At 36.9% G+C, this 144,179-nt stretch overlaps 3 protein-coding genes and 1 pseudogene across 14 annotated transcripts in view; 2 read left to right on the forward strand and 2 right to left on the reverse strand.

The window, feature by feature from the left end:
• Positions 1–2,241: 2,241 nt before the first annotated feature.
• Positions 2,242–116,015, reverse strand: COMMD1 (copper metabolism domain containing 1). 9 transcript variants are annotated; one of them, XM_081069138.1, is made up of 4 exons: positions 115,809–115,992; positions 96,735–96,884; positions 71,992–72,273; positions 2,242–6,140 (listed from the first exon to the last, which is right to left on the reverse strand). In XM_081069138.1, the coding sequence occupies exons 3-4, from the start codon at positions 72,253–72,255 to the stop codon at positions 6,030–6,032; spliced, it is 375 nt and encodes a 124-aa protein (XP_080925264.1). In that variant the 5' UTR covers positions 72,256–72,273; positions 96,735–96,884; positions 115,809–115,992; the 3' UTR covers positions 2,242–6,029. The 9 variants fall into 9 exon arrangements, with proteins under 9 accessions (XP_080925264.1, XP_080925265.1, XP_080925258.1 ...); XM_081069139.1 differs by having other exon boundaries at positions 4,025–6,140; positions 96,735–96,879; positions 115,809–115,995; XM_081069135.1 differs by lacking the exons at positions 2,242–6,140; positions 96,735–96,884 and adding exons at positions 40,259–41,552; positions 43,233–43,302 and having other exon boundaries at positions 115,809–115,995.
• Positions 81,919–88,244, reverse strand: LOC308505726 (proteasome subunit alpha type-1-like; annotated as a pseudogene). The gene is made up of 2 exons: positions 88,224–88,244; positions 81,919–82,453 (listed from the first exon to the last, which is right to left on the reverse strand). The product of its transcript is annotated as a proteasome subunit alpha type-1-like (transcript).
• Positions 116,016–122,597: 6,582 nt separating the features above from the next.
• CCT4 (chaperonin containing TCP1 subunit 4) lies at positions 122,598–136,373 on the forward strand. Its single transcript, XM_081069144.1, has 14 exons — positions 122,598–122,886; positions 126,011–126,063; positions 127,129–127,218; positions 128,294–128,402; positions 129,029–129,171; positions 130,236–130,357; positions 130,701–130,833; positions 131,849–131,988; positions 133,541–133,637; positions 133,722–133,832; positions 133,932–134,062; positions 134,190–134,424; positions 135,744–135,857; positions 136,104–136,373. Exons 1-14 carry the CDS (start codon positions 122,760–122,762, stop codon positions 136,116–136,118), a joined length of 1,620 nt encoding a protein of 539 aa, XP_080925270.1. The 5' UTR covers positions 122,598–122,759; the 3' UTR covers positions 136,119–136,373.
• Positions 136,374–143,367: 6,994 nt separating this feature from the next.
• FAM161A (FAM161 centrosomal protein A) overlaps positions 143,368–144,179 on the forward strand; it is a 20,263-nt gene continuing 19,451 nt past the window's right edge. For 2 of the 3 annotated variants that reach the window (XM_081069141.1, XM_081069143.1), the window contains exon 1: positions 143,369–143,645. In XM_081069141.1, coding sequence (XP_080925267.1) covers positions 143,460–143,645 — 186 coding nt within the window. In that variant the 5' untranslated portion in view covers positions 143,369–143,459. Of the gene's footprint in view, positions 143,646–144,179 lie in introns of all 3 variants that reach the window. The other variant, XM_081069142.1, reaches the window with a different exon arrangement.

The raw sequence follows: 144,179 nt of genomic DNA on the forward strand, positions 1-144,179 counted from the left end.
CCTTTACAAGTTCCTCTGATTTTAAAAGGTTTGGCTTAAAATACTGTAATAACTATGTATGGTGTCAGATGGGTACTAGACTTATTTATTGGGGTGATCACTCTGTAAGGTATATAATTGTCTAATCACTATGTTGTGTACCTCAAACTAATACAATGTTGCATATCAACTGTAATTGGAAAATAAATTATTTTAAAAAACTGAAAGAAAAAATAAAGCTTTGGCTTAAAACCCTTCCTGATGACTCCTGCCCGCTCTGCCCTTTCTCTTTGCTGAAACTTTCAAGCATTTCCAGTTTGCATTATTCAATGTAGCACTCAGTCTGGCTACTGACTTATATTGCTTGCAAACTGCTTCATGATTACTGGTTTCAGCTTCCTAAGGAGATTGTTCCTAACAATAGCAATAATGATGATAATGACAAGAATTGTTATATGGCTGACTCTGTGCATATACTACTTTCCACAGGTTAACTCATTTTATTCCCCTAATGTTCCTAGTGAGGTATGTACTATATATTATCACCTTATTTTTCTTTTTACAACTGAAGAAACTGAGGCACAGAGATGTTAAATAAACTGCCCAAGCTTACAAAACTAGTAAGAGTTAGGCTTTGATCTAGGTTGAAGAGCCCTTGGGATCTCTAACAGACGCCTTTTAGACTATCTGCTAAATCCTGTTTACTCCATGGTACCTAATCCTGTGAATTAAATTTATCATCCTTATTTTCAGATGAGAAAGTTAAACATGCCTGAGGTCACACAGTCGGACCCTGGGGACAGCTGTGATTCAAATCTAGATAGATCTAATGCTTTCTTTTTTTCCACTAAATGGAAACCATGGATTTAATTAATACTCAACACAATCATCATACCTGATGCTCATCTCTTTTACAGCCCTGACCTTTGCAGGCAGGGGGAGGAGAAAGGATACAAAGATGCTGAGATAAAATCCCTACTGCTGAAGAAGTTCACAGCCCTGGGGGAGATGGATGGACAGACATGGAGGTATACTAAAATGCTGCGATGGCAGTTGTGAAAGTTCAGCAGGCACAAAGAGATGAGGTTGGAGTTTGAGGTATCCTTGGATTGTCACATAGGGAAATGAACTTAGACTTTCTATAAAGTTTTTAATCCAAGATATTGTGATAAAAAAGATTTTGTGATAAACTCTGCTGACCAGAAAATTCAACTAAGAGCACCCTGAGTATTCTGGCTCATTAGGTTTCTGCTATGAATAATAATACCCTCCAAATCCATTATAAAGTATTGGTATTTCCTAGGTTGCCCCTGATTCCATAAGGAGTGGGTAGAGGTGGTTACGGATCGCCTTCTGGGAATTCATGAAAAATTCAGTGAATATATGTTTTGTTTTGTTTTTTTTTCTGGGAAAGAAGATCCACAGCTTTTATTGGATGCTTTAAGACAAAAAGTGTCATCCAAAGTTAAAAAACCACTAAAATGATGTTTTGAAGGTATACCTGAACATATAACTATTTGTAACTATATGTAACTATATAAATATATATACACATACATATACACATATATAAATACACACACAGACACACCCTTATTTTTGTGTAACAAAGTGTCAGGCAGGAAACACACCAAACTGTTAACAGCAACTACTTCTGAAGAGAGATAGTTTTAAAAGCAGAAGGCATGGGAGACTCAGTTTTGCTCCATATAATTCTGTAATGATTTAAAAATTAAATAATTATTAATAATGTTCAATGAGCATGCATTACTTTCATAATTAAAATGTTAAAAAAAAAAAATCTGCTCTCTGTTCTATAGCACTGTGGGGAGACCATGCTGAGAAAACCATACTAGTGAGGCAGCAGCTGCTACGGAGTTTACTACAGACATTGTTAACAATGAATCAATGGCCAGTATTTAGCAAGCTTGGGTCATGGTTGTCCAGCTAGGATAACAAGAAACTGCTGCCTACCTGGGTCCTGTGGACAGCCAGGAAGCTCCCTGCGGCAGCAGACTTACCTTGCACATGGTACCCAGAGATGGGCGGCACTGAGCGGACAGTGAGGCCAAGGCCACCAGAAGCAGCATTAGGCTCTACAGAGAGCATCAGCAGCCTCTGCAAACAGGTCTACTGTGGATGCAGGTTACAAGTGAAAATTGACCCCACTCCTTTCAAGGTCACATCTGCATACAAAGTCATCACTATGGGAATTGTCATCATCTAAACACGAGCAAGGACAGAGATTTTTTTTTTTTTTTTACAAGCACATATTATTCTTCTGGAGGGTCTGGCAACCAGAATACAGAACTGAAAGACAGTACCCTGAGGTTTCTTTCTGACCATGGCAGTGTACAAGTCCTCTGCCCTGTCTGGCCAGCCAGTTCCCCATTTTGACAAAATGATAAAGTAGCTTCTACCAAAAGCCTCCAAATCAGTCATTCTGAGGTCAGTGCCAAATCTCTGCCATGGTTCTAAAAACAGCCAGAATATGAATTACATAAAACCGCCAACTTTATTTCTTTAATATAAAAACAGTATAACAACAGCATTAAGGATTTTAACTACTTTCATCTTTCAGCCTAAATTTCTTTTAAACTAATAGTATAATCTCTTACTTTACTTGTGCTATCAAATCCATATTATTCCCCTTTCCATTTCCCCCCACCTCTGCATCCTGAGAATCAACAGAACTTGAAACTCTAACACCAGCAGGAAATAGAAAACTAGCCAAGAAGAGATCTAATCATAGTCCTTGGTGAGTAAGTGATGTAAATAGCCAGTTTGCTAGCTGCTCACGTATAGGTTTAGTATTTTACTCTGATAATGTATGTGGTGAACTTGCAAGTTATGTGAGTTGGCACCATTATCCGACAGGAAGCAGGCACAGGCAGATTCCTTTGTAACAAAGCCTAGCTCAGTGCTGCATACAGTTGTGATGCTATGAGAAACAATTATGGCCAACCCCAGATAAAGGAGAACTGACTGCATTTAGATAAAAATTGCTATTTCTCAAATTTCGAGGTTAAAAAACTATATACTTTGTAACTAGAACTAAGCTCAAACTAATTATGTTCTATTTGGGATTTCTCTTCTGCTGGCTAAATCACCATTTAAAGTATTTCAAAACATTGGTTGGAAAATTGGATAGCTAAGAATTATAAGGTGGCAATTGTCCCATAACGGCCCATCCCTTCCAACATCCTGTTCTTTTAGGAAAATAATCCATTTATTTCTGAGCTGACTCTAGAAGGCTTCCTTCTATATCCTTGTCCATTCACTAGCCTTGATAGTTATTGTGTACTTCAGAAAAAAAATATTTTCTAACATTCTGTTTAACATTTATTTTCCTTTAATTTCTATTTATATTCTGTTTTCCAAATTTTCACTCAGGTCTAAAAAAAGAATTCCAGTAACTAATAGCTTGCCACAATGTCAGCTATTTAAAAGTTCAGATACTAGGTGCCTGTCATCTTTTGCTTTTCACTGCCTTCTTGCACTTGGGGGAGAATAAGTTAAACTACATTTTAAAATGCTGTAATTCTTTTTGAATCATCATTAAAATAAGACTGGGGGAAGAGAGGTTATATAAAGGAAAGGGGAGGCTGTGATGGTAGAAATGAAGCCTTCGCTGAGGGAGCTGCTAAGAACCAGAGCTTCCAAGAAAAGCCAGTCTTGAAGAAAAGACCGAGTCCTTTGCCCTTATCAACAAGAAACTACTGACGTTTTCTTTCTGACTTTATTCCGAAAGCATCTTTTGGCTTGCCTGCGCTGTTTCTAAACAGACAAGTGCTTATTGCTCAAGAAGGTACAATTTCTATAAGGCCCGATTCAGGCTGTGGATTATTTTTATTTTGCCCTAAAATAAAGTGGTTTTAATTTAGGATTACAGAGACCTAGTGGGGTCTGCTGGAACCCTTATGCCAGTTTTCTTCTTCCCTGGTCCTTTCTCCAGGGAGATGTCCTGGTTTAAGTAAATGTCCCTTGCAAAGATTTACAAAACAAAGTTTGTCCCCAGTAAATACAAAACAGATAATATCCAATTAGGCAAGAAGGGGAGTGATTTATTCTCATACTTTCTTAGAGGGACTATACACTGACATAACCTTTCTGGAGGGTAATTTGGCAGCATTTACGAGTCTTAAAAACAGTGTACTCCACTTCCAGGAATTTATGCAGGGAAAGTCAACTCTTCTTCCAGTTCTAGTCTTCTTTCTGTTATCTCTATGTATTAGGTTGATGGGTCATTTAACCGTTCTTAGTGTGTTCTGTATTTTCATAATAGATATAATAAACATATACTTCTTCGGTAATCAGAAATTTAAAAAATCACCAGTAAATACAAAACACACACAAACAAATCCTGTCCAAAACCACTTGCATTCAAAAGTGCTTAATGTTAACCTTCGGCAGGCAACCAGTTTCTTTTATGATGATGATAATAATGATGAAAAACTCAGTATACGTTAACAGTTTTTCCAATGACCTCGAGTTTGGGAATACAATAAAAAAGCCCATGTCTACTTTTGTGGCCATTATTTTCACAAAATAACCTAAACAGAGCTTCAAACCATAACAATGATTTCCTCTCCCTGAGGGCCCACGGACTGTTCCTTTAGGCTTCCACAAACTTTCATTGGATATGTGAGTTAATCCTAACAACACGGTAGCTACAGTTCTTCCTTCCAATGCATCTGGAATCTCATTATCTGATGAGATATTCTTTACCTCCATTTTACAGCAGCAGACATTATCTAAATTCTTTGGATCATATGACAGTAGCCCTGGGATCACAATGCAAGTTTTAACAGTTCTCTGGCCAAAATACACTACTGTACTACTATTTCAAGACGTTTTCTGAAGGGTCCGCTGGGACTCCATTTAAAACCTTCTGGTCATTGTTTGCTAACTGCTAGGAAGGATTTAATCAGGGAGGAGCCAGCTTGGGTGTTGGAAGAGCTCCTAAAATGTCTCCAAACCGTTTTTTAGGAGAAAATGCTTAACAGAAGAGGACTTATTCCTGCCCTGGAATAAACTCATTAGAACTGACATATGATGTAACCACAGACTAAAAGAACTACAATTTTTTGAACATATTACATCCCAAAGGCAAATGTTTCTGAATATTTTCAATATCAGATAATAAAATCTGTTTAACAAAGACCATAGCCTCAATATACTGGTGGACAGCTTCCTCCTCTAAGAATAATCTTGGTGTTTTATATAACTTCTCTACTAGGATCTAGGTTTTACACTAGTTTTTTTGAAGAAATTTTCTTGAAGAGGGTTTTATTTGATCACTCAAGTAAAATTTTCTGAGGTAAAAAACCTCATATCACTTCAGTAGACATTTTTCTCTTCCCACAATCCTGACCTGAGGTAAGCAAAGAGAGTCACTTTATGATGAGGCCAGTTTAGTTCTAGGTTCCAGAAAAGCCCATGTTTCTCAGTAGCTCAGATCAAATCAGACAACCATTCTTTCCCCCCTCCCCTCGCCCCCGTGTGGGCAGAACTAAGCCAAATACCTGAATTAGTTCCAGAAGCATCTCTGGTTTTATTGACTAAGTAGGATCAGTAAATCTCTCCTAGGTTATTTAGGCAGACTCCTCCAGGCCTTAGCTCAAGATCAATGGCATTTGGTCAGCCTTATATTTATTTTCACAAGCAAAATGTTTTCTTCCCTCTTTTCTACTTCTTGCATAATTTATCATGTATAAATTCCTAAAATCCCACCCAGGAACAAACCACCACAGCAAGGGTTTCAGAAGTTAACTCCGGCCCAGTCTTACTGAATCCAAGTCTCTGGGGATAGGGTCCTGGAAACCTCCTTTTTAAAAAAATGCTTTTACAAGTGCCTCTGCCTGCTGAAGTATAAGAACCTCTGCAGCAGAACAAATGTAAGAGTGAAAGGAAGAAATAAATCCCAGCAAGCAGAGGCAGGCAAGATTTGAATTTGAGGATTTAATACTAATGGGTTCATAATATTTAAAAAAGAAAAAAACAGGTCAGTGGTGAGGGATCTGAACACCTTTGCTTCGACAACTCCATCTTCAGTTAGGTCGCTGCATCAGTGTGCCGATACTTTCTTCTACCTCTGAGAGCTTCTTCAGGACTTGGTTAACCTGGGCCTCATCAAATTCCAAACAGAGAAATTCAGATTCCTGGAAAACATAAAAGGATGTTTTAGAAGAGACCCTCAAGATAGCCAAGGCTCTGGATCTGGTGTGACCCAGCCCCAAAGACCCAGCAGGCCTGACTCAAGCCTCTACACCTAACTGATAGTTTACCTAGCAAAGGAAATCCAACACAACACCCTAAATGAAACTACTTCTATGAGGTGTTTCATAAATGTTAAAGAGGTATTCCAGGATCTCGTCTGTCAACATGTTTGATCCCATAATAATCTTTAAGGTAAATACCTAAGTATTGCTGTTTTACAGACAGTGGCCCAGGGGCACAGGGAGGTTAAGCTGTAATACAAAAACAGAAAAAGGCAGAGTCACACTGTGAACTCCCAGCTCTGGTTGACTCCAAAGTCCATACTATCTCCACAGCACCCTGGAGTATGACAATGGAAGGAGGGTTTGTATTGGCTCTGTGTCAGCTGGGAATTGGGCTAACTTGGATTTACCAGTTATACTAGAGATTGTTACAAGCTGTGACCAAGTGACTTAGGAAACAACAACCATATAACTGAAAGATAACCAGATCTTGAAACAGCCTTAAACATTTCTTGGGCCTTTCCACTTGCTGCAAGCCAGCTCTCCCAAGATTTCCCTCAAACATATTCCCTACAATCATTGTTAGGATGATCAATCATGATGATTGAGGATGACTGAGCAAAGAAGGAGGCTTTTCAAGAAAGGCAACCGAAATTTTATGTGTACTAAACAAATCCTAGGTGCACACTGTCTTAAGAGACAAGGGCAAATTATATATCCAAGAGTGACTATATTCAAGATCCTTCAGGACCACAATCATGCCATTTTTAGAGCAGTATAAATGATTAGAAATCATAGAATCCAACTGCCTTGCTTTTTAGATAGTGAAACGGAGGGCCCAGGCATGTTAAATGACATGCCTGTTGTCCACCTGTTGATGGCAGAGCCACCAGATCAGTGCTTTTTTTCTTTATATTTTCCTCTCTATAAATACTACGGCATTTCCCACTCCCATCCGCAAAGTGGCAGGTAAAAGACAACCACAAGCCTCTTCAGAGGGAGCGAGTCACTCTGTCATCAGCTAGAAGAACCTTCAGGAGGTGACTTTGAAAAGGTACCTTTGCTGTTGCTAAGCTGCTGTGCTGAGTCTGTCCTGATGGCACTGACCATCCCTCCGGAAAAAGAAGTGCAGAGAGAAAGAAGGGGCCTCTCAGATGAGGGTCTCCCAAAGGGAGGGAAGCAGCTTTCCCTGATTACAGGAACCTTTCTCCTCGAACATGTATTTGGATAGATGAGGGGTATAGTCTTACATGTGTGCTTAGAAACCCAGGTTTTCATTTAGTCAAAAGCAAAAACCAATTTAAAACAAGAAGGAAGCTTCCTGTGTTTGAGCTACAGGAGAGGTTATCTCCTTTTAGAAAGAAGAGCAAATTTATGGCAAATTAGGCAGTGCAGTTGGCTAAATTAAGAACAGGTCTCAGATTTGAAAGCCTCTTATTGTTCAATCAGTCTTATCGAGCTGTTTAGCTTAACTTTAAAGCATTTTTCAACATTCGGCCTTTGCAAAAATGGTCTAGAAACTAATAATTACCAGAGTCTAACATATATATTCAGGAAATTGGCAGAAAAAGATGATGTAATCCACCACTCACCTCAGTGAAGGAAAGTCTGTTACAAAGATAATCACCTGGTTTTCCACTTATATGGGAAGAGATTATCAAACACAATGCTCATAGAGATAAGAATACTTGAGCAGAGTTTATTACTAAATACCCAGGATCTTTTCTGAATAGGGGTCGTTAGTTTGTTGTAGGTTTTAGTACTCGCATTATCTTTGATTGGACCTCGTAAGTATTAATGAAGCTCAGTTTATTTTTAAGGGAAATCAAATACTAAAGAGAAATCGCAGGCTAGATAAAGAGAATCAAAAGTTAAACAAATATTTTCTATCTACTCCCAACCTTCATCTCTCACCCCTTGAAACAACGCACACTAACAGTCTTAGAAAGATACATACGAGAATAACCACATCTAACTCTTGAAAAAACTGTCTATCTGAAACTGTATTATCAATGCCTAGCTACATCTAGTTATGTGATCAATATTTTATCAGGAATTCAATAGTCTTTACACTGGGGCTTAACACATGGGGCTTTTTTTCAGATTTCACATTTGGTTGGAGTACCCTATAAAGTGCATCTAATGCACTTGAAAATATCTTTAGAAATGCAGGTCATGCTTATTTAGCTAGGCACAGAAAGTACAATCTGAAACATCTCATTTTGTTTTTCAAAGTCATCCACCCTGATCTGGGCCTAACTGATCATAATAATGAGAGATGATAAGACCAACTTCCTGTATTTAAGTATCTAAGTCAAGAATGAGAACCTGCTTCTTTTCAGTAGAATGTAGATACAGCGTAGGGTAGAGTCAGAAAGTGGTTAGCAGATGAAAAAGTGAGCACATCACTATGAGTATGTATGTACTTTGTGATCATGGGGAGTACGGCAGTGTCTTAAGCTCAAGGATTTAAATAACTATTTTAAATTAGAAAAGAAAGCACTGGCAAAAGATTCAAATATTCCCTCCAAGTGCAAAAGCTAAAAAGTCATAAAATCCTAAGAAGAGATCCTTGAGAAGCCATCCTCTCAAAACCAACAACAACAACAAAAAACCAAGCTAGCTTTAATGACTTCCAGAGAAGAACATCTCACAGGTTGCTAAGGACCCTTCCCCAGGTAACCACTCTAACATTCTTCAGGAAATTCTTAATTAGTCAAGCCTCAATTTTTAATGCTTTAGCTTAAACTCATTTCCTAGCAGGTACAGAGAGTACAACTGGTTATTAGTTTATATAGTAATTGAAGACTGCTATCAAGCAAGAGTTTGGTTTTCTCCATCTACATACTAAGTAACTAACCTCTTTCTATAGGATGTCCCTTTAAATAACTGCCTTATCTACGCCCATAAGCATACCCTGAGCAATTCTTTGGCATAACAATACCACAGGGACAAAAAGCTAAAAACAGAATATAAAAATGGACTCTGACTTATTAAATACCTAAGTGGAACCATTTAGAATAAATTCAACATAAAACAAAAAAGAAATCTCATAACCTATTTTCTGTATTATTATTTTCCATGCAAAATTTCCAAAGCTTTATCCCCAATTTATTGGACAGATTGAGCATTACAACTTTGGCAAGTTCTAACATGTTGTGGTTTCTTTAAAAAATGCTGAAGTTGGGAAATGAAGAGTAAGAGTGGGAAAAGGTGCCTTAGGATCTGATCCCACTAACTGATAGTGATTCAAGAAGGTCATATACAGCTGGCCACATTTCCCAAGGGTTATTCCCCAAATTTTTCTTTTGGTTTTATTTATTGACACAAAGGTACTCTTGGCTGAACAAAAACTTTAGCCATACCTATCCCTCTGTTTGGGCTGTCCTTTCATAAACTTACATTAACCCTCTGACCTACAGCTCTGCCATTCTTCTGTGTTTAACAATAGGAGAGAAAACAAGAACACGTGGCAAAGGTCAAAACTGGCAATGGCTTCTTGAAGAGCGATTATATAATAAATAAGATACCCAATAGCTTTGAACACTGCCCACTGGAGAAATTCAAAACATCTTCATAGTAAACCTGTGTTCACTACTCATTCCCATACTTCCTGTGGGTTTCTCAGAATTATCATTGATAATGTTCCCGAACTCCTTTAGGAGACCTCAAAATAGCTTCTCTGTGGCAAAGGATCTTCCAAGTTGCTTCCTAAGGAACCATTAACCCCAAATTAAAATTTTATAGTTCCCTGAAAACTGTGCTGATTATTTTCCACTTGTCCTTTCATATCTATTTTCTAACCTTCTCTGGCTTGTTCCACGCCTTGTGAAGATGTTCTCTAAGATTGTGTCACTCCACTGTTTTCTGGCTTACAGTTGGGTTCAGGAAAGAGGAGAGAGAAGTCAAGATATTTATTCCCTAACTCCCAACTCCTTCTCTGCCATGTCCAATATTTTCTATGTGGAGGTATTATTTCTTCATTTCTCACTTTACTCTCTGGCCTCAATTACTAACTCAGTATAAACATAAAGATGAGTCTCTTCAGACTGCCAAAGTATATAATCACCTAATCCAACTCCAAAGATGAGCAGAGCAAGGATTTTCATCATGCTTAAGTTGGTAAGAAGGCTGCCCCCCAAGTGTAAATAACAAAACCAGAAACAGTATTTGTTTTCTTTTATCATTTGATACCAAAATCTTGTATAGTAGCACTTTGTACTAAAGAAGAAAAAGAACAATAGTAACAACTGTGGAAGATGAGATTTCATTAAGAATTTGCATCAAAGGTCTTGATATCAGAAACGTGGCCTTATCTCTATGTATCCTGTTCTTATGTGCTATATCTAAAGCAATGGATAGCTTATACTGTAGTTTAAACAATACTTTAAAAAAGAAAACTTGTGATTTATAATCTTTTTTAAATCTTTCAGCAAAAGAATTTAGCAACATATTACAACCAATGATACTCACTTCACCTTTTTATCCTGAAGAAATTCTCATTTCAAATATAATAGACGACAAGTCCTGCATTTACTGTGTAAAGAACATGCTAACCCAATTTTCCAAAAGGGAAAAAACGTTATACTGTAAATCAGTATAAATTATCCTATGAGGATGAAAAAGACTGAAATCAGATTCTTTTGGAGCTCTACGATTGCAACTTAATGACCAAACAAGTAAATTAAAATGACTCACCCCAAAATTGAACTGGTCTCCGAAATGTGCTAAGAGCTATGTGGGACTGTGACAGAGTCTCCAAAAACGAAATGGATTCACTCTAATAAATGAAAAAGCAATGGCTCAGCACAAACTAGTTGCTTTCAGAGCCAGAGTAGCTTCTATAGGAAGGGTTTATCCATATTCCCACAATCTCCTAGAAAAGTACAGGGCACTACCAGTGCAGGATAAAAGCATTAACCATTACTGAACAATTACTGAGTTTTCTGGAGATTTTGTGAAGACAATCTGATAACAGGAATTAAGTGCTTTAAAAAAGTTAAAAAGCCTCCACTCCACAAATTCTAATCATATTTAAAAAATAAACTATGGGAAATGAACTTTTAATCAGTTAACTAGAAACTCAAGGGGGGAGAGAGACATTGGTTATCTAGGAAGTTTCAGACCTTCCACTGATGGTAAGTTACTGCTAATCAAAGCTAAGGCAACTAACTTCAACTTTACAAGTAGAACATAGGTGTTTTACATAAAGTGGCAAAATTTTAACATAAAATAACATCAGCTCTTAATTATTCAGAGTCCTAATATCTGTGTCTCTGTTGCTTCACTTCCTCTTCCTTTTTGGGTTCCTCTTTTAAACATTTCCACAAAATGGAAAAAGAAAGTGAATTTAAACTGGTTAATCTGACTAAATCATAGCAACTCCGCAAGAAGTTTTACAGAAAAGTAGATTACAGCTATTGGGAAAAACTTTAATTGTGACTTCACATAACTACTTTTGAAAGTCATACCATATGGTGCAATTTAAATAAAAAAGATCTTCTTATTCCAAATATTTCCCTTCCTTTAGTAACCAGGCCTACTGTTCTCAGCCTAGATGTCTTTTAAAAGATAAATACTCCCAGGAGAAGTAACACAAAAAGTCATTAACACCTTTTTATTACTTAAATCAGGAAATTTATTTTCTTTCAGGAAGAATGAACCCAAGAAACCTTCCTTAAAACACAGGATATCTACCACTACACTATGAGGTATAGGTAGGACAGAAACTATAAAAGAACTAGGAAAGTACCATAGGCAAATCCTTCTCCTTACCCCATAACCCACACCACATGCTCAGAGCCACAGGTGAAGACCTTAAGCTACTCAGATCCCAGATCCATACTCTCCATGCCTTTCCAATCACCTGCATCACTGAAGTTGCTAGGCACCAGGAAAACCTAGGTAATTTTACTAAGGGAGCATTAGCAAGACAATCTCACTGAAAACCAAAGGTTGAATTTACAGAAACACCAATACAAGGTGTGATCAAACAATACATATGGTGAATGTTTAACTAAAAAACAAAATGTATTACAATAAAAGACACATTGCTATTAATCTCCCTCAAAATACTCCCCCTCACTTGGAACGTACTTATCCCGCTGTTCTTGCACTTTCTGAAGCGGTTCTGTAAGTCCTCTTTCTTGAGTGTCTTTAGTTGCGCTGTCATGGCTGCCTCAATGTCCTGGATCATTTTTACTTTGGGGAAGAGCCAGGAGTCACACGGTGTCAGATAGGGTGAATAAGGTGGATGAGGACACATTGTAATGTTTTTATTTTACAGAAATTGCTGTATACCAGAAGTGATGTGTGACATGGAGTGTTGTCATGATGGAGGATGATTTACAACACACTTAAAAACACACCTTCTCTCAACCATAGCTCACACCTGACTGACTGCACCGAACAAGTTGAAACTTGTCACACAGTTACTAAGGTTTGAAACACCACTTCCCATATTGAAAATCCCTGCCTTTCTGTTGGATGGCACGTGGCAGCGGCATTCACGGTATTTTGTGATCTCAATGGGGAAAGGCTCCATGTCACACATTGCTTCTGGTACAATTTCTGTCAAATAAGAACATTATGGTGTGTCCTCATCCACTTTATTCACTGTATTCTGGTTCTTCCCCAAAGTCAAAATGACCATGAAAGGTAAATACTTTGAATTGATTCAGGACATCAAGGCAGCCATGACAGTGCAACTAAAGACACTCACGAACGAGGACTTCCACAGCTGCTTCAGCAAGTGGCAAGAATGATGGGATAAGTGTGTTTGAAGTGAGGGGGAAAGTTTTGAGGGGCATTAATGGCATTGTGCCTTTTACTGTAATAATTTTTTCTATTTAAACATTCACTGTAGTTTTTGATCACACCTCATACATCTTTCTGCTGCTGTGTTTTCATTTTTATCTGCAGGCTCAGGGCCTGTGAGCCAACAAGGCAATGAGATTCAATGGACAAGAACACTGTCCATTGAAAGTTTGAATTTCTAAGAGAGAAAGTGGGAGAATGCCAAGAACAAGACCCTGAGATTCTTTTGGTTTAAGATTTCTTAACTAGAAAAAGAGCTAGAGCCATGATGTAGAAAAAAACTAGACATGCTTGTCCGGCCAATGCGTAATCAAAAGGAACATGAATTTTGGCACAAGCAACCCTGACTTGTTTCTGAAAGGGAGGAAATAGTTTTGACCTTGCAAGAGTGAGTGGTTCTTCCACTGGCTGAAGGATGTACTGCTAAACCAAGACTAGCACTATTCTTTTTCCCCCAGAGATTTCAAAGCAGCCTGACATATATTCTGCTCCCAATTACCAGTCTGTGGATAGTGAAGGGTAGACGTACCATCAATTTTTATTTTGCCACCAGAAAAAAAACACACTAGAACCAGCTATGTGAAGCCCAGAATTCCCAGTTTTTTGATTCAAACTATTGCCCGCTGACATATCACACTCTGAATTTGGACACTTTCAAACCCAATTAATGTAGTACATGTAACAGAGTAGAATGGGAACTAATTTAAAATGCCTGATTTTATACTGATTTACATAAACACCAGGACATTTACAAAACTATTTTAGAAACACCTAACAAAAGAAAATAAAATGGAGCCAAGTTATAGAAACACTAAAAGCTCAATACAATTAGATCACTGGCTGAGTTCTATGTTGTACAAAACTGTGCTCCAGTTCATTTTACGACTTCTCATTTTCGGCAGGATTTAAGGTTTAGCTGTTAAGATTTCCTGTATTTTGAAAAACTTTGGCTGAAAAATTATTTGGGTAGAAAACTACTTTTCGGTGTTCTGGTTTGATCCGTAGGAAATCCTACCAGCTTCTGGCTAAGCAGAACTAGTTCTCATGAGAAAATGGACAGAGAACCAGAGGACAACTGCTGAACAGCTGAAAAGGCAAATCACACTGAAGGAGGGAGAAATTTCACTTTAATCTCAGAGAAACTAAATGATAAAATTCTTCAGCACTTGAGTGTGTTGCTAATTTTAGTTTGAAGTTCAAGTTGGGGTTCCTTTCATTCCTGATGAGGTACATTCCAGAGCAAACTCATTTGCAAACAACTTTGACAAACAAACTACAATATATTTACATGACAGGAACCAAGAAGATTAAAAACAAAAAACATCCTGACCACTGGTCAGGCAGGAACAAAATATGCAATGGCACTCACTTTCTAAGAGTTCTTGATAATCTACAGATTACGATGGGGGAAAACATCTTAATACAACCAGTAAAAAGGAGTTCCGCAATGAGACAAAGTCCTTGCCAGGGGAGGAAGACAGAAGCACTACTAATCAAACCAATTCTGGAACTGCAGATTTTCTCCAACTAGAGGGATCACCAACTTGATCTGCCAATAGTACCAATCTCTCTATTCCCAGCTTTCTCAATGTGCTTTAAGTCAATGATAGCACAGCTAAGCGGAAATAAACATAGTGACAAAGCAGCATTTCCCTTAGCCCTTCTCTTGAGGAAGCAAATGTGTAAAGAGGTCAAAGGTGGAAATGACCAAGGATAGAAGGACTTTCAAATTCGGAAAATGATAATTTGGGGATTTTTTCTTTCTTTTCTTTTTTTTGCTGAGGTTATGAGGAAAAGGGACTAATTGCATTGGGCTTCCAATAAACTCCAAATACAGCTACATTCTGAGATACTATGGGTTGGGACTTTAACATAAGAATTTGCAAGGAACACAATTCAGTGCGTACAATTCCCAATGCTTGGAGAGTCCTGTGTTTATCAAGCATCTGATAAGTGTTTATGGTTGGTTGATGATGATCTCACACAATTCTAGGCTTGCTGTTCGCAGCATACAGAAAAGAATTTCTAATAGTCCAGAAACAAGAAAAACACATATATACGAAAGCTATCTGGTCAGGTCTGCCAGCCCAGTTTGGCAGAAGCTATATCTGTCTGGCCTTATCTTCACTGAACTCAATTTTGAAATGTCATTTAATCTATGGAGGCTGCCAGATAAAAGCTGCCAGGAAGGGGATTGGAAATGGGGGGAAAAAAAAATCTAATCCTCACTCTCAGAGCCTATTAAGTACTTTGCTTGCCAACTATGTCCCAAAGTCCAGCTCGGGTGACTGACTCAGGGTCTGGCATACCATTCTACCAGAGAATATGGGGATGACGGGAGGAGAAAGGATTTGTAGCCATCAGTCTCTCTAGCTCAAATAACTTATTGCAAACTTCTGGAGGTGGCAGAAGAGAGGAGACTGTATCTTTATTATTATATATAGGGTTGAATTCTGACATCATTTAAGGTGTTGGGCCTTTGTTTATATGCAATAACCATACCTCACATCAATGTGGTGCTTTACAGTTTAGAAAGCACTTTCACATGCATGACCTCATCTGATCCTTGGAACAGCCCTGTTAACTAGAAATCTCCTTTTCTGTAAAACTTCTTGCAGAGTTGCTATGATTTAGTCAGATTAACCAGTTTAAATTTCATTTTCTTTTTCTATTTTGTGGAACTATTTAAAAGATGAACCTAAAAAGGAGGAGGAAGTGAAGCAACAGAAACATAGATAATAGGACTCTGAATAATTAAGATCTGATGTTATTTTACTTTAAAATTCTGGGCTGGCCCGGTGGCTCAGGTGGTTGGAGCGCCATGCACCTAATGCCGGCGTCGCTGGTTTGATTCCCACAATGGGCCAGTAAGCTGTGCCCACTACAGCTTGTGAATAACAGCTCTCCCTGGAGCTGGGCTGCCGAGGGCTGCCAAGGGCTGCTGCGGCTGCTGTGCTGCCGTGGGCTACCATGTGCTGCGAGTGGCCGACAGCCAGGGAGAGCTGCCATGAGCTGTTCTGAGCGGCCAACTGGCGACTGACTGCCTTAGCCGGTAGGAGTGCAAGGCTCATAATACCAGCATGGGCCAGAGAGCTGTGTCCTACACAACTAGGCTGAGAAAAACGGCTTGAACCAGAGTGGTGGGTGGGGAGGCAGAAGAAGGGGGGAAAAATTTTTCTTTTTGCCACTTTATGTAAAACACGTATGTTCTACTTGTAAAGTTGAAGTTAGTTGCCTTAGCTTTGTTTAGCAGTAACTTACCATTGGTGGTAGGTCTGAAACTTCCTAGATAACTAATGTTTCTCTTTTCCCTTGAGTTTCTAGTTAACTGATTAAAAGTTCAATTCCCATAATTTATTTTTTAATACAATTAGAATTTGTGGGAGTGGAGGCTTTTTAACTTTTTTAAAGCACTTAATTCCTGTTGTCAGTTGTCCTCACAAAATCTCCAGAAACCTCAGTAACAGCCCTGTTCCAAGCTAGGGTTAAGCTTCTTTGAACACTGTAGAAGTGACAGACCTTGTCCATCTGATGCAAGGCCGATCTTTTCAGCTATATTTGGCAGGAAAACTTTGTCAGACAATGCAATGGATTGTATGGGTTTTGATACACGTCTAATCCAATTTATGTAGGAAAGGAAGGCCTCATTTACTTAAAATTGCCCACAAATCTAGAAACGAGAAGTTAAAAGTTCACTCCTTTGCAAGCGACAGAACAGGTAGTCAGGTACTAACTGGAGAAGAAATAGGCTTTCTTATTTGGTCACCACTCTCAGTGGACTTTGGATGCAGAGGAGGGAACACAGAAGTTTGAGGGGGATGAAAGGATCATCTCTGGACTCTGGGGTAAAATGAAGTGCCAAAAAATAAAATGCCACAATTAAAAATAAGTGAATCTGGAAGATAGGAGTAGGAGAAATTGTCGGAAAAGTGTGACAAAACTGAAGACATAAGCAAATTCAAGGGGATACAGAAATTACAATAATGACAATAGCAATAACATTTACTGACACAAACAAAATGCCAGGCAGTACACTAGTGCTTTATATGCATCAATTTACATTGGTGAGGATAATTTTATCCCATTTTACGTGTGAGGAAAGTGAGGAATGATGACCAGTTTGTGTAAGGCCACACAGGGGATAAGTCACAGAGGCAGTTTTAAACCCAGGTCTGTCTGGCTGCAGTCTGAGCATTCAACCATTTCACAATCCTGACTCACATTCATATGTAACATCAGCAGCATCATTAATAGTCGCTAAGTACCGACAGGTGAAAGTTATCCTATGATTCAGTTAACTTAAGACTCAAAGGAAAGCTGAGTGTTGACAGTATGATAACCTAGTCCATCTAAAGTGGCCCATAACAACATCTGGATAGGGAATGAATATATCCTGGTGGCATGTGAAAGATTTCTAGCTTTCTTTTAAGTGTAATGAGGCAACAGCACAGCTAAGTTAATAAGTGCATGTGAGCCAGGCAGAGAAACATATTATAAAGTTCTGATTCTGAGGCAAAATGGACTTTTATTCCCTCTCTCTTTCTGTATATTTGGGGAGTACGATGGGGAGGGAAAAGCAGGCAAGATTCACTTTTATATGTATAAGCTACTTGTCTCCATCACCAGGAGAGTTGGAGGCAAGGTTTACCTTTGTTGTTCTATGGACTAATGTGTGGAGCTCCTTGAATGAGACTCCTCCTCCTTTTACCCAAATCACAGTCAGCAGAACCAAAATACTTTCTGAAACCTGGGATTCTCGCCATCTATAATCAGGAGGAATTCCCAATGCTGCCTTGGTGTCTAACCCAAGAACATCAAATTGTTCAACTTGAGAAAAATCACATCTGCATTTATAATTTATATGAACCTTTGGAATGTAAAAAGATAAAGATATTAAACTGTGGGTTTAAACCTGTAATGTCCTTCATATTTGGCCCACATCCATTCTCTAGCCAAGTCCTAGGTAAACAGGACTAGATGGAGTGAAGGGAAACAGAGCTCTTGATACTCGTGCCCAAAATAGAATAGTTCAGTCACACATAATTAAGGCCTGACTGAAAATCTAAAGAGAGTGCAGGCAGCATGTACACTGTTATAAATAAAACAAGCAAACAAGTAATTAGTAAAAATAAAGCTTCCTCTACTTCGTAGTTTATCCTTTTTTGAAAAAGAACACATTTATCACTCTATCCAAGATTATATCAATAAACCAGAAATGTGAACTGAGGCGTAAAAAAAAAAAAAAAAGACAAAAATATCAGTGAAAACAACTATTTTGAAGAAAAGTGAGGTATGTCCCCCCCCTAGGTATGTTAAGATAAGAAAAACATCTAGAAAGAATGACATATATTTCTTCTGTGAAACTGCATTCTACGTTTATCGCCTCAACTTGGTTTGGCCAATTCTTTGCTAATGGAGGAAGCATGAATTAATTGAATATGGTCCTTAACTCCCGGCTGAGGTGCCTCAGTTGGGTTTTGCTGGTTTTTGAAGAATTTTAGCCACATTTGTAGAATATAAGGCATTTAAAATTTTTTGTTACATAGTTTCAAGTACACACACACACAAACACACATGAAGGCAAAAATCTGATTCCTATATTCTTTCCCCACATTCACCAGTTGTTCAGTTGTTTACATTTTGCCACATTTGCCTTGTCATTCTCTTTCTCAAACAACCACTTGAGAGTAAATAGGGGATGTCATTCCCTTTTATCCTTAAAAACTGTAGTGTTTATTTTCTAAAGACAAAGATATTATCTTTCATAGTCATGGTTATGAAATATTGATAAACATTAGTGTCTAATCCAGTCTCTCTATTTAAGTTTTACCAAATGACCCAATAATGTCCTTTATAAAATTTTTTTCCTGCTCCCAAATCAAATCCACAATCACACAATGATTGCATTTAGATGTAAAGTACCTTTCGTCTCTAATCTGGAATAATTTCTGTCAGCCTTTCTTGTGTTTCTTGATTTCGACATTTTTAAAGAATATAAGCTAGTTATTTTATACAATGATAATGTGGGTTTATCTTATGTTTCCTTATGATTAGGTTCTATGGGTGTGCACATGCCTATCTATTTACAAATTACTGTCTCTGGTAATTAGTGAACACGGGCTTTGAAGTCATATAAACTTAAACTCAAATCTAAATCAAAACCCCACCACTTCCTAGCTGTGTGGCTGGCTAGGTTTCGGTTTCCTAATCTGTGGAGTAGTCATTTTAAAAGATTTAACTGGTAAAGTTGCTGTGAAGATTTAATGAGATAATGCATCTAAAGCAATTTAACAGTTTTTTGGGAGCTGCTAAAATTTTATTTTACACCCCTCTGATTTAACCACAGCATCTCATACCCAGCAAACATTAAAATAATATTGGTTGGTTAAGCAGCATCTCTACTTTCCCAAAGGGAAAAAGAAGTACCTAACTCTGACACCACGCACTGCCTCTAACAATCTAGACTGGCTAAGATGACATCACTGCCAGCCTGAAACTGGCAGCAGCATCTCACTTCCTGGATGTCTCCTAATGGCTGCCTCCAGATGTCCTGCTGCTGCCTTACTAGCCCAAGAAGTACACACATATTGGCTAGCAGAAGAATACCAGAGGCGCTACGGTGAGCTTGTTCTTTCCTGCTGAGGTCTCACTGTGACACTGGCCAGCGCAGTGGATTTGAAGAGTATGCCAAAAGCACCAAACACAAAGAAGACTCCGGGCTAGAGCTGCCAAGAATGTGAACCTATTTAAGGGATTGCTAATGAACACTCTAAAAGCAGAGTCAGGGGCTCAGGTGCAAACTCTGTCCTTACTATCAACCCATCACTGTCAATCCTAAGAAAGAAGAGGAGAATACCCAAATCAGAAAATTTTCTTATAGTCAAATTGAGAGATAAAATATTCAACAACACAGAAAAATCAGGAAGTCCATAGTTTAAGTTGTGTTCATACTTCATTTTCATAATTTCCTTACCCATAAGAGGGCAAAGGAGCTGGTATGCACAGCATTTCCAATCTATTGTTTTTAGTATGATACTTTGTGTGTGTGTTTTTTTCCTCTCCTCCCTCCCCACCCCAACTCCAAATCAAGCCGCTGTTCTCAGTCTAGTTGTAGAGGACACAGCTCATGGCCCATGTGGGAATCGAACCGGCAACCTTGGTGTTATGAGCACAGTGCTCCAACTACCTGAGCCACCCTAGTATGATACTCTTTTCCTTCTGTTAAAGAAAAAACCCACAGGACCAAAATGTTGTCACTCCTGCTAAAAGCCCAAGATATCAAACCTAGATTTAATACCTGATCTAATCGCAGCTTCAACCTCTCCCAGAAACAATCTTAATCAACCAATATGGAATTTTTGGGTCAAGCACTAAGGGATAATCTGTCACATGAACGCTCTCACCCCTTCACCAATAGAAAGAACAGACAATCTGCATAATAAAAAAAATATTTCCCATTCTCTTCCCCCAAAGAAAAGATGTCCAGGCAGAAAATAATCCTTTCTTTCTTTTTGTCAACAGCTCTCTTGCCCCACCCTTCTTCCTATAAAAGTCTTCTGTTTTGTACAACCCTCAGGGCGCTCTTCTAGTTGGTAGATGGCATGCTGTCCGATTCATGAATCGCTTAATTAAAGTCAATTAGATCTTCAAATTTATTTGGCTGAATTTTGCTTTTTAACACTCCCTATCTTCTCTTAGAAAATACCAATAAAATTATTCTATTTATGTTAAATCAATCCTCTATGTTAGATGAAAACAAAACAAAAAAGGATTATAGTAGCTGTAACAATTCAGAAGTACAAACCTACTTTTGAGATTTGGAATCTAACTTACTTTGGGTTTTCCTATGGTAGTAACTCAAATAGTCCACCATTTTTCTGTTTTCCCCATTGTCAATTAGAACTTCAAATGAAAGTCAAACAATCCCTAGAAATAAAAAACAAAAAAAACCAAGAAAATTCCTGTGTCCAGAATTTCAAACTGAGGAGGGGCTTCCAGCAAAGTAAATGGAAAATTATGTTTTTATCACTATGCTGAAATGAAGGTTCACATCTGTAGTCTGAAAAAATAGAAAATTCTAATGCAAAGCCTTTATTTCATCTTCATCAATGAAAAGTAAAAACACTATAACATGAACATTAAGACAGACTATCCATTAATTTTGTCATTTACAGGGTAAAGACCCTATGTCTGAGTCTGCCTCCAAGAAACACTTAGATTAAAATGAACTGTTTTAGAAATGGGAATTATCAACTGGAGGCTAAATATAAATAGATGACAATGAAGATGCTATACCCTGAAGGTCACTATTTGCCTCTGTTCCTTAGGACATAATGGCTGAATAGGAAATTTCCAGAAAGTCATACAATAGTCCTCCCTTATCTGTGTGGGGGATATGTCCACGACACCCCCAGTGGGTGCCTAAAACCGCAGATGCCAGTAGTACCAAACCCTATATATATTATGTTCTTTTCTACACACAACATCCTACGATAAAGTTTAATTTATAAATTAAGCACAGTAAGAGATTAACAACAATAACTAATAATAAAACAGACCAATTATAACAATATACTGTTGTGGAGTAGGAAGAAAACTTTCCTCTACACTTCTAGGTTCTTTGGGCTAGTCTAATTTAATCTACATTAGACAGATTAGATTAACAAGAAAAAATAACCAAATTTAACTACATACACGAGAGTCAGAGACTCCACATACAGGAAAGGTTTGAGACAGAAAGAGAAAATGCGGTATATATGAGATTCTGAGCTAAGGTTTAGGAAAGGTACCTTGGAGCTTCAGAGGGGAAGTCATTTACAGGATGGTAACAGCAGATGTTCAGTAATTAGAAGTTTGCCCTGCCCCATAGATAGGTCATAAAAAGCTTTTTCTGGTAATAACTTTTATTATGGGCAAGGCCTCCAATTTAAATACTTTACAGGGGAAGTAAAAGTTTCTCCTGGGCCCGCAGGGTCTGATTGCCTTTAGCTCAAAATGATCCATATGCCAAAGCAGCACATCTTGGGGAGGCCTGTTCTGAACCTCTTCACTTGAATGAAAGTTAATGTGAATGTGGTCTCTCTCTCAAAATATCTTACTGTACTGTACTCATCCTTCTTTTTGTGATGATGAGAGATGATAAAATACCTATGTGATGAGAGGAAGTGAGGTGAATGACGTAGGCATTGCGAACTAGCGTTAAGCTACTATTGACCTTCTGATGATATGTCAGAAGGAGAATCATCTGCTTCAGGTGACCTTGGATCATCAAGCCATGGCTATGACGATGTCGACGGTTGGAAGTCAGGAGCAGATGATGTCGATGGTTGAGGAAATTTAATATTTTAGGACTGCGGTTGACCTTGGGTAACTGAAACCGTGGAAAACAAAATGTGGATAAGGAAGGACTACTGCATATACTTTTGCAAACGTCTTTAATTCGGGGAGAAAAAACACTTCTCAGCTCACTCCACTGCAGCACTTATGAAATCTCAGTATTATGTTTAAAAGTTCAATTTTGAGGGTTAAGGTTAGAAAGGGGTATGTAAATTCTGCCATTTTATAGTCAGTTTCCCTTTATAGGAAGATCAAGAAGTGAGCCCGATTCATCACTTCCCATGGCAACCAGAGCAGTAGTTAAAAAAAAAAATCATTGTTTTGAGAGTTAGACAATTTGGATTTAGATCTGGCTCCACTATTATTAACTGTGTGACCTTGGGAAAGTCATTCAATGAGTCTTGGTTTCTAAATCTAGAGAATGGAAAAATAATACCAAGCACCCTGCACCATGTCTAGTGCAAAACAGATTTAATAAATGTTAGTCAGTCTTTCTACCCTGTTACACACATCCTGTCCCCTGACACTTCATAAGAATCTCTGCTAAACACTTTAACTACCAGTTATGTTTTCTTCAATACAGGCACTTGGCTCTTCTTAGTGACAAATAGTCATGTGAAAGACTCATGGAGCCTGACACTGTCCAGGAGAAACAAAAAAGTTCTCACATTGGGGAACAGCACCAGCTGCTTCAGGCTATGACAAGCCCAAAACAGTAAATCAATTCCTGCATGTTTTTATAGTATTACTTAACAGCTTGAGAGCTTTGTGTTCTTTCAACAGTCTTTTTCTCCCTGCAAGGAACAGGCACACTACTTGCTCTCTTTCCCCTTCTTAATAGAGGTCTTTATTTCAACAAGACCACACAACGGATTCAAATATTAGGAATCAGAAAAGGCCAGGTTCAATCGTGAAGAAACTGGAAATGTCTCAGGACTAAGCAGTAAACTTTCATTAATCTTTTAGCATCTGGATTTATATGCTTTCTGTTCTTGGAAATAATAGACTTGCTGATACACTGGTTCAAACATGTCTATGTATTTCCCTCACCTACATTATCACAGAACTCTTACCCTGTAGAAGACTTCTTTGTGAAGTCCAGAATCTCAGACTGACTACATGCTAATAAAGCAATGCTTCACGACCTTTCCCACTTCATGATACAGACAGATCTTGACATATGGCACCTCTGAACTAAAGAGACTTGAAAATATTGATGACTACAAGCAGCATTGAGAAAAAAAGGTAAACAAAGACATACGTAGCTGCCATCTGACTCAGAGACTTGCAGCACATAAACATAATTGTTTCAACTCCAAGCAGCTCTGAGTCAATGTCAACACTCCTTTACAGGGCTAACCACTCAGTTGGATCTAAAGGAGAAAGTGAACGTCAGAAAAGCAACCAACATTTGATTTTGGGGCAGCTCGTTTTCAACGTGAGGACCATAAAACACTAAGTCAGTGAATTAGGCATCAAAGACCTGGGAGTGTCTTATACCTGACAGCTACAGTTCTAGACACTGAGGATTCAGCTGCAAACTAGATAGTATCTGTCCTTACGGAGCTCACATTCTAATGGGGAAAAAAGAGAGAGAATTTATTAAAACAATTTAAAAGGCAATTTCAGTAGATCAAAACTTTTGACGTCATGAAAAAACTGTTAGCCACCTCCCAGGAGTTTATTCAAAGAGGGAAAGAAGACTGAATAAATTGTAGACAGAAGCTGACCCAGTTCCAAAATTCAATTCTCACATTATTGTGTCCTTGCTATGGACTTAGCGTCATTGCCTCTCTCCTTTGGTAACACATACAAAAGCAGGATGAGATCATTTGCAGGAAGATAATAAAGACCTAGACAGTATAAAATTACAGAGCACAAGACCAGAAATCTGAAGATCTGGGATCGACGTCCAATTCTATCACTTAATATTCACATGCATTTGGGTAATTTACTTAAACTCCCAGAGCCTGACTTTCTTCATCTATTCTTGTAGTGTGTATTCTTGTAGTGTGTTTTTTTATTTTATTTTAGGAAACCCTTAAATGAGGCAATGTAATAAAGGAACTTGAAAATATTTACAACATTGGACAAATACCAACTATTATTGCCTAATCAAAATGTTTGTAGGAAGAAGCAGGAATAACTATATTTAAGATCAAAATGAATCCCTGCTCCTGTATATTAGCTGTTTTGAAACCTTTGCTTCCATTGTATTGTTCCAAAGGGCTCACTCTTTGGAGAAAAGTGGATCCTAAAAAGTAATGTCAGGACTCAAAACAGACTGTCTTGGTGATTACTCCCCACTCTGAGCCAAGGTCAGAAAATTACTTCCTGAAAGGTATTTCATTTCTTGGAATCCTAACCCACGATTAAATGTCCTTTATAAGTTATTCTTGCTGATTATTATCAATTAGGAGGTATGAAGTAAGTATAAAGAAAGTCCCCTTTCTTAGCTATTGAGACATGTATTACCAAGGACCATGATGTGATAATCTCTCTCTTTTCTCCTTGAAAGACTGTCCTTTCATTTTCCTTGGCTATCTCTATAGCCACCACCTTAAGTTCAAATGCCTGTGGAGCAGGAGGGCCCAATAGAGAGCCAAAGCAGCCTGGAGAGAACGTGAGGAGTGGTGGGACAGAAGCAGTGAGTACACGAATCATCCAAAGGAATATTCGTTTCTCAGCTCCAGCCTGCTGTTTGTAGAAAAGTGGACTCAGTGTTAACTGATCTTTACTATTTCAAAAGAGTCCAGAAACCACATTTTTTTGTATGATACCTCTGAAATTTTACTTTATTTGCAAAACTACTATCAATTTATAGTGCAGATTTCTTCTGCCAGTGAAAAGGTGAGTCATTTATTTTAAAAGTATTCCTTGATGTTGATATATAATTTATCATTATTCTAATCTGGGGAAGTAAATATTAAGCTGGGACTTGTAAGCTAGAGATAGGAAAGAGGACATTTCTGGCTGGGCAAACATCATGTGCGAAGACAATGAGGTACAAATATGCCTGGCATGTTATGGGGAGGGAGGAGAATGAATAGACCAGTTTGGCTGAAAAATATAATTCCTTTAGAAAAGGAATAGGACACAGATGGGAGAAAAGTATGAAAAACATTGAATTCTAGAGTAAAGGTTACAATTTTTATAGATAACCTTTTAAAGATAGTCTATAGACAATGGAGAGCCATTATGAGGGAGATAATTATATTTCATACCTTGACAAGAATTATATGTTGCTGTTCTTCCCATTTTTTCCAAAACAGAAGATAAGGCTCAATGCTGACCCATGAAACTTAAAGCTCTGAAAAATTCCCAAATGGATGTGAGTTTAACCAACCACACTGTAAGTCAAAACTGTTGGCACTGGTGGTCAAGGCTTTCAAAGCAAAAATTAAATGATCTTCAAAGGGCTGTTTCTTTCTGATCAATAAAAACATTTAGAATTTAAAACCCAAAGAAAAGGTTACTGGACAGTTTGGCACATTGTCAGGTTCACCATCAGACTGCCTGTCAGCCGGCAAGAAACTGGATGGAGGGAGGCTGAACCCCAGAAGACACACCAGTCCACGTTCACCAGGTATAGACAAGCCTCCAGCAGCTCACGTTTCAACTTCAGAACCATTTCTGTTTTATTCTGCAACAAATGATTCTGGGCTTCCAGTCCAGTTGATATTCTTAGTAAAATTCCTGGGAACACACAGCCAAGAGAACAGAGCTAGTGATTTTCATCACAACCTACGATACTAAAATACCAAATTAATTGGACTTTTGTTCTTTTAGAGAAAATATCCTACAAGGCAGTTGAAAAAGGCCATACACACATTGCTAAAGAATTTAAGCTTTATTACAAAGGCAATGAGGGAATCATTAATGATTTTTGGCCAGATAAATGACATGATCAGAGCAGATTTTAAAGAACACTAACCTGGTAGTTATAGTCAGGATGGCCTGAAGAGAGGAGAAAGGTCAAAAGTAGGGAGAACAACTTAAGCAAATGCACAGAGTTGGGGATGACCCTGGTAGGTCTGTAGGATGGTGAGGAAGCCAGTCTGAGCTCCCCAGCACCTAGAAAACCATCAGGAACTGTTAATATTCTCTCAAGTACGTATCTTTCTTACACATGTACAAAGTGTTTCACACATGCATGCACACATCCCACAGTGTCTCTACTTCTGCTTATCAGCTCTAGTCTCCTTTCCAGAAAATTTCTGCAGTAAAAAGACGGCCAATAATTACTACCCTAACACAAGCCCCATGTGATCTCTCACCTACAGGGCTCATCACCATCTGGCAGCCTTCCTACATCAACGAAATGAAAATACTGAGAAGAATCTATCTTACCCCAAAACAATTATCTCTGTCTCAGCAGAGACTGTCACACCAAATCATGTCACAAACACCTGTTTAGCCTATGGATGGGCTACCCTTGTTCAGGCTTCCCTTTGATCTAATTAGCTGAGACCAGTAGGGAAAATAGCTTCTTTTAGGTTAATTGGCAGGGCAGGGTAGGCAATGACAGACTCTTTTTATTTTTCAATTACAATTGACATACAATACTATATTAGTTTCATGTGTACAATATAGTGACTAGACATTTATGTAACTTACGAAGTGATCACCCTGATAAGTCTAGTACCCATCTGACACCATACACAGTTATTACAATATTATTGACTATATTCCCTATGTTGTACTTTACATCCTCAGGACTATTTTTATAACTGGCAATTTGTACTTAAATCTTTCACCTTTTTCACCTACCTCCCTAACTGCTTCCAATCTGGCAACAATCAGTTTGTTCTCTGTATCTAGGAGTCTGCTTCTGTTTTGTTTGTTTGCTTGATTTTTTTCAGATTCTACATATAAGCGAAATCATATGGTATTTGTCTTTTGCTGTCTGACTTATTTCATTTAGCCCCTCTAGGTCCATCTATGTTGTTGCAAATGGTAAGATTTCCCTCTTTTTTATGGATGAGTAATATTCCATTGCATATATACCACTTCATTATCCATTTGCCTATTGGACACTTAGGTTGCTTCCATATCTTAGCTATTGTAAATAATGCTGCAATGAACATGGGGTACATGTATTTTTTCAAATCAGTATTTTTGGATTTTTTCAGATAAATGCCCAAAGTGAAATTGCTGAGTTCTATGGTAGTTCTAATTTTAATTTTTTGAGGAACCTCCATACTGTTTTCCACTGTGACCACACCAATTTACAGTCTCATCAACACTGCACGACAGTGCTCTTTTCTCTACATCCTCACCAACACCTGCTATTTGTTGATTTATTCATGACAGCCATTCTGACAGGAGGAGGTGATATCTGATTGTGGTTTTGATTTGCATTTCCCTGGTGATTAGTGATGCTGAGCATCTTTCATGTCTATTGGCCATCTATATGTCCTCTTGCTATAGCTCAGGAAGAGCAGAATAAGCTCTTCTACCCTAGGTAGAGCACAGAGAACTTTTACGGCCAAGTCTAGACCTGAGGGCCGTTTAAGATAAGCAAACACGTAAGATTAACTGGTACCCAATGGAAACCAATTGTTCATTTGACTAAAAATGATGCGTGAGTCTGAGTGCACATGTGCGCATCTTGATGCAAGCAAACTACCTCGTATAGAGATTTAGTTTCACACAAGTGAAAAATGATTGTTTTCTAAGTTTTCTAAAATTTTCTATAGTTTTTCATTAGTTTTTAAAAATATAATCTCCTAATGTGAAAGCTATTAAAATTTAAAATAATTTCATGTTCATATTTTTCTAAGAACTTACATATTATTTAGCATGAATAACACATTTACTGCAAAAATTATATTCAAGTTTAATAAATTCTATTTAGATTTAATATTTATATATCACTATGTACACTGAAACTCAAAATTCAAACCCCGAAACAAAATTAGCATAGGCAAGGAATGAAATAGACAAGCCAGGATTTAAATAGAAATTTAAAGTCAAAGCAAGAAATTTAGCCCAGATCCTAACAATTATATAGAAATAGATTTTGTTTTTTTAGCATTTTGTGCAAGTCTTAATCCAGTACTACACTACATATATTTGCTTTCTTTACATTGCTGTTTCTTGCCCCTAGAAGACAGACTATATTTGTTTAGTTGTATCTCTAGCACCTAGAATTGTGCCTGGTACATAGCAGGTACTTCTAAATGATGAATGAGTGGCTGGTGGGAAGGATATAAGAATAGAACTAGGGATGTTTAGAATCCTGTAAGCCTGTATTAATGTCCTAAAACAATTTCAGAGAAAAGAATACAGGTATAATAGAATAGGTACAACTTTAAACTTTTAATTGTTTAAAATGGTTTACTATAGATGATATAAAGCTTTCTATGTAGTCATATTATATATTGCTGATTTCAGGAAATAGGTACATAGATAGCAACTTTTTCCTGAGCTTTTACCATCTGTGAAACAAAATTATTCTTTCTAGTAATTTTTAGGGGTAGTATGAAGATTAATCAATTACTGAAATCGCTCAATTGATTTGCTCAATGAATTATCGAATTCATGTAAAAGTTGAAAGCAAAGACTACTATATGCAAAGTTATTCCAGTGTGACTGTGTTCTATATAAAGTTTCCACCCAGTAAAAAGCTCATGGTAGTACAGAAGAGATGTATATACACAATAAGCTATAATTCAAAACAAAATGTCAAACGTGTAGTAGAAAAGGTTTAGACCAGGTATTATGAATGTATATACACGGGGGATTGTAAGTCTGCCTGTAGGAATTAAAGAATTTCATGAAGGAAATGGCATCTGTATTAGGATTTTTTACAGGAAGAAATAGAGGAAAGGCTATTTCAGAGCAGAGGTAACAGCAAAAGTACAAACATAGTACAAAGATTGTTTGTATAAAGTTTAAAACTTTAGTTTGATGGAAGGAGAGTCAAGATGGAACACAGTCAAGGTGAGATTTCATAATAAAGCATTAGGACTTCAAGTGATGGAAGCCATTTGAGAGGAATTAAATGGTCAAGTATTTATTTCAGGAAGCAGCAGTGTGAAGGACTAGAAAGGCAAAAGATCAGAGCCCAGGAAAAGAGGACTTGATCTATGGCAGTAGCCATGGGAATGAATGGGTAGATGGATGGGTACACAAAAACTGCAGACATACACAGTAGATAACCAAATAGATTAGAGGTGAGGGAGAGAAAAGTAATGAAGATCCTGATATTTCCAGCCTGGGTTATAAGATGCCATTAACTGAAGGAAATGAGAGGAACAAATATGTTTTAAGTAAGAAGAATACGCATTCATGTGTGAAATGTCTCTATCCAAAAGTTAATAATATTAATAGTCTGTACCTCAAAGTGGTGTTGAACGCTAGGTATACTGTCTAGTCCTGGAAAACCTTTAAGAACAAAATGTTATTCACACCAAGGACATTTAGGTGATAAACAATATTGTATCCATTGTTCTGTGTAAACTAGTAAAGAGTTTTGATAAGAAGGGTCATCATCATTAATTATTAATTAAGCACCCAATAGAAATGTTTAGTTGATCATAAAATTCACTAACCAAAACAGATTGAAATTTTCATTTCATGTTTTTATCTTTTGACTAGAAAATTTTCAAACTACATTATAATAATCCATGTAGTTCTAAAAAGAGCAATTGTGGACTTATGGTGATCTAGAAAGATTAAGAAGCAGTTTTTGAAATTCATCTCTACTTTTGCTTTTAACTTATGTGAAGCAGCTCTCTTGCCTTTTAAAGACCACAAACTACATTTGTAAATTAGGGTAATAGTGTTTGCCTGCCCACTTCAGAGTCTTTTGAGAATTATGAAATAATTTTCTTGTATCTCTCTGAACTGCAAAGATGAAAGGCTTTAATTATCAATGATCAGTGGAATTATTCTGATGTTTCCTACCTCAGGTTTACCTAAAGTTTGTGCTTAGAAGAGTCTACAAAGTAAAAGAAATACTTTAGATCAAAATGTTGGCTTGTCTAATCTAGATGTAGGCCAGTTACAATAGCCATAGACCCTATATAGATCATTAAAAGAATACTGGTAAGATAAGATGTGCATAAAAAGAATGGTTGCCATCTAAAGAACAGAAAACTATTTAGAAAACAACAGATGGTGGCATATTTTTATCTAACTACAAAAAAGATCAAATGAGCCTTTTTGAGATGTCATAAAATTGAATATTTTAATAATGAATTAGGAAGTCACTGAATAAGCCATGTGCTCTCCCGACTTGTGACAATAGAAGTTGTGTTTAGAGCTGATCCTATAAAGAAAAACCAAAATAAATCCAGACACCATTCAAAGGTTTAACTGATTTAGGAAAAAATAAAGAGGTATTTAATTTTTTAAAAGCCATAATTTCAGTATCCAATTAGACTGAATACTTTGAGTGCAGTGTGTCCATTAATAAATGGTCGATACATCGGAATGGCTTCATGAAAACCAAAGGCCGCTGTGTCTGCAGTTCCTGGGAGTGTTTTCTGCCACTCTCTGTTCTGGCTGTACCTTTCTCCGATGCTGGATCCCTTACGAGCCTGGGTGTCATCCACAAAGCTCATACCCTAAAAATTGTCTCTCCTTCCTCCTCTTGAGCAAAACTTCTGTTTAAAAATTCACATAAGAACTTGCCAAAATGATTAATCTGGATCTAATCAAATCTCTAGACTTAACTTTGATTTTACAGGAACAAAAAGAGCAAGTTAATGACACATGAAACAGTAGTTATCTATCCAGAAAGTGAGACATTCTACAAAAACACTGGCTTAGATTCTTCAAAGAAAAGAAAAGGAGACAAAAGGAAAGGCGGTAATACACCACTCTAGACGAGAAATTGGCAAACTTCAGCCCATGGGCCAAATGTGGCTTGCCTGTTTTTGTTCGTTTTTCTAATTAAAGTTTTATTGGAAAAGAGCCAGGCTCATTATTTTTCATGTTGTCTATGGCTGTTTTCATACTATCACAGCAGAACTGAGTGGTTGTGACAGAGACCATATAGTCCACAAAGCCTACAATGTTTATTTTCAGATCTTTACAGAAAGAAATTGCCAGCCCTGCTCTAGATTAAAGGGACACAAAACAATGCAATCTGAGAACATTCATTTGACTTGGTTCAGGCAATTGCAAAGTATACGTGCATTCAGAACTGAAAAAAAAAGTCTTTGTTCTGTTGTTTAATGTCAAAGAGAAATAAAAAATTCAGCATCACAAATCAAAAATATATGGAACAAATTTTTGGAATTTGGTCACTTTGCGGGGGAGGGGGAAGGAGTCCTATATCCAATTCTTAATCTTCTCTCCAGTGATAAATTGTATTAAATTACTGGATACAAGGACGATTTTGAGGTCCAATGATAAGTGTAAAATATTTAAATGATACTTTAGAAAAGGGAAATTAGACCCCCAACTTACACTATATATAAAAAGATTCCAAATGGATTACAGATTTAATGATAATGTCAATAAGCAGAAAAATCCCAAACAGGAGAATGTTTTTAAAGGAGATTTAATAAAAATCAGGACACCTAAAAGCATAAAGAGAAAGACTGACATAACCTGAATACACAGAAATTTGAAATCTTTCTGGGAAAAAAACAACATCATTAACAAAGTAAAACAGCAATAAACTATAATACATACTAGATTTAAAATCCCTGTAATATAAAAAGCTTTTATCAGTTGACAAAGAAATCATAAGCAACCCAATAGAGAAAACAGGCACAGGCTGTGCATAGGCAGTTAATAAGAGGAAATCCAGATAAATGGCTAATAGACACGTTGATAACAGACTCAACCCCACTAGTGGACAAGGAAATGCAGAATAAAGCAACAACGGGATATAATTTTTTTTAAATCCAAGTTAAGAAAAATTAAAGAGTGACAACATTAAGGTATGATAAGGATATATGGCAAAGGAGCAATCTTATGTGTTGTTGGCAGAAGTGTGAATTATTATAACCTTTTGAAAAGCGATCCAGCAATAGCTATTAAAAGTTAAAACACACGTATCCCTTGAAACAGAATCTCTACTTTTAGGACTCTCTTATAAAAACAAAAGTACCAGTATAAAAAATTTGCAATCTCCTAGAGGACACAGACACATAAACAAACAGATCCTGTCCAAAAGGTAAGGCACAATAATAAGGATATGTGTAGGAGGCTATGCAAATTACCCGTGACATGTCAACTCTGTTTGGTAGTTCAACACCAGTCTGTCATTAATAAAAATATCAGAAAATCCCTATTTGAGAGAAAAGTATCTTCAATTGAGGTTTATACCCTCTATCAGTCACTTCTCAAAATAAAAAAGAGGAGATTAATTTGGTTAATCCTGAAGTCATCTCTCTGTTTAAAATTCATTACTTGTTCTTTTTATAAGATTAACTCTATCAAGTATACTTGACAAAATGAAATTAATTTTATTACAAAATTGGGACAATGAGTAGTATTTTTCCCTATCTTAAACAAATTAAGTATGTACGACTAGCTAGTATTGAAACAACAGAAAAATGAACCTGTCTTATAAGAATTATTAACAAATAATAGACACAAAATTATTTTTATTCTTCAAAGGTAAAAAGAATCTTTACTTCTTCCTCTCAGTAAACAAACGTTCTTCAATTATCTGGCTTTAAATCTCTTATGTTTCTTCCTCCCTCCCTGAGTAAATGTGAACCAACTCATCACTCTGACAATCAACTCTCTGAAGATTACTTTCAGATTAATCATTACTGCCCTGACATATCTACTGAGCACAGTTTCTGTATTTCCAGCTATATGCTAGACATCGCCACAAAGCCATACAGCTAGTTACCTTTAACTTAGTATGTCCCCCAAAAACGAACTCTGATGTCACATAATCTTGGGTTGAAATGCTAGTTCCACCATTTACTAGCTATGAGACAATCGCTAAATTATTTAAATTCTCTGGGCCTATAAAATGCAAAGAGTAGTTCTTTCAGCAAAGAGTCACCGTGAAACCTAAATAAAATAATGCATGTAAAGACCTGAGCACAATGCTGGACCACAGAAATTACTGAAAATATATTAGCTGTCTTCTCTCTCAAATTTGCTCTTCACCCTGTGTTCTCTATTTCTCCAAAGAGCATCACTGTCCTTCCAGTCACCAACCTTAAACCCCATGGCCCCCTTTAACATCTTCGTTTTCCTTGTGGCTAATATCCACTTAGTTGTCAAATATTTCAATTCTGCCCAAATAAATCCAATTGAAATGAACATTTGTGGAACACCCACTGTTGATAGGCATTGGGCTAATGAATATGGGGATATATAGAAGAGCAACCTGTCTTTAAGAATGGGCTGGGAGGCAGAGGTATGGGGCCAGGTGAGCAGAACTATAACCAATAAAGAATGGAATCTGAATTCTTATTTTTCCATATATTACAAAGCCTTGGGAAACTCATTTAGCCATTTTCATTTTGTTCAACTACAAAATGAAGTTACAATGCTTACCTTACTTAATTACATCCAGAATTAACTGTGATGGCATAAATAAAGGGCCCTAGCCAGAGGCTGATATATTATATATAGATGGGCTTTTTCTTTCTTTTTAACTCAAGAGATTCCTTAAAGATCAAGTTGTGGGATGCGGATAGGAGGATGGTGGTAAAGATTGTGAAAAACTGCAGAGATTTATAAATTGCCTGTTAAAAGGGATGGCCATTATTTTACTTCAGCCAAGTGTTGCTAAATAGGAACACAGGCCCAGTGATGCTGATTTTAAGACAAGCCAGAAAATTCACATTAACATAAAATCTCCAGTTTCTTAAAACATTGGCACATAATTTAAATTTCTTTAGAAAGTATGCACCAAATAAAACATCTGCCAGCTAAAACCTGTAAGTCATCATTTTACAATCTATGCCTTAATGGCTCGAGGGAAGGAGGATGGTTAGAAGCGTCAAAGACTTAGTGAGAGGAAGGCAATGCTTGTGGTTTCACCACTTGGTTCTTAGATTTCCCTGTGCTAAGAAAATTATAATGGAAAAAAAAGGAAAGATAAGTTAGATACTGCTGTTCAGAGACAATGCCAGACATGAAAAGCAAAGGCCTTAAATACTGTTTAACTCTCTGGGTCCAGAGTGTTGGATAATACAGAATTTGAATGGACTTAGTACCTGGTTCCAGGGAAAGAGCATCTAAATCTTTGGGATTTCCTCAGTGATAGGAATATATTTGTTTTTCATGGTGGACCCTGATAGTTTGTGCTAATGAGGTGACTTATTGTGGAGCCCTAGCTTATGCTGAAGAGATGATTCAGGGTGGGGGCAGGGCAAGTAGGAAAGCCCAACCATGAGATCAGAGAGTTGGCTTTGAGCCACTTAACATTAGCCCGACCTCTGGCAAGGGAAGCAGAGCTGGAGACTGAGTTTAATCATGTGACCAATGATATAATCAATTATGGCTAGGTAATGCAACCCCAATAAAAACTCGGGACACAGAAGCTCAGTGGAGCTTCCTGGTTAATGAAAACATCAGTGTGCTAGAAGGGTGATGCATCCTGACTCCAAGGGGAGAAGCTCTGAGTTTGGAACCTCCTAAGACTTCAACCTATGTGTTTCTTTCATTTGGCTGGTCCTGATTTGTATCCTTTATAATTAAACTGTAATCATTAGTACAGTGCTTTCCTGAGTTCTGCAAATTGTTCTAGCTAATTATCAAACCTGAGGGGTGGTTGTAAGAATCCCTATATTTGTATCCAGTTGATCAGAAGTGTGAGTGTTCTGGGAGCTCAGAACTTGCAACCAGAATCTGAAGTGAGGGTAGTCTGTTGGGGACTGAGCCTTTAACTGTGAGGTCTGTGAGAACTCTTGGTGGGTAGCATCAGAATTAAATATTGCGGGCCGGCCTGGTGGACAGTTGGAGCTCTGTGCTCCTAACTCCGCGGGCTGCCAGTTCGATTCCCACATGGGCCAGTGGGCTCTCAACCACAAGGTTGCCGGTTCAACTCCTCGAGTCCCACAAGGGATGGTGGGCAGCGCCCCCTGCAACTAAGATTGAACATGGCACCTTGAGCTGAGCTGCCGCTGAGCTCCCGGAGGGCAGTTGGTTGGAGCATGTCCTCTCAACCACAAAGTTGCCGGTTCAACTCCCGCAAGGGATGGTGGACTGCACTGCCTGCAACTAGTAACAGCAGCTGGACCTGGAGCTGAGCTGCGCCCTCCACAACTAAGACTGAAAGGACAACAACTTGAAGCTGAACGGCACCCTCCATAACTAAGACTGAAAGGACAACAACTTGACTTGGAAAAGGTTCCTGGAAGTGCACACTGTTCCCCAACAAAGTCCTGTTCCCCTTCCCCAATAAAATCTTTAAAAAAAAAAGAATTAAATATTGCAGTATTGAAAAAGCATATCCTTTACGTGTAAGATTTAACACTATTAACACATTTTGATAAATCTTATTCTTGGTGCCAGAGAGAATTCTAATCTCAGGAGTAATCAGGGGCCAATATTTCCTTATATTCTGAACTCAACAGCTTGTGTTTCAGCCACAAGTGTGACAATGTTAGCAAAAGAGATGACAAATGTTTCATTGAGAAGACAAAGGCAAACTGGAAATTATCTCTTTCTTAAAGCAAAACAGAAAACTAACATTTATTCCCCCTTAAAAACTTCTTGTTACAAGTGTGCCAGAAATCCAACCAGTGAGGGTTTGTCCTTCAAGCACCGACAACATGCATTACTACTTATTTTCATTCAGTTTTAAGTCTTTGCCCTTCCGAAATCTCCTAGCATCCCCTTGCCCCTTTATATGGCAGCCTCCCACCTGCGTTTCTACTCCTGCCATTACCTGACCTCTAATTATTTCTTCAAGTCAAATAAACTGCCTGGCTTTAATCATTGAGGGCTCTCTTCTCATACCACTTACTATCAGATTGTTAAGTTACTTTGGCAGTCTCAATGAAAACCTTTAAATCTCCCTTATCTGCATCTGTCCTTTTCCTGCAGGGTCCTAAAACACAAAGGGTTACTATCATGTTAAAACTTGATGTCAACACCAGAAAAAGTAAAAAATAAGGCCAGAATATAAAATATCTGTCCTTTGTTATACAAAGCCAAGTTTTGACTGATTCATTTTGACAGTGGTACTCGCATATTCAAAAAGAACAAAAAAGTATTTAGTATCTTTTCAAAGTTAATTTTTATTTGTATTTCTTAATAATTTAGTCATATATTTAGGAATATATGCAACATATATGTAGGGCTTACAAATAAAACACTCAGTGCCCAGTCACCCAGCTGATGAAGCCCCTGAAACCCTCTTCTCAATTGTATTCTCTAATCTGCCCCTTAGAGGTAGGTAAATATTATCTTTGCAGTAACTTCTGGGAGTCACTTTCAGTTCCAAATGTTTCTTTGCTCTCATTGCTTCAAAAAAACTACCTTTTCTCCATTGAAGGACATTTATATTTCCATTGAAGTAAATTGGTCAGGTGCTTATCACTGTTCATTTCAATGTTCTTCTAAAGTGGTAAATGGAAAGACCCAACCACCACAGGAACCCACAGGGTCTGACACATACTCCTTCCATGGTGACTAGCTACTTCCCATTGTTATTTCTCTCTTTTTCTCTAATTTTCTTTCACAGCATTTCTAATTCTAATTTAATAATTAAGCTGCATACAAAATTCAAATCATCACAGTGTTTTTCCAGTTAAATGGTTCCTCCTCTTCTGAATTATACAGAAACATCTAGGTTAATTTTTGCCTTGAGCTAAAATCTATCAAAAGTTTTACTCAGAGGACTTTTATTAAAAACAAATTAACAAGTATAATAAGCACCACATCTTCATTAACTGAATGTCACTGTTCTTGAAAGAGCACTTAAAATGAAAATAACAATTAAATTTCAGGTTGCTTTTAAAATCATTGCATACAAAATATCACTACTGTAATTTTCTGGGTCATGGTGGCCTGGAGTTGTAATTAGTTTTGATTAATATATTCTGAATCTCTGCATCCCACTGATAGTATTTCAAGCTTCATTACTCACTTGCCATGTAAAAACAGCATATATTTTAACAATGACAAATACTGATATAATGCGGCTGATTGTGTTCCTTTGAATTATATATTTGCATCCACCCAGAAGAGAATAACTTTAATAATACCATATGAGTTAAAGTAACTGGAGACTTGAGTTTCTGAGAACATAGTGGACAATGTCCCTTAACAGACCTAAAATCTCCTTTAACAGACATTTAAAAATGTTGGACAAATATAAAACACAGCCTTTTAAATAAATAGCAAAGCTCACAAAAAGCAAGGGGGCCAAAAACAAAGAGGGAGCTGAAAATCAGTGGATTTAAATGATCACACAATACTTAGGTCTATACAAGGCAGGGAGGGAATCGAGATTCCTGAATAAAGCTGCAATCGTTAGAGCTCTTTCTCCTCAGCAAAAGGGTAAACAAGGCAAAAATCCACTTTCCATAAGAAAAGGAAACAAAGAGATCATAAGAGATCTCAATCCAAATTTATAAAACGGGGGAAAAAGCCACTGTGATGGTTAATTTTATGTGTCAACTTGACTGGGCTAAGGGATGCCCAGATAGATGGTAAAACATTATTTCTGGGTGTGTCTGTGAAGGTGTTTCAGAAACATTAGCATTTGAATCAGTTGACTAAGTAAAGATCTCCTTTCAACAGTGTGGGCAGGTATCATCCAATCCATTGAGGTCCAAATAGTACAAAAAGGAGGAGGAAGGGTGAAATCTCTCTCTTCTTGAGTTGGATCATCCATCTTTCGCACTTGAGCTCCTGGCTCTTCAAGCCTTTGGCGCTGGATTGGAAATTATACCATTGGCTCATCTGATTCTTGGGCCTTCCGACTTGGGCTGAATTCTAACACTGGCTTTCCTGGTTCTCCAGCTTGCATATGGCAAATCACAGGATTTATAGGCTTCCATAAGTGCAAGATGGAATTCCTACAATAAATTTCCTCTTATCTATAAATCTATATATTAGCCTATTAGTTCCGTTTCTCCGGAGGACCCTAATACAGCTACCATGAGAGTAAGCAGAAACAAACTGCAGAATTTAGACCTTCAAGAACTTCACATAATGGAATCATAAGAAACAGAATGAAGAACAATATATTATTTTAAATGACCAGACAAGTTTGAAAAAGAGTCAAATAGAATTTCTAGGAATGAATATATAATCACTAAATTCAAGTGGCTGTTCTAATTTCAAAGAAAAATGCTAAAAATGCCCACTCTGATTTCAAAATTTATACAAGGGATTCTTGATTTGTGTGTAGAAAATTCTAGCAAGCATGCAGACCAAATTCTTGGCCCTAAAAAATTAAGTAATTAATGTGGCAACATTGCTTTAAGTCCTGTGCTCCAGAACTTGATAATTTGACTTCACCATAAGAAAAGCTGTCTTGCTCATTCAATCATTTAAGAAATATTTCTTGAGCACCTCCTATGTGCTAGGAGGATTTAACATCTCTCAGTATAAAAATGAGAGATATTTGTTTTTTTTCTACAAAAATTTTATTTTTATGTCAAACTTCAAATAGACTAAATGACCAAGAAACGTGCCACAATTCTGGAGACTTTCATTACTAGGTTTAGTAAAGAATCTATGATTAGCAGTCAGGATACTGACAGCTAATAAGTTGGGGCTCAATTTCTCATCTGTTAAATACTGGCTGGCTTCACTTGCTCTACTAACTTCATTGAGAGATTGTGAAGAGAACATAGAAACAGATGTGAATAGGCTTTAAATGTGCTATATAGACACAAGGCATTGGTTGAATGATGTTTTGAAAGGTAAAGAAAAAAATGCTTACTCATGGGATTTGTCATGCATATGTCGATTCATCTAATATTTTTTAAAAGAAAAAATTTAAAAGACAATATTAGGAGACAATTTCCCATAGGTCTCTCACATTTCCAGAAATTTTATGAGCCAAAGCACTGACTGCCTTTATTTCAGACTATCTTTTTCAAAAAATGTTAGTATAGCAAGCAGCTTTGGAAGATAGACTGTCACCGTTCGGAGCAAAGGATGGGTTTGTTCACAGTTTAGTGTAAAGATTATGTCTCTGTCCAGGGCTCCTCTCTTTTAACGTACCCACTGCATTTGGTGGTGTCGCCTGGACCTCTTTGCATCACTCTGATAGAACTGGGGCTTGGGCAGATGGTGCAAATGCTGATATCTGGATACTACTACTACAACATGAGGAATAAAGCCCGTTGTCTCTGACCCAGGAATCGGCCAGCATTCATAAAACTGTGGCAGACTAATTTGTTAGCTTGGAAGTAGGGTAAAATCTCAGACTCTTCACGTTCTTGAAAGACAAAAACCAGAGCAATTCATCTTTATCCTTTAGTTAGCACGGCACTCTAAGTAAATGGGGACACGTTGTTTAGAGACCATTATCTCTGTAGCAACCCAATGTTGTAACAGTAAACAATTTATTCAAATGTATGTATTCTGCTCCAAGGTGGTCTTCAGTGGCATTCCAACTCAACATTATGAACCTATCAGAACTCTTCAGTAGGGCCAACCCCACACTTATTATTTCATCATGAATAAAAAATATTTAGGATTTAAATTCCTCATCCCTTGCTTCCTTCAATCTTTTGAAAGAAATGTTTTTATAATGTTAGGTGCAACCAATGTTAGTATTTCAAACAATCTTTTGAGTCCAGAGAATTTCAGTTTTAAAATTAGAAAAAAAACCCAGTACGATGAAAAGCAGAGTATAAAGAACCATGTAAATTTGAAATCTGTCAGGTTTCTAAAACATTTTATTAGCTAGATATTTTTGCTCACAAACACATGCCACCAGACGCAAGATGTAGAAGAGATCTATATAAGTGCATGCTTGCTATTGGAAAAACAACTCAAAGCGCAGATCTCAATTAGCATAACTTTATTATCCAGGGATGGTCCAAGTGCGATGTGTTTAATAGCTTTATCTTTACTCAACAATAGCTGGTTGAACAGGTATGCCTTTGTTGCTTGCTGCTCTGTGCTTGTAAATTGAGTACAGTTGGTGGGCAATATATTCTTTTACTACTAGGTGATGATAACATAATAGTACAATAGCAGATGTGTTATCAGCAGCGCCCTCTTAGTATAAAAATTGAAGACCTTAATAGTCTCATAAATAGGCTCCATAGGGCCAGAAAAACGAACTGAAATATTTTTTTCTGTTGACCTTTAATGAGAATCAAGTAATTTAAGTGTAGGAATTGAGTTAAATATATATAGATATTTTACCAATATTAATAGAGTGTCCCAGTGTGCGTCTGGAATGCTAAGACTGTAAGCACCTAGCATGCACTATTCTACTTTCTTCCTTATTCAAGGAATAGTCTCCATTGAGTACTACCTTTTATTTTTCCATTGAGCTATGTTATTTTTTCTATTCTCACAACTCAAATTATATACACCCAAAAAGATGTTTCGAATACTAACATTAGTTATATATAACATTTAAAAAACACATCCCATAATACTAGGTCTAGGTAAAGCCATATGAAGATACTGATAAAACTTAAAATATAACTGAACAATGGTAGGCTCCATAGCTCAGGGGTTAGAGCACTGGTCTTGTAAAATATAACTGAACAGAGACGTTTGTTTCTCAAGTCTTGAAGGAAATAAAAAATTAAATTAATCATAAATGCAATCAGAAAAACAGCTGGTGAATGCAAGAGCTACTACTATAGTTAAGGTCTCTTGACGCCTCACTCACACTCAGGTTTTTCCCGTCATGCTGTTTTCTTATTTCCAATTTTTTTTTTAATATTTAAAAATGTGTGCTTTAATAAGTATAAAGTATATAAACAATTAGGTAAGCTTGTGGAGAAGCTGACCAACATACATAAATTAGGAGATACAAGTGTCTATCTAAATTTTCTACATTTCTTTTTTTTCTTTTACAGAATATTTATTAAAGTTGTTTAATGTACAATTTCTCATTTGTCATTTTGGAAGTCCTTTATTGTAAAGACTATTCTTTTCTCTGATGACAAACAGTAGCCACATTTTCAGTCATTATTCTGGACCTCCACGTTGAATAAATTTAATTTCTTCTTGAGATACAAGTTTCCTTCTATATTTCTGACGTAATGTTTTTATTATTTCTGCAGTGTCTGGTGGATCCTGATGCATCAGCCAATCTGGTGATTTACTTCCCTTAGAATGCTGTGAAATTGAAGAAGAATGAGATGGTAGTCCTGTTGATCTCAAAACTTCTGATACATTGGGCTTAGGATTGTCTCTTCTGTCAGGGAACCTTATTAATGGAGTATGTGGCTTGACTACCTGAACGACCCTGCTGGCAGATGCCATTTTGCTGCCCATCATGACCCCTGAGAAGGGGCAGCTTCCGGGGAGCTCGCCCTTATTTCCAATTTTTAATAATGGATATAGAATATCAATTAAGACTATGTCCCTGGTGTCTAGAATGGCCAAGGAGAAGAACCCTAAAAGTCACTGCTAGGAGGCCGCTTTCCCCACGCTCTTTTTCAAAAACAGCTTTAGGTAGCTTTTACTTTTCTTTAAACCAAACGAAAATTTTCTACTTCCACTAATGGTGGAGTAGCTTGTATTTAACCTATCATCCCATAGGTTAGAATGATAAAAACTGGACAAAACAAAATGAACAGAAACTCTCTAAAAGCAATAAAAACAGTAGCAAACAGAAATTGCTGGGAAGTCAACATCTAGGAATGGTGCTGGCTAAGAGAATTTGTTACCCCTCTGCCCTCTTTTAAAATTTTACACAGCTTTTTACAGAGAGCAAGTTCCAGTGAGTGCTGGGTGGCAGCTAAAATCCAAAACCTTTTCTGGATTGAAGAACCAAAAGGACAGAATTTGAGGCTACCATAACATTAAAAAATTGAGGGGAAAATCCTTAAAAAAAAAAAAGACAGACAAGAAACCCTACATTCTGCATAAAAACTCTACTGAAATTTCTGACTAACAAGTAAATTCCGCACACGCAGGACAGATTCTAAGCAACCTAGATAAGGTTAAAAGATGTGAACAGACGTTTCAGCTGCTACCCACTGCAGAGGAGAGAGTTTGGTGTTGGATTCAGACAAGTTAATTACCTGAAAACAAAAAACCAACATTCCTCAGAGGATCATAATAAAATCCATAGTATCTATAATGCATTATTCATAATGTCCATTACGCAATATACAATTATTAGACATATGAAGAAACAGGAAAATGTAACACATACTCAAAAGAAAGGACAATGGATAGAGACTAAACCTGAAAGGACACACTTACTGGAATTAGCAAATATAGCTGTAATGATACCTGTATGTTTAAAGATGTAAAGAAAAAAATGTTTGAAACAATGCACAGATAGGGGTATCTCAGCAGAGAAATAGAAACTATACAATTACCACACTGAAATTCTAAAACTGAAAAAAACCAATAAAAAGTTCAATAAACGGCAAAACAGCAGATTGGAAGGGAAAGGAGGCAGAAAAAGTGCCTGAAAAAATAATAGCCAAAAGTTTCTCAAATTTGGTAAAAGATATTAATGTACAAATTCAAAAAAACCCCAATAAATCCCAAAGGATAAATACAAAGAAATCCACACCTATACATATCATGTTCAAATTGCTGAAAGGCAAACAGAAAATTTTGAAAGCAGCCAATGAAAATTGGCACATTATAGTAGAATGTACATGACAACTGACATTACATTGGAAACAATGGAGACCTAAAAACAGTAGAATAACATATGTAAAGTTCTGACAGAAAAACACAGAATTTCATATTCGGCAAAAATATTCATCAAGATTAAAGATGAAACAAAGATATTTTCAGATAAACAAAAAATAAGCAAACTCAACCCCAACATACCTGCACAACAAGAAATACTAAGGGAAATTCTTCAAACTGATGAGAAACAAAACCAGATGGAGAAACAGATCTTTAAACAAAAAACAGTAGTACAATATGGTTAAATATACAGAGCTGTGACATATTCTCATGAATTTCTTAGAAATACATACGATTATTTAAATTGTTATAATATTGAAATATGGGGTTTTTCACACATGAAGGTAAAAAGCTATGGCAACAATTACATAAAAGATGGGACATAAACAGAATTCTATGGTTGAAAGAGTCTTGTGTTTTATACAAAATGCTAAATTTTAAAACAGGGCTCAAAGATAAATTAATAGCTTTAAACAAAATTCTTCATAAACATTAACACAAAAACTCTAATGGAACATTAGAAAATCAAACCCAATAATATATTAAAAATATAATAAATCTTGAGCTAATGGGTTTATCCCAGGAATACCATGTAGTTTAACATTGTAAGATCACACACATATAGTACATATACGTATGTATGTATATTATATTATAGTGGCTGCTATTATGTATTTCATAGCCAAAAACTGCAAATAATTTAGGTAGCCATCAATAGAAGAATAGACAAATAAGCTATGGTGTATTTATACAACAGAATATTTCTCAACAACAAAAAAAGGAATGAACTATTGATATATACAACAATATGGATGAATCTCAAAAATGCTGAGTGAGAGAAACTTTCACTTAATACATGCTGTGATTCCGCTTAAATTAAGATCTACACTAGGTAAACTAATCTGTGATTAAAAAAAAAAAAATCAGAATAGTAGTTGCTTCTGGGGGCTGGGACTGACTAGGAAGAGGCCAGAAGGAACTTTCTGGGGTGATGGAAATGTTCTATATCTTGACAAGGATTTGATTACACAAGTGCATTCATTTTTTAGAACTCATGAAACACTTAATATTTGAGCACTTCAGTGTATGTAAATTTTACCTAAAATCATAAACAAATCTAGCTAATGAAATGCATGTAGAAGAATTTAGGGAATGTGTGTGATGATGCCTGAAACTTTCTTTTGAAATATATTCTAAAAAATAGGCTGGTGGATGGAGAAATAGTGATAAAGCAAAAATAGCAAAATGTTAATTGTAGAATATACATAGTGGGTATACAAATGTTGCCAGTATAGTTCTTCCAACTTTTCTCTATGTTTGAAACTTTTTGTAATAAAATAACGTGTGGAAATTACTTTAAAAAAAATCAAGGCAGACAGGCAGCCAAGAATAGAGTAGATACTTACAAATTGTGTGGTATGGAGACCTAAGAACAGGTTTGCATTCTTTTACCCCACTGTGACACATAGTTACATTTCTTAGAATTTGACTAGCATGTCCATTAATTTCTTGTATTTTAGATTTATAATGTTTTCTTTCATTTATTCTTCAGTATAAATTCTACATTTTCTTGGAAAAGTTACTTAAATTCTTTTAAACTTCTGCATACAAGTTATTTTTAAACTACTGTGAAGTATTTGAAAAGTGCTCTATGAGTTGGAAATACATCTTTCAGCTTGCTTTAGAATTATTTCTAAACATCTGCAATAATTTCTAAAACATCTGAAATAAAGAATTATTTCTAAAACATCCAATAGAGAACACTAAATTCTTGGTTTTCCAGGCCTCACTTTAAGTGGACAAAAACAGAAACAAAATATTCAGCAGTATATAAATACTCTATGTACATTAAAAAAATATGCCAAACTAGTAGCTCATTCACAAAAAGCCCTCTTCTCTAGGGTAAAGGGCGTGATGTGATGTCCATGGACATGCCCACTGTTCCTTGAAATTGGGTCAAATGTGTTTCCAGATGTCCTGCTGGACTGCATTATGGCCAAGCCAACCATTTCATTCATCCCTGAAATTCAAATGCTGAGATCAATCTATCCCACAGGAACTCATTGAGCTCATTTGGAGAACTGAAAAGAAGGAACTGGCCCTCTCTCTTCTTTTTTTTCTCAAAGTCCCAACTTTAGACTCAGTTCATTAGCCTCAAAAATGCATTCAGATCATTAAAAGTTGAGAATATTGTTTCTCCATCCACTGGGAAAGCATCACCTCATTTCTTTTCATTGTGCAAAATTCTGTTAATAAAAATTTGACACTTAAAACAAACCAAGGGCCAGCCTGGTGGCTCAGGTGGTTGGAGCTCCGTGCTCCTAACGCCAAAGGCTGCCGGTTCGATTCCCACATGGGCCAGTGGACTTTCAACCACAAGGTTGCCGGTTTGACTCCTCGACTCACGCAAGGGATGGTGGGCTCCGCTCCCTGCAACTAAGATTGAACACGACACCTTGAGCTGAGCTGACGCTGAGCTCCCTGATGGCTCAGTTGGTTGGAGCACGTCCTCTTAAGCACAAAGGTTGCCGGCTTGACTCCCTCAAGGAATGGTGCGCTGCGCCCCCTGAAACTAACAACAGCAAATGGACCTGGAGCTGACCTGCGCCCTCCACAACTAAGATCGAAAAGACAACAACTTGACTTGGAAAAAGTCCTGGAAATACATACTGTTCCCCAATAAAGTCCTGTTCCCCTTCCACAATAAAATCTTTAAAAAAAAAAATTAAGGTAAGTAGCTACCTCACAAATATGTGTTGAAATTATTACCCATAAATGGTCTTAGTGTTCATTTCTTTTCCAGGGATCCCAACTTCTCATGGTTCTATGTTCTGTTTCTATGGATAGTATCCTGCCTTAAATGCCCTGCATTACTAGGGGAACTTTTCTATTAGCACCATTTGTGTCATTTTTTTCCTGTAACTGCTCCCACATTCATCTTCCTCTCATTATTTTGTGACTCACATTTTAATACTCTGATGCCTTCAGGAGCACACACCTTTCTAAGGTGGTTAGGAAGGCATCGGACTTATAAAACGTATTGAGAATGATACTTTTCCATCATTCTAGGTTTCATGCCCCGGACTCTTTGAACACTGGAAGAATCTTCCATAAACATGACCTACAGTTAGCTATCCCATTGACCCAAATGGTACAGAAACTGCAGTGACTAGTAAGAAAATAAACTCTGAACTGATACATGGAAATTCAAAACACATAAGCGCTATGTGAATACACTGACCCAGAGATCCTGTCAGTTGTTTTTTTCCCCCAATCTTAGTCTACCCTCACCAAAGTTCTTATCAATAATATCTCAAAGACACTATGCTAAAATTGGAATAAAACTGTTGAAATTTATTCTACTCAGTAACAGTGGATGAAACAGAAATCATGATGTGACAGATTGCCATCAATTCCTCAATATACACCGTCCCTTCTTCCATAGTTCATTGTACATGTAGCTACGCAGAATAAAAACATATTCCTCCCTCCCTCGCAGCTAAATATGGCCAAGTAACTAAGTTCTAACCAATGGGGAATAAGTGAAAAAACTCTGTGACAGCTTCAAAGAATCTTCCTTAAAAGACAAAAGATATGTACCTTTTGCTCCTTGCTTCTTTGACACTTTCCTGCATCCTGTTGCCTAAGATGTGGATATAATGGCCTCATCTTGGGCCATACGGACAAGGCTCACATCCATGGGACAATGGAGTAATCTGATGGAAAAGTCTGGGACTCCAACGGCTGTGTGGAACACAGCCTATGTCTGGACTTTCATATAAAAGAGAAATAAATGATCTTTTTAAAACTTTTGCTAATTTGGATCTCTGTAACTGGCAGCTGAACTTAATCCTAACTAATAAAATAAGTAAAGAAAAATAGGATGGTAAAACGATTCCTTTTGAGTGAGTGTGGAGTCATCCCACCAAAACAGACTGAAAGAGGATGATACATTCTCTGAGAAAAAGAGATAAGAAACTTTTAATGATTATTCCTCCAATAAAGTGACACAGGTCTGAGGGTTGTTTGCATAGCATAAATAAGAGTCTTTTAAATAGTGAAGTCAACTGAGTGAATGAACTGTCTTGGGCATATTCATAGAATGCTGATAGTTACTATGAAGCCTACTCACATTGATGATTTGAAAGAGTACATGAACTTACGAAAACATTAATATGCTTTTTGAACATTTAATATGCTTTATGAACATACGGCTTTAAAAACCTTTGGACTACTTACAACGTGGCTCTCAATCAATTCCAGAAGGCCCAAATGGTACCTTTTATGATACCATGATACATAGGAGACTTAAAAATTCATTTCTTAAGTCACACCTAAGGAAATTTGTAAAAGAATCGCTCTCAACAGCATAATGCCTAACCAACCGGATACACAATATATAATCAACTCTTGGAAATTTGTCAATTTAAAGTAAGTATCGAGGCTTGAAAGATTTCAATGTCATACATGACTGACTTGTACTGATAATTAAGACAGAATAAGCATAGCATTAAAATTTCTTAAAATTCTATAAAAATTACTCTATATAATTTTTAAAAATTGATGATTTCTACAAATTTTGAGTTGAGATCAAAGGAGTGTACGTATAAGATTCACTATCGCAGGGCTGTCCCGGTGGCTCAGGTTGTTATAATATTGAAATATGGGGTTTTTCACACATGAAGGTAAAAAGCTATGGCAACAATTACATAAAAGATGGGACATAAACAGAATTCTATGGTTGAAAGAGTCTTGTATTTTATACAAAATGCTATACAAAATGGTTGAAAGAGTCTTGTATTTTATACAAAATTTTATACAAAATGCTCCTAACCCCAAAGGCTGCCGGTTCGATTCTCACATGGGCCAGTGGGCTCTCAACCACAAGGTTGCCCATTTGTTTCCTCGAGTCCCGCAAGGGATAGTGGGCTCCGCCCCCTGCAACTAAGATTGAACATGGCACCTTGAGCTGAGCTGCCGCTGAGCTCCCGAATGGCTCAGTTGGTTGGAGTGCATCCTCTCAACCACAAGGTTGCCGGTTCGATTCCCGCAAGGGATGGTGGGGCTGCGCCCTCTGCAACTAGCAACAGCAACTGGACCTGGAGCTGAGCTGTGCCCTCCACAACTAAGACTGAAAGGACAACTTGACTTGGAAAAAAGGCCTGGAAGTACACATTGTTCCCCAATAAAGTCCTGTTCCCCTTTCCCAATAAAATAAAATAAAAAAGAGTCACTATCGCAAATATTCAACTCACCCAGAGATTTCTCAGTAACTGAATACATGAAGGTGCATTTATACTTTAATCTCACATTTGTCACGGAGCTTCCAATGATAAAGAAGGATTATTTCCTTAAGAAAAAAAGAAGTTCAATTTCAAATAGCAATGGCATGTTCCTTGATGAGATCAAGTTCCAGAATATGTTACTTATCTCCAAGGAAAAAGAAAAATCTAAGGGACAGACTTTTCTCAGCTTCTCTTTTCTCAGTTATGAGAAATATATTTTTAACTGCCACAGACATAAGTCTCTACAGCAAGGCATGTGATCCTTTATCCGTCTCCTCAGGCCTCTTGCTAAGTGATAAATCCGTCCCACCCCAACTGAATTATTCAAAGCTGAACAGCAAAATGCAGTAGAAGAGAAGACAATGAAAGTGAGAAAAAAATTAAAGGGAATTTTTTTCTTCCTTTTTTCCCCAACAAAAGAAGATACAAAATTGCATAATGCATAAAACTTGTTTACAGATATATTTTTAAAGGCCCTTAGGATAAAATAACTGAAAGACAATATACAAAATACTAGCAACTTCATTGGGGTGTAGAGATTAGTACTAGAGATTTCCCCTTTTTCTGTTTTTTCAAATTTTCTCCAACATTAATTTTAATCAGTTTAATATCTAAAAATTTAAATTACGAAATTAAAAAGCAGGAAAAGCCTTTTAAAAATTAATCTTCTCTTTGATTGGAGAACAGTGATATTTAAAGCATACTCATTTTGTGTTATCTAATACTTCACCTAGTCCTGCCACCACAAGCTGGATGGCAACTCAGGCCTCACCTCAGATGTAATGAGCCTAAATTTTAACAATATTTCCAGGTGTTTCACACGCACATTAAGCTAGTGAAGCACTCTTCTAGAGTATTCATCTAGGAATAAACACCTATATTGATTTATTTCTAAGCCCTTCCTATATGTTATTCTATAACCATCATGTTGTTGGATTTATCTGTTGGATGTATTCATGCAATTCAGTAAATACTGACAATAAGAGGTAATAATGATAATATATTAATCATACCACTACATTTTGGGTATTTATAAATATTGGGTATTATAAATATTTATAAAATAGTTCCAAACTTGAAACCCAAGCCACCATCCCCTATTACATTAATCACATCCATTGAAATGAATCAAAAGGAGAACGTGAGTACACCAGAGAATCTTTTCTTTTAATAAAGTTGGAAACACACTAATGAGGAAATACTAGAACTATAAAGTGGTATAAACTGTACTACTGGAAGGCTGGAGTAAGCCCCACCTCTATCTTAAGGCCTATTTAACAACTTTGTTCCCTTACTCTGAGGTGTCCATCTAGGGCGGGCGTCTCAATTTGCCAGTACTGACCGTTAGGGCCGGATCCTTCTTTGTTGTCGTCTATCCTGTGCATCACAGGAGGCTTAGCTGCATCCCTGGCCATTACCTGCTCGATGCCAGGAGCATCTCCCCAGCTGAAACACAACCACTAATGTTTCCTGACATTACCAAATGTCCTCTGGGGACAACCCATCCCCTGCAAGCCCTGATGAGAACCACTGATCTAAGAAGAGAACAGCTATAAGAAAGGGGTCCTGTTAATGTAAGTCAATAATCTTATTTGGGATTTTCCCAAAAAGAAACATCTAAGAGTGTAACTGTTCCCAACAAGAAACATCTAAGAGTACAAGTGAGCTGATAAGTTACAGACAGACACATTTGTGAAATTTGTTTTGAAAGCTCCATGAGAGCAGGAGCTAGTTCTGTTTTTTTGTTTTGTTTTTTTTCCCCTGGCTATTGTATTCTCAGCAGTTTCTGGCCCATGGTAAGTGTTCGGCAATGTCTGTTAAATGAGCTAACTTATATATAACCTATATAAATACTATACCCTTAGCATTCAATTTTCCAGGTTAAAAACTATTATGATTTCTACTATGTGTGTTGTCATTTCTTAAATGTATTTCTCTTACCTACTTTAACTGGAAAGAATTCTACTAGTTAAATCCTATCTAAAAATTAATTACTAAGACCTATGATGTAACCAGTATCCACTATATCCAAGCCAATTATGACTCTCAAAACACAAGGGATAGCAATGGGAAGGAAGTGGGAACATTGACATGGAAAATTCGCATAAGAAAGAAAATAACCCCCATCAGGAATCTGTGCTGAAGATTTAACAGCTCCGGGCACTACTGTTTGGAGAAGACAGAAGAAATTTTAGGTACTATCACCTTGTGTCCACATTGCTCTCTCTTCTCTTGACTTTTTGTTCAGAACTCATCTCAAGGCCTCATTCCCTAAGTGTTCTCCAAGTACTCTAGACAAGTGGTTTTTAAATTTTTTTTGGAGCCATAGACTCATTTTCAAAATTTGATGAAATAAATGGCATCAATTTTTTTAAAAAGGAAAAAAAATCTGATGAAAACTATGAACACTCTTCCTAGAAAAATGCACTTACATATAAACTTTACCATATCATTTCAAGGAGTCTGTGCACCTTCTAATCTATCAAGAGACAATGGTTTCTCTCATTCCTACATGATTATTAATATGTATTCTCCATACCATACAATTTAGCAATTCAAGTAAGTGGTGAAATTTAGTTCCTCATCCAAATCAACTTAAAAATCAGTAGCTTCTAGACTGTCAACTGGGAAGTTGGTATAGTAATTCTGAGAATCTCATAAAATAGACTATGTGAAAAAAGTACCTATAAACTGTAAAGTACTAACAGTACACAGACTTAAGTTATGTTCTTTATTGCTGTCTCCTCAACAAGATCATAGAGAACATGAAAGTAGGGATTATAAATTCCAACTCTGCTGAATACATTTTTGTGTCCAGTAAAACTAAATGAATGTTTCTTAATGTCTATCTCAAGCAAGGAACTCTGGCGTATTTCCACAGTTGAGGGTGGTGGCAGGAAGAACCACCTCTAAGCTCCAAAGATAACACAGAGAGACCAAACACTTTATTTGCTTCATAAGAACTATACTTGCCTAGTCCCATCTCCATAAGCCATGTATTAGCGCACCTACTCACCTAGTCTAGTACTGTAGCTACTGTAGAGAGCTAAACATCTCAAAATAGGAAGGCTTTATAAATCATGAATTGGAAAGAGAGAGAGAAAAGAAATCTATCAGATTTCTTTCCTCAAAACTGACATTTGCTAAATTCTTTGAATCATGTTGCCAAGATTCAATGCAAAGAAAATGAAGTGTGTTTGGAGGATCAAGCCAAGAGATAATCGGCGTAAGGATTCATAACCTTGTATCTTTGCTTAACTTCATCAATGAATGTTTCATGGTGAGTTCTACACTAATTTTAATTTTCAGGTATAAAATGGTAGCATATAATGAATACCACAATGAACAACAAATCCATCTCTGTTAAAAGCTGAGGGGCTCTGGATAAATCCTACCCTCTTTTTAAGTCCAACCCAAATCACCATTTCATGAAATTTTCTTTTTTTACACTAGCCTCATTCTCTTAGCTTTGAGTTGTCTAGCATTCTAGCATTTTGCCAGTTCTTCAGGTCATATTATAAACTTTATTGGTCAGAATGCACTGCAGATGAGGTCTAACAATAAAGTTTGTGAACTTGTTGAAACAATGTTGCTAACCTCTTTTGATACCAGAGGGATTATTCATTATGAATTTGTACCAACTGGACAAACAGTTAACCAAGTTTACTATTTGGAAGTACTGAAAAGGCTGTGTGAAAAAAGTTAGACGACCTGAACTTTTCGCCAACAATTCATGGCTCTTGCATCACGACAATGCACCAGCTCACACGGCACTATCTGTGAGGGAGTTTTTAACCAGTAAACAAATAACTGTATTGGAACACCCTCCCTACTCACCTGATCTGGCCCCCAATGACTTCTTTCTTTACCTGAAGATAACGGAAATATTGAGAGGAAGACATTTTGATGTCATTCAGGACATCAAGGGTAATACAACAACAGCTCTGATGGCCATTCCAGAAAAAGTCCCAAAATTGCTTTGAAGGGTGGACTAGGTGCTGGCGTCAGTGCATAGCTTCCCAAGGGGAGTACTTCGAAGGTGACCATAGTGATATCCAGCAATGAGGTATGTAGCACTTTTTCTAGGATGAGTTCGTGAACTTAATTGTCACACATACATAAGTACCTGTCTTGTCTCCTTATCTAGACCAAGTTCTGTGTAGCATGTCTACGTAGAACACAATTAAAAACATCTAGCACTAGCTAAATGATAGCTGATATAGAATAAAGTTGTATGCCTTACCCAGGACTTAATTTCTTCTATATAAACAATACTAATAATCCCAGTTCCCCAACGTCTGTATCACAGATTTAATTAACGTGAACATGATGACAGAAGGCCTGTAATAGTTTATACATGAAAAAAATAGGTCATTCTTCTCGTGGCCAAGGGCTTGTTCCTTGGAAATCCTACATATAAAAGAACAGAAGCTCACTCACCAGACTGTTTCTTTGGTAGGTGATAAGAAAAGTAATGGAACTCTGGTTCCTTTAGTCCTGTTATGTCTTTTTACTTTTTTTGACCTGGCTGCTAGTCTACAATGCTTGGTTTAACCTTTGATAAAAAGAATATAAAAAAAAAAGAAACAGTAATTTCAGTCCTTTTAAATCTATTTTGCAAAGATGCCAAGAACACAAATAAAACACTTATAAAATCAGGAAGCACTTTGGAGGAAAGGCACTAATGCAAACAAAATATTACTCGTATACTAAAGAGTTATTTTCACAATTCTAAATTCTGTACCTAATATCCAATTTAAATGATAGTTTTAAAAAGTGAGGCCAACACAGAAATCAGTAAAAAGGATCAAAACAAAACTGAAATCAACAAAAAGCAAAAGAAGAAACCAGGCATTAGATTAGAAGGCTGTCAGAAATAAAATAAAGCCCGCTCCCTTTAAAATAACATCTCTCCTCTACCTAATGTAACAAAGACTAATTGGACAAAATGAAAGGTCTGTTACGCAAGCCACAAATTTAAGTAAATCTGTAAATTAAAATCTAGCATTGGTTAATCATAATGAAGGAAAAGAATAAACAAATGGATTATACATTTGCTGCCAAAATTTGCAAAGGTTTTGGGATTTAATTACTGGTACACTTAATACAAACAAGAGGGAAGCCAAAAGGCAAAATGTACACCCAGAGGTTAGTAGCAGGAAGGCCATAAAAACAGCAAAGAACAAAACTTGACTATTTGAGGAGCACGCTTTTTCTGTGGAAATGTTTTGATGCCCCCTCCTCCCTAGAAAAACAAAAATATTCTACAAATGATATAGCACATATTCCTAAATGCCACAGTTGAGTGATACAGGACTATTATAAACAACAACACTTATTATTTAAGGCATGGTTTAAACGGTCATTCAAATAATTATTTTCTTTCCCATCTTTCAGTCTCTACCCACAACAAGGTACACACACTGCTAGCCACTATGGTGAAAACCTGTAAATCTGCAATCCCTTTTATAGATCAAACCAATACATGCACAGACAAAAATCATAAGCTGACCTGAGTATCCAAGAAAAAAATAATGGAGGGGCGGCCAGTTGGCTCAGTTGGTGGGAGCGCAGTGCTCATGGCAGCAAAGTCACAGGTTCGATTCCCACATGGGCCAGTGAGCTGCGCCCTCCACAACTAGATTGAAAAAAACAACTGGACTTGGAGCTGAGCTGTGCCCTCCACAACTAAACTGAAAACAGCGACTTGACTTGGAGCTGATGGGTCCTGGAGGAACACACTGTTCCCCAATATTCCCCAATAAAAAATTTAAAAAAGAAATGATGTAGCGTCTAACCAGAAAGAAGGAGAAAAATAAAATACACATCTTCCCAAAACCCAGCACAATAAATTTAGAAACAAACAACTCAACCTGCCTGGGGTTATTAAAAAATAGGGTACCACCCACCTTGCACAATTATAAAAATGAAAGTAGGGACTTTCATTTCCTTAGAACAGCTTACTCCACATTCATCTTTAATGTTATTCTCTCAATATCTACTTAGACAAAGTAGTCCAAAAATTTTAGGGGAGAGTTCTTAATTTAGGGAATTAAATTTTGGGGAGAATGAGTCAGGCAAGTCCTCAGCCAGAATTATTACCCTCTCGTTACATCTGACCATTCATTTGCTCATGAACACAAGTTTATATCTGGCATCATTATACCTGACACTGTCAAAAGCACCTGTGATTCAACAACAAATAAGAATTGTATAATTCCTACTGTTCAAGGCCCATGAAGTCTGGAGAGAAAGACAGGAGACAAGCTAGACAAGCAACTATAAATGGGATAGGCATTATAAAATAGGAAAGGAAGCAATACATATGGAAGATAGTATAATAGGGGGAACTAACCCTGACAGAGAAGTCAAGGAAAAATCTCCATAATCAAGGAGACATAAAGGATGAAAAGGAACTGGTTAGGTTAAGTTTCTCAGGATAAGTACCTAAGCTTCCTCCTTGCTATTCATGAGAAGAAGAATACACAGTACTCCTTCACATTCTCTCTTGTATCAGTTTGCCATCTTTGTTTCAGGTTCATTGTATTTCAGACCTTAGGATATCCTGAACAGCTTGTATTCAGCAGGATGGAGAACACTACAGAAAAGTCTGTTCTGCCACTGTTTCCAATCATTGGTAGGTAGACTGAGTTGGACTTAACTCCCAGAAGTTCAAGTCCTACTGAAAGGACTTACCTCAAATTTAGAGGTAAGGACAGAGCAAATAGGAACATAATATCCGCATATGGGATACTACTAAAAACATCTAGAAACAACAAAAAATATCTAAAACTTTTTTCTTATGAGATTAAAAAATAATTCCAAGGAGATTTGGTTTTAAAACAGTAAAAATATAAAGAACTGAAGAGAGGGCAGCTAACAAAGAAATATGAAATAAAGCTGTGAACTCAAGTCTGAGAATTTAAAGAGACACCCTTAGACCACCCAGCCGTTATTAAGCAAAGGCGTCTTCAGTGAACTGTATTAATCTCCAACTGGCCAAGACACAAGCTATTCCCTTTGCCTAAAGGTATACCGGTGTCACTGGCTTAGCTGGTATTTCCAAAGGCTCTGACTCACACAAATCTCAAGATGGTGACAGGGCTTAGTCTCTCTGAATGAAACAATGTGTGTTTAGTGGGTGAAAGACTGTACACTCAGTGTTCCTTAGTGCAAAGTTAGATACTTAATAAGCTTATCAAGTGTCTAAATCTTCACAGAAAAATAGGTTTGGAGTATTGTTTGGCCTTAAAACTAAGACGAGGTATTTCCATTTCTCGTAAATACCTTGGCAGGTAAAAATGTTAACTGTCCTGATAGCTCCTCTTCATCAAAGGGTTGTTTGTACCAGTGGCACCACACAGTGCCAGCACATAAAATAAATAAAAACAGCTCAGTTATTACCCAACTTCTTTTATTAATAAAACAGGCAGAAGAAAACACAAATTAACTTTACAAATGCAATTTATCAAAGAAAACTAGATGGAAACTATAATGGTTTATAATGTTTCCATTATAAACAAATCAGGGATCCTAAATTTTTTATTGAGATTAAAAATGGATTCATTTAAAATAATTAAAGCAGTAAAGGGAAATCAGAGGTTCAAATTTCCAGGTACAAAACACTTAAGTCATGGGGATGTAACATACAGTACAAAGAATATTGTCAATAACACTGTGATAGCGTGATTTGGTGTCAGCTGTTTGCTGGACTTACGGTGATCACTTATTCAACAACTATGCTGTACACCCGAAACTGATATAATGTTGTATATTAGCTATATTTTTGAATAAAAATCTTAAAAAATAATAACAAATAAAATAAAGCCATGAATTAAAGAAGGTTCAGGTTGAAGCACATCATATGTTTGATGATGGCACCCACTGACTAAATGTAATACTGCATCCCTACATTAGTCATGGATATCTGGAAGACGAACAAAGTTTCTGGTGCTGTGGACCGAAAAGATTCCCCGTAACCCCTAGGTGTAGAGACTACAGCAGTGTGAGGAGGAAAATGGTGATCAATGGTGAAGGAAAAATCCTGTACTAAAGAACATAAAACAAACAAAAACCAAGCTGACAGGAGTGTACTAAAACCCTTAGCAAGGCAAACCAATGCTAGTGATATACAATTCCAAAGATTCCAACCTTAACTATCTTCCTGAAATACTTTTAGTCTTTTGGATTGTAATTTTTAGGTATCTTATGTCTAATTTCAACAAGAAAAATAAAAGTAAAGTAGGATCCACTTGACATAAGTTGTTTTAAAAGAAAACTATACTCTGAAAAGAGATATATTTCATTAATGATTCTTCACTGAGAGAACATGGTTGGGGGTTGGGGGGAATGAGTTTTACAGCTAGGGAAAATTGTGCTCAACCCTCTAACCCTCCTACTTGAGTTGTACGACCTTGAGTACACTGTTTAACATCTCTGAACCTTTTTCCTTATTTATGTTCCTTAAAATATTATTTTAAGAACTGGTACATAAGAAGTACTCAACAAATGGTTATTGTTATAATTACTGTGGAATTTTAAAATTTTTCCCAAGAGGGCTTTTAGGTCAATAAAACATGTTACTGTGCCAGAAAATACCTAACCAGTCAAAAGTTCTGTGCCAGAAAATACCTAACCAGTCAAAAGTTCCTCATTCTTACGGAATTCCTGGTTCTAAAGACTTTTTTGTATAGCAGAAAGAGTTTTAAATGAGGAAAAAGAACATCTCTTTTTAGATATTTAATTTTGTTAACTTCCAGAAGATAGGAAATACTACCTTTCTGGCATATCTCACATTTAATACTCCACAGGCAGGTATATTATTTGTCAGACAGGACTGTGCTTTCCTATGTGTCCACAATTACCTACCAAAACCGGCTGATGATGCTCAAAATTGTGACTTGGGCTGACCAACTTTGGTGGTATGATACAAGCAGCACCTTAATTCCCCTAATATTTCAAATGCACATGCTGTGCAAAAGCTAGATAACAAACCAGCACCACCTAACCCTATAGTACTATTCTCATTTCCTCTCTCTGCATCAAATTGGCTAATTATTAGGTTGGTGCAAAAGTAACTGCAGTTTAAAAGGTTAAAAACCATTGCAAAAACCGCAATTACTTTTGCACCAACCTAATAATTCATTTAAAGACAGGCCATTTTAATACTCCATCAGGTAAAAGAGAAGAGCACAGGCCTTTTCTCTTTAATGTTAGAACACAATTATTGAGCCTTTTCTGAATGAGATCTATTCTTTATGCTTTTATACCTGTGATTTCACAAGCTATAGAATTTAAATAAATTTACAGGCTAGGGGGATGGCTTTCTAAAGAAAGCATGAAACAGTGTTCTCTGCTTGAAGGAAAGAAGAAATGAAATGGCATCAACACAATTAAGCAGAGTAACTGAACAACATCAGATTCAGAAATGTGCTAACCCAATTTCAGGCATAATTTTCTGACCCTTCAAAGGCTGAAAATAAATACAAACATCCTGGACCTTTTCTCTTGGGAATACAGGAAAGTTAAAGTTTGCTCCAAGCTAAGCTTCATTTATCTACTTACATTCTTAGAAACTGTGAAAGAAATCAATATAAATTTTTTAAGATATGTACACACGCAAATACATATATTTGTATATGTGTACATGTAGGTATGTTTATAAATAGTCATTTTCTTCCATGAGAAATCAAGTTTTAAGGAAGTCTGCCAACAAATCTTACTTTAAAAAAACAAAGAAGAAATAATAATGTCCTAAATCAAAAAAAATTGGAAAAGACTTTATTATAATGAACAAAATTCAAAAGCATTTTGATTTTCTGTTATTTGGCATTGCTGCTATTATTAGCAGTATCTTTATTATGCTTTTTGATTCATTACTTTTTAAAACCACTATCTGAAAACGACTCTATGAGGTAGACAGAATTAGTTCCACCTTATATATGAAAAACGGAGAAAGGTATGTTAAGTGATTTGCCTAACACTAGTTGATGGGATAGCCAGAACTTCTAGGTCTTTCTACTATCTGGTGGTTTCAATGTTAGCCCCATAATCCTCTTTCAAACTAAATCTTTTGTGGACTCCACTAATTCAATAGGTAAAATAGAAGCTGCTCTGACTGAAGCAGATATTGAAGCCAGAGTCCTGTATATCTAAGCTCCATCTTTCCTCTCCCACGGTAAACTTTGAGGCACTTTTAGGGATTATCATGACTCCAAAGAACACAGTATAAAACAACACCAGCAAAGGTCATCTCCTTATGGGAAAACCATAATGTTAAATTTTAATCCAAATATGAGTAAAAGTAATAACTAATAAAATAGTATCTTTCACAGCTACCATATCTTAGATTTTTATAGTGTGGGGGAGAAAGAAACTTTCCCCTACCCTATTAGGTTCTTTCGGCTAGGCTAATAATTAAATCTACATGAGATTAGGCAAACGAGAAAATAACAAAATTTAATTACATGTGTACATAGGGGAACCCCACATACATGAGAGTCTGAGACGCCTCATATGTGAGAATTTCAGAAAGAGAAAGAGAAAATGAGGAACATATGACACTGACACTCTGAAATAAGGATGAGATTAGGATCTTGGGGCTTTAGAGGGGAGGAAGGTCATTCTCAGGACAATAAGAGCAAATATTCAGTAATTAGAAGTTTGCCCTGCCCTATAAATAAAACATTATTCCTGGTGGTAACTCTTATGGATGAGGCCCCTAAACTTAAATTATCTAAGGGAGAAGTGGAAGTTTCTCATGAGTCCACAGGGTCTCAACTGCCTTCAGCTCAAAATAATTCATGTGCCAAAGTGACACATCTTATATGTAAAGCTGTAAAACCCTGATTCCAAAACTACACAGACAGAACACACACACACACACACACACACACACACACACACACAGCAAAGCTAAAAACCCTACAGACGAATATTTTTCATGAATATAACTGCAAAAATTCTTCAAGTACTAGCAAATAGAATTCAGCAATACGTAAAAATAGCTATACACCATGACCAAGTGAACTTGATTCTAGGTATACAAGACTGATTCAACATTTGAAAATCAATCAGTATAATCCACCATATCAATAGGCTAAACAAGAAAATCATATGATTATGTCAATTGATACAGAAAAAATATTTGATAAAATTCAACATTCATTCATATAAAAACTCTCCAAAAAATAGAAATAGAGGGGAATTTTCTCAACTTGGAAAAAGGTACCTATAAAACACCTACTGGTAACATTATACGTAAGGTGAAAGAGAATGCTGTCTCCATTCGGATTGGGGACCAAGACAAGGATGTCCATTCTCACCACTCTTATTCACCACAATGTGGAAGATGAAGCCAGTGTAATAAGAAAATAAAAGGTATACATACAGAATTGGAAAGAAGAAATAAAACTGTCCCTATATGAAGATGACAATTAATCTGTGTGGAAAATCCCAAGAACTAATAAGTGAATTCAGCAAGATTACAGGATGTAAGATAAACATACAAAAATCAATTGTATTTCTGTATCTCAGTGAGCACACGGGCATAGGCATCAACATTAAAAATACAATACTGTTTACAATCACTCAAAAAAATGAAATACTTAAGTGTAAATTAAACGTATACAGGACTTGTATAAAGAAAATTACACAGTGGTGGATGAAAAATCAGAAGTTATAGGTAAAATGGAAAAATATGCTATGTTCATGGATTAAAGATTCAACATAGTAAAGATATCAGTTCTCCTCAAATTGATACACAGGTTTAATATAATTCTATCAAAATCTAATAAATTAGTTTTTCGATATAGAGATCATTCTAAACTTTATATGGAAAGGCACTAGAATGTCTAAAACAATTCTAAAAATTAGGATAAAACAGAAGGACTCAGTCTACCTGATTTCAAGATTTATTATAATTCTGTAGCAATCAAGACTATGGTATTAGCAGAGGGATGGACGCATAGATCAATGGAATATAGAAACCAAGTGGTATTGGAGCAATTAGACATTCATGCAGGGGGCGGGCGAAGAATATCAACCTAAGTCTCACACTTTATACAAAACTTAATCCTAAATGATTCATGGAATAAATATAATTGTAAAATTCTGAAACTTTTAGAAAAGAAACATGGAAAATCTTCAAGATCTAATGCTAGGCGAAGAGTTCTTAGACTTGACATCAAAAGCACGATCCATAAAAAGACAACTTGATAAATTGGACTTCATCAAAAGTAAAAACTTTGCTCTGTAAAAGACCCTGGTAAGAGGATGAAAACACAAGCTACAGAGTGAGAAAATATTTGCAAACCATACATCTGACAAAGATTTATAATCTAGCATATGAGTATAGAGAGAACTCTCAAAATAGAAAAAGAAAGCAATTAGAACACGGGCAAAATTAGTGAAGAGACATTTTATGGAAGACGATATACATTTGGTAAATAACTTAAAAAATGTTCAACATCATTAACCATTAGGTAAATACAAATTAAAATCACAATGAGATGTTACTAGACACCTATCAGAATAACTAAAATAAAAAAATAGTGACACTGCTCAATACTAGAAAGGATATAAAGAAACTGGACCATTCTTAGATGGTAATTGTAAAAAATGGTATAGTCATTCTCTGAAAAATAGTTTGTCAGTTTCTTTTAAAAGTAAACATGCAAATACCACTTAGCAATTACACTCTTGGACATTTCCAGAGAAATTAAGACTTAAATTGACACAAAAACCCTTGCATGAATGTTTGTAGCAGATTTATTCATAATTGCACAAAAGTGGAAACAACCCAGATGTCCTTTCACCAGGTGAAAGGACAGTTAAACAAATAGTTAAACTGTAGCATATCCACACCAGAGAATACCATCCAACAATAAAAAGGAAGCAACTGTTGATACATACGACAGCCTGGATGAATTCCAGAGAATTATACTGAGTGAGAAAAGCCAATCTCAAAAGGTTACATACTATATGATTCCATTTATATAGCATTCTTGACGTGATAAAGTTATATATGGAGAACAAATTAATGGTTTCCAGGGGTTCAGGAGGGAATAGGGGCAGGAGGGAAGTAGGTGTGGCTGTAAAAGGGCAATCTGAGGGATTTTTGTGGTGATGGAAATGTTTATCTCTTGACTGTATCAATGTCAATATCCTGGTTGTGATCTTGTACTATTGTTTTGCAAGATGTTACCATTGAGGGAAACTGGGTAAAGGGTATATGAGGTCTCTGTATTTCTTAAAATTGCGTGTAAATCTATAATGATCTTAAAATAGAAAGTTTAATTTAAAGAAAATTTTAAGAATTAAAAAAAAGCACTTGTATTAGTGTTTAACTTAATTATAAAAGGAGGTTAGTGGGTTAAGTACGTAGGAAGCCCAAATGTGGTTCCTGGTGTCAGGCATCTCTTGGCTCTCTCTGGCTCTGTACATGTCATGCTGTAAACAAGTGTACTCCCTGTGGAGGTAAGAAAATGGCTATCAGGTCCACACCAGTAGAAAGAGGTGCTCCTTTCCTCCCAATTCATGTATATTGATTAAAAACTGATTTTTATTTTTCCTGCTTAGGTCACATGGCTATCCATGGAAAAGTCATGGTTTACAGGAATTAGGATAATTTAAGCTTGTATTATTTATCCAGCCCTTTGGCAGGGGCAAGGTCAGGTGTAGATTGACAGCTGATACCACAGTGAATAGGTGTGGAGTAATTGTTCAAAGGAATTAGGTATGTTGGACAAACAAAATCAATATGTGTCCACTACAGTGGCTTGTTGGTTTATGCGTTCAAGAAGCTTACACTTTGTCATTAATACTTGTATCCCTTAAAGCCTCAAAATGTTAAAGTAGGTGTTTGATAAATTTTGAATGAATTAATAAGGGAGAGAATCCATACGTTAGTTATCTACTGCTACATAACAAATTTCCCCTCCAAATTAGAGATTTAAAACAACAAACACTTATTGTCTCATGTAGGAGTTGGGATATGAATTTGGGAGCAGCTTAGTTAAGTGATTGTAGCTCAGGATTCCCTCAAGTTTCACCAGGTGTTGGCCAGGGCTACAGCCATCCCGAGGCTGGACTGGAGCTGGAGGACCTGTCTCCAGGCTCACTCATGTGGCTGTTGGAAGAGGCCTCAGTTCCTTTCTGGTTGTTGGCCATAGAGTAACACAGCAACTGGTTACTTCCATAGTGAGAAATCCAAGAGAGAAAAAGCAAGCAGGAAGCCACGATGTAGTATATGGCTTAGTCTCTGACTTGTACTCCATTACTTCTGCTTTAAAAAAATAAATACATATCAGTTTATTTTTGGTGAGAAATAATGAGGAATAGAGCAATATAAAAAGTATGGAATTAATGAAGTTAGCTTTTGTTGGTTTGTTATATGTTTTAGTTTTTAATCCATTTAGTGAATATCAACTCATGTTTAACATAAGAATAATTAATAGCTATTATTTATTTTATCCTTACCATGTTCCAGGCATTTTTCTAAATGTATTTTATGCATTGACTCATTCAGTCCTCTTATCAGCCCTCGGAAATAGGTATGATTTGGGGGGGGGGGGGCGGTCTACAGATTAGCTTAATTTTTGAGTAATTTTGGATTTACACAGAAATTGCAAAGGTAGTATGAGTTCCCTTACACTCCTCATCCAGTTTTCCCTGTTAACATCTTACATTACTATGACATATTTGTAAAAATAAGTAACTAACATTGGTATATTGTTACTAACTAAACTATAGATTTTATTTGTATTTCACGTTTTTTTTTTTCATTAATGTTCCCTTTCTGTTCCAGGATCCAATCCAGGATACCACTAAATTGCTAACTGAACTAACTAAATTACATTTAGTTACCTAGCACGCCAATCTCCTCTGGTCTGTGACAGTCTCTCGTCTTTCCTTATTTTTCATGACCATAAGTCTTGAAGAGTACTGAGCCGATATGCCCCCCAATCTGGGCTTATGTTGCTTTTCTCATTAGGCTGGGGTTATGGGTTTTGAGAAAGAATGCAATAGAGGTGACGTGCCTTTCTTGTCACGCCACGTTAGGGGATAGATACAATCCAAATGACAGACTGTTGTTGTTAACTTTCATCACTTGTTAAAGTAGCATTTATCAGGTTTCTCTCTTGTAAAGTTACTGTTTTTCCCTTTGCCTATTCTAGTCTTTGGAAGTTACTTTTTTGCTATTGTTTGAAACAAGTCAATAAGTCCAGCCCACACACAAGAGGAGGGATATTAGGTTCTCCTCCTTGAAGCAAGTGTCAAAGAATTTGTGAACATATTTTAAATTGGCATAGTACACTGTCTAGCCAAAATTATTGACATTGTTCTCACATGCAAAATATATTCTCCCTCTCCCAATGTTCTGCAAAAGTCTCTCCTTTATAACATCAGCATATAGCCCAGATGTCATCATCTAAATCAAGTCTAGGTTGGATGAGGCTCTTTAGGTGTAGTTTCTTAATTTCAGCTCCTTGAGTGCATTACTTCTTTATCTGAAGACCTGTGAAACTAAAGAGGCAATTTATCTGCTCTTCACACGCAGAACACAATGGTTGGGCAGGAATAAGATTACTACTATTGAACTCTTGTTCAGAGACGGGGGAAATGTTGGCACAAAGGTGTCATTACTTCATACCACTTCTGAAATTCAACTGGGCATAGGTTGATAGTTCATTGATTGGAATTCAAAGTCTGGGAATAATTCTCCATGACTCTTAGCTCCGTCTCCCGGGTGTTTGGTTCTATACTCTTGAGTTACCTTTCCTCTTCTATGAAAGGTAGTCTGTATTTGCAGTTGTGTAGTTTCCTCTGCCACTTCCTGCCTGTAGATGTCTGAAAGTCCAAAGAACTCTTCATTTTGTACTGTTTCTGTTCCTTTCAGTCCAAATGGGCAGTGTTTCTGTCTATGTAATTCTCTTAAAAACTTTATGGATCTCCTATAAATCCTATTTGGGCTCAGTTCATTAGCTAAAAGCCACACTTAAAAGATCTCTATGAGATAAAACATTTTCTGTCTTGGGATTCTGCTAAGGGACAATGGCTTTTAGCTTGTTAGACTGCTAGTGTTTGATTAAAAGATTCTGTGAGTCATACTTTTAAAATCTTTAGAAGGCCCTTTGTCTATCTCAATAGTACTCAGAGGTACCTTAGAGCTTTCTGAGGTTCTAACAAAGAATTTTACAGCTATGCTCTCAACCTTATCTTTTAGACCTTGTCTTCCTGGCCACTGGCTTAGATTTGAACTTTGCTTAGAATTCATTTCCTACTTTAATATATGCATCTGGAGAAACTGAGAATCTTCAAAACCAGTGAGTTCTGGCTCCTTTTTGTTGAATTGTTCTTGAGATGTTTATTAGGAATTTGGAAATTTGGGTCTGGGTTTCAGTGGTGTAAATTTGGAAAAAGAGAAGTCTAAAAGTCATGAGCATTTGTTAAGTGGCCATTGATTCAAGAGATGATTGAGGAGCAGAAGGAAGGCCAAGAATGAAAGTTTGAGGAATGTGGACCGTTAGTGGGCAAGTGAATAAAGACTCTGTGAGGGAGACAAGATTGGAGGGGGTCAGCAGTGGATTAGAGAATTGAAGAGTACGGGATCAGAGAAGACTGACAGTGGCACTGCCTCACTTACTTTACTTGCTGGGTTCAGTGGACAGTTTTCCAGTTTCTTTCTCATTTAAACTCTTTGAGTTGACATTAATACCTTTTATATCATAAAGTTTATGGCGTGAGGCTTTGTATTCAGCTAAAGGGTGAAAACACCACAGAAGCAAAGCTGAAGAACAGACCTGTATAGCTTGCCCTCTGGCCATAAAGGGTAAGTGCAGAAATAATTCCTGTAGAATAGAATTTTATATGCTTAATGTAATGCATACTTTTTTAAAAAGTGGGTTGTATTTTTTGTTCTTGAGTTTTAAGAGTTCTTTATGTATTCTTGATAGTAAGCCCTTATCAGATATATGATTCACAATGTATTCTCCCATTCTGTAGGGTGTCTTTTTATTTTCTTGGTACTGTCCTTTGATGTACAAAAGTCTTAAATTTTTATGAAGCCCAGTTTATCTAGTTTTTTCTTTTGTTCCTCAAAATTTTTTTTCTTTTTGCTTTTATTATTAAATCTAAGAATTCACTGCCAAATTTGAGTCACAAAAAATTTACCCCTATGTAGTTCTTATATTTAGGTCATAGATCCACTTTGAGTTGGTTTTTATATATGGAAAGAGGTTGGGGTTGAATGAATTGTTCTACATGATCTAACTTTCCTTTGTAGTCTTCTGACCCTTCACTTTGTATAACGCAGTTTAACAATTATATGTCCCTTTATAATTTGCAAGTTCTTCCACCATATAATTTTTTATTTCCCTGTTAAGTTTTTTAATTTTTGAATATAGGAATTGTCTGGTATATATCTTACATTGAACACGTAGAAAATGCTCAGAATGTGCTTATGATTGATTGGCAGATAATTAAACACTGCCTAGAATGTGTGGATTTTGTGAATTTGTTCTTACGAAGAACTACTTCAAATTTGACTGTGCTAGAAACCATTGCTCATAGAAGTAAAAGTCATATATCCACCTTTGAAAGCCCAAAGTGTATTCTTTGAAATTGAGAATTGTTTGCTTTAGTGGAACTTAATCTACTCCATAAACTTCCCTTGCTGCTCTTTTTGTATAGATTTAGCCTCTTTAAAACAGGGCAGAAACAAAAGTATAATACTTAAATCTTACTTTTAAATTCCTGGGCCATTTATGACTTGTCTGTATTTAGTTAATTATTTTTCACTAACTTGAAGAAAAAAAGACATCACTATTACAGGACCTGAGTTACTTCCCTCTCTCTTTGGAAATAAGAATATCTGGTATAAGGAGAAATGTACCAGAGGTGAGTGAGAAAACCATAGTTCTTAGATGATTTCTGATGGTAGGGTAGGCCTTAGTTATGCTTCTACTCACCTTTCTCCTCAGTTAATGAGCAAAGGTAAGTGTGGCATATTTTTTGGAATGAAAATGTTGAATTAGGAGAGCTTGGGAGAGGGAAGAACAGAAAAATATCTTCTTTAAAAGTTATTTCTTAAGAAGAAATGCTTTGCTTAGTAAGAATTCAAATATTTGCTTTTTTAAGTTGCCTTGCTCTCAAGTTAATATATTCAGTTGTTAAACTTGAATTGTAAGTAGTCAGTGGATACAGTGGATATCACATTATAGGAAGGATACCCATAAAAGGTGTGAACACTCACCTCAGCAGTTTATGATGGAAACTGAAGTTAGAAAAATGTATCAAAAGAGATTATAAATTTAGAAGTTCAGCCTGTAGGGGTGGAAATATCATATAGAAGATTGTGATTAAGTTTGGTCCCTTTGGTTTTCATTAATAGTCACAATCAAATTACGTCAAAGAATGGAGGACTTATTATAGGGTTGCGTGTGGATTGGCACGGAACCTAGTTATCCCCAGGATTGTTCCAGGTCTCAGTCTCTCTTTGACCTTTTGTATCTCTCCTTTCCTCTGCTTTCTGCATCGTCACTCTTAGACTCTGCCTGCACACTCAATCCATTCTCCTCTCTCTTTGGACGGGCTCTTCTTGCTTGCTCCATTATAGCTGCCGGATGTGTAATCCTCATGCCTTTTCTACCCCTTTTCTCCATCACAACCTTTTAGGTAAACCTCTCATTGGTAACTAACAAACTCTCCTTCAATATTTAGTAACTATTTCCATATGTTCAGGGCTCAGCTCATCATTTTATATAATTGGGCCATATCTACCTCTACCAGAAAGTTGTTATAGTATAAAACGCATAGCAGTTGCTGTACAATGGCCAGTCACCACATATACACGTATGTTTCATGGATCATTGGTAAAGTTTCCTCAATGTATGTAACACCGGAAGTGTCTTTGCCTAAGGGGAAGCAGTGAAAACAAAAACAGTCTTATCATATGTTTTTGAATGCTAGACTGTTAGATTTTCCTTTTTTCTTAAATAAGAAAACCAAGTGATAGTCTATGTAGTTTGTACATGAGACCCACATCATATCCTTTATCATCATCATCTTTGTTCTCAAAACAGCCAAAAACTGTCATTGAGTCCCCGTTCTCTGCAAGACATTATTTTACATGTTTCATTCTTTCAGTCTTTGCAGCAAGTAGGAAGCTTGGAACAAGATTTCAGCATTTGGTTTAGATTAAAATTTGTGTTAAGCGGCTTGCGGCTCCGTGCCACAAAGCACAACCCTCTGCAGCACAGGGATTTCACAAAAGTGAGACTGGCCTTATACAATATACAAAAATTAAAGTGGATCAAAGACCTAATGTAAGAGCTAAAACTAGAAAATGCTTAGAAGAAAACATAGGGAGAAAGTTTCATGACATTGGATTTGGCAATGATATCTTGGATATGACACCAATGGCACAGGAAACAAATGAAATAGAGGAATTGGACCACATCAAAATTAAGATTTTTGTGCATTAAATTATCTAGAGAGTGAAAAGAAAATCTACAGAATGCGAGAGAATATCTGCAAATCATATATTTCATAAAAGATTGATACCCAGAACTTCTACAACTCAACAATAACAACAAAGACAACAACCAGATTTTTTAAATGGGCAAAGAACTTAAATAGACATTTCTTCAAAGAAGGCTTACAAAAGGCCATTAAGCACATGAAAAGATGCTCAACATCACTAATCATTAGAAACTGTAACTCAAAACCACTTCACACCCATTACCATGTTTCCCCCAAAATAAGACCTAGCTGGACAATCAGCTCTAATGCGTCTTTTGGAGTAAAAATTAATGTAAGACCTGGTCTTATTCTACGATAATATAAGACCAGGTATAACACAACATAACATAACCTAACGTAACGTAACATAACGTAACATAACATAACACCGGATCTTATGTTAATTTTTGCTCCAAAAGACACATTAGAGCTGATTGTCCTGCTAGGTCTTATTTTCAGGGAAACACGGTAGGATGGCAATACACACCACACCACACACACACACACACACACACACACACACACACAATGGAATATTAGCCTTAAAAATGAATGAAATTCTGATACATGCTATTACATGGATGAACCTTAAGACGTTATGCTAAGCAAAATAAACCAGACACAATAGGGTAAATATTGTATGATTCCACTTATATGAAGTATCTAGAATAGGCCAATTCACAGACACAGAAAGTAGATAGAAGTTACCAGGCACCAGACAGAGGCGGGAATGGGGAGTTACTGCTTAATGGGTATAGGGTTCCTGTTTGGTATGATGAGAAAGTTCTAGAAATAGAGAGTGGTGATGCTTATACAACATTATGAATGTACTTACTACAACTGAATTGTACATTTGAAAAATGGTTAAATGGTAAATTTTGTGTTATGTATACTTTCCACACACACACAAAAAAAACCAAGTGCTAAGAATGGGCTTGGGCCAGAGGCCTTCCACATTCATCTTGGCAGTAGAGCAGTGGCAAACATGGAATGAAGCCCACAGCCAACAGGCCAGTACACAAATACTAGACAAACACAAGCAGTTTCAACATTGCTGGGCAGGATACACTGTCGTCCTGAGTTTAACACAAAGGACTTACATCCAAAAATTGTTTCCAAGTCCTCTCAAGGCTTGGTTTCCTGGCTGCCTCTCAAGCACCCCATCTGTCCACAAGAATAGAACCACAGAGCCAGAACAGCAACAATCTGAAAGAAGTCCAACAGCAGGAGCTGTGTGTTGGCAAGTACTAGTCAGAAGCTGAGGACTTCAGCAGTGCCAAAGCCCTGTTCTCAGGGTCAACAAGTTTGCCAAGACACTCATATCTTTCTCTCCCTCTTTAAATCTTTTTTATGAAGTATAATACACATACAGAATAGGACACATCATAAGAAAGACTGTTTTTTGAACCTATTAGGAAAAATTTCAGCTCCATAATCTCAAATGCATCTCTTTATAAATTGGGAGTTGAAAAATAAAATTACTTCAGCACGAACAGCACTGTCTTACCTGCCAGATGTTAAATAATTTCTTTCATTTTTCCCCAAGTGGAAGAGCTAACTATAGCTATCAAAAACTCAAGTTGTATATTAGATGGTCAACTTAGCAACAAAACTGTCAAAGATTAGGATTACCAACTTATACTATTGGGTTGGTGCAAAAGTAATTGCGGTTTTTAACCTTTTAAACCGCAATTACTTTTGCACCAACCTAATACATTCATATGCAAAAAGCCCAGAGTTATATCAAATTCCTCCCTTTCTTTCATTGTGCACATTTCTTCATATTCATCTCAAAGCAACTCATCTACATTCACCATTCACATTTTTTCAATCTGCTCACTTCTGTCCACCTTGACTATTAAAATTATCTCCATCTTCCTTGCTCATGTTGTTTCCCCAGGACCACCACAATAGCTATAGCTCCCTCTAAGTGCTCTCCTGGCTTTACTTTTTCTTCTTTTGGCACAATACTGAGTTTTATTAGTTATACGTAGGCTTGACAAACAGATTTTCAAACAAGTTATAATAAAATTTTAAAAGGAAGGAACTTCTCATAATTATGGAACAGAGGTGGAAATGTGGAATGGAGATCGTCCGAAGTCCCATTTTGAACATAATCCCATTTTAAAGTGGAGTATTAATTTTGGTTCTGCTCATTTTGGATACCTAACCTTGCTAACAGAATGAAAGATGAAGTTTTTTGTTTTTAATCTTGAGATCCAGTTTATTTAACTCCCATCACACAGATATTTAGAAATAAAAAAAGAGTTGCTCTTAATGTGCAAAAAAACAGTTCCAATCTTAGTGATGTTTTTTCCTGGGAATTTAGTACCATGGCTTCTCTCTTGATTATATTATAGTCCATCCTTCACATGTGAATCAAATGATCCTATATGAACATAAACCACATTGCATCACTCCTATTTGAAACCCTCCAATGGTTTCCTATTATATTTAGAATAAAAGTCCAAATTTCTTCCCAAGGCCAATTTCTTGCCTTTGCTCTTCCCTCTGCCTGTATTTTGCACTCTCAGATCAGCCTGCTTTCTTAGGCACATTTTATTATAAATCCCAGCTAAAAAATATTAGGTAATACTAAAATAGCTTTCTAGAAAGATCTTGAAGTAGATATGTATATTTTCATATTCCTGCCCAAATGACAAATACTTAAAAACAAAATGAAATAATCACTATTGCTAGATTAAAAAATGAATAGCCTACATAAATTGTTGGTAAAATATCTAAGTGTACTTATCACACCTTGCTACCCTGTCAGATTTTTGGTCAAGGAACAATAGGAGGGAGGTGGTGTAATACAATGGGTAAAAGAATAGACTTTCATGTCAAACAAACCAAAGACAATAAAGGCCATTAACACTATTTTACAATAACTGAACAAAAGATCCTCCAAATGTATTTTGAAGAATTTTTTTAAAGGAATTATCTTTTAAATTGAAATTAAAGTCATTATGAAAAATTTGAAAAATTACACTGAAAAATCCTAAGAAACTTAAGAAAGAAATATACGAGGAAACCTGCCACCTAAACAGGCTCTCTTCATTAGAAGGAAATAATACAGTTCTATTATAGGATGTAACAGAAGCACTTATTTCATTATTATCTGGAAAAAAAAAATCTGGTTAGCTAATTCAGTGATCTGGGTTTTCTCTTCCTGATTACAAGTTGATGCTTTTTTCCCCCAAAAGACATACACCAGGTCATTAAACGTCTTGATCTGGCAATCATCTGGAGCACAAACCAAATGACTTCAAGAAAAACCATGTAGATGCTAAAATGATCTACTATAATAACTGTGGAAATTGCAAGGGAAAGCAGCCATGTTTTGTAAATAATCAAGATTGAATTAAAAATCATTTGTGGGCTCAAGGACAGAGATGGAGCACTTAGGAGCTTTAGAAACAATATATTACTGTACTTAATGCCTCCTATACCTGACTGTCTATAAAGATGACTGGGTAAGATAGTTTTATTCTGTGTTCTTTAATCTCAATTTCTGGTCTTCATTTAGCATCTCTATCATTGCCTTGGAGATTCTGATGAAATACCAAGAATTCTGAGATCTAACCGAAGTGGAGTAGTGGCCAACTACTGTGCAATCCTATTGATCCATTTTGTACTTCTGTGATAACTGCAGGACCCTGAGACTGGTTTCCAGATTCTATGCACAATTAGGAGTCCCCAGATTTTCAGATGATTCCATCTCTAAAAAGGGATTCTAGGAAACAGGGTTTTTTCCTATTATTCTTATTATCTCTGCAAAGAAGACTGTTACCGTATTTCCCCGAAAATAAGACCGGGTCTTATATTAATTTTTGCTCCAAAAGATGTATTAGGGCGTATTTTCAGGGGATATCTTATTTTTCTCATGTAAAACAATCTACACTTATTCAAATACAGTCATGTCATCTTCTTCTGTAACATCGTCATAACGTACTAAATGTGTCCGTCGGGCTGATGATCTTAACTAGGGCTTATTTTCAGGGAACATGGTACTTAAAATCAATCTGAATATATGGTATAAATGCAATGGAAAATATAGTTCACAGAGGGAAATTGAGTGAAGTTAAACTCACCTGTCCATTTTTCCCTATTTCCAGCTCCATTATGGCAACAGGGGTGTGTATTTGAGCTGAGTGCCTTGATTGTGATTTGCTGTCAACTCTCCAGCTCAGGCCCCGAAGCCCGCTGTCCCAGCGGCTCTGGTTCATGAGACTCTCTCGGATTTTCGTCTTATGACTCTTCCAGAATTTAGAAATGACAGCAGCTTGATCAGATGTGATCCCTCCTTGCTTTTTGGTTTGAGCAGTCAAGAATGCCTCCAGCTGGTTGAAATCCATGTCAGCAGATGCAATAGACTATAATGACACAAAAAGTAATAAATTTGATTTTGGTAGATAACTAGAAAAAGGTAGCTTCTTAACTATAGACCGTATTTTGAGTGATTCACAGTCACCGAATAAGTTTTCAAAAAAGGGTCATCAAGTGACAGTAATGAGAATAAGCTCTTCATAAATACAAAAATATTTCCCTTTGCAAATATCAAATATCAGAAAAGGTACTGTTAAAAATTCCATGCCATTCAAATTTTATACCAATAACTATAACTTAATTTTTAAATATGTAGTACTATGGTAGGGAAATAAAATAATAAAAATTAAAAATAAAATTACAGGGCTGGCCCGGTGGCTCAGGCGGTTAGATCTCCATGCTCCTAACTCCGAAGGCTGCCGGTTCAATTTTCACATGGGCCAGTGGGCTCTCAACCACAAGGTTGCCAGTTCAAGTTCTCGACTCCCGCAAGGGATGGTGGGCTGTGCCCCCTGCAACTAGCAACGGCAACTGGACCTGGAGCTGAACTGCGCCCTCCACAACTAAGACTGAAAGGACAACAACTTGACTTGGAAAAAAGTCCTGGAAGTACACACTGTTCCCCAATAAAGTCCTGTTCCCCTTCCCCAATAAAATCTTTAAAAAATAATAATAAAAAAATAAAATAAAAATAAAATTATAAGAGAATAAAATTAATTCACTCTCTGATGAAATATGACATAATTTCACAGTGCCTTATATCCATGCTTGGTTTAACAAACTATAATTGTATGATGCCTTACCCATAAGAAGCACTACGTAAATTCTGCTAAATGAATGCATTATTTTAGCTTTGTAGTCTAACTTTAGCTAAATAGTTCATTCACAGTAATATTGCTCTGAAATTACACACTACTTTATGCTTTTACATCAAACCTTAATTGCCATTGCTGTTATGAGAACAGTAAGCAGTTAAATTGAAGTGGGAAGTCATCAGAGGGCTGGGGCAATGGAACCTTGGCAAGGACAGGAATGGTTAATGATTTGGTCTTAGGACAAGCTTTCTCCTGCATCTTCTTTGGTATGTCCTTATCCTCTCCTGTCCACTGGGATTGGCATGAGCTCCAAACCAGACAAATCATAGTACCCTCCTTTCTCTGGACATAATGATTGATCCATATGAATCTCCCAATTTAGAATAGGGGGAGAAATGATCTTGCCTCTTGGGATCACAGTATCAGAAGAATATGAGACTGGGGTTGTAGACTGCCATTTTGATCTTTTGACAAAAGGCCTGATTGCAATAAAAACGAATGAAGACGAGCACGATGAGAGTGGGTTCTAATGGAGTGATATTCCTGTTCTATAATCCCCAAGGCCCTGGTCCCCACAGACTTCCTTCAATTCTGTATGTTATCTCAGCATCCTTTCCACATATTGGCACCCCCAAAATAAACTGTATTCTCATTATTTGGTCAAGACAAGAGTCTTGACTAAACTTAGGCAGTAGCATTAAGAGCAGAGGAATGTAAAGGTAGACAGTGTACAGGTAGAGTACAGGTAGAGGAAGTGGGACTCAGGTTTAAAAACAAACATGCTACCTTTTATTCCTCCATTAGTATACATAAATTTTGTGATAAAATTTGGTAGATTATACCCCAAAAATATAAAAGCATTTCTCTATAGAGACACGTGTACTCCAATGTTCATTGCAGCTTTGTTTACGGTGGCCAAGACATGGAAACAACCAAAATGTCCTTCGATAGATGAATGGATAAAGAAGTTGTGGTACATATACACAATGGAATACTATTCGGCATTAAGGAAAGATGATATAGGAGCATTTGTGACAACATGGATGGATCTTGAGAGAATAATGCTAAGTGAAATAAGTCAGACAGAAAAAGCAGAGAACCCTATGATTTCACTGATATGTGGTATATAAACCAAAACAACAAAAGAACAAGACAAACAAATGAGAAACAAAAACTCATAGACACAGACAGTAATTTAGTGGTTACCAGAGGGTAAGGGGGTGGGGGGTGGGTGATGAGGGTAAGGGGGTCAAATATATGGTGATGGAAGGAGAACTGACTCTGGGTGGTGAACACACAATGGGATTTATAGATGATATAATACAGAATTGTACACCTGAAATCTATGTAAATTTACTAACAATTGTCACTGCAATAAATCTAATTAAAAAAAAAATTTGGTAGATTAAAATTATTTCATATTGCAATTCAATAAACACTTACTGAATACCTGCCTACTTAGCAGGTATGATGTCCCAAAATCTCTGGCTCTGCCACTCAAAAGAAACAATTTATATAATATACTATAATTAAGTCAAACTACTTTCACTGGTGCTTTGCTTCACAAAATTCAGGTAATCTGTATCATTCTTTTCCTCAAATCATACCAAGATAGCCATCTGATATAACTTTACTTGTGACAGAAGTTATTTTGGTTGGGTTCCAGTCAATATTTTGAACTGGGGTCCATTTATCTAAATTTAGAATAATCAAAAATTAAATGAGGAATCACTTTGAGTTCGACATCATCAATTTTCATCTAATTCAAGAAATATTTGAATAGCTACTATGGGAGAGACACTGTTCAAGGCATGCCACCTCCGTCTATTGGTATGTAACGTTACCAACTTCTTGCTTCACAAAATCCTCCCATATATATCACAAACCATAAACTCCTATACAAGGGTAGAAAAGAATCCAGGATGCTGATTTCCATTTGCCTAATCATAGCCTTGCAAATTAGCAAGGAGCTCAGAGCCAAAGAAAATTTAGGCTAGTAAATCTGGGGAATAGAAGAATTTGAATGTAAGATAAAAATGTAAACCATCATAATAATATTTTTGACAACGTTGTTGCTGCTAGAATATAATCATAGAGCAACACACATCTGGTATGGATGATGGTGGGCAGCTTGGAGAAACCACCAGTCTTCTACTCAACAGAGATCAGTATTATGCTAAAGATCTACTTGATTGAAATATGATGCTCCAGTAATTTTTAAATGTTAAAAATTAATAATTATCAGTCTGAAACTGAAATTTCAAATGAACACAAAAAGTTAGGTAGTAGAAGAAAAGAGAATCAAAAGCATACCAAATTGTTCCTGGCTACTTCAGAGATTGATACAAATGCAATTTCTATCAAAATCCTAGCAAAAATTTTTGTATATAAAAACAAAGTTATTCTAAAATTGACATGGAAAGGCAAAAGAAGTAGAATAGCTATAATCATTTTTAAAAACAAAGTGGGTGGAATCAGTCTTTAAGACTTAACATATAGCTATAATAATCATGACTGGTATTTACAGAGGGACAGATACAGAGACGAATGGGACAGAATAAGTAACACAAAAAGAGACCCACACAAATATGGACAGCTGATTTTTCACAACGGTGCAAAAGCAACTCAGTGCAGGAAAGATACCTTTTTAACAAAAGGGGCTCGAGCAAGTAGACATCAATAGCTTAAAAAAAAAGAACCATAACCTAAGTCTCATAACTTATATAAAAATTAACTCAAAATGGATAACGGACTTAGATATAATGTAAAACTGTAATATTTTTAATAGAAGAAAATATTTGGGATCTAGGACTAGGCAAAGAGTTCTTAGACTTGACACCAAATCAGTTTTTCCATAAAAGGGAAAACTGTTAAATTGGACCTTATCAAAATTAACTTTGCCCTGTGCCAAAAATTCCCACAAAGAGGATGAAAAGACAAGCCACAAACTGGAAAATATTTCAAATCACATATACAATAAAGAACTAGTACCTAGAATATATAAAGAACTTTTAAAATTCAACATTAAAAAACAATCTCAACAGAAACTGGACAAAGGATGAGAGAAATTTCACCAGAGTGGATATACAGATGGTAAAAAGTACATGAAAAATGTTCAACATCATCAGCCATTAGAAAAATGCAAATTAAAGCCACAATGAGATGCCACTACACACTTATCAGAATGTCTAAAATTGAAAAATTGTTAACAAGATCAACTGCTACCAGGGATACAGAGAAACTGGATCACTGATACATTGCTGGCGGGAATGTAAAAATAGTATACCCACAATAAAAAGTTTAGCAATTTATTAAACAACTAAAACTTCAATTACCACATGACCCCGCAATAGCATTCCTTGGCATTTATCCCAGGAAAGGAAGACTTACGTCCACAGAAAAACTTATACACAAATGTCTCTAGCAGATTTACTTGTAATAACCAAAAATTAGAAACAAACCAGATGTCCTTCAATGGGTGAATGGTTAAATAAACCATAGGACATCCATACCATGAAATACTACTCTACAATCAAAAGGCGCTGGACCATTGATACTACAACCTGCATGAATTCCCAGAGAACTATGCTGAGTGAAAAAAGCCAATCAGAAAAGGTTATACATTGCATTATTCCATTTACATGACATTCTTGAAATGACAAAATTATAAAAATGGGAAACGGCCAGCCTGGTGGCTCAGGCGGTTAGAGCTCTGTGCTCCTAACTCCGAAGGCTGCCAGTTCGATTCCCATATGGGCCAGTGGGCTCTCAACAACAAGGTTGCCACTTCAATTCCTCGAGTCCCGCAAGGGATGGTGGGCTGTGCCCCCTGCAACTAGCAACAGCAACTGGACCTGGAGCTGAGCTGCACCCTCCACAACTAAGACTGAAAGGACAACAACTTGAAGCTGAACGGCTTCAAGTTCAACTAAAATTGAAAGGACAACTTGACTTGGGAAAAAAAAAAAAGTCCTGGAAGTACACACTGTTCCCCAATAAAGTCCTGTTCCCCTTCCCCAATAAAATCTTTAAAAAAAAAAAAAAAAAGGAAACAGATTAGTGGTTGCCAGGAGTTAAGGAAGAAGGGGTAGCTCTTTGAGGAAGGCGACGTTGCAGCTGCAGAGGAACTCCAGTCCACGGTTCCCGCCCCTGACTCACCACTGTTCACTTTCACTCAGGAACAAGTCGGTCAGGAAGCTATGTTGCAGCTGTGGCTTTGAAAGATACCAGAAAGACACCTGTGGAACCAGAGGTGGCCATTCACCAATATAGAATTACCTTAACCAGTCACAGTGTAAAATCTGGAAGAGGGGCCTCTTTCTAGGCTGCATAGTAAACTAGTGATATTTATCACAATGTAGGTGAACTGCCAGGCCTATATCTCATTGTAAAATTTAAATGCTTTAACAGGGCAGAGACCTTGCACGTTGTTTAAACTTTAATCTTTGGGGCTTAGCACAGTGACTGGCACATAGTACGTGACCAATAAATAAATATCATGTTGAATGAGTGAATAGCTGGATGAGCATGGAATCCAGAATCCAATAAAGCTGGTCCTGACTACTCAACTTGAGAAAGTCTTTTAATCTTGTTGTACCTCAATTTCTTAATTTATAATATGGAGACATATACAGAACATGGCAATTTTAAAGCTTGACTCCAAAATTCTTTGACCCTTCTCCACTGAGAGTTAAGAGTCGATATCCCATGCGTAGAATATGGGCTGTATGATTGCTTGACCAGAAATCATGGCAATTCAAACTACATGACATTCTGTAAAAGTCAAAACTATGGATACAGTAAAAAGTTGGGGAGGGGAGTGGGAGGGGAAGGAGACAGAGGATTTTGAAGGCAGTGAAACTATTGCATATGATAGTATAACAATGGATACATACTTGTATCATTATACATTTGCTAAAATCTATAAAACGTATAATACCAACAGTGAACACTAATGTAAACTATGGACTTTGGGTGATATTAGTTCATCCATTGTAACAAATGTACCACTCTAGTGCAGGATGATTGTAGGGGAGACTGTGGGTATGTATGTGGGGACCGGGGGCATATAGGAACTCTATACTTTCCGCTCAATTTCGCTATGAACCTAAAACTGCTCTAAAAACTAAAGTGTTCTTTTTTTAAGTGAATTAAAAGAAAGATCATGGCAGAGTGATGCTGTGCCAATTTTCTGGCTCGGTTTTAGGAAACCAGCACCTTCCATTTGGTCTCTCTTGAGAGGCATGCTCTTAGAACTCATCCGTCACACTGTAAGCAGCTTATGGAGAGGGGTCCTCCAAAGGACTCCACCCTCAGGCTGTCAGTAGGCCCCCAAACAGCCCGTTAATGAGGCACTTTGAAAGTGGATCCTCCTGCCTCCAATTGAGGGACACCCTTAGGACAGAGCCTTTCCTTTTGAGCTCTGCCTAAAGTTCACATTCATGAGCTAAAGAAAATGACTATGATTATTCTTTTAAAATAATAAATAAATAAATAAATAAACAAACAAATAGAACTGAACTCAAGACAATTCTTTTTTAGTAAATTGCCCATTAAGTATCAAGTATATTACCTATTTAAGTAACTGAGAGACTAGTATTTGAAAATAGGAATCTTTGATAATAATCAACCCCACAGCATGTTTGTCGTAAATCAGTAGGCTATAATTTAATATTTATTTATAATCATTAATTTCTTCTTGCTTGTTTGTTGTTGAAAGCAACAGTATTTAAAGGTGGCACTACAAATATATAACAGAAAGTCAGTTCCAATAGCTCTTTGGTAGATAAAGCTTTTCCATTAAGCTTCTAGTTTATTAGAGTGGTATTTCAAAACAAAGGTTCAGTGATTCAAACAAACAAATATGGATAAGTGGCATTTAGTGAGAAAATACTTTCATACAATGTAAACTTCACATATCAGAGCAAAGATTACATATTATCACCCAATATGAATGCATCAATGACACATACTTCTGCCACTAGTTTTCCAATAAAAATGAAAATACCTCTATAAAAAGTACAGAAATTCTTTGGAAACCACTGGGTTCAAAATGCATTTCTTTTTAAAGTTTTTAATTAATAGATTTTAATTTTTAGGGCAGTTTTAGGTTCACAGGAAAAGTAAGTGGAAAGTGCAGAGTTCCCACATACTCTCACCCATGTCCACCTCTGCCCACACAGCTTCCCCCACCATGGACATCCCCATCAGTGTGATACATTTGTTACAAAGAATAACCCAATACTGACACATTATCAACCAAAGTCTATAATTTACATTAGGGCTCACTCTTAACATTGTAAGTTTTGACAAATGTATAACAACATGTATCCACTATTATAGTATCACACAGAATAATTTCACTGTCCTAAAAGTCCCTTGTGTTCCATCTCATCATCTCTACCTCTGTCCCCCACCAAAGTACTCTTTAAATGTCAATTGGATCCAGTTGATTGATTGGCCTGTTTGGTTTAGCTGTGTCCTCAATGACTTTTTGCAAACTGGAGTTGTCCATTACTGATAGAGAAGGGTGTTGAAGTCTCCAACTATAATAGCGGATTTATCTATTTCTCCTTCCAGTTCTATCAGTTTTTGTCTCATGTATTTTGACATTCTGTTGTTAAGTGCAAATATGTTAAGGACTGTTATGTCTTCTTGGAGAACTGACTCCTTTATCATAATAGTAATGCTCCTCTTTATCCCTGATAATTTTCCTTGCTCTGAACTCTGCTTTGTCTGAAATTAATATAGCTACTCCAGTTTTCATTTGATTAGTGTTAGCATAGTATATCTTTACCCATATTTTCACTTTTAATCAATGTCATTATATTTAAAATGTGTTTCTTATAGACAATACATAGTTGGCTCTTGGGGTTTTTCTTGATCCATTCTAACAGCCTCTGACTTTTTATAGGTATAAAAACTGACAGAAGTGCCAAGAAAAATAGATGAATCCATTATTATAATTGGAGAATTCAACATCTCTGGGTTAACTGTCATATCCAGTAGGCAAGAACATAGTGGAAATCACTATCAGTCAACTGGATCTAATTGACATATAGAGTACTTCATCCAACAACACATTCTTCTCAAGCTCAAAGGGAACACTGAGCGAGACAGACTACATTCTGAGCCATAAAACACACATTAACACATTTTAAAAAATATAAATCATACACTGTCTGCTCTCAGATCACAATGGAATTAAACATAAAATCAATGACAGAAAAATAGCTGAAAAACCCTATACTACCTGGAAATTAAATAACACACTTCTAAATAACGCATAGGTCAAAGAAGAAATCTCAAACATAAAAATATTTTGAACAAAATTAAAATGAAAATACAGTCTAATCTAAATTTGTTATGCAACAGAAGCACTTCTTACAGAGAAATATATAGCATTAAATGCATATATTAGAAAAGAAGAAAGATCTAAAATCAATAACCTGAACTTCCACATTAGAAATCTCAAGAAAGAGCAATTAAATCCAAAGTAATCAGAAGGAAAGAAATAAAAATCAGAGCAGAAATCACTGAAATTGATAACAAGAATTCAATTGAGAAATTCAATTAAGCCAAAAGCTGATTCCTCAAAAAAAAATCAAATAAGTTGATAAACCTCTAGCCAGGTTAACAAAAAAAGAGAAGAAACAAATTATTAGTATCAGAAAAGAAAGAGGGGCCATCACTACTGGTCCCATGGACATTAAAAGGATAATAAAGGAGTATTATGAACAATTGTATGCCCACAAATTTGATAACCTAGAAGAAATGGACCCCGTCCTAGAAATTCACAATCTATCAAAATTTACACAGGAACAATCAATAATTTGAAGAGGCCTGTATCTACTTAAGTAAAAATGGAATCAATAATTAATAACTTTCCAAGACAGAAAGCACCAGGTCCAGATAGGTTCACTGGTGATTTCTACCAAATATTTAAGGAAGAAATTATACCAATTCTCTACAATCTCTTCCAGAAAATAGAAGCAGGAGGAGAATTTTCAAACTCATTCTATGAGACTAGCATTATCCTAATACCAAAACCAGAAAGACATTACAAGAAAGAAAAACTACAAACCAGTATGTCCCAGGAACATAAAATGCAAAACTCCTCAACAAAATATTAGCAAAATCAAATCCAATAATGTATAAAAAGATTTATGCACTACAACCAACTGGGATTTATTTCAGATATGCAAGGCTGGTTCAACATTCAAAAAAATCAACTAATATAGCCCATCAATCACCTCAACAAGCTAAAGAAGAAAAATTATGTTCATATTAATAGACGCAGAAAAAGCACCACCAAATGCTGATGAGGATGCAGAGCAAAATAAACTTTTTTTTGCTAACCTTTTTTTGATATCAGAGAGATTATTCATTATGAATTTGTACCAACTGGACAAACAGTTAACCAAGTTTACTATTTGGAAGTGCTGAAAAGGCTGCGTGAAAAAGTTACATGACCTAAACTTTTTGCCAACAATTCATGGCTCTTGCATCACACCAACGCACCAGCTCACACAGCGCTGTCTGTGAGGGAGTTTTTAGCCAGTAAACAAATAACTGTATTGGAACACCCTCCCTACTCACCTGATCTGGCCCCCAATGACTTCTTTCTTTACCCGAAGATAAAGGAAATATTGAAAAGAAGATATTTTGATGACATTCAGGACACCAAGGTTAATACGACGACAGCTCTGATGGCCATTCCAGAAAAAGAATCCCCAAACTGCTTTGAAGGGTAGACTGGGCACTTGTGTCAGTGCCTAGCTTCCAAGGGGAGTACTTCGAAGGTGACTGTAGTGATATTCAGCAATGAGGTATGTAGCACTTTTTCTAGGATGAGTTCTCGAACTTAATTGTCAGTCCTCATATATCTCTCCAAGTAAGTACTGATTGAGAACAGGCTCCAATGGATATAGCTCTACAGTCAAAATAGTTAGCAGATGGACAGGTTTGGAAAATATGAGGGCCCATATCATCATAACGAGCAATAAGCTGCCCAACACCATATGGTCTCATCCATATCTTTGCATTGGTTTCTGAGTCTTGCTTCCAATTAGAGATACAAGACTAGACACAGGAAGAGGTCTGTCAAATACAAATGTGGAATCTAAACACTTCTGGTGCATCAAGTTACATAACAGTCTAGCATCAGCAGGAAGTCCACAATTGAGATAACAACGTGGTTGTCAAAATGGAGAATTTTTTTCTGAGGAGCTCCAAGTTCTGACTGTGCTCTCTTCAATGCAACCAACACTACATGGGGTTATGATTTCAGACCAACTGTGACTGAACCTTGTTTGACAGCTTCCATTGCATATTCAATCTGATGAATCCTGCCCTGAGTGCTCCAAACAGTGACATCATTGTCATACCGGTTGTGAAATGTGGTTCCGCAAAGCTGCAGATCAAGCTCTCAATTTTTTAAAAGCAAAAAATAACTTTTTATAAAAAAGATACTATATTTTAAAGTTACAAATTCAAACTAAATACTGAGATTTTGTTAAACATATAACTGACAAAATAGTAGTATGTGTAATATATAAAGAATTCTGTCATATCAAAGACTACCACCTGAAAACCTGACCAAAAACATGAACAATTTATATAAAAAGAAACCTAAATATTTAGTGACTAAATGAGAATATGATTTCAACCTAACTAGAAATCAAAAAAATATACACTAATACCATTTCTCCTCCATTATTACTGGCAAAAACTAAAATGTTCACAATACTAAATATTGTTTCTTTACTTCCTCACTACCAACTCTCATATACTGTTACTGGGAATATACAAATTGTAGAGAGTAATAATCTACCAAAATTTAAGAATTACTTATTCTAGAACTCAGCAACTCCTCTGCAATGTAAAAACCTTACAAGAATTCATATCTAGGTATTAGGAGTCCTGTACAAAATGGATTATTCCAACAATGTTAGCAACAGTAACAAATAAGATTCAACCCAAATGTCCAGAAAAAAAAATGTATAGTGACATCAAACTAGTATACAGTAAACAAATTAGAATTATATCTATCAATATAGATAAAGAACAAATGCTGAATAATTTTTAAAAAGCAACTGCAGACAAATACATAAAGAATGATACTAGTTATATGAAATTTTATAAGATGAAAAATGCTATAAATTTAAAATATATGCATCAATAGTGAAAGTGTAAAATTATGCATGAGATTGACAAATACTTAATGCAGGATACTGGTTACCCAAGAGGACAGGAAGAATGAAATCTGAGAGGCATGTAGACGACTTCAGTAGTATCTTCAATTTTCTTTTTTACATTTTAAATAGAACTTTAATTTTAGAATAGATTTACAAAAAAGTTGTAAAGATAGTACAGAGTTTCAATATACCACACACACTCAACTTCCCCGTTTAACATCTTACATTAATATGGTACACTTGTGATAATTAATGAACCAATATTGATATATTATTATTAACTACAGTCTACACATTATTCATATTTCCTTAGTTTTTACCTAATGTCCTTTTTATTTCCCAGGATCCCATCCAAGTTACATTACATTTAGTCATCATGTCTCCTTAAGTTCCTTTTGGCTGTGACAGTGTCTCAAACTTACTTTGTTTTTGATAACCTTGACAGTTTTGAGGAATATTGGTCAAGTATTTTGTAAAATGTCCCTCATCTTGGATCTGTCTGATGTTTTTCTCATGGCTAGACTGGATTTAATGGTTTTTTGGGAGAAAAACCACAGAGGTAAATTGCCATTCTCATCACACCATATCAAGGGTACATGCTATTAACATAGTTTATCATTGTTACCAATACCTGGCTGAGGTAGTATTTGTCAGGTTTCTCCACTGTAAAACAAATCTTTCACCCCCTTTCTATATTTTACTCTTTGAAAGGAAGTCACTATGAGTAGCTCACACTTAAGAAAAAGAAAGTTACGCTCCACCTCCTTAGGGGCAAAGCATCTTCATGAATTATATGGAATTCTTCTGTGTCTATGTTTTAAAATACACAAAAAAGATCAGAGGCCTCTCCCCTCTCACATACACACAGGGAAAGAAATGATCAAAATAGTTATCACTATTAAAATTATAGGGTTTTTAATTTTTTTCATTTTTCTGCATTTCCCAAATTTTCTTTAATGAGCATTTTCTACTTAGATGAGATTTGTTTTATTTTAACCATTCCTATAGTCATTATAATCTAAGAATTATCAATCTCTCCAGTTTTACTCCATATCAAAAGGGGAAAGCAAACTTGCTAGTTTAATATAATAAATCTAGATTAATGTGAAAAATCTCAGTTCTTATGACCAAAAACAATATTGGGGACACGAATCCAATGACTCGAAGGCACTATTTCTTAAAAGTGTATCAAACATAAGCAATAAATCAATGCAACTTGGTAATTTGTGGCCCTTTTAATGAATGAGATAAAGTACTGTCAAAGATTTAAAAATTCTAGGATAAATATCTTATTGGTCCAAATATAAGATGATCTTGAATTTAGGTTAATTCTATTTTTCCAAGAAAGAAGAAAAGTTTAATTGTAGGAAACATTCTTTAGCATGGTCAGTATTGCTAATAACTCATATATATACTTTTTAAAAGAAAACAAGCAAAAAATCCTTATCCATAAATAACATATTTATCACTATTTTCATTCTGCTTGGAAATAACTCAGTCTTTTCCCAGTTACATTACACATGGGATTTTTAATATTGCAAGGAAAAAATATTGCTGGAATATGCCAAGGCAGTTGTTTGAATGAAAGACAGTTATTTCTGTAGTGACTAAGTTATGTCCAAGAAGGAAGAATGAATGATGAGGAATTAAGCAAGATAATACACGAGATATAAATATTTGCTTCTCCAACCACTTAATGGAAACAGTAATTAAGAATTTCAGAAAGTTATGCATGCCCCTAATTTCCATTAAGTGAGTTGGAACACATCATGAAGATTTAAATTCATCATCACTTCTGAAGAAAACAGACTGACAAGCATCAAAGGCTACCAAGAACTAACAATAATTCAACCCCCATAGAAACTACTCATAGTAACCAAAAACAAACCTTTACTTGTCAACAGTTCTGTCAAGGTTCCACGAATTTGCTATGTCATAATGTGTAGAAATGTCCTTTAATTAAGCCTATAAATTATAGAATGCTACCACTTGTTAGCACAAAGAAATGAAGACCTTAAGAAAGTAAAAGCAACTTGCCTCTACGAATTATTATCAGCTTGTTAGTAAAGAGTCTTAAAGAAAATGTTTTTTCTCCTGATTTATTTCATCAGAAATGTTTGTCAGAAATATATGCTTACACAATTAAAGACCAAAAAAATTTAATTGCATTTCTGTAGCCTTCTAGAATAAAAATTATATAATGAGCTATAAAGCAAGTGAAACTGTCCAAAAAATGGTTTAGGAAAATCAGTATTTTCTAAAGCTCTTGAAAATTTTCTTTAAAAAAACTAAATACTTCCCTTAAAATTGTTTGTGCTATTATTTTAACTATAACACTGTCCAAAACTTAAGGAGAAACAGTCCAAAAAATGGCAACTCACTTTTGTCTTTTATTTATTTTGGCAGTAAATTAGTGGGATCTAATTTATTGTACTTATAGTTAGTTAGAAAACAGTTTTGCTTTTTCAAACTTCTTACTCTGGGCTCCAATTTCCCTAAAATTAAATGAAGGGAATGTGCTAAATTATCTTTATGTTCCCCCACATATTAATATTCCATGTTGTCATAGCTACAGGTTGAGCCACATAAAATTGCCAGTATTCAACTGGTTTTGACTTTAAAAAAATGGTAATTCCAAATGGTTCAAACTTACTAAATCTCCTAAATTTTTATTCCCTCCTATAAACTATCTTCAGCATCACTCAGCTTTTGTAATCTTAAAGTAGAGCAAAATGTTTAAAAGCTAGAGATGAGAGCTGGCTCTCAACTACCACTCAAAATTGAATGTACTTCATTAGAAAAAAAATTTTTTTTAAAGATTTTATTTGGGAAGGGGTACAGGACTTTCTTGGAGAACAATGTGTATTTCTAGGACTTTTTTTTCCAAGTCAAGTTGTTGTCCTTTCAGGGGGCGCAGCCCACCATGCCTTGCGGGACTCGAGGAATTGAACCGGCAACCTTGTGGTTGAGAGCCCACTGGTCCATGTGGAAATCGAACCGGCAGCCTTTGGCGTTAGGAGCATAGAGCTCCAACCACCGGAGCCACCGAGCCGGACCCCTTATTAGAAGTTTTTTAAGGCCCATTTTATCCCTGAAGAAAAAGATGATACTCTGATATAGAAAACCTCCTTAGCTACTATTTCACAATTCAGTTTTGAATATTTGCAGAATTTGTGCTAGCCTATTCAGTTTTATGACTCCACTTGTTATCACCGTATAATCCATATCATTGAGTTTTTATCACCTGTCCCTGTTCTAAGCTCTCAAGTAAAATGAGTTAAGACACGAACTTGCCTTTGAAGAGCATTCAATCTGGTGTGTAACTGAAAGCACTCTATGGCACCTTTGGCTTTCCCTGTTTGCCAGGAAACCTGGAGCAGTGCTACTCCAAGTGCAGTCTGCAGAGCAGTGCCAGTCCATAAACTTCCATCTGCAAACCAGTGCCAGTCCACAAACTTCCGTACCTCCACTTCAAGGTGATTACAGAAACTGAGATGAAACATTTGGAAACTTTTGTGGCAATGTGATGGTATTTTTATAGTGATTAATTCAATAGTAAAATAATTGGAGCTTATATTTTTATGTATTTTTGGTGACGGATTAAAAATTTTAAAAACAACCTCCTGCTCCCCCCACACACCATAAAACAGGTCCTCAAAGATACCATTTAAGAAGCACTGTTACTGAGGGTAGACATATATATTGGATGGTTCTACTGTCTCCACAACTTGGGTCAGCTGCATTTTAAAATAAAAACACTCGTCTCGGGCCGGCCTGGTGGCTCAGGCAGTTAGAGCTCCATGCTCCTAACTCTGAAGGCTGCTGGTTCGATTCCCACATGGGCCAGTGGGCTCTCAACCATAACCGTTGCCAGTTCAATTCCTCCAGTCCTGCAAGGGATGGTGGGCTCCGCCCCCTGCAACTAAGATTGAACATGGCGCCTTGAGCTGAGCTGCCGCTGAGCTCCCAGATGGCTCAGTTGGTTGGAGCGCGTCCTCTCAACCACAAGGTTGCCGGTTCGACTCCTGCACAAGGGATGGCGGGCTGCATCCCCTGCAACTAGCAACGGCAAGTGGACCTGGAGCTGAGCTGAGCCCTCCACAACTAAGACTGAAAGGATAACTTGAAGCTGAACCGCACCCTCCACAACTAAGATTGAAAGGACAACAACTTGACTTGGAAAAAAATCCTGGAAGTACACACTGTTCCCCAATAAAGTCCTATTCCCCTTCCCCAATTCTTTAAAAAAACAAAAAACAAAAAACACTCGTCTCATATCAGACTTCATCAACTAAGAGCTAATTGGCCCCTTTTTCACTATAATAAAAATCCTGATTATACTTGAAGAAAGGGAAACTGGACACAAGAAGAAAATAAGGTGCTAGCTATGGACAAGTTGGAAATATTAAAGTCAAAACTAAAACTAAGAAAAGAGAAATGCCATTACTCTTCATTGGAGAGAAAGGAAAATATTCCAAATTGACAGCAAATTTTATAAACTACTATTGTCTATGCCTGGCTCTGCCTACAGGAAAAAAATTTAGCTATAATCATTTAGAATTTCTTAACTCACACAATTCACAAATTGAAAAGGGAACTGCAGTATAAAGAAGAGCTGTGGAGTGGATAGGCAAATCCATTCCTCACAAATTTGTGTAATTATAATAGTTCTCTTTCATGCCATCTGTGATAAAATAATAAAGTCTCTGTTTATCTGATGTCTCCGAGCTCTGCGAAATTACTGGAGCCTTTGTACACAAAATCCAACCTTGTTTCCTTTGGCACAGCTAAAAACAGAAGTCAAATCAAATCATATTTCAAAGGCAAATTCGTATTTCCCATTACTAGATTTCATATACAATTGGGTGGTGCTTCTGTTGGGTATTACTGCCATATTCTGCATGTTAATTTAACAAATCTACATATTAAAAATAGAGAACCTAATTTGGTTTCATAAGACAAAGATTTGGCCAATGACAGACTCACCTGCAGCACCTCCAGATACATTCCAAAGCTCAATGATTTGTGTAACTACAATGTAACAGTCACTGTGCAAGAAAATTTCCAGTTTACTGGCTGCTCTAATGTTCAATGTAGGACAGACACTTGAACAATTAACCAAGCCTCAAATCTGGTGACAGAGAACTAGATGGGAATGAGAAAAAATAAAGTATATGCTGTATTACAGTAAGTGTGAAATATGGTTTTATATATATACATATACATATATATACACATACACATATATATATACACCCACACACATACCCCCATAGCACGTAATAGAACACCCGTGACAACTGAAGACTAACCATCTACAATTTCAAAACTATCTCAAGCAATTGGGAAGGTCTTTGATACACAGCAATTGGTCATTGTGCTCAGATACAAATTTGAATCGTGTTCTAGGAGGTATGCTTAGCTAGTTAGTAAACTTTGCCAACTTCCTAGCATTTTCAGGGCAGCCTTGTGGAACTTGTTTCCTTAACGAAATCAAACCTTGAAACTTCAACATCAACAACTTATTTACCTTTTTGTATGTCTGAAAATTCTTAGTGAAGTCATTCTTTTAAGGAAAAAATTACGGAAAAAATACTGGGGAAAAAAGGCAATGGAGTCTCCATGTAGAAAGGGTAGCTGAACTTTAAGGCTCCAACTCCTATCCTTGAGATTTATATTGCCCTCAAAAATAACTCAGCCTGGGCCGGCCAGTGGTTCAGGCTGTTGGAGTGCCATGCCGTGCTCCTAACGCCCAGGTCGCTGGTTCGTGGGCCAGTGAGCTACGCCTTCTACAGGTAAGATTGTGAATGACAGCTCTCCCTGGAGCTGGGATGCCGTGCTCACCGGGGAGGTCAGCGCGGGTTGCTGTGGGCTGCTGTGTGCTGCCGTGGGCTACTGTGTGCTGCTGTGGGCTACTATGGGCTCCCATGAGCTACTGTGTGCTACCATGAGCAGCCCACAGCCAGCGTGAGCTGCCGACTGCCTCAGCAGGTGGGGAGTACAAGGCTCATAACACCAGCATAGGCCAGGAAGCTGTGTCCTACACAACTAGACTGAGAAACAACAGCTTGAACCAGAGTGCAGGGGAAGGTGGAAGAAGGGGGAAAAAAGCCAAAAACTCAACCCTTTGCAGCAGCCATTCTTGCATGTTTAGTAACTACTCTGGCAGATTTTTAATGTCTATCCCTAACTCAGATGCACTTGGCTTTTTAATGTTTCTTGGTCATATACAAAAGTTCATATACTTTAACAGATGACATGATACTGCATAGAGAGAACCCTAAAGATTCTACCAAAAAACTATTAAAACTGATAAATTCAGTAAATTGCGAGACACAAAATTAATACTCAGAAATCAGTTGCATTTTATACACCAAAACAAACTATCAGAAAGAGAAATCAATTCCATGTAGTGTTTAGCTGAGATGCAGGATCACCTACTTACTGTATTCTATCTACATTGTTATATTACATAGTAGAATGAGACGATATCAAAAGTGAACATGTAAAGACAATACATATTAACATTCTCATAGCCGTGGTTACAGAAGCTGATGCCTCATTTCTACATTTTGTCATTAGCTATTATCATCTGATGTTTCAGTGTATCCTTACAGCAATAAAGCAGCACATAAATAAATAAATAAATAAATAAATAAATAAATAAATAAATAGAAAGAGAAATCAAGAATGCAATCCTATTTACAACTACATAAAAAAAAACAGAAAAACACCTATGAATAAATTTAACAGAGGAGGTAAAAGACCTGTACTAGGAAAATTATAAAACATTGAAGAAAGAAATAAAAGATGATACAAATAAATGGAAGCATATAATGGTCACAGATAGGAAGAATTAACATTGTTAAAATGTCCATACTACCTAAAGCTCTATTGATTCAATGCAATCCCTATCAAAATATCAATGGCATTTTTCACAGAACTAAAATAAATAATCCTAAAATTTATATGGAACCACAATACAATCTGAATAGCTACAGCAATCTTGAGAATGAAGAACAAAGTTGGAGGTATCATGATACCTGATACCAAACTATACTACAAGGCTATAGTAATCAAAACAACATGGTACTACATAAAAACAGACACATAGATGAATGGAACAGAACGGAGAATCCAGAAACAATCCCATCCCTATATGGTCAATTAATTTATGACAAAGAAGGCAAGACTATACACTGGGGTAAAGACATTCAATAAACTATGTTGGGAAAACTGGACAGATATACACACACACACCAAAATGAAACTGGACCACCTTCGTACACCACATACAAGAATAAACTCAAAATGGATTAAAGACTTAAATGTAAGACCCAAAATCATAAAATTCCTATTAGAAAACATGGGCAGTAAACTCTCTGATTTGCTCTCTGATTACTAACAAAAATTTAGTAATTTTTTTCTAATATGTCGCCTTGGGTAAAGGAAACAAAATAAAAAGTAAACAAATGGGACTACATCAAACTAAGAAGTTTTTGCAGGGGCAGCCAGTTAGCTCAGCTGTTTAGAGCGCGATGCTCTTAACAACAAGGTTGCCTGTGCCATCCCCCCATGGACCAGTGTGAGCTGTGCCCTCCACAACTAGATTGAAAATGACGGACTTGACATGGAGTTGATGGGTCCTGGAAAAACGTACTGTTCCCCAATAGTCCCCAATTGAAAAACAAACAAACAAACAAATTGGGGGTGGAAAAGATTTCATACACTTTAGTCAGAGTTGGTCAACTGATCACCAAATATTTACTGTCAAGAAACCTCAACACCAGATACAGCCTCGTGAGAGGCCTAGACTGATCATAACCGTAGACAGATCATATCTACGGCTTTCTGTGCTGAAGTACTTTCAGCTCTGGTTTCTGAAACAGTTCCACTTGGTAGCCAAGTCTAGTACACAAATCATAATGCTAATCCAAATAATCTCCATTAAAAAAGAGACTTAACTTGTCGATATTGTCAGCTTGAAACTACAGAAATTAAAGAAAAAATATTTCAGAACATTTTTACATGAAATTTTATTTCCATGTTTATGCTTCCACATTAATAAAAACATGACCACAATAATTTCAGAAGTTTTAATTACAGTCATCTATAGCAAAATGAAGCAAAATGAATACACCTAGCCATCTGCTGTTCTGACTATTAACAGAACATTTATTTAGATCTCACTCTAAAGTCAACTACCTGAAAACATAAAATTCAGGTAATAATGGGTACAGAAAAACTACTCAATTCTTTATCACAAACATAAGAATGAAAAAATATAAGAAAGAAGATAGGAGAAAGAATAGAAAATGTTAAGAAAGGAGTATTAGGAGTTCTGGGTAGAAGGATTTCTCTGGTATAGCTAAGAAGAAAGCAATTAGACTGCAGAACTCCAGAGAGCCAAAGGAATGGGAAGCAGTAGGTATTTCTGAGTGAAAGTGGAATTGGAAATTGGAGAACTGGTTGAAAATCTGCTTACTGAACCCAGCTATCACCCCATCAATGCCCCAGGTGGAAGAGTGTGGGTTTCCACTCTAGGGGGTGAACCAGAGGGCTCTGGACTCAAGGACTCTAGGCACAGCTCAGGACAAGGGACTCATTCTGAAAACTGGGAGATGAAGTGTAATTCTACATACTGAATGATGCGGGTGTCCAATCCCTCTCCCCCATCGATTTTGCAATGCAATTGTGACACAAACTACCTTGCACAGGTCAAGCGCACAATCCTTTACGAGGACAACACATTTCAGACACCAGCCACAGCGCTGGGGGGTGGGGGGATAAGGGGTGTCCAAGCCATCAGTACTTCTGAGCAACTGTCTATAAATTCAGGGATTCCTACTATCCCCTTAGGTTCAATAATTTGACAGAACGAGTAACAGAACTCAGAAACACACCACACTTACAATCACAGTTTTATTATAGCAAAAAATAACATAAATCAGGACCGGCCAAACTAAGAGATGCAGAGGGCAAGGTGTGCGAGGGTCCCAAATGTCTTCTCCCCATACAGTCGGGAAACATCACTCTCCTGCTATAATGACGCATAGCAATACACACACAGTATTATTCACCAGGAAAACTCATCCGGGGATAAAAAGTCCAGTCTTTATTGGGGTTTCATTACATAGGCATGATTGATTAAACGTCCAGCCTCTCTTCTCCCTGGAGGATGGGCTGATACCATGTGACTCAAAGCCCCAACCCTCTAATCATACAATTGGTCTTTCTGGAGTTTCAAACCCCAATCTTAAGTCATCTCGTTATCATAAACTATCTAAGGACTCACCATGAATTACCTTGTTGGCAAAAACTATGTATTAAGTGTGGTCTGAGGGGCCTACTGTAAATAACAAAGATACCCCTATCACTTCAGAAACTTCAAGGATTTAAAGCCTCCCTCCCAAGGACTGAGAGCAAAGACCAACCAAATATTTCATTACACAAGAGGCTCCAAGAACACTGGCAGATGGACCTCCAGGCAGGAGTGTTAGAAGATTCCCCTCTGGGGAACAACCTCACCAAGGGAATGGACTTACAGACACTGACTGCAGGGCACACACGTGATCACCCTGGAAGTCTAAGGTCAGTAGGCTTTAAACCCTGCTCATACTCAAAAGGCTTCCAATCAATCTTTTAATGTGTCACTCTTAAATGTAAATGACAGCAAAGAAGCACCAAATATCTAAGGAAAGCCTCCAAAATGAGGGACAGAGACCAAAATAAACAGACAAAAAAAGAAATTCAAACGAATAGAAAATTGAGGAAATTTTTTAAAATTCAAAATATGACCTATATATAACATTATCAGAAATAAACAAGAGATTGCCCACATAACACTCATTTTTTTTTTTTTTTAAGATTTTATTGGGGAAGGGGCACAGGACTTTATTGAGAGGATGCTCTCCAACCAACTGAGCCATCTGGGAGCTCAGCTGCAGCTCAGCTCAAGGTGCCGTGTTCAATCTTAGTTGCAGGGGGCGCTGCCCACCATCCCTTTGGGGGACTCGAGGAATCGAACTGGCAACCTTGTGGTTGAGAGCCCACTGGCCCATGTGGGAATCGAACGGGCAGCCTTCGGAGTTAGGAGAGTGGAGCTCCAATTGCCTGAGCCACCGGGCTGGCCCACACTCATTTTTTTAAAAGGAACATTAAAGAACAAACATGAACTTCTTCATCCAGACTAGGTCCAGAGTTGGAGTGGTCCAGTGTGAAGAGTCAGGTAAATAAAATTTTGTTTTAAGGAGAAAAAGGGAAGAGAGAGAAAATAGGTTCCTCTGAGACCAAAGAGTCTAGGATTCTTCCATCTGGGACTCCAGCTAACTACATATATAAAAATATTGAACCCAAACCTGTGTTTTTCTGAACAAATGGGTTAACCATAGTAAAGATAATCTTGAATTGCAGCAGCCACAGTGGGAAACTTTTTTTAAAAAGTTTACTGGGGTGACAATTGTTAGTGAAGTTATATAGATTTCAGGTGTACAATTTTGTAGTACATTATCTATATATCACATTGTGTGTTCACCCAGAGTCAGTTCTCTTTCCATCATCATATATGGGAAACTTTTTTTTTTTTTACTTTATTGGGGTGACAATTGTTAATGAAATTACATAATATATGGGAAACTTTTAACCTAGATAAATTTACCCATTTATGAGGTGTCCTAGAGAAAAACGGGTCTCAGCCAGGGTAGAGAGATAATTATTTTTCCTCCTCTACAGTTTATGATGACTAGGATGGGACCTATTGAGACACCCCCCTCACTCTGGGACCTACAGTTGAGATCCTGGGAAAACGGGCAGAACTCGGAGAAAGGTGAGAATTCTTACCAAAGTCAGCTCTCCCATATCTCTATCTGTAGTATCTAGTCAAGAGAAAAAGGTAAGATTTCACCTTGTCCTTTTCTCTTCCAAGTTAAGACTCTGGTGAATTTGGTTTGTGGGTACTCCTTATTTATCGATCCTTTTCCTCCCAGGGACAGCTATCGCTTTCTGGTTTGTCTCATTTTGTGTACTGAGAACGTGGCTTAGATTTCCACCTGTCTGGGCACACAGGTTGTCAATTCTTGTGTGTGCCGGCAGTTCAAGCATAGGATTGGAGGCCCCCAAAATACAGCCAGAAAGAAAAGTGGGTTGCAACCCATTTGTGACTAGTATCCTACCACCTGTTGTCAGCTCTCATGGGAATTGTCTGTCTTTCTTTTAGTTATCTTTGAGAATGGTTCTGAATATTGGGAGGACTACATCTTATGCACCTTTTTGGGGGATGCCTTGTGTCCATGGTTAAGCTATTCATATAAAAAGGCTTATTCGTTTTGAGTCACATGATAGGTATGTATGTTTTTGGTTTAAAAGAGAAAAAATAATAACTTAAAAAAAAGTGTTAATTACTGCCAGGAATATTTACTATTTGTCCTGTCCTGATAAGATATTAGAAATAATTTCTTAATGAGGTCTATGGACAGAAGTTGGCCAAAGTGGAAGTTGATATTTAGAGCCAGATAGGGCCTTTCCTTTCAGGCCTTGTCCCGTCAGATAAAATGAACACTGGAATCTTTTGACTTCCATATTAGTTGGAAATCTCTCTGATTTAAAGAAGCAAATTGAAGATAATGTAGTTGCATGAGTGGGTCAGCCCCATGAAATCATTCAGGTTACCATCCAATTCTTCGAGGAATTAAAAACAACTGTCCTTGCCTTATAAATCAAGTCTTTACAACAGAAATGAGGCTCTAAAAGCAATTCAAAACCCACCCATCCTTGTTATCAATCCCAAACCTCCCCTATTCATCTTAAAATGCTTGCGGATATTATGAAAGATCAAGACATTGAAAACAAAATTCCTTGGTGAAAACTTACATCCTTTCTCTGTGCTTTTGAGATGGAAATGTTCTACCTGTCCCTAAGAATCAAGAGCCATCTCTTTGAAATGCAAAAAGGTGTTTGGAATCTAGGTGAAGGAAAAATCATGGTAAAAGTCTTCTCCACAAATATTAGTAAAAAACTTAAGCCATCTGAGCAGATAACCTTAACTTACTCCTATTCCATCTGTCAGCTGTCTACAACTTACAATTTGGTAAAGTATACCTTTGTAAAAAGAACTGAAACATTTACTTTTCCACCCTATCCTATCACTCCAGAATTCAGAAACTTATTGAGTATTCTTATTTTATTTATAATATAGTCATGTGCATGAATTCAAGAAAAATCTGTTCTCCTTATACCAGGACACAATTGAAAACATTGGCTATTTATGAAGGCTTTGACAGGAATGTCCTCTTAGAGAATGATGTGCCTAAAATCAGGTATGACCAGACAATTTTAAGGAACTAAGATTGACTTATGGAACCAATCAAAGCTCCCTGGAAAAACCATCTGGTACCTTCCTTGCAGTGTTCCAAGCCTGAGGGCTTGGGCTGCAAGGTTAGTGAGAAAGGCCATTTTGTGGCATCCCTAGTAACATCAGGATTCTTGGGGGACCTCAGGAAGAGAGAAACTCACTCTAATCTACAGGTATTCCAGGCAAAGCCTGAGGACGAGTCCTTGGCTTGCCTTCCTAGCCTCGGGAGGTCTTTTGAAAGTCTAATATGAGATTCCTTATGAAAAGTTACAGCAAAACTGACTTTAAAATAGCCTGTATGGCCAATTATTATTCTTGCTACACTTATGTAAATAATCAGACCAAGTTTAATGAGACTCGACTTACTTTACAAACAAATGAGTCTTACTTTTGATTACCTCTGATAAAGAGTAACTGTAGAGAAAAAACATTGTTTCAATGGAAAACTAAATTCTAGTCCTGTTCATTGTCTTTGAGGTTTTGTTATCTACCTGTAAACTGGACTGGATCCTGAGTTCTTCTAGTTTCCTGTAGCATCTGGCTACGACTCTCCAAACTAGTATTTCCAATTTTCTCCTACCCTTCCGACTTAGAATCACTAAGAACAAAGATTGCCCTTGAACCTTTTAGTGAAGGACCACACCAAGTCACAACCCAGATAACAGCCAAACTTTAGGACCTTGAACCTTGCTTGGGTCCACATCTCCCAATCAAAAAGGGCTCCTCCAGATTCTTGGGACTGTATACTAGCTGGAGATCTAAAATCAAAACAGACCAGAGAGGTTCCTCCCCCACAGCTGACATCTTAAACAGCTCTTCCAAGATCATGGATCAAGATTTTCATCTCCAGTCTGAAATCTTTATTCCTTTTGCCTTTTTGCTACTTGCTTTATCTCAGTTAATGCACGGGAAGATAATGTTCCTTAACTCTGACAACTATTGCTGAATCTACCACGAAGGCCATAGTTGCACAACAAAAGTCCCTATCTAGGCTTTCCAGATAACATGGTTTTAGGTAACAAAATTGCTTAATTTCTGGCTGAACAAAGAGTCTGTGCCATAGCAGTTACCTCCCGCTCTACCTGGATCAACACCTCTGATACTGTAGCAAATATAAGAAATTAACAAACAATTCACTTGGTACATACTTTGATGTATTTGACACCATCTGGTTTGGTTCAGGGGCCATGACTAAGGCGCATACTTCAGTCTCTTGGTATCATCCTCCATAGTCATCGTTGGATAGTCTCCCTGGTGGACTGCGTTCTCTCAAGGGTCTTAAATATGTCTTCACTGCACTTGGAGAAACAAGCACAGGATGAACCATGAGACAAATAGCAAATATAATTTTCCCACAATCTGACACTGTAATCTATGACTTTCATGACTAGAAAAACTTAACCTTGATGGTGACCAAGAATAGGACTAATGCCAAATTCCTAGTCAATCTCTCATGTATAAATATGATCAAAAGGGAGGAACTTTTAAATTAAACAAGAAGGCCCTGAGACTGAGATAGTGTTGACGCCTCAGAAGCCCACATAAACAAACCAAAATGTATGCCTGAAATGCCTGAAGGTAAAGAAATGAAAACCTAAAGACAACCAATCACAAATAGCTCATCAGGCTTTCCCAAATAAGGTAATTGCTTAAGTTACAGTCAATCAAATAATTTCCGTGCTTTGCATCCACTTCTCTATAAAAGTCTACTCCCGGGCCGGCCGGGTGGCTCAGGCAGTTGGAGCTCCATGCTCCTAACTCCGAAGGCTGCCGGTTCGATTCCCACATGGGCCAGTGGGCTCTCAACCACAAGGTTGCCGGTTCAACTCCTGGAGTCCCACAAGGGATGGTGGGCAGCGCCCCCTGCAACTAAGATTGAACATGGCACCTTGAGCTGAGCTGCAGCTGAGCTCCTGGATGGCTCGGTTGGTTGGAGTGTCGTCTCAACCACAAGGTTGCCAGTTCGACTCCCGCAAGGGATGGTGGGCTGTGCCCCCTGCAACTAGAAAATGGCAACTGGATCTGGAGCTGAGCTGCGCCCTCCACAACTAAAATTGAAAGGACAATAACTTGACTTGGAGGGAAGTCCCGGAAGTACACACTGTTCCCCAATAAAGTCCTGTTACCCTTCCCCAATAAAATCTTAAAAAAAAAAAAAAAAGTCTACTCCTCTCAGTGGAGTAGTCCTAACTACATTCTTCAGTATTACCAGATTAGAATCTATTTTTGTTCAATTAAACTCTTAATATGTTTACTACGTCTCAATTTATCTTTTAATAGTTGTTTGTGTGTGTGTGTCTGTATGTGCATGCACACACATATTTGTGTGACTTTTCTGTGGAAAAAAAAAAGCAAGGTACCTTCATTATTCTAAAAGCCTTCTTTAAAAAAATCAGAATAGAAATAAGTGTTTTATACAAGCATAAGCCATGAGGGAGGGAAAAGGTTTAGGTTTTACATGTCCTCTTAGTTTCACTGTAGTAACAACACTTAACATGCAAAATGGCCAGAAAAGCTGCATCTAAGGAAACTACTTCAGGGTGCAACTACGGGCCTGCATTTGTTTGTTCAAATTTTTCAAATAAAGCACTTGGAAGCACAGTACAGACAACAGGGTTAGATGTGCACTTTGTGCTTGTTTTCCTCTTTAATTATTATGAAATATTTTATCTCAATTTGAAAGATTGAGACTAAGAATACCCTACAATAAGTACATAGGTTTTAGGATTAGAAAGATCTCCTTCTTAATACTAGATGCAAAATCCTAGAAGAGTTATCAAAAACCCCTGAGACTCTAATAATTCTTCCATTTTCAAATGGCACTAGTAATACTAATCTCAAATGACAGTGACGAGATTTAAATGAGATAATGTATGAAAGCATGCAATAATACCCAGCACATGGTAGACATTCAAGAAACTTTTTTTTCTTTCTTCCCTCATTTAGGGTTATTTCATGAGCACTGTCTTTTTTGTATCTTCTTTGTAAGGGCAGATAATTGTTTAGAAATCTTTATTTAAAACTCTTAATAAGAACTGAAGAAAAGACCATAGTCATGTGGATTTGTGAGACAAAGGGTTTAACAATAAATTCAAAATCCTAAAATAGAAACAATAGGAAGTTTGGGTTTTTTAATGTCAAAGAAACTCTGTAAAATGTTGACAAGTGGGATGCCGTTTTCCTTCCTGTAAGTTTCTTTTTGTTGGTTTGCTTTTAAGACCAAGATTTTTCAGACGGCATTAGTTTATGGAGACATCAGTTCAGCCAGCAAAGCAGTCAATCCAAAAACTGAGGTAAGAATTCTTGGCAAAAGCAGAAAACCAGTCTGAAAAAAAAAGATTACAAATCGTGTCCTTAAACAGAAAACACAGGGTTTTACTCAAGATGGCACTTTAACTGATAACTGTTATCGGTCTGCCTATCAGTCTTTTTGAAGTTTGCTAACATAAGGCTACTGGCTCCATCTCTGTCCCTCCTCCAAGGCTGAGTATCTTGAGATTTCATGCCCTCTTCCTAAAATTCAAGTCTCCTTTTTCCTACCTGATGGTCATGAGAACCCTCCACCTGCTGATAAAGCAATCCACTTCCCTTCCCCCACCCACCCACACAAAGGTTTCCTATAAAAAATATATAATTTTGATGTACAAATAAGGAAATGGGGTGGTAATCCTCACCCTCTAACTGGTAAGCACTCCCCTCCTTCCTTCCTGCAATCAGTTCTTAACAATAAAAAAAAAAATCTTTATTTTAAAATTCTGAATCTGTGGTCCTTTTCTCTTACATGACTTAGTACACTGCTGATACAATTTGTTTTCAGGTCTTATACTTGCTTTGTTTGAGGAAAAACACAATCCAGGAGAACATTTGTTAAATTTCAAAGGAACCTAAAAGAATACATGTCAGAGTGGAATTTAAAAGTTTGTAAATCATAGAACAACCTGAATTACAGACCCATGGGTATGGTATTTTAGATATCATTAATGTCTTAAATATATAAAGTCATTAAAATCCATGGTAGCCCACATTTCATTTTTTCTCAAGTTGCTGTATTTCTGTAATGTAATGGAACACAGAGTAAAAAATGACCAAGTTTAAGAAAAGATTTTGTAAATGTGTATCTAACAAAAACAAATGTCACAAAGACTTCACAAATGGCCTGGATTATAACTAAAATCAACTCAAATATTAAATATTTAAAACACAACCTAAAAGGTAAACTATTTAAACTTTCCTTGATCACAAATATAACTCTGATTAAACAAAAGGTAGGCTAACACATCATTTTTAAGCTCCTTTCTAGCTCTAGTCTATATCCATATGTGACATGATCGTAGTTGTAATCACAGCATAGATATACTCTAAAGCAATATAAACTAAATTTAGACACAACTCGAGACTATTTGGCATTTGCAATTAGATTTTATTCTGGGTAAGTACATTGTCTGTGTCATGAAAGATATTAATAACACTTTCACATAATCAAGCCATCCCTAAGACTTTCAGAAATAAATCACTGAATCAAAAAGTAACAGCAATGCACCTATTAGAATGGACAAAACTCAGAACACTGACACCAAATGCTGCCAAGGATGTGGAACAACATGAACTCTCATTCATTGCTGGTAGGAATGCAAAATATCACAGCCTCTTTGGAAGACAGTTTGGCAGTTTCTTACAAAACTAAACATAATCTTCCCATACAATCCAGCAAATGCGCTCTTTGGTATTTACCCAAGTGAGTTGAAAACTTATGCCCACACAAAAACCTGCACACGGATATTTACAGCAGCTTTATTCATAATGGCCAGAACCTGGAAGGAACCAAGAAGTCTTTCAATAGGTGAATGGATAAACTGTGGTACATCCGGACAATGAATATTATTCAGCACTAAAAAGAAATGAGCTATCAAGCCATGAAAAAGGCATGGAGGAACCTTAAATGCATATTATTAAATGAAAGCAGCTGATCTGAAAAGGCTACATGTTCTATGGTTCTTATTATACAACATTCTGGAAAAGGAAAAACATACAGATAATAAAAAAAACAGTGGTTGCCAAGGAGAAGGGGGAGCAAGAGATGAATAGATGAAACACAGAGGATTTTTAGCGCAGTAAAACCATTCTGTATTATACTATAATGCTGGAAACATGTCATTATACATTTTTCAAAACCCATAGTATGTACAACACAAAGAGTGAGCCCGAATATTACCTAAGGTCTCTGGGTGATAATGATGTGTTGACAAAGGTTCATCTATTATAATAAACGTACCACTCTAGACCAGGATGTCGAAAGTGGGGGAGGCTGGGCGAATGTGGGAGCAGGGAGTATACAAGAACTCTGCACTTTTCTGCTAAATTTTGCTGTGAACTTAGAACTACTCAAAACAATTAAGTCCGTTTATATTTTTTAAAAGTAACTGTAATATGTTTTAATGATCTTAGTTACTATGAAGAAAATTAACTGCATGTTTTCAGGTCAGAAGACATACGTGGTCAAAAGACAATTTTTAGTCACTTATTTTTTTAAAGGGAACAGAAGAGAGTTGTGTTCCAGGAGCTGACATTGTTACCTACTTCTTCAGAAAGTCAAAACACAGGAACCAGCCAGTGCCACAGCCAGTGCCACAGCCTGTTCCTGTTCTGTTTATTGCTTGCGCCCGCTGCAAAAAACAATTTGAATTTGGTAGACTTCAGAATAAGAGCATTACACAGGTTTTGACTATGTGAATCTGAAAAATGTGAAACTCATCAGCTAAAAGATTCTGATGGCTATTAATTTCTTAAGAAGAAATTTATATACAAACTAAACAGAAAGCATAAAGATTAACTTCCTCTTCAAACATGTGGTAGTACAAACAATTTATCATCATGGAGGCAAAAAATTTGCAATGTGTTATGGACTGAATGTTTGTGTCCCCCCCAAAATTCATGTTAAAGCCCTAACCTCCAATACGATGGTATTAGTGCCTTTGTAAGAAGAAACACCAAAGAGTTTGCCCTTTCTCTCCCCACATGCATGCACAAAGAAGAGGTTATGTCAGTACAGTGAGATGACCGTTGCCGGGAAGCCAAGACAAGAAGACTCAAAATAAAACCCTCCTTGCTGGCACCTTAATCTTAGACTTCCGAGCCTCTAGAACTGTGAGAAATAAGTTTCTGTTGTTTAGCCTCCCAGCCAATTGTATTTTGTAATGGCAGCCCAAGCAGACTAAGACGTAATAGAAACTAAAAACAATTCTACTGGCTTGTTAATGAGAGCCTGATCCAAACGATTAACTCCTCAGGCCCATGACTTCCAGCTTTATGCCCCTTAATTTTTTTAAGTGAATTTGCTCTTCAATGGATAAGAAACAAAAGTAAAAGGTAATACATTATGATAATTAAAATTTAGTGTTTTGTACTGTGGAAAAAGCAATTTGACAATTCAGGATCGATCTCCCATCTTGTGGATCATTTCAGCTGTTTTGCTTCCTGCTGCTGTACTCATGTGACCATTTTGTTGTTTACTGAAAATCTGAGTTGAGTAAGTAGCAACAGGATGTGGTGAAATTCAAACTAATCAATTTTGATCCATCTAAGCAACCTTAATGATTAAAATGAAGCCTTATCGACACAAGTAAGGTGTTTTCAACGTTTTTAAATCTGTAATGATACTGCCAGTCACTTTAAAAGGGCAGATGTGCAGCAAAAATTAAGTTTTGCAGGCAGAGAAACAGTGGGGGCCAAAAGAGGTGACACTGAAGTATGTACTTTCTCCTGTACTACGTGACCGCTTCCTCTTAGAGAGAGATTTGTATCTTTGACTAAGTAAATCAGGAATTCAATCTAATCTTATTATAATGCGTAAGGGCGGGTAGGTCACGTGGTCTCCTCACAAATAAGTAAATCCACCTAAAACACTGCAGACTAGCTACACGGTTTGATAACTACACTGAAATAGTTCATGCTTCAGACTATTCAAGAAGTTCTCTTTCTAAATATAAATCTAATTTTATATCACTTGTCCAATCAAGACCATTCACTGGTCCCTTGCTATCTAGAGAATAAAGTCCAAGTGTATTAGTGGAGCATTCTGGACAATCAGGTCCCCTTTATCGTCTTGTATCTCATGTTTGAAAGTGACCCTACCAGTCCTTAAACTCAACCCACATTTCCATATTTACATGTCTTAATGCAGTTCTCTACCTGCCTTATTTAACTTGTGAAAATCTTATCTTCTAGACCCAACTTAAATGTTGTTATATCCTAATAACTTAAATGAATTACAACTCATTGATGAGGCTTTATATTTTGTTTTCAATTCTAATCATTTACATACATGTTCATCCACCCCAGCAAACTACAGGCTCCTTGTGAAATACAGTGACTTACAAGGTCTGACGATTAAGTTCTCGAATTCATCCTAGAAAAAGTGCTACATATCTCATTGCTGAATATACCTACAGTCACCTTCGAAGTACTCCCCTTGGGAAGCTATGCACCAATGCCAGCACCTAGTCCACCCTTCAAATCAATTTTGGAACTCTTTTTCTGATGATAGAGCTATCATCATATTACCCTTGATGTCCTGAATGTCATCAAAATGTCTTCCTTTCAATATTTCCTTTATCTTTGGGTAAAGAAAGAAGTCACTGGGGGCCAGATCAGGTGAGTAGGGAGGGTGTTCCAATACAGTTACTTGTTTACTGGCTAAAAACTCCCTCACAGACAGTGCCTTGTGAGCTGGTGTATTGTCGTGGTGCAAGAGCCATGAATTGTTGGCGAAAAGTTCAGGTCGTGTAACTTTTTCACACAGCCTTTTCAGCACTTCCAAATAGTAAACTTGGTTAACTGTTTGTCCAGTTGGTACAAATTCATAATGAATAATCACTCTGATATCAAAAAAGGTTAGCAACATCGTTGCAACAAGTTCGCTAACTTAATTGTCAAACGTACTCATTTTATATTCCTCCCAATGCTTAGCACAATACTTTGCACATAGTTTAACGAATATAGGAATGGATGAAAGACTGCATATTTGTTTCATTACCTAATTAAAATAAACACTCCAGTTCCGTATCAATTATCATTTAGTTTACCCACCTAGATAGAAGAAAAATAATGACTGCCTAACATGATGGAGTGCGAAAGGGGTTTAGAACTTATTAATGAAAAAGTCTTGACATATAGTCTACAAAAAGTGGTGTTTTCTATTTTTAAGTCCACTAATCAACCCAGGTTTCAAATCTTAATATTCTAAATGCCTGAAAGAACATCCTAGTATCTGATTCAGTAAAACCTCTTGAGGCTAGATATCTTGAAAGTAATTTGCAGCTTTCCATATTACCCAAGTCTAATTATAGAACATTACATTAGGATTATATTAAATTACACTGTTATTCAACAAAGAGATCTACAACTTTAGTCACTCAGAACGAATTTACATGCGAACCCAGAAATCGTGCAAAGAAAGTCAATGGTGATTCTATGAATTTGAATCTTAATTGTTTACCTCCAAACAGATCACTATTCCCAGCTTAACCTTCTCCTACATAAGTAACATACAATTTTTGGCCAGATGTCTATAAAGGGTCTTTTAAAGTAATTATAATTAATAGTATCTCTGGAATGACTCCACATTTGTTTATCAAATTCAAGTTTCAGTTAAGCAAAATGAATAAGCTCTAGAGATCTGCTGTATAACTGTACCTGTAGTAAGCAATACTATATTTATACTTAAAATTCTGTGAAGGTTTCTTACCACAATAAAATTTGAAATGAACAAAAATCTTGGTGATGGTCACATGGGTGTGTGCACTTTATGAAAATTCATTAAGCCACACACGTGTGATCTACATACTTTTCCGTATGTATGCTACATCCAATAACAAGCTTGTAAATTTTCCTTTCTATAGAAATACATGAAAAACCAGAAAGGATATAAAGACCTAATGACTACAGAGACAGGTAATTATATATAATCTAAAGAAAAGTAAATTAGATGTATGTTTGGGAGTGGAATCCTCAGTGTAGAATTCAATAGAAAACTTAACTTGCTGTGTATCTCTACTCAGTGGAAGAGACCTAATGAGAAAATAGCTAAATTTGAGGATAAAAAGTAGTATTCTCTTCATAACAAAGCAAAAAACAGGGAATTTCTCAAATCCCCCATCAACAGTAGAATGGATAAGCACATTGTGATACATTCAAACACTGGTGTGGCTCAGCAGGGATTGGCAAATTTTTTCTGTCAAGAGCCAGCAATGAATATGTTAATGGCTTTGCCAGCCATCCAGTCTGTGTTGCAACTTCGTACTTAACTCTGCCCTCATAGAGCAAACGCAACCATGTATTTTATTACGGACTTGAATTTGAATTTCATGTAATTTTCATGGGTCACAAAAAAAATCTTTTTTATCCATTTAAAAATGTACAAACTATTCTTAGGTCACTGGCTATACAAAAACAGACAGGAGCCAGAGTTAGCCTATAGGTCAGTTTGCTGATGATCCCTGCTCTACAGCAATAAGAATGAACGATCTACAATATGCAATAATGTTGAATCTCATAAACAGAATGTTGAGTGAAAGAAGCCAGACACAAAAGAGTATGTACTGTAAGATTCCATTTACATAAAGTTCACAAACAGGAAAAACTACACTATGGTATTAGAAGTTAGGAAAGTTGGTGGGGGAGGGGATTGTGACTAGAAGAGAGGTGAATATGTATATAAATGTATAGGTACAATGTTGTACAGCAGATCTCTAGAGATTATTCATTTTGATTAACTGAAACTTCAATTTGATTAAAATAAATGTGAAATAAAGAGGGCTCTGGAGTGCTGGTAGGGTTTGGTTTCTTGATATGGGTTCTGGTTATATGAGTATGTTCCACTTTGTGAAAATTCATTAAGCTGCGTATGTGTGATCTGTATACTTTTCTGTGTGTATGTTATGTTACATCCAATAACAAGTTTTAAAAAATAAAAGTAAAATTCCCTTTCTATAGAAATAACTGAAAAAACAGAAATGATATAAAGACTTAATGACTTTAGGGACAAGTAATTAAATATAACCTAAAGAAAAGTAGATGCACCGGTATATGTGTAGGAGTGGAACCCTCAGGACAGAATTCTCAATAGAAAAATTAATTTGCTTTGTAGCTCTGTATCAAGGAATTTATCACATACTAAAAAAATCTGGATAATAAAATAATATACCAGGAGATTCTGTTCTAAACATCAAATTTATATAAAATTTATATTTAACATTTATCACCTTGATTGTAAGTAAAATCTACTATTTTCTGGTAAGAAAACCAAAGATACTAACAATTTAAGATTCATTATCCCAGGTAAGTATGTCTGTCATTGATTTTAAGGGACCAAAAAAGATTATTAGGAGAAGTATGTAAAAAATGAATACATATTTCTATATGCACATATTCTTATTTACTGTTAGGATACCCCTGCCTTCCTTGAATGTCAAGTCCAGGAGGCAGGAAAATTATCTGTTTGGTCCATTGATGTTTTCAGTGCCAGGCACGACCTGACACATAGCAGGTACTCAATAGATGTTCATTTGAATAAATGAACAAGTTGTAAGTAATGATAAGTGATTTGTAAATTATTTGATTATTTCTTAAGTAACATATGCTCAGAATAAACATAATGGAAATGTAAGGATTTCATACATGGTAGCTTCTTTGTTTAGAAATAGGTCTGTAGAAAATTGTGGAAGAGAGCTATTCCACAATCAGATGTCATGACAAAGAATAATGTCCACAACAATCCCATACTAGCTAGACATAAAAATCCTAAGAGTATATAAAGCACACAAAACACAACCCATACCTAGTATAATATGTATAAATTTAGCATAACTTTTTTTAAAAAAGTAATTAGTTGAAATAAAATTTTATTAAAGATAAACCATAATAAAAGTCAAAATTTATAAAAATTACATTCTAAGTTAAGACAATGCCAAAAAATGTGAGTGTTTTATTAGGACCCAAAAACAACAAAACAAAACAAAAACACTTGATTTTTTTTTCGTGTTTCTGTAGTTTAAGGATCCATTCCACCAGAATGCATCATTTATACCTTTCTTATGGTAGTCACCATACGATGCAGGATTCTTTAAGACAGGGACTAAAACACCCACCTTTGTGTACAGAGCCAGGTATATAGCACATTACAGGCTCAGAAATATTTGACAGGTAAATCAAAGATAGAAATTTTCTTTAAAATCTTCCTACCTAGGAACTCCTTCAACCCAAGTCAAATTTCCAGACCCAGAATACTTGCTTTGAGAAAAGGAGAACCAAAAGTAGATCTTCAATTAATATAGGTTTTGCCCTAAACTAAGAGAAAAAAAAACCTTAGAGAACACATCATTACAGATCATTTGAGCCTATTAAAATACTCTGCAAACTCCAGCTGGTACTCTATAATTGATGCTTGATCATGTGATGTTCAGTGACATTAAAAAGTAACATCTTATCAAACAGTTGAGTGCCAATCCGTCAGAGAAGCAGGAATGCATTTTATGAGTTATATAAATTCTCGAAAATGTTCAATGAAATTAGCAAAATTTACTTCAATGAAATTGAGTTCAACGAAATTAGCAAAATTAGCAATGAAATTAATAAAACTAGAGAACTATAGCAAAGAAATCTGTTTACAAAGCCAAAAAATGGTGTTTACAAAGCCAAAAATGGTATTTCCAAATTGAAATTACAAAGCCAAATATTTAGACTTCTTTTGGGTAAGAAATTCTTATCACTGACTAGCCAACTTTGTTTTCCAAACTAGAACATTCAAGTGGAAGAACATTTTAAACATTATGTTGTTTCCAGCATATTTTATCAGTGTATTAGCAGGCCGATATTCTACTGCCACCTAAAGTAGAAAAACAGAATTGCTGCTTATACTTAAGAATGATGACAGAAGACAAATGAACCCTGAAAGTATGACAGAATTAGGTCAAATGTTTTCTGTCTCTTCTATTCAGTCTCTTCTATTCATGATTCAGTCTCCTAATCTAAACATTTTAAGACCAGATATTTTGCATCCATTTTTAATACTCAAGTTAGTTTCTTATTACTTAATATTTGCTATCCAAAATGTATAAGGGTGAAGTTCATTCTTAAACTGACAATATCAAAAAGACTATTGTACACATTGTTCTTCATTTGTAGCGAAAGACCAATAATAGATTAAAAAGTATCTTACACAGTAAAATCTTTCTACATCATATAATAAATGCAAAAACTCTAGTGCAAAGACAAGAAAGCTCTACATTAAAAAGCATTCTGGCTTTTTCACACCTGCCCTTTTCACAAGAATGAGGTACTAGATACATTCCACAAGATAAATCCCAAAATAGAAACTGGTAATAACCATTCTTTGATTAATACCATTCATTGACCAAAAAAATCACCATTAATGGGCAGTCAACTTGTCACTTTGTAAACATGATTTTAACAAAGGTACTTTTAAGCCTCTGCTTTTACTCTAAAAACTTTCCACAATTTTACTTTAAAAACTTTCCACAAAATTTTCCAGGTTATTTAGAAACTAGGATCAAATTGTGCTTTTAAAATAACATATACCAAATAAAAATATACACTATACAAAACATTCAACTATTGAAATATTAAAAAGATTAAGTGGGGTATCCCCTCACAGAAGGGATTTAACCTCTTAGATATTTATATCACACCCAGAAACATCTTAGCAATATGTTTGTCAAACGCCTCTGAAAAAAGCTTTTACCAGTGCTTAGTACAAATGTACTAAATTCCTAATACTGAAGAATAACATATAAAATCAAAGTCAGGATGGATAAAATTTTTAAAAGCCAAATATAGAAAATTATGTATTGTGTGCTCCCTCTGCTGTTTCAAAAAAGAGAGGAGAAACTGTTGGTGATGGGATTCAGGGTATGCTACCCCAAAATATGGCACTTTGCCATATTAAATATTTTAAGCTTAAGGAATTTAGGAAAAGGCAGAGCAGGAAGGTCACTCTGATATACACTCCCACCCCCACCACTACCAGCCCTTTTCCTGATACAAGTCATAAAATCCTCATCTGAGATGTGCCCTTCCTAATAACCAGAGGAAAGGAGCAGCCTTACCTCCAAAGACAGACTCACCATGAAGCATCCTACAAAAAGGCCTTGCTGTTTCCCCCAGTTTAGTACAATTACCTCATACTCCTTAACCTCTCCTATTCCTCCAGGACTGTCCACTCTTCATCAAGTGTAGTGTAAATCACTCAAGGCTTCATTTCCTTATGAAGGCTCCTGTGTCACATAAAACTTAAATAAATGAGTGTGCTTTTCTCCTGTTTATTTGTCTTTGTCAGTTTCATTTTCAGACCTGGCCAGGGACACTAAGAAAGTCAAGGAAAAACTTCTTCGACAACAGTGACTAAAATAAACATAGTATACTGTCTGTGTCAAAAGAAAACTCTTGGAAATTTAAAACATGATCAAGTGAAAAATTCAATTAAAAGGCTAAAAGAGAATGTTAAGAAAATCTATCAAAGAGTAGGGGGGAAAAAACAAAGAAACAGAAAATAGGAAAAATAAAATTTGAGGATTCAGTCTTAGGCCTAACATTTGAAAAATCAGCGTGCAAGAAAGAGAATAGAGAAAAAAGAGATTAAGAAAATAATCTAAGGGGTGGCCAGTTAGCGCAGTGGGTTAGAGCGTGGTGCTAATAACACCAAAGTTGCCGATTCCATTCCCACATGGCCCACTGTGAGCTGCGCCCTCCTTAAAAAAAAAAAGAAAGAAAGAAAAGAATCTAAGCAGTAATACAACTTTTCCCAGAACTAAAAAGGTCATGCATGGGTCTGAAGATTGAAAAGTCCAGAGTGGCCCAAATAATGAAATGAAAGAAAACCACACATCAAGGATATTCAGGGAAATAAAGGACAAAGAAAAAATCCTAAAAGTTTCCAGAGAAAAAAAAGATATCATATTAAATGAAACAATGTCTTCAAAACTGTGAGTCAATTGTTTCACAATCTAGAAATATATTCTTAGCCAAACTAACAATTAGCATGAGACTAGAATAGACATTTTAAGACTTAAAAAGAAAATAATTACCTCTTTCTTAAGGAGCTACTTGAAAATATGCTTCAGGATCTGAGGAGACCCCCAATGAGAAGATGGAACTACACAATGCACATCTTGGTCTGTTAAGGTGATACTTTAACAGCCAATTTGGCCCCAAAGGTCAAGTCAAGAAATTTAAAATGAAGTCCCAGAGCAGCCAAATCCTCAACCAGGAAAGATGTTATCATGACTTTGTTCAACCATATTCATGAGAAACCCTTGACTTAAACCTGGGATAGACAACTAGGGAAAGGAACTACTCTAAACGGCCTATAATTTACACAAGTTGGCACAAAGTACTCTGTAATTGCCTTTTCAAAATACATGTAACAGCTGGCATAATGTCTATATTCTCCAGGAACTCTAAAGGCAAGAACTATAGCTGTGATGTTTACTGCTGTATCCCAAGCAATGCATGGCATATATTGAGATGCTTAATATATATTAAGATGCTTAATAAATACTTGTAGAATAAGTAAATGCACAAAAAAATTAATACTGGTTATGTCAGCTGATGGTGTTATGTGTTTTTACATGTCTCAAAATTCTATACTTTCTTTAATGAAGTTAAACAATGTTTATAGTAAAAATTAACAAAGGAAAGCATACAGGAAGCTGAATGTTTGCAAAACAAAATTTTTAATTAAACCCAGCATTCTTCAGTTGATATACCCTAATTACAAGATACACAAAAACTGTATTGCTACAGGTCTTTCCGTTCTAGTGAATCTAATTCTCAAACAAATTACAAATTTTCATGGCTTTAAGAGGAGAGACAGAACCAGGTGTGTAAAATACAAGTATTTTTTAAGTCTTAATATTATGTTACTGATAAGTTATTTTCTTATATAAGTTTAAACCAGTTTTCATATGTTGATAGTTTTCACTTGATTCTCAGGTTAACAACACTAAATTTTATATTACTTTATATTACATTAATTAACATATAAATTTTATATCCTCTGAAAGTGAAAAAAATTCCAAATTCAAATTTTATCCATTCTTACTAAGAACACACTCTGAGTACTACAGAAATGTTAAAGCTCATTTTTTTATTCACCACAGATCTCGTGAGCCTAAAGAACAAGTTAATGAAATCCCACAAAAGGACGGAACAGCAAATAATCCCTACTTTCAGCTTTTGGATTTTTATCAAGTAACCAACTTCTAAACATAATTTATGTATTATAGTTTCCAAATATTAAAGATTATGAGTTTGATGTTTAAGGCAGATATCAGCAATTTTTTTTTTTCTATAAAGGTTCAGGTAGTAAATATTTTAGGCTTTGGAGGCCAAAGGATCTCTGTCACAACCACTCAACTCTGTTACTACAGTGGTGGAAGCTGCTATAGAGATGTAAATAAATAAGCGTGTGACCATGTTCTGATAAAGCTTTATTTATAAAAATGAGCAGCAGGCCAGATTGGGTCTGTGGGCCATAGTTTGCTGACACATGGTTTAGAGTATTATACGTTCCAGCTCCACCCATATAAAAGTAGTATAGGTTTTCTCTCATGCTTATTACCTTTTTAATGGCAATCTCCTCATTTAAGCACTATTCACTCATTCACTTATTCTACAGATTTTTACTAAATGCCTACCTCATGCCAGAATTAGTTGTTAGGGATAAAGAAGAAGAAAAAAAACAAAGTTCTGTCCTCTTGATGCTTACATTCCAATAGGAAAGTCAACAAATAAACAAGCTAATAAGTATATAATTTCAGGTAGTGCTAAGTACAAAGAAAAGTAAAGCAGAGTAAAAAGAGTGGGGAGGAAAGATGAAGCTTTTTGGATAGGTCAGGGAAGACCCAACAGGAAATCACTTTAGAGAAGGAATGAAGTAAATGAACAATTCCTATGATGTCTGGGGGAAGAGCATTACAAGCATATAGAAGAGCAACTGCAAAGGCCCTGAAGAGATTAAGAAAGCACTTAAGATGCTTAAATAAAGACAAGAAGATTAGTGTGGCTGGAAATGAGAAAATGAGATCAGAGAACTAGGTAACGTATAACGTATAACGCCTTGTAGGCTATGGTAAAAGGACTAGATTTTATTTTAACTTTGATGTGAAGAGATGAATATGGAATGGTTGAATGCAGGAGAGTAAGGAGATATGATGTAGGTTTTAAAAGGATCACCGGTTTATTTGTCAATTATATCTCAATAAACCTGGGGGAAAAGGATCAATTAAGGAGCATACTCACACGCTTAACACAGCATCAAGAAATAGGTAGTACGCAAACACATTATCTACAAGAAGTTTCAATTATAAATGTGAGCCAAAAAACATTAGATGCAAATGGCAGAGTATTTATATAGAATGATTTATATAGGATGCTATCTCCCTAACTAAACACACCATTCTTGAGGAGCTGAGAAAAAATAAAACTAGACCATGTTAGTGGCCAGCTTCATTCATCTGTAAGATGAAAAGTTTGCCATTTTGTGATTGATAGGCAAAGCTAGAGAGGGTCAATGTCCCAGCCAACTGGGGTAGGAGAGCTCCATTCCAATTGGAAAACGGGGATGAGTACAAATGCCAGCACATCACACACTTGGTCACATAATGTGAAAGGTCAGAGGGAAAGGCTGAAGCTTAGGGAGCAGCTGAACCTGAACACACCTATGAATGAATGCAGGCAGCTGGCAATAATGGGCCTGCTAAACATGGGTATCCACTGCCTATTCCCTGCTGAGAATTACACATTCCTTCCTTCCTTTCCACCTACCCCTGCTGCCCGTCTTCATTTTCACTTTCTTCACAGAACTTGACTTTCTATAGGTGACTGAATGTATGACCAGCCACTAAATGACGACTGAGGTACTGTTACTGCTTTTTTATCATCAGTTCATTTCCCTTTGCTTAGACTCCTGCATTTTTTCTTTAATATTTTCCTCACTGCTTTTCTTCTAGCCTGCATGTTGAATTCAGGATTACTGAGACGAGACTCCACACAGACAAAAGAAAAAGATGATTTGATCTCTGCTCTCATCTATATGTAAAAATATGCTCTGCCTACCTCATACTCACTAGGATGGCTACTATTAAAAAAAAAAAAAGTCCAGAAAATATCAAGTGTTGGGGAGGACGTGAAGAAATTAGAACCCTTGTGGAATATAAAATGGTACAGCCATTGTGGAACATAGTATGGCAGTTCCTCAAAAAATTAAAAAATAGAATTACCATATGACCCAGCAATTCCACATGTGGCTATATTCCCAAAAGAATCGAAAGCAGGGTCTTAAAGAGGTATCTGCACTCCTGTGTTCACAGCATTATTAGCACAACAGCTAAAACATGGGAGCAACCCAAGTGTTCAATGAAAGATTAATGGATAAGCAAAATGTGGTATAGCCATACAATGGAATATTTTCAGCCTTTAAAAGGAATTTCTGACACATGCTACAACATGGATAAACCTGGAAGACAGTATGCTGAGTGAAAGTCAGTCACCAAAACATAAATAAATAAGTGCTGTATGATTCCACTGATAAGAGATATTTAGAGTAGTCAAAAATCAGAGAGACAGAAAGTAGAATGGTGGTTGCCAGCAGCTATGGTCGGGAGTAGTTATGAGAGTTATTGTTCAGTGGGTATAGAATTTCAGTTTTGTGAGACAAAGAGTTACAGATATGGATGGTGGTAATGGATGCACACTATGAACATACTGAATACCACTAACCTGTACACTTCAAAATGATGATGATGAATTTTAAGTTATGTGTATTTTACCACAATTTTTAAAAATTGAAAAATAAAAAAATGTATACCCTGCTTTAAGATCAGGAATAAAGGTTAGTGGGAATAAAAGGTTATTTTCCTTCTTGCCACCCCACCATGCTATGGTCAAATGGGACTGCTCACCATTTCCTGAACCTGCTCTACATTCTCCAGCCCTAACAGGATGCTGTAAAATTTGGAAACAGAGGAAATCTGAGTAAGCTGTTTTCTTAACCTACGCTGCCCTATATGGCTGCCTCTCATTTCAGTTTAAAATATTCTATACTTTCTTCAAGAGCAGCAAAAACGGCATCTCAAAGAAATCTGCCAAAAAGAACTAATACTTCTCCTTTGTCCACAACAGCTTACTCAGATTTCCTCTATTTCCAAATATTACAGCATCCTTGAATCATACTTTTTAGTGTATGTTCTCTTTTATTGCAGATGGACATTCTATCTCTGTTCAAAGCCTTTTTGTTAAAAAAATCATGTTTGCTTTTTCAGTTTCCCTAAGAATTAGAGAGACACTTACCTCTCAGTGTTGCTTATAATAAATGAAGATTGGAATTAGATGTCACTAGAGCCTATAGTTTCAGCCCTAAGTCAAACAATCAAAGGCTTTCTCCCTTGGTACCTCAGACCAATAAGCAAAGGCTGTGCTGCTGCCAACCACAGGAAAATCTTCTATTCTACTCCCAGTATTGAGAGCCATGTCAGCTCTTCAAACACAAATCACTCAGAAAACTGAAATATTCAATCCTCAGGCAGAGGACTGAAAGCAGTGAGAGCAATACCTGGATATTATTCAGCAATGTATTTAAAAGTAAATAAGGGAGAGTTTCCCCACAAGCTCTTCTCTGGATATCCTGCAATTTTTATCTCCTAATAAAACAAAAGAATCAAAATACGGTGCACCTGGAGAGAAATAGCCCCCAATGTTTGGGGAGCCTACGTCAACGCCAACACCCGCTATTCTTACTTCTTGGTCTGCATGCAATTGCTTATCCTCACCTCCCCCAAGGCCTGCCAAACACCTCAAACACCCAAGCACGGTGTCAAATTCTCTAGGAAACCTTTTGTGACCAAAGAGTAAGATTTTATAGAAACAGAAAGCATTCACCAGTGATTTATGATACCAACTAAAATTAATTAGAATTTCTAGACTCACAGCTGATATTACCCCTTCCAATTCCATGTGACTGCCCATTTACTTTCTGCTAAATAATTGCTTTTTATTCTGGATTCAAATCCTTATAAGCAAAAGCAGTCGAAAAAAGGAAAAACAGAACTGCCTTTTTTGAAAGTGTAAGCAGTTTTGAAACAAATAGCAAGTGCAAAAATGTAGCAGATGAAATTTCAACACTGACTTTACTCAAAGTGTGATTTTAGGCTAACTGCTTAAACTCACTGAGCCTGTTTCCTAATCTTTAACGTGGGTGTCCACCACACAAGGTGTTTGCAAGAAATACATTAAATCAAATGTAAAACATCTAGTACAGCTCCTAACACATAGGAGAGCCACAAAAATCAAAAAACATTTTTACTGTCTCTCTTCAAGGGTACACTTTAGCACTAGATTAATTCCTATGACTAGTTAGTTCTCAGTCTAAACCAGTGTTGTCCCGTACAGTGGCCATTAGCCATATTACTTAGCAATTATTGAGCATTCGAAATGTGTGGCTAACCCCAACTGATATGTTTTAAGTGTAAAATACACGCCATGTTTCGAAGACTTAGTGAACAAAATATAAAATATCTTAATATTGTATATTGATTACATGTAGAAATAATGCTTTATCTTGGGTTAAATAAAATATATTAAAATTAACTTCACCTATTTCTTTTTTTCCCGTTTTTAATGTGGCTACCAGAAAATTTTAAATTATACCTTTAACTCTCATTATATTTCTACTGGACAGGCTGACTTATTCAAGCTAGTAAATATGCCCTCCTAACCATACAGTGAAATCCTTGACAGGGGTTCAATCCGGCCCATCCACCCCTTACCCCCGCTCATTTTAACACTGCCCAATTCCGCGACGCGGGAAAACTGACGACTTTTAAGTGCTCTTAATTTTTAAAAGTACGGAGCGCACAGATCCGCCGAGGCAACTCGCAATCGTTACTTAAACAACAACAGAGAAGTATCTTGAGGGGAAAACCCAGAGCCCTGTCCTGTGGGTGTCGCTCCGCACTGCTGGGGGTGCTGGGGGTTTGATCAGAAAGGGGTGACCCTTAAGAAAGTGAGAAGGGACGACGGAGCTAGCGCCCAGATTCTGAAGGACTGTAATGTGGAGCCCAAGAAACACAGGTCTGAGGAAGCGGGACGAGTCTGAGCGAGGCGGGTAAGGGGCTGGGCTCTGCGGCACAGGCTGCAGCGAGGAGCGATACCTTAAGAATCCCCTTCATCTTCGCCAGAAAGGGACGAAACTCCTCGGGTGGCACCTCCGGATAGAGCTGGCTCCGCAGCAGCTCCTCGGTGATGCCCGGGTGCCCGTGGAAAGCTTCCTGGGCCAGGCCGTTCAGCAGCCCGCTCAAGGACTTGCAACTCTCCAGCTCGCCTGCCATTATCAGCGGCGGCCCCGCCCCTCAACAGCTGAGCGCAGGCAGCGACGGAAGCCTGGATGGGCCTAAATGGCCTGCGCGGAGGCGCGCGGGGAAAGCGGGAGCAAAATTCCCCCAGTTTAACGCTGCAAAACCCGTCCCCTAGGTTGCCACCACTGAGCTATTCATTCAGTTGCAAAAGGATCACTTTGCTTCCGTTGATTTCCTTCATCACTCCAGGGTCTACTCAAGGGAAAACACTTGGAGATCACTTGAGATGGGGCAGCATCCTATAAACGTGACAGTTCAACTTTTGGATGGCTGCATCTCATTCCAGGCCTTGCCAAGGATCTGTCTATCACTCAGATCTAATCTCTACCTAATCCTTACCTAATCCACCTTTCGTCCAAGAAAATTTAACTATCCCCTGCTAACATAATGTGTTTGCTCTGATTGTTACTTGCCTTTTTATATACATGTGACTTATTTTTCTAGCTAGATCAAGGGGCTCTGATCCAATGCTCCTTTCCATAACAAATATTTTGTCAACACCTTTTTTACTATCCTGAAATAAAATGCATAGATAATAAACTGTGTACCCATATAATTTCAAAAAATCAATATATTATTCACCCATAAAAAAGAATGAGGTTCTTACACATGCTATATCATAAATGAACCACAAAAACATGCTAAATAAAAGACAGACACAAAAGGCAAGCTATTATATGATGCCATTTATGTAAACTTACAGAATAGGCAAATCTATAGACAGAAAGTAGATAAATGGTTGCCAGACGCTGGAGGAAGAGGGAATGGGGTTAATGGGTACCAGATTTCTTTTGGGGGAGTGATGAAAATGTTCTAGAATTAGATAGTGGTTATGATTGCACAACTTTGTGAATATACTAAAACCCACTGAACTGTACACTTTAAAGGATGAATTTCACAATATGTGAATTATATCTCAATTTAAAAATCAATATAATGACCCAATTATAACAGGATAAAAAATAAAAGGAAAGTCATTTATAATATATGTATTTCAATATTTGGACACAACTACACTGTGACTAGGAGACATTAAGTAACCCAATGCCTGCATCTTTATGGGACTTCTACAAATACAGGTGTGCTGTATTGCTGGAGAGAGAGAGAGAGAGCTATTGGTAACATGATCTTGTGAAATATGAACAATGGTCAGTAAAATTCAGAACAAAAAGCATTCTTCCCTCACTTTTCCTAGTAATTGCAAGACAGTAATGTTCTTTGTATTTTAAAGACATTCTAAAAATACACTGTGTTTATATGTACGATAGAGTTAGATTTCAGGCTCAGACAATAACAAACAGGTAGATGTTGCACCTACATGAATGTCCCCGGCATGGCAGAATGTCTTAAATCCCTGGCCCCTGCCTAGCTTGGGTCATTCTTCCCCATTATTGTGAGAACTGAAATACCCCTTTCAGAGTAGTGCCACTTTGTTGCACTGTAAAGAATCAGTGCTCTAGGGACCTGCCCGGTGGCTCAGGCGGTTGGAGCTCCGTGCTCCTATCTCCGAAGGCTGCAGGTTCGATTCCCTCATGGGCCAGTGGGCTCTCAACCACAAGGTTGCCAGTTCGATTCGAGTCCCGCAAGGGATGGTGGGCAGCACCCCCTGCAACTAGCAATGGCAACTCCACCTAGAGAGCTGCGCCCTCTACGGCTGGGACTGAAAGGCCAACAACTTGACTTGGAAAAACAAGTCCTGGAAGTGCACACTGTTCCCCAATAAAGTCCTGTTCCCCTTCACCAATAAAATCTTAAAAAAAAAAAAAAAAGAATCAGTGCTCTAGACTGCTTTAGTTAATGTTTATCCAGTGTTTGCCTGACGTCAAGAGGCATTCTTTACCATAGAAAAGATGTAACACACTTCTTCAAATTCAGAGATACTTTTTGGCTCCAAAAGTAAATCTGAAATAAACTATGCATTGTGTTCAGTGTGCCCACAGTAGTTGCAGAGAATGGTCGATGTACTGGAAAAATAAAAGGGTTATAAGGGGAAACAGCACTATTAAGCACATGACTTCCAAATTACCCACCAAAAAGGCTGTATTCATTTATTTCCATGAAATCTTACTAACACTGACTGGTATTATTCTTTATAATCTTTGCCATCTGATACATGAGAAACATTGTCTTGTTTTAATTTGTATTTCTTACATTTTAAAAGTGAATCCATATATATATATATATATATATATATATATATATGTATATATATTTATTGACTGCTTGTATTTCTTCCCTATTTTCTTGACAATTTTCTACAGGGCTTTCCATCACTTCAGTGATTTCTAAGAGCTCTTTATACATTTGGAATATTGTTTGTCCCCTATATTGCAATATTTTCCTTGGGTTTTTATAGTTGAATCTATCAACCTGCATAGAAAAAGTCTGAAAGGTTATTCACCAACACAGTTATAGAGTATGTCTCTGAATAATTGAGGATGGTTTATGTTTTCTTCTTTCTGCTTACCTGATTTTTCTAAATATCTACAGTGTACATGTAATACCATTGTAATAAAAAGCTAGGTAATGAAAAGATAAAATAGTTATCCTAAAATCAAACTTCTTTTAATGAAAAGCTTTAAAGGAACATATGTTCTACATGACTGAAAAAGCTAGGCACCTTACATAGTGTTTCCTAAAGGTTTTGATAACATTTTCAGAATCTGATAGAAGCTTTCAGAATCTGATAGAAGCCTCAGTTACTTTCCCCTCAAAATTCAAATATACACCAAATGTACCCTGCAATATCTAGGCATGAATTTACCCTTCTGAAATCTTTCTATAAACCTCCTAGTTTTCCATTTGCCTAAGAACTCCCTCTCAGCATTCGAGCAGCTCTAATTAATCCTCAACAGAAATAGATTACTCTTTTAAAAGCAGGGGAGCAATCTGTACATCACTACCACTGTTTAACTCCTATTCCAATGTATGTAATACATGCACATATCACTGCCTGCCTGAGCCTACAGCAAGTTCCAAATCACAGAGATGTTCAATGAAAGAAAATCATCCTGCGCCACCAGGGGCTGCTACTGCCAATGCAACTGTTCAAGGTTGGTACCAGCCACATTTTTAGAATGCCTTTGAACAAGAGGCTCAAAGCACAAAGCTTTACTTTATTAAATCTCAAAACACAACCTGTTTCACAGACAACAAACCTGGGCCTAAGCCTATTGAAAGGATTGCTTAAGCAAAGAAAACATCCTGAAGCCTTGGCTCAAGGAGAAACTACAAACACCCAATAGCAGCCCTCCCGGTAAACAGGTTTCCTTTTCATTCTTGCCAAATAGGTTTCCATTCTCAAGTTCCATTAAACAACTGGTACCTTCCCTAATTCAACTACCCTTTCATGGCTCACAGGCTATTTGGTCCCAGGCCAGCAATAGGTATTTTTATAAGGTTCCCCATCTCTGAAAACATTAAAATTTAAAATGTGTACCGAAATAATTTGCAAACACAAGAACCCCAAAGTTTTGCAATAAATTATCCCTGTTCCCTGTCTCTACTCCACCTTTTCCAATTCAACTTTAAGTACCATTCACTCTCCACTCAAGCAGCTCCTTAACAGATATTAGTTGGGAGTTTTGGGCCATTCTGCTAGGCTCCAGGGGATACAGAAATGAATATGACAGTGTGACCTAAAATCTTACATTCTGGTAAGGGAAAATTATATGCAAATGAAGGGTAGCAGAATATGCCACCCTAAAATGTGCCAATTTGGCATAAGGATTATTTTGAGTTGAAGGCAACTGAGAAGAGACAAATACAACAAAAGCTCCAGGCCCTGCTTGCCCTAAAAGCAGGACATAAATTTTCAAAATGTGTCCCTCTCCCTCTGTCTACCACGGAAAAAAGTTAATCCCAGGAGACAACATTAGACGCTTATTAATGAAAAAGATACCAATTTAAAACTGCATAACAAATCTTACTCTTGTTTACCTTGCTTTTTCTAGTTATCTCCCCATAACTAGCCTTTCTGACACCTGTCTTCCATCCTTGGCTGAAGATGGTACATAAATTGAAGTTCTAAATCACTGTTTTGAGTTACTCCTTTTTCCCTGGGTATCCCACATGTATACATGGGGTATACATGTTAATAAATTTGTTTGTTTTTCTCATTAATCAGTCTTTTGTTATAGGGGTTCCAGACAAGAACTCAAAAGGGTAGAGGGAAAATTCTTTTTTCCTCCGCTACATAAACAAATGATTAAAATAAAATGAATTAAGGTTGTTAATACTTAGTACTTAGAAATAACTAGTATCAGATTTGGTGGTGGAAGAAAATCATTAACTCAGCTTCAGTAGGAGAAGCCTAATGGTGACGTGTTGGAAGAGGTAATTTGAGAGGACATGACCACTGGTTACCCTGCAAGCTGGACCCAGGCAATCAGAGGCTCCTCACCCCCTTCTCTTATCCTTGGCAAATATGTTCTGCCCACCATTCCCACAGTAGGAGCAGATCCAAGGACACAGCCATGAGATTAAGAGGTTGAGAACACGTGGGTGATATACATGACTGAGCCCAGTTAAAGCTTTTATATAAACTTTAAGATTCTGGTGGGCAGGTGCAAAGATCTACTCATCTTGTGACGACCCAAGACAAGCTCAAAAATAAGTTTCCTTGCTTACTAAAACTGCCACCTACCTATCTGGAGTGGTTTGCCTCTTTCTTCAGTCTCTCTCTGCTCTTATGGTGGGAAGAGAGGTGCGATGCTGGTTTCAGATTTCACCCACAAAGCTCCTCAGATTGCAAACCAACAAACAGCCAGACACGTTGCAGGGGAAACAGCATGTCCCTGCATATAAAAGCATAAAACAGGAGTGGTGAGACCCATAGTATAATGACGGGGTTCAGGACACACTACCGTGTGGCATATTGAATATTTGAAGAAATATGAGAAACAGAACTTGAGAAATGATAGGAACAAGAACACTGACACCCCCTTCTTTTCACCTGAAGGAGGTCTTAAGACCCTCGTGTGAAGTGTCCTCCCTATATCGAGAACATTTCTATCTCCAAAGACAGTGGGAGGCCAAGAGGAATCTAAACTGAACAAGCCTTGCTGTTTCCCCAGTTTATTACCCTTAGCTCATAGCCTTTTGTCCACATTTTCCTACAACTTTCCACTCTTCATCAAATATAGTAAAAATAATTCAGATTTAATCACTTTTTCAGGTGTTCATTTCCTTATTAAGGTTCAAATGTCACATAGAACTTCTATTAAACAGATCAGTATGCTTTCTTCTTGTTAATAATGTCTTTTGTTACAGAGCCCCAGCCAAGAACCTAGAAGGATAAAAGGAAAAGATATTTTCCTGCCCTGCAGTAGCAAGAATGGAAATAGGAGCCTAGCGTTATAAACCCGAAAAGATTAACAGGGCTTGGGTCATCCATAGAGAGGGAGAGTTTACACATAATGCAAATTGTCATACTTGGTCGTTGAGAGTTACTGAAGGATTTTAAGCAGGGGAGTAAGAACAGCAGGTTTGAGTTTTTAAGATTCCTTTGTGGTAGCAGCGTGCCAAAGGAACTGGAGGAGCAGGGGAGGCCACAGTTAGACTGTCACAGTAATCAAATGACATGGGTCTGATCTAAGGCTATGGTATCTAAAGGACAGAGAATATGAGAGGGATTCTTGATATAAAGGAGGTAAAATTAGAAGGCTTTGGATGACAAATATATGGTGATGGAAGGAGAACTGACTCTGGGTGGGTGAACACACAATGGGATTTATAGATGATGTAATACAGAATTGTACACCTGAAATCTATGCACCTGTACTAACAATTGTCACCCCAATAAATTTAAAAAAAGGCTTTGGATGAGGGAAGAGAGGGAAGAACAAAAGGAATCAAAGACCTTCAGTTGTCTTCTCTATGAAAAAGGTAAGGGCACTTATTTCATATTTTTGTGAGGATTAAACGAGCTAAAACGTGTCAAGGGTTTAGCACTGCGCTGAACTGAGTGATCCTTATTGTGACGCTTAGGCTCTCTAAAAGCCAGTGACTACGTTATTTAGAATAAAATAGTGTTAAAGCGAGGGCATTGTACTAACTGGTGAGACAGTCCTGATTCGGCAGGCAATCGTAGCTCTAAAACTTTTAAAATTCTCTAGTATTTAACGAGGGTGTATTTAAATCTTTAACTACCACTCGGTATCAATCAACAGGAGACCTCAACACTTAAAGCAAAGAAACCACCCATCCCAAATCTCTCTCCTGACTCCCTTGCAAAATGAATAAAACTGAGTATGATACAGGTACATGAGGCCGGGCAACAGCCAGCGGTTCTGGCCCCCGAGGTCGGGAGGAGCAGGCAGCGAACCACACCCCGCAGTCACGTTTAGTTCGAGTTAACGCCAGGGACCTCACAGCCGAGGACCAGGAAGTGGGAGACGTGGGTGTCCCGACACCCGCCTTTAAAATAGGGGGTTGTCCGATCTGCCTCGGAAGAGTCCGCCCCACCCCGGTGCCGACCCTGGACCCCGAGCGCCCGGGGCCACCATCCCTGGCGAACCCCGAGCTCCCCGGCCCAGTCCCCTTCCCCGGCGCGCGGCGGGCAGCCCGCGACGTCATTCCGGCGCCGCGCCGCAAGGCAGGCCCCCTGCTCCGCCTCGTCCGCTCGGAGCCGGCGCTGCTTTCTGGAAGGTTCGTGAAATCGTTGGTGCCCAACCGTTACTCCGAAGCCAGGCGGAATCCGCATCCATCCGTCCTCCCGGAGCCCACGCAGACCCAGCCCAACTTGCCATGCCCGAGAACATGGCACCTCGCGGCGGGGCGCCCACCGGGGCTGCTGGCGGCCGCAGCCGAAGCGCCTATCAGGACCGCGATAAGCCGGCCCAGATCCGCTTCAGCAACATCTCTGCCGCCAAAGGTATCGCTCCCCGGGTCTGACCCGCGACCCTGCGGGGTCGAGCTCTGCGCTCTCACCCTGTTACGGGGTTGGCGTGGCTCATTTTTTATCCCGTCAGATGATCGTCTCTCGTCTGCCCTTCGGGAGAAGCATCTCTGTGGAGGGAACCTTATTGTTTCTGCCGATAATTCCCGGCCCCAGTATGGAGGCCTGTGGACTTACTCCGGGTCTTAGACGCTCGGAATCTTTCCTCCTGGCTCACTGATGACCCTTCAACAGACGAGGCCCGCGTGCCGCCGTCCCTTGGGTTCTGACAGTTTAGAGCTTGTCGCTTATCTTACTGGTTCCACTGGTAAAACGTTTGCACAATACTTTTCGGTTTTCGTGTTCTTATAAAAATATCACTTAAATAAGCTGAGCACGGCACAACTATTGAAACAAATTGGGTGTGCTCTTCACGCTTGAGTTGGGGAGGGACCCTCTGTGTTAGGCTGTGGGGAACAGACCCGTCTCGTTTAAGAGTGATGGTGGGACGATACATTGTTCTTTTATGCCCTCTGCGTGTGCAACCAAACACAAGCAAATCAAGAAACACGGACACTTTGCTGTTTTGGGTGTTTTTGTAGAACACTTTGGCATTGGTGGAAAGCAAGACCCCGACTTGCGTTCTCTGTTACCATTGCTTACTGGCCTGTGACCATTAACTTCTAGCCAAGGTGTCCTTACCTGTAATATAAATCGAGGAGGAAAACGTTTGTTATTTTTTTTTTTAAGAGTTGTGAGGATTAAGAGAAATCGAGTTGAGTTAGAGTCTGGAAGGAAAAGGGAGAACAAAGGCTTCGAGATCTTGTCTCTGATGTGTGTTGAGTACAGTGAGTATTTCACTTGGGTTGGAGAGCAAGGTGCATGGAGAAGTGACAGACGAGATTGGAAGGGTAGGTGGGTCCAATCTTGTAGGGCCTAGTGTCCAGGAAAGGATTTGGCATCACTCTCACAGCTACAGATGATTCTTCAGTAGAATGAGGTAATAGCTAATTCGTAGGGTTTCTGTGATGATTAAATAAGAAAGCATATATGAAAAGCTGCATGTATAAAATACAGCCTTACAAACATTTGAGATCATCAGCCCAAGTGACTGAGGGTATGATGATGCCAAAGAAATACATATACAGCAGGTCCTCAGATAATGTCTTTGTTCAACGTGGTTTCTTGATGTTGTTGATAAGATGCCCTAGGAACTTAACACTTGTTTTTCTCAATTAGCCTGTGGTAAAATTGGTTTTATGTCTCTTGGCCAGAGTTCCAGGAGCCTATCAATGACATTAAGTCAGGACTTACTGTACACTGGAGAAATGATGGTGGAATAAAAGAGGATAGTTTCTAATTTGGGCCTATTGAGTTGGAGAAATCAGAATGACCAAATGGGTAGATTTAGGAGTCATTTGCAAATTCAGGAGAGAACATACCCGGAAGTAAAGATTTGGTAGATGGTTATTTATGGAGCATAGTGGAAGCTTAGATATATTACGTTAGAAACAAGATGTTAGATAAATTCTGGGGCCATCTGGAGGGCCAAAATAGCTATATAATATGGTAGATTTTCAACAAACAAGGTACAGAATGGAAGGTTTACTTTGATAACCTTTGAAACAGCAGTGAACAGAATTGAAACTGGAACAGGAGAGGTCTGCATGTGGGAAGAAGAGACCACCTAAATTACCTATAATACTGACCTTTTTAGGTAAGCAGAGCTCATAGAGCAAAGGGACGCAACTAGTCTTTCCAAGTTAGACAAAACCCTACAAACTGATGGAGAAAAACTGCTGCCATGTGCATAGTTTAATTTGGGGAACCAGTTTTTTATTTTGATGTTACCAGAAAAGTTAATAGTACCATTAATTAATGATGTGAAAAACTACACACACACAATAGTAGTAGTTCTAATACTGTTCAGTATGAATCGTTCAACAGACAATACTGTGTGCCACTTTCAGAGATGTAAGCAATCTAAAATCTTTTGTTTCGGATGGTGTATCTAGAGTTTTCATGTAGATGAATATAAGGGCGTTTTTAAAGTGTATTAGTGTGCTTGTAGAATCATGGCCATGGGGGTCCACTAAAATTGCCTGAAAGTGTAATAATATTGACTGGGTAATTAGGAACAACCCCTAACTATGAAATAAGTAGGAAACAATTTTTAAGTTATACCAAATATTTTCTCTTTAGCTCTGTAAGATTGTATATCATCAACCACACAATATGGGGAAAATCATTATGCTAGTTTGTGGAGCACACAAAAACGATTAGGGCACAATCTCAGCCCTGTGTATATGGAGTGAGAGTATGTGAGAAAGGGGAAGATTTAATTATTTGTCCTGGACTTGTCAAAGAAAAGGGGTCAAGTACTGTTCATCAATTCTAGTCTCTTAAAAAGTAGTAAGTGGACTAACAAAAAGTAGTCAGTGGACTAATGAAAATGAAGTAGAAACATTTTCATGGTCAGATAATAAGAATAAGTAACTTTGGAATGGTAGACTATATCCAGAGATGTTTCATAACATACTGCTAATGACTGAAAGCTATGATTTTAGTTTTGTTTTGTTTTTTTGTTAACATTTGGGTTTTTTATTTTTTGGAGGTGAGGATCAAAGGTTGTTTCTTACTGTGGGCCATCTATATATCAGCTTCACATTCGTGAACAAAAGTCTTTGCCCTAAGAAATTATACTCTATAGTTAGGGGAGACAGAGGAATCAAGTTAATTATATAGTAAGAGGGCTAGCCTGTCCTATTGTTGCTTGTCTTATTTTAAAGAATGGAGAAAAGAATACAGTCCACAATCAGAGCTAGACTGTATCATTTTGATATTTAAAGGAAAATTAGATAAATCCTCAAGAGTTTATTCTGCCAGAGGCAGAGCATGAATACTATGTATGGTGACTTTAACCAAAACGTGAAATATGTGTCATACAATTAAAGGAGTAAATTATTGTGTTTCCAGTAGATTGTTATTAAACAATGAGTTTTCTTTAGTGTATACAGTGAATGGTTCTACACCCTCTCTTAGTAAGGACAAAGTGATCACTTGAGAAGAGAAATACTTTGTGCTTTAAAGAATCTTGATTTCTTTTTCTTTTCTTTTACAGCTGTTGCTGATGCTATTAGAACAAGCCTTGGACCAAAAGGAATGGATAAAATGGTAAAAACTAAATCATTCATTATTAAATGCAACTATCCACACTGCAAGATCTCAATAGAGGGTTAAGATATGCTGTTTAAAAAATAAAGAGTGTTGGGAAGGCACTTTGAGAGTTCAGAAGAGTGATGGATTACTGGGGGATGAACAGGATTTAACTATAATTCCTATTTTGTTTAATGCTTTATAAACAATGAAAGTTTATACACAAAAGTAGTTATCTGTTGTGTAGTTAGATAGAAAGTACAGTAAAGGTAGGTATAAGGGCTTAAGTTCAGTACTCCTTATTGATGTAACTCTGACCTGACAGGTCTGTGGGATTTCAACTCTATTTCTAGTTTTGTAGACTGGCAGCATAAAACAGATGCATTCCAATGGCTTTTTAAATAATATACCCTCAAATTCAGTGCTAGTTAACTTCTGAAATGAGAGGTAAGGAAACAAGATAGAGCATTTTCTGGATAATACACAGATCATTATTCCTTCTGGATATCTTAACATTTGTCCTTGCTAGTAGTGCTTTCTGCCTTTTACTGAGGATACTAAGTAATAATCGAGTATAAGAATTGTGTTCACTTTGTTATATAAATGTCTAATCACTATGTTGTATACCTGAAACTAATACATATCAATGGTAATTGAAAAATAAAAAATTTATTTAAGAAAGTGATAGCTAATATTCAAGGAAAAAAAGAATTTTGTTCATCATTCATGGTGCGCTTTTTGAGCATCCATGGTATTATTATTGATGTGAACCCAGGAATGATAGTGATTCTTTATAGTATTTTTCCTATCCTTTTTAGTGTCTAGATTCCTTCTCTTTTACACAAAGGAAAAATAGCTGTAACAAAGCCAGCTGTTTCACTTGTAAAGTTGGACTACTATGCATGTTCTTAATCATACTAATGTAAGGGAAGAAAGTTTGAAATTAAGCACAGTTGTAAGCTATGCAAACAAATTAACTTCTCTACCAAGAAGTAGTCAAATTAGAGCTTTTAGGGTGTTATATTAATGCTGGGTAAAGAAAACATTTTTGAAAGCACTGCTTTAAAAAAAAAAACTTTCCAGATTCAAGATGGAAAAGGCGATGTGACCATTACAAATGATGGTGCCACCATTCTGAAACAAATGCAAGTGTTACATCCAGCAGCCAGAATGGTAAGTATAATTTTAGATGAGGTGGGTTTTTTAAGTGTATGGTTTGACATTTGGTGAACAGTTACATTTGTTTTATTTGATTACATGATACCATTTATGGATTGTGAAATTTTTTCTAGTTAGGCTAAACAGGCATGTTTTTAGGATACACTGTGTGTCTAGCATTGGGCTCCTCAGTGGAAGGTCCCTGTCCTTGTCCACAGGAATGTGCCATCCAGTTGATAAAGGAAGAGATAAAAACATGAAATGGAACAAATTATTAGTTCAGTGTGTGGTAGCTGGAAGAGAGAAAAGTAATTTGTGTGCAAAATCGTGTCTAAACTTATAATGTTTATTAAAAAACAATTGCTAATTCAGCTAAAAATCATAATGATGATTCCAGTGTTGAAGTGAGATCTCAATAGAGGGTTAAGATATGCTCTATTTAAAAAATAGAGCATATTTTTTTTTAAAAAATCTGTTTAAAAAATAGTGTTGGGAAGGTACTTTGAGAGTTCAGAAGAGTGATGGATTACTGGGGGATGCTGTTTAAAAAATAAAGAGTGTTAGGAAGGCACTTTGAGAGTTCAGAAGAGTGATGGATTACTGGGGAATATCAGCAAAAAGAAAATCCCGTCCATTAAAAAGTCCCCTTGAATTATGTGAAGATGACTTTTTACGTGAATCAAATAATGTTCATACGGGATCAGTTCAGATAAACTTGGGAAAGGACTCCAAACTGACACTCTGCTCTCATCTGGAATGCCCCACTTCATAGCTTCTAAGTCTACAAGGTACCCATGATACAACATCGTTTATGCTTTCTAACAGGAAGCAAAAACTTACAACCCGCAGTCTGAACAGAAATCATAAAGCATATATAAGACGAATTTTGTGTGCCACAAGTATATCAATTATTTTTAAATGAAACCCAAGGTAAGCAACAAATCAAAAGTTAAGAATTATATTGACTCTTACAGTGTTGGTAATCAAATTGTGACACTGATGTGAAGGCCGTTTGTTTTATATTTGAATTTGATGTTATTTGGATTCTCACATTTCTCATTGAATAACTTGGTGTGTTCTGTTCACTTAGCTGGTGGAGCTGTCTAAGGCACAAGATATAGAAGCAGGAGATGGCACCACTTCTGTGGTCATCATTGCTGGCTCTCTCTTAGATTCCTGTACCAAGCTTCTTCAGAAAGGTAGGTAGAACATAGAACATGCTTTATTACTGATTAAAGGCCAAAAGTTATTAGGTAATGTGAGATTTCAGCTTTAATTTGGAATAACCTTTTTCCTAGGAATTTTTAGATTAAATTTTGCTCTTGTATGAATTAGAAGGTTTTTTTCTTTTTGCTTCTCTTTTTTGCAAGCTTCGTTTTAAACGGAGCTTGATAGAATTTTGCTTTTGAAAAATATGTGGTGGTGGTGTTACTAATCTTAGATATGGATGAGAATGGTGATTTGAGAGAGAAAGCATGGGTTCTTGCTCTATTAAATGGTGCCTAATCATAGTAGTGACTCTCCAGTCACTTATACTACTTACTAGATTTGTGATGTTTTGAAAAGGATAAAATTTGGTTTCAGTTTTAAATATCACATGTGATATAATTGGTCTGTTCCAAATTAAATGGAAATAAATTATTAGCCATGATTAACAATTAAGGTTATTCAAATCATTATACTTATCACTGAATCATAAATTAATCTAGGTAATAATTTAAAATTTGTGACTGTTTTGACATTTTAATGAATAGAAAAATTTTAAGTTTGTCAAATATGTAGCTTATCTGTTATAATTAAATAACTAGATTTTCACAAATGATAGGGATTCATCCAACCATCATTTCCGAGTCATTCCAGAAGGCTTTGGAAAAGGGTATTGAAATCTTAACTGACATGTCTCGACCTGTGGAGCTGAGTGACAGAGAAACTTTGTTAAATAGTGCAACCACTTCATTGAACTCAAAGGTGAGACAAGCATTAAGGGATCATTGTAAAATTACAGTTTAAGTTTCGTTAAGAACTGCAATCTTAGGCTGTGATTTTTGTTTGATGCTGTACAGTTCATAAATGTTAAGTCTCAAGAGTGACTAGGTAACTAAGGTCATTTGTATAACTGAATTCAAGTATAATGTACTCTTTCAAGGCTTTCAGATAGATTGTATTCCCATTTTACAGATGGGAAAATAGGTCTAGTGAAGTTAAATAACTTCATCCAAAACCCACTAATAAGGGGTAGAGCTGAGATTTGAAACCAGAACAAGGTTGCCCATCCAGAGTCCCATCTCTTGACTAATAGCTGTGCTGCTGCGTAGTTCTGAAATTTAAAGCAGTGGTGTTCTTTTAAATTTCTTGGGAACTCATGTCATCTCTTTTCTGTTGTATCCTACATCACACAAATACCCATTCTTTTTCTTTTTCGTCAGCATTATATTGATACATTCATTTTCTTCAGATGTTAAGTGTGAGAGCTAGGTGATATTGGTATCCCCAGAACTAATGCAGAATAGCATAGTTAAGTTACAACATTGGTCATAGATTCTAGACTGCTTGGGTTCAATCATTTAACTAAACTGTTTGACTTTCGATTTTTTTCATCTCAAGGTTGAAGGAAGATATGAATGTAAAGTGCTAAGACCACTGCTTGGCATATAAGTGCTCAATAAATGTTAGCTATTTTCATCAGCTCCTCAGTATTAGGCGTACACATACATAGCTTCTGCTCACAAATTCATATTAGATAGGAAACGTACACATTAATTTGCTTTTTTGGATTTCCTATAGAATTGTTAGTAATCTTGACAGTCCATCTACTATATTAATGAAAGAGGAAAGCAAGCATACATATTTTTATTTGTGCCCTAGTGACTGGCAATCTGAGTTGAAAAGACAGTTTGCATGTAATATTTTTTAATTCTCACCTTCCCTCACACTGCCTACCACCACAAAAAGTGATTACTTCTTGAATAGCTTTGTTAGTAAACAAGTAGGACATTTTCTATTGTGTAGCTGACTTTTTTTTTTAATTCTAGGTTGTCTCTCAATATTCAAGTCTGCTTTCTCCAATGAGTGTAAATGCAGTGATGAAAGTGATTGACCCAGCCACAGCTACCAGCGTAGATCTTAGAGATATTAAAATAGTTAAGAAACTTGGGTAAGCATTTCTAATTGTAATTTCTATTAATAAAAATTAATTTTGGAAATAAACTTAAGGTATTGCCCAAAATAAAAAAAGTTTAAATGAAAGATACCTAGATACAAAGCTTTCTTTTTGGTTTTGTTTTCATGAAAACTTGTATTAATGTGGGAATCTCAAGAATTTATATTTCCTTATGATGGCAGGGCAGTAGTGTGATCAAAGAGGTTCAGGAATGAGGCACAAGTGTGAGTGAGGCTGAAACACATTTTATTGGACTGGTGGTTTTTATTCTGTTAGCAGTCTATTAAACTCACAGATTTCTACCCCGTTAACTATTCCCTCCTTGTTTTCTTTTTAGTGGGACAATTGATGACTGTGAAATGGTGGAAGGACTGGTTCTCACTCAAAAGGTGGCAAATTCTGGCATAACCAGAGTTGAAAAGGCTAAGATTGGGCTTATTCAATTTTGCTTATCTGCTCCTAAAACAGATGTAAGTAGAACCTAATTAAATTGGTTCCTTGTTTATGTGTTTTAACTTCTAATACCTCAGTTACTCATTATTATAAAAATAGAATATACTGATGCTAGTGATAAAAAACATGTATCTCAAAGGAATTAATAAAATTGAGACAAAGGTAGAAATTGTTGGATGCTAGACATGATAACTCTATAGCCTCAGTTGGCTATTCATTGAAATTGAGCATCGATTTACTTTATAGATGAAGACAAACAACAAGAACATGTATGAAATAATAAAAACAGGCTATGTAAAGTTACAATGTAAGTGGAATTTCTAGATTCTTTCTTGCATTCTGAGAAGAGAAACCTTAACCCATCCCACAGTAGCAGGCAGATCTTTTGTCCTACATTTGCACAAAGGAAACTTTAAGCCAGTTTAATATCCATGCTGTGAAGAAATTGTTTTTATTTAAGATAGTCCCATATCTGTTAGGCCTAAGTGCCATTTCCTAAAGGGGGTGGTTGGTCTTATTACCTCTCTCAGATTTGTTCTCATTTCACATTGTGTTGGCATACAGGTTTCCTGTTTAGTCATTTTAAATGTTTCCCAAAAGTATAGCCCATCCAAAAATTAATGTTGTTTTATAGGTCTTTGATATAAGCAAGATACGCCCTTGGTACCTTCTTTCAGCATACCAATTTACATAATAAGCCAGAGTAACAAAGATGCAAGTGAAATTATTTCAGTAATAAATTTGTATGAAGAGAATTGGCATGTTTAGAAAATAGGATAATCATTTTACATTTTTTGATTATCAGAAACGTACTTGCAAAAATACACGCACACAGCAAGGTGTATAAATCATAGTAAACTCCCTGAGTTAAGGTTGGTGTATATTCATCTTTCCAGACTTTTTGTATGCATGTCTGTATATAATTTCTTACTTGGTGCGATTTTGATTGAATTTATACAACAATGTTTTCATTAAAAAGTCTTTTTCACTTTAAAACTCCTACATTGAAAATTATTATTTTTTTTTAAACAGATGGATAATCAAATAGTAGTTTCTGACTATGTCCAGATGGACCGAGTGCTGCGAGAGGAGAGAGCCTATATTCTAAATTTGGTGAAGCAAATTAAGAAAACCGGATGTAATGTTCTTCTCATACAGAAGTCTATTCTAAGGTCTGGGGCTATTGATTTGTTTTGTTTTGTTTTGTTTTGTTTCTTTTAATTCTTTATCAAATTGCATTGAGGATTTTCAGGAATCTGCTCACCTTAAAAAAAGAAAATGTAACGATACACATTAATGTGAAAGACTTCTTTCCTTAAGCTGGTAGTTGTCTAACCTGGGTAACCATCGGTATAGCTGCTTCGTTAAGTTTGACTTGTTTCCTGTCAATGTATGGTTTTGTAAATGTGCACGTTAAATTGTATTTTCCATTTTCTGACACAGTCAGCAAAAGTTATCCTCAGCCTAGCTAACTGGCAGCATTCCTCTGGTCTGGGGCTATTTATTTTGTTCGTCTCTTAGTAATAATTGATTTTGGATCCCCTGTAGCAATTTTTAAAGGAACTTTCGAGGTGGGTAAACCACTAGATATTTAATGTCTACATTTTGAGGCATTTATTTAGATAAATCCTCTAAAGTGATTTATCTTCCCATTGTAATAATTTAAGTATAGGATATATAATCTTTCTAGACCAAGACCCTAAATAGCAAGTAAATGGGAATGCTTTGGGTTTTTTTTAATCTAAGTTTGGTCTAAAATTAATAAACTAGCCAAAAGTCATTTATTGAAGGGTCCGTGCAGTTGTTTACTTTGAAATTTAAATAGAAGCTCTTTTGGGGGAAATAGTGGATAGTCCATGGATTGAAACAATTATCCAAAGTTTGGATTAATCCCATTTTTTTTTGATTGTTCTAAATAGGTAAACACATTCCCATGTACTCTATTAATGTTATGCTCATTTTATATAGAAACCCTGGAGTTGGAATACCTGGTTCTCTCCTAAGTCATATAACAGCTATTAACCTTGAGTAAATTGTTCTCAAAATTCATACAGCATATATGTAAAACAAGGGTAGTAATATTCACCCTTCTGGTATCGCAGGGTTGTCAAGATCATTTCAGATAATGAGTGGGAAAGTATAAATTTGTGATCTTGAATTAATCATACTTTATTCTAAATTCAGAAAATATCAAAGTTTTATCAGCGATATACTCATTTAGTATTAAGAAAAAATGACAATTATTGTGTTTTATAAAAGTGTCATTGGGGTATGTTTTAATATTATCCATTGGAAATCTTATTTCAGAATTTTGAGCTCAAACTTGGTAAGCTGAGATGTAAAGCATCTCCTTCACAAAGTCTGCCTGATCATAGCATTGTACACCAGAAGCTAAACATTAATGAATGCCAACTATAATTTTATATATATAATGTGATGGCTGGGTGTGAGGTCGGAGGGATAATGGATGGGGGGAGGGGGGTTCACAGTGTGAGGGATATAAATGATGAACGTCTAAGTATTACCTTGTCTTGTACACCTGAAACTAATAAAAAAAAAGAGAGAATATGAAAAAAAACAAAAATAAAAATAAATTTAAAAAAAACAAAGTCATTGGTCATTTAAACAACAGTAAAATAATGAAAATCTTTAAAAAAAGCGTTGAACAGCAAAATGGTTTTTTTTAATCCTAACATTGGCATGATTACTGATTTTGTATTTTAGAGATGCTCTTAGTGATCTTGCATTACATTTCCTGAACAAAATGAAGATTATGGTGGTTAAGGATGTTGAAAGAGAAGACATTGAGTTCATTTGTAAGGTAAAAATACACCTGATATTTGCATGTGTGACAATGACCAATAATCAAATGTTATCTTAATTTGTGAATTTGACTTTTTCCCAGACAATTGGAACCAAACCAGTTGCTCATATTGACCAATTCACTGCTGACATGCTGGGATCAGCTGAGTTAGCTGAGGAGGTTAATTTAAGTGGTTCTGGGAAACTGCTTAAGGTAACGGTATTAGAATTAAGCTTTATTTGCCTGGGTTTTTTGTTCGTTAATTTTTTAATCCTCACACCAAATACCTAATTTGGAATTTATTTACTAAAGATTACAGGCTGTGCAAGTCCTGGAAAAACAGTTACAATTGTCATTCGTGGATCTAACAAATTGGTGATTGAAGAAGCTGAGCGTTCCATTCATGATGCCCTATGTGTCATTCGCTGTTTAGTGAAGAAGAGGTAACATAAATTACTAAGTAACATTTAGAACATTAAACTTCTACATTTTGACTACTTTTAAAAGTAAATTATTTAAAGTGGTTTTCTCTTGGCTAAAATAAGCTAAAAATATGTTTGTGAATTTCAGAGCTCTTATTGCAGGAGGTGGTGCTCCAGAAATAGAGTTGGCCCTACGGTTAACTGAATATTCACGAACATTGAGTGGTATGGAATCCTACTGTGTTCGTGCTTTTGCAGATGCTATGGAAGTCATTCCATCTACACTAGCTGAAAATGCTGGCCTGAATCCCATTTCTACAGTAACAGAACTAAGAAACCGGCATGCCCAAGGAGAAAAAACTACAGGCATTAATGTCCGAAAGGTAATAATTTAATCTTGGATTACTACGGAAAATTATTAAAATTTTTAAAGCTTCATAATTATCTATTGAATGAAAAGCTTTGTAATTAAAAGTAATCTTGGATTTAAATATGAGACCTACAGGTTCATTGAGTGAGAAAAAAGATGATGCCTTAAGTGAAAAGTTTTTGTTCGTTAACTACCAATTATTGACCGTGTGATTTTTGGCAAGTTACATAGTTTGTACTTTAGTCTGAGTTGTAAAAACGGACAATTAATAGTTCCCTCATAGGCTTGTTGTGAGGTCAGATGTATTACTAACAAAGTTCATACAAAGATGCCTGGCATAGTGTAAAAACTAAATATTAACCATTGCTGCTGTTATAACTACCAGCCTATATTAGTCATCTCGGGTAAACACATAGAACAGTAATTTCCCCTTTTGAATTAGTTCTGTGAATGTCTTTTTATTGAGGAGACAAATAATACTTAATGGGGAAAATCTGACAATCCAAGGTGATATTTTTTGAATGGTACAGAACTCCAAATGAGGGCAGTACCTGGTTAGTGAAAGCTTTATGAAGATGCAGTTTTGGTTAGTAGGGGATGAGGAAATTCAGATGGGGAAGCAAATGGTTTACAGGTGAGAGGGACCATGAAGTTACTAATTTTTTCTAGAGCAGAAGTTGTAAGTTGGTGATGTAGTGGACTTTAGGTTAGAAAGTTCAGATCAGAGCTAAAATTTGGAGGCCCTTGAATATTGGGGCAGGAACAGGTTGTTTTTATTCCAGTAGTTGGGAGCCATTAAAGTTTTTTTAACCAAGATGCTAAAATGATAAAGTATTTCAAGGAGGGAAGAAAGGAGCTAGGATTGCTTATTATGGCCATCAGCAGTATTATGGCCATCAGCCGTAATCCTTGGAAGAAGGGGGACTAGAATACTGGCAATAAGAATTTAAAAGTGAGATTTGAGAGATGTAAAGGTAGAGCAGACCAGACTTAGCCAAATTCAGAATTAGGATTCAGAGAGGATTTGAGCATTAAAGATCTAATAATTTTTAATCACTGTGATCCTCTACCTAATTTTTGCCAGGATATTTTTAAATTAGAGATACTTTGGAGTTAGGGTTGGGGGAATCCAGCATTAATTCATTTTTTCCAAATTCTAGTTGAAATTCAACCTACAATGTAGAGAAAAGCTTACTTAGTAAAGAGTATCTTACTCTTGACTAGACCAAGGGGAAAAACTTCATTTGGAAAGTCCTTGAGTCATACTGGTAATAGTATAGTTGGTAACATGTGTAATTACAAATACTAAAAGTAATTTGTGCTAATTTGCAGGGTGGTATTTCCAACATTTTGGAGGAACTGGTTGTCCAGCCTCTGTTGGTTTCAGTTAGTGCACTGACCCTAGCAACTGAAACTGTCCGGAGTATTCTGAAAATTGATGATGTGGTAAGTATGTGTAGATTGAGAATTTTCCAACAAGGTCAGAAAGGGATTTTCTTTTTTTAGGAGGGTTTTTTTGGGCAGTGGGTGGTAAATGTTAGTTAGCTACTCATCAAGGTGATAACAAGACTGATTTTACAGTCTTTTCTTGCTTGTAAAAATAGGGGTGATTTGGGTTATTGCCTTAAATGTCTTCCATCCTTAAAATTCTATCATTACAAGGTTTTGAAGCTCAAGTTTTTCTCTTGTTAGGTAAACACTCGGTAATCTGGATAACACTGGCTGACTGGCACCATTATGGCCACTAATAGTGCGGCTGGAGTGGAAGATCACTCACTGGTGTTCCTGTTTGGAAAATTGTTTCCTCTATGACTTCCTGGGCCTGGTCTTCCAGTTGGCATTTGCTTGAAGTTGTATTGACACAATTTAATGAAAATATTAAATATTTGATTTCAAAAGCTGGATTATTTTATTGCCCCTTCCCTATATTCAGATACTCTTAAAAACCTATATAAGAAGAGGAAAAATGGATTCACATTATCTGTTGACTTCCTTAGGCTATTAATCCTGGGTACTTTTAAGTGTTTCTATTTTCTTTTTTTTAAAACAGAAGAATGAAAAATGTCCTAATATGCTCATCACACTGATAAATACCCATTTACATAAAAATCTCAAAGTAATGTATTTGTAAAGTTAACAGTACAGAAGGATACAAAGTGAAAAATGAAAAGCTCCCACTACCCTATAATCTTAATCCTTTTTCCCAAGAATAACCATAGTTGTGTTAATTGGGATTTCTTCCATAAATGAAATATGCATATATGTAGCAAATCTTACACAAAAGGTATTCTTAACTAATATGTCTTGTTTCAGTGGTTTTTAGCATCTTCATGGCCTCTACCCTGGTGACGCATCATCTCACCATGAATAGTGTTAAGATCTAATCTCTGCCCTCACTTTAGTCTCTGTCCTTCAGTTCTGCACACACTGTCACTAGTGAGTTTGAAAAACTTGTCAGGCACTCTATTTTATGAAAGTTTTCATGGCTTCTGATTTGCCTTTGGATGAAGGCCAAACCTCTGAGGTGGACCATAAATGGGCCTATACAATCTGGTACCATTCCCACATCTATTGTATTTCACAAAGAGTGTTCTAAAAGCAGGTAGGGCTCTTCATCACATTTGTGGAGAATATCAGCCAACTAGTCTGGAGCTTCTTTGTATCTGAAAACTTGGATAGTTAATTTGGTAAATGGTAACTTAATATGTTCAGATATCTGTTTCTGGATTGTCGGCAATTTATTAATTCAGTTTACTCTCCCCATTTTAATGGGTATTAGGAGCTCACTGTAAAAGAAGCTTTTTCTAGCTGGCAAAAATTTAATGAAGTACATCCTAAAAATACTTCTCTAATCCAGATTATTTAATACATTGGAACTTTTATCAGTTATTCAGCAAGAAGTTCTGTTATACATAGAAAGCCCTAAAGATTCTTCAAAAAAAGCTGTCAGGACTAGTAGAGCAAAGTCAACACAAAAATCAGTTGTATTTCTATACAATTTGAAAAGGAAATTATAAAAACAATTCCATTTGCAATAGTATCAAAAAGAATAAAATAGTAATTAACCAAGGAGGTGAAAGGCTTACACAATAGCCTTTCAAATTTTTGAATTTTTAAAGTTTAAATTTTTGAAATTTTAAAATATTGCTGAAAAATTAAAACAAATGGAAACACCCCATGTTCATGGATTGGAAGACTACTATCCAAAGCCATCTACAGAGTCAGTGCAATCCATTATCAAAATCCCAATGACATTTTTGCAGAAATAGAAAAGCCTATTCTAAATTCATTCGTATGGAATCTCAAGGGAACCTGAATATCCAAACATCTTGAAAAAGAAGAAAACCAGAGGATTCACACTTCTGGTTTACAAACTTTACAAAGGTACAGTAATCAATCACTGGTATCGGCATAAAGGCAGACATTTAGACCAATGGAATACAAAAGAGTCCGGAAATAAACCCTCATAATATGGTTGAATGATTTTTGACAAAGGAGCCATGACTAGTCAATGGGGAATGGCCTGGGAATTCCCAAGTAGTCCTAAGTAGTGCTGGGAAAACTGAATATCCGCATGCAAAAGAATAAGGTTGGACAACCTACCTAACTATAAAAATTAGAAACCTAAATGTAAGACCTAAAAATAAACTCCGGAAAAAAACCTGAAATCTTCATAACATTTAATTGGCAGTAATTTCTTGGATATGCCACTAGTAACAAAAGGAAAAATAAGACAAATTGGACTTCATGAGATGTTTCAAGTTTTGTGCATCAAAAGACAACAGTAAAAAGCAACCCACAGAAAGGAAATGTTTCCAAGTCGCATATCTGATAAGGGGTTAAAATCCAGAATATATAAAGGACTAAAACCCAATTCAAAAATGGGCAAAGAACTTGAATAGACATTTCTCCAGAGCAGAAATACGACTAATAAGCACATGAAAAAGATGCTTGACATCTCTAAAAGGGAAATACAAAACTACAATGAAATGCCACCTCACCTATTAGGATGGCCACTGTATAAAAAAAAAGCGTCGAGAATATAAAGAAGCTGGAACCCTCGTACACTGTCAAGAATGTAAAATGGTACAGTTACAGTTGAAAACAGTATGGCAGTTCTTCAAAAAACTAAAAACAATTACCAAATCCATAATTCCACTTCTGGGTATATACCCAAAAGAATTGAAAGCAGGGTCTCAGAGATACTGTACACCAATGTTTGTAGTAGCACTGGTCACAATAGCTAAAACATGGAAGCAAGCAAAGTGCAGTGATGGATGAATGGATAAGCAAAATGTATATACATACAGCTGAATATTCAGCCTTAAAAAGAAAGGAATTTTTGACATGCTACAACATGGATGAACCTTGACATTATGCTGAGTGAAATAAGCCAGTCACAAAAAGACATACTTATGATTCCACCTACATGAGAAAGTCAAAAATCAGAAATAGAATGATGGTTGCACAAGCTGGAAGAAGGGGAGAATGGAGAGTTATTGTTTAATGGGTATGGAATTTCAGTTTTACAAGATGAGAAGTTCTGGAGATGGATAGTGGTGGTGGTTGCACAACAATGAATATTTGATAACACTGAACTGTATATTTAAAAATGGTTAAGATAGATTTTATGTGTACTTTGTCACAATAGAAACAAATTAGAAGAAAGTTATTGGTCATGCAAAGAAGCAGGAAACTGACCAATAATAGAGAAAACCAAGAGAAACAAACCTAAAAATGACAAATGAATTATCAGACCTTAAAACAGCTTTTATAAATCTTCCATAAGTGCTCAAGGATGTAAAAGAAAATATGAACATGATGAGAGAAGTGGAAGATATAAGAGACCCAAATGAAATATCTAAAAATGAAAATTTCATTATCTTTTAGAAAAGTACTCTGAGTAGGATTCATATCAGATTAGACATTACCAAAGAAAAAGACAGCAAACTTGAAGAGAGGACCTTAGAAACTATCCAAAATAAAGCACAAAAAGAAATGGAATTGATTTTGTGAATTGATTTTGTATCCAACAACCTTGTTAAACTCTATTACTTTAATAATTTCCCTCTATTTTTGGGGGAGATCTACACAAGCAATCTGTAAACATTGAGAGTTTTTTCTCCTTCTCCAATCCTTATACCTTCCCCCGCCCTTTCCTTTCTTTCTGGCTAGGACCTAGAGTACAATGCAGAATAGAAATGACCAGTGAGTGTGGTGGTCAACTTCCCAGGTAGCACCTAATAATTCCTGCTTCTTGTATCACACTCTTGTGTAGTTCCTGTCCCACATTGTACCAGGTTTTGATGACAGCATATGATCAATAGCATAAAGCAGAAGTGACAGTATGTGACTTTAAAGATTAAATTATAAAACACTCCCTTCTGTCTTGGACACTCTGGCTTTCCCTCTCTCCTGAATCATTTGCTCCAAGAGGAACAAGCTGCTATGGTGTGAGAAGATCTATGGAGAGGACTCTGGCCAATAGTTAGCTAGGAACTGAGTGAGGTCTGTCAACAACCAAACAACCATGTGTTAACTAACGAAGCTCATTAGCTTGGAAGTGGATTCTCCATTCTCAGTTGAGCCTTGAGAAGACCATAGCCCTAACCAATGGCTTGACTCAACCTTGTGAGATATCCCGATCCTGAACAATTCAACTAAACTCCCCTAAATTTCTGACACTCAGAAAGTATGTGGAGTAATAATGTGTATTGTTTTAGGGTAGTACATTGCATAGCAGTAGATAACTAATATAGTGGACATCTTTGTTTTGCCCATTTTTTTTACCATTATGATGTTTGCTATTTTGTTTAAATTTTATTTTTGTTTATTGTTAGATGTCCTTTATCAGGTTAAGGAAATTTCATTTTACTCCTAGTTAAGTTTTTGTTTTAATCATGTATAAATGTCAATTTTTATCAAATACATTTTCTGTATTTGTTGAGATAATTCTATGATTTTTCTGCTTATATTAGTCTTTTCAAAGAATGAATTTTAGCTTAATTTTGCTCTATTGGAGGAGTGGGGGAGATGCTTCCCCACTGCTCACACTCCAAACCAGCAAACAAAGGCTTGGGATGAAGGGCTCAAATCTTATTGCACATTAATTTCTAACATTTATCCAATTTCTGTGCTTATTTCCTTCTACTTTCTTTGAGTATGTCTGTACTTCTTTTACTTCCTGTTTCTTTCCTCTCTCTCTCTCTCTCTCTTTCTCCTTATTAAATTGGATTATTCTCCCTCACCTCTTCACTTTATAAAGTATCAGACTATATCTTGACTTTCCTACTCCCTTTTTCTTTCACATAAATTTCCCCCAATAAATCTCTTACACTTCTCCTTCAACAACCCCAAGGACCATCAACTGGTGAATGGATAAACTGAAGAAAGTGATAAAAAACAATGTAAATACTGCATATTAAGACTATGCCTGTCTGTACCTGTCACATTATGAGCAGCACCAAAAAAAAAAAAAAAAAAACAGGAAAATTTTTCCAGTGTTGGAAAACTATTATCTCTTTCAGCAAAGAATATTACTCAGCAATTAAAAAGGAACAGACTACACATGGATATATTCAACATGGATGAATCTTACAAAAAAAACTATGCTGAGCAAAAGAAGCTGGGAGCAAAAAGAATACATATTTTATGGTTCCATTTATATGAAGTTCTAGAACAGTCAAGGGAATGGAATGGGGAATAGACGGCAAAAGGGCACAAAGGATCTTTCTGGGATAATAGAAATGTTTACATTTTAATAAGGGTATGATTTCTTGAGTGTATGCATTTGTCAAATTTTATCCAACTATACATTTAAGATCTACTCGTATTCATTTCACTGTTACATCTTAATACAAAAGTGCAAAAACAAGTTGGTTAGAGCGCAGTGCTCATAACACCAAGGTTGGCGGTTCAATTCCCACATGGGCCAGTGAGCTGCGTCCTCCATAACTAGATTGAAAACGACTTGCAGCTGATAGGTCCTAGAAAAACACACTGTTCCCCAATATTCCCCAATAAAAAACGAAAACAAAAAAGTGCAAAAACAATTCTTCTTATGATGATTTAAGATATCATTTTCTTCTTGTAGTTCTGTCCTTTAGGGACAGAGCTAGGAGTGCAATTCCCAGGCTCTCGGCCTTATATGGAAAGGTGCTGGCTCAGGTAGTATATGGCCATCAACTGTGATTGGATGGCCATCAGCTGTGGCTAGTTGGCCGTCAGCTGTAACCAGTGAGCCATTGGCCACTAATATAACTGCTGTGGCTATGCTAGCAGCAAATGGGGGATAGCAAGAAGACGGTGGCAGAGCTAGCAAGCACGGATTGCAGTTAGCAAGTGAGATTGGTTGGTTAGCAGAGAAGTGGACGGAAGCTTGCAGATCGTGTGGATCCTGTTTTTTGTGTCTCCAACCCAGCTGCCAGCTAGAATATAGTGGTATGACGCCCCTATCTATGGCTCCATTGGTGTTCCTTTTTGGCCTCACCATATCCTGCGTTCTTATGTGGGGAACGGTACCAGGGACCCCACATGCCACCCTGCATGACATGTCCACTTCTGCTTTATATGCTTTGAAGCTATGTTATTAGGTATCTACAAATTTAGAATATTGCTGGTGAATGGAAACTTATCAGCTCTTCTACATACATACACAACATGTTCTATTCTATTCCTATCTTATCCTATTCTTGCCTATCCTTGCCTAGTATTTTGTAGTGCTTCAACGTGTAGACACATCTTACTGTTTTGAGGTCGGGCTTACACCAAATCCCAAGACAGGCACATGCAGCCACAGAACCAGCTGCATAATGACTGGAAGTCCCCACTATGGTCACTTGGGGTGTCCATACCTCATGGGTTTCAACTCTGGCTTCTACTCCGAATTGAGCCAGTATTTGTTCAGTGTGAGAAGCACATTCCAGCTCAAACCAAGGGCAGCTTAAGGAGGTGGGGGAGTGTGTGTGGGGATTTTGCAGGTGCTAACACACCAGACCTGCGAACAAGAAAGGTAAAAAGGGCTCAGATCTCAGAGTTGAGTTCCAAACAGCACGTGCTGCACACAAACTTTACCGTGGTGATGGTCCATGGCAGGTTGTGGAGCTGGAGGCAGGAGGAGGCTGGAGAACAGAGAGGGAAAATTACAACAGCCTCAGCCTCAGGAAGTGGGGTCTTAGGTAGCAGATGGCTGAGACTGCACCATGTCTGCTATTTTCAGGCTAGGCTTCTCTTAAGAGCCACGTGGCTTAGAAGGGAGGTGCCGTTTGAAGCGCCCAAATCTCGAGTGAGATGTTGATGGGGTGAGGTGGAGATGAGGTGTGTCTCTGGTTACTATTGGGAGCTCACGACCTCCAACACCACCACTATAAAGTTATTTAAAGCAAGCAGCAAACACCTGCACTGTCACTCACTGGTGGGTGGGCTAGGCCCCACCCAACTCTGGCCTTTTATTGGTCAGACCAAGAAAAATCGCGTACCTAGCAGCCTTCTTTGGATTGGCCAATTTCTGGTAGCTCTCAAGTCAATCAAAGTAAAATACCGCACTCCTTTCCATTCTCTGACTCAGGGGGAGCCATGTCAGGTAGCAGGATGCAAACCTTGCCACTGTTCTGAGACCGCCACACAATCATATCCCCTGCTTTCCTCTAACGCCCCGTCTTCTTTTAACATGTCAGTTCAATGAATGAAAAGGCGCTGTTTTCTTTATTCACAAAACGAGTTTTTTTATTAGTATAATGTGAATAGTCTGCGTTTAGGCGGTGAGGCGCGAAGCTGGGGAAGCGATGCCCTGTTCTGCCTGCCAACCCTCTAATAAACCAGCAGAGACTCAGTTCTGACTCCCATCATCCAGGAAGCGCCCGCCTTGAATCTCCTGCAGCGTGCGAGGATTTTCAGTAACTTTTGGCCCCTCGCGGCCCTTGTAGCGTCCCTAGTTACCGTGCCCCTAGTAACCGCCCACTCCAAGCAGGGAGTCTCCCGGTAGCCTGAGGCCGCGCCAGCTTCCCAGCCCCGACTCGGCGCGGGCGCTCAGGCCTCGGCGGCGAGCTGATGGCCGCCTCGCACCCAGCGGCGGAGCTGGAGACCTCCAGTCTCCAAATCCCGGTAAATACCAACACCTGGGCGCGGGTCGCCCAGTACCAACGCGAAGACCCCTTAGAGGCCCTGGCGGCAGCGGCCTTGGAGGAGGAGAAACAGGAAGAGCGGGAGGAGGCGGTGCGGCCGGCGCGGGCGCTGGTAATGTAGGGGCGGGACGTGGGCTGGGGTTGGGCGCTGGCTGGGTGCAGGCCGGTCGGCCTCCGCGCTGGGCTGAGCGACGCGCTGCCCAGATCCTCCCTATCCAGTAATCCTGGCCCAGCACCTTCTTTCTGGCCCCATGAAAACCCCTCAAAACCTCGGCGAGGCACTGAAAAGTCTTATCATTTTCACCAATGAGACTGTTGTAAAAATTTCTTGGAGAGCGTTTACTTCACTCTATTTAGACTAGAGTGCAAAGTACAGAACCTTAGTCCTTATTTCCCAGCATCTGTCAGAAGTAGCTATTCCCTTTAATTTTTAACTTGGGGAAGACTGATCTACCCCCATAGAGGATAACCTATAAAACTCAGGCGAATCAACTGTGCTGTCCGAAGTGTGTTTTGTTGTCACCTTAAGATCTTGGTTATTAGTGCATCTTAACACGATACATAAGAGGCGATATTTAAAACCATCAAGTGTTCAGTGGATAGATCAGACATGGATATAGTAGTTAAGCATCCAGAGAAGCAAATT

This window comes from Rhinolophus hipposideros, assembly GCF_964194185.1.
Source record: "Rhinolophus hipposideros genome assembly, chromosome: 12".
Lineage (NCBI taxonomy): Eukaryota > Metazoa > Chordata > Mammalia > Chiroptera > Rhinolophidae > Rhinolophus > Rhinolophus hipposideros.

What these genes read in the sequence shown, in the direction of transcription:
- CCT4 (XM_081069144.1), top strand. Translation starts at nt 122,760, where the DNA reads ATGCCCGAGAACATGGCACCTCGCGGCGGGGCGCCCACCGGGGCTGCT. An exon ending in CAACATCTCTGCCGCCAAAG is followed by an intron (nt 122,887 to 126,010) that starts GTATCGCTCCCC and finishes TTTCTTTTACAG; the next exon opens with CTGTTGCTGATGCTATTAGA. An exon ending in CGCTGTTTAGTGAAGAAGAG is followed by an intron (nt 134,063 to 134,189) that starts GTAACATAAATT and finishes TGTGAATTTCAG; the next exon opens with AGCTCTTATTGCAGGAGGTG.
- COMMD1 (XM_081069131.1), bottom strand. Translation starts at nt 115,985, where the DNA reads ATGGCAGGCGAGCTGGAGAGTTGCAAGTCCTTGAGCGGGCTGCTGAAC. An exon ending in AGATGAAGGGGATTCTTAAG is followed by an intron (nt 72,274 to 115,808) that starts GTATCGCTCCTC and finishes GTGTCATTATAG; the next exon opens with TCTATTGCATCTGCTGACAT. An exon ending in AAATAGGGAAAAATGGACAG is followed by an intron (nt 41,553 to 71,991) that starts GTGAGTTTAACT and finishes TCAATTTCACAG; the next exon opens with CATTCTAAGGGAAGTAAATC.